Consider the following 144,179-nt stretch of genomic DNA (forward strand, 5'->3'; position numbering starts at 1 on the left):
TTCGTACTCTGAATACTTGAAAACAACAGCTGTTGTTGTAAAAATCTGAAATGCTTTAACTCTCAAATTAATAACCTCTATTAAGACTATTTAAGTGATTAAATCTAGCCAAAAAAATCATAAGTGCACTAGTATTACATTAGAATATTGCTAAGAATAATAGTACATCACAAAAAAGCCCACTTGCGCAAGCCAAGTGCTTGAATGAGCCAAAAGCACCACCGCCGGCAGATGACAGCTGCAATGATGAGCAAATGAAGCAGCGCTTTCTTATGCTTTTGATATGAAGATGCTGCCCACAGCCAAAATGTTTGCGGCTCTGATTTTGGATACCTGCCAACTGCCAACATATAAGCAAAAACAAAAGCAAAGGGAAGCAAAAACAATGAAAATGCAAAAACGAAAAGAAAAGACGCAAAACCAAAGTGAAGCTAAAAACAGACCAAGCACAACTGCTTTGGAAGGACACAGCGGCATGTCCAGCAGGGCAACGCAAAAAGCCCGCAAAATGCGTGAGCAGTTACTAAGCTGCATTCACACCGAGTCTAAGCCGATCAGCGGTGTGTGTAAGAATGAATTCCACACTAAAAAGAAGCACACTCGCATCTGCGGCGCAAGTCGAAACTGCCTTCTGTGCTATTCAAGCGAGGTGTGGACAATCGTTCAACACTTCTGCTAAATTCTAGCGACTGCCAACTGCAAAACAACGGCGTATAGAAGAACGAACGAAAAAAAATGAAATGCATATTGGGTTTCCAAGAAGTGAATACTTAGTATACCGTAAACAAGCAGCAAGTGTAAGTGGAAGCTAAAAAAATTTGGTAAAGGCGGCGGTGGAATTGCAAGGCACTGTGAATGAACAGTTTGCTCTTACTTTTGCTATTTACAGCACTTTTTTCGCTGACTTTGATGTGGCGCGTGTTTGGCTGCCAACTGCGGTTGCTCGCACACACACACATACAGGCAAATGCTGTGAAAACTACATGCACACATGTCTATGGTTGCCGCATGGCACAGCTATGTGCACGTTGCGCTTTAAATGCACACTATCTAAGGGCGCAACGTTGCGAATGATTGCTTTGATGGCGTTGAAAATAGTGTGCTAAATGAAAATGGTGTCGCTGCTGTTAGCGATGGCGACAATCTTACTGCTTCTGGCATTCCAGCATATTTGGTGTGCTGCTGACGGTGACACTGATTGTGTGAAACAATGTATAGAAAAGTAACTATGTGCATGGAAAACGTTTAACTTGTTGTATTTGCATATTTCGATTATGGGTTTTTCGCTGCTTTCTCTTCTTTTGTTTGTGATTTTGGCGGTTAGATTGTTTTGTTTTATAATTTTTATGGGATAAAATTGGAGTTTCCAAATAATATAGTTTTCCATACAAGTACTTAATTTTGATCTTAAATTGGTTCGATCTGAGCAATATGTTTCAAAATTTTATCACCACCTTTTGAGAAGATATCTAATAAAAGAGATTTGCGTCAATGAACTTAATTTATATATTTGTATCGGTCAATTTGTATGGCAGCTGTACGTTTTACTAGTTCAATATCGTCCATTCCCACAAATTAGCAACTTCTTGGTGTGCAAAATTAAAGATCTACATATATCTCAAATCTCGTTTATACACACAAATGGGCACTAGGGTGGGTCGATTCCGGACTTTTTTCGATTCGGAATTTCTAATAGTGCGGGTTGAAGATGCAATCCGATCTCAAAGCAAAAAGTTGCATTGGAATCAGGAAGTACTAAGGCAACTTTTCCGCACTATTACAAATCCCGAATCGAAAAAAGTCCGGAATCGACCCACCCTAATGTACATCCCTCCAGACCAGAACTTTAATTCGAAAGATCTGTTCTCAATAATTGATAATATTCCACGCCCTATGTTAGTATTAGGAGATCTAAATTCCTGGAGTCCACTCTGGGGTTCAACTGTAGCAAATTCAAGAGGTAAAGCACTTGAAGATGTTATACTAGCTTCAAACCTTACGATTCTTAAATAACTTACATGGAAGTGATCACTTTCCAATTTTCACGACGGTAAATTCTAGCATATATGTCAAGAAAACAACTAAAAGACCAAGATTTATCACCGAACTAGCCAACTGGTCGATGTTCCAAGAAAGCTGCGTTTCAGAGTCATCCAAAATACCAATATCAAATAACGTAAATAAAGAAGCAGCAAATATAAAAACTATTATTATATCTTCCGCTCATCTGTGCATACCACAAACGAAGACAACTTTTCACAGACCCGCCGTTCCGTGGTGGAACCGAAATCTAGCTATACTTAGAGCCAAGAAACAAGAATTGTGGGCAACATATAAGAAGAAAAGAACTGATGCCAACTTTATTAATTACAAGAAAGCCAACGCGGCTTTCAGATACCAAGTAAAGGCAAACAAAAGAACTAGGTTAGAAGAATTTACATCTGCAATCAACCCCGATTCTTACCCTAAGCAAATTTGGCGTGACGTTAGGACGCTGACAGGCGATTTACGACAAAGCAAAATCTCTGTGATGCACACAGAAAACGGCATTATCTCCTCTACGTAAGAGATAGCGAAATATTTTCTTCTACTTGGTCTGAATATTCTAAAGACCAGAACTTTGCAGCAGATTTCATGGCAGAAAAATTAGATTTTGTATCGGAATATAACCCATCTAAAATCTCAGCTTCAGCTAAAATGATTGAAAAGGATATCACAATGACAGAGTTCGAAGAATTTATTCAATCGGCTAAGGGGAAAACCCCCGGTTACGGCAGAGTATCCTACCCAATGCTTAAAAATCTACGAATCAGCACAAAAAATAGGGTACTTAAACTTTTCAATACTATTTTTGAAACAGGCGTCTACCCACAGAGCTGGAAAAATGCAGACATCATTCCCATTTTAAAACCTAGCAAGCCCTTAGACCAAATTAGCAGTTGTCGACCAATGTCATTGTTGTCATGTCTCAGCAAAACGTTAGAAAAGATAGTAGCAAAGCGAATCATGTGGCTCGCTTTAAGAGATAAACACATCAGTCACAACCAGGTAGCCTTTAAAAAAGGGCAAGGTACATCTGACGCACTTCTCCACTTTGAACATTACTTGTCAACCGCCCTCTCGAATCGAAATCATGTATCAGTTTTAAGCTTAGATTTCGAGAAANCGTTTGATANAATCGGTGCTCACGTAGTTCTTAGGCAACTCAAAAGTTGGCAAACGGGCAGAAAAATCTACAACATAGTGAAAAGTCTGTTAAATCATCGCACGATTAGGGCCAAAATAAACAACAAGTACTCTGATAGAGTACATCTATATAACGGCATACCTCAGGGTTCGCCCATCTCCGTAATTCTTTTTATCACTGCCTTCAATGAAATTAGCAAAATAATAATCAAACAGGGACTAGAACATTCTCTTTACGCAGACGATGTATTGATTTTTTCAAAAACCAACTGCGTATCCCAAACTCTGAATAGGCTATCGAATGTGATCGATGAATTCCATATCTGGTCAAAAAGGTCAGGAGCTAGTCTATCTTACGAAAAATCAAATTTTCTACACATACATATGTAGAATGAAAAAGTGTCAAAACTTTTGTTTTGTTTTGTATACAGAAATTACAATATTACTAACGTTAAATACCTCAAAATTTTAGGTATTATTTTTGATAAGTCTCTTAACTTTAAGGAGCATTGTAAACATATAAGAAAAACGCTTAACGCTAGATTAAACATCATAAAGTACTTAACCCCTAAGCACAGTAAAATACACCCGGATACTCTTATAAATATAACAAAATCCCTGCTATTGTCAGTGATTGACTACGGTCTACCTATTTATGGACAGTGCGCTAAAAGTACAATATCGATTTTATCTGCACCCTATCACAACGCCATTCGTAGGAGTCTTCGTGCCTTTCCCACAACACCAATAAAAAACCTGCTGGCAGAGTCTGGTCTCCCTTTCATTGGCGAACGTTATAAGCAAAGACTTCTCAGCTTAATAAGAAAACTATGTATGCAAAAAGAAGACGTCGGATGGAGACACCTTCAGCTATATATAATGCATTACAGAACGCGAAGGAAGCCAACATCTTTTACAATCCTACGCTTACTAAATCAACAAAATTTCCTCAGTGGATGCTCCCTCCATCCGTTTTTATCTCGAAACTTTTAGACTACCCTAAACAATCAACGAGCCCCACAATATATCAAAAAACTTTTTTGGAATTGAAAAGCAACTCAGAGAGAAAAGGCTGGAAGTTCTTATTTACGGATGGTTCCAAAACAGCTCAATCGACGTCTTTTGCAGTAGTCTCTGAGAAAGGGAAGATAATGTTATCAAGACGTTGTTTGAAAAGTTGTTCCCGACATCGCTCGGGTTTCTGATTGGGATTGAATTAATCGACATATACCATGCTCTTATGCACTCTACAACATACTAAGGTTGAAAAACATAATCGCGACAGCAAGTCGTCCGTCGCTTTCAATCTGCAAAACTCACACAATAAAGAAACACTCCTCTTATTGAAAGTTCAATAGATTTCATACAACATTTTTTTGAATAAAATAAAAATCATGTGGATACAATTTGCCATTGTGGCATCATCGGAAACGAATATGCTGAAAAATCGCAGCTAAAAAAGTCTATTTTTTTGAACCCTGTATATATTTACCGTTTTTTCGAAAAGCCTACGGTTTTTATTTCAGAACTTTCATTGACAAATAAACAACCACGTTAGTGACGGTTCAGCTGTTCCAACTGGCAAACGTTATCAAGCATTCATTCGTTTGTATCAAAATCGAAAAACACTCCCGGGGTTTTCGACGGCAATTATGAACTTTTTATCACCAGAAAAAAAACCTGGGTCAACTAACATTTTAAAAAACTCACGAATATTTGTTAAAAGGCGTTTTTGAACCGCCTCCTATTGTGCAGCATTTAAAATCATGTTCGTTTTTATTTCCATAAAACATAATCGTATTGGAAAATGTTATAAAATATAATAATTTTTTTTTCGGAAAATTTCAATATATTTTCTTAAATGAATTCTCCCCACAAATATGCGGAGACATGTCCGATATTAAAAATCATAAATCGGTCAAAATTCTCCAGTTAACTTAATAACCAAAGTAACCTTTTGCACCTTGTATATACGTAATTCTGGCCTTCTGTGTATTTATTTACTGGTCAAGGAATGTCTTATTTTTTAATTTATATTCAAGACGTTACATTTTATAATAAAAGTACAAAGATTCTTTTATATAGTTTAACATTTGTAAATTCTGATTTTTGCCCGATTATCTATCATTTTATAAACCTGTTAAACATTTTTCACAACAAAAGAGTTTTTTTACAATTAGGCTTCATAACTCGTTTTATTCTTATGAGAAAATCTTAAAAATAATATGCCAGATACAAAAAGAAGTAACAACATTAATAAGTAACTTTGGTTATAATGATTTTACATTGATATACCATCACTTTTTCAACACGTGTATCGCGTGCCATCACAGATCTTCACCCTCCACCCAGCTATATTTCATAATCCATCTTCCGGCATGGCTGCCAAAAATTATATCACGTACCGGAAGGCTGAGCTACGAAGATGATGGCTTGCAAGTAAATGCGTAGGCTTGTTTGTGTTTTATAATATGTGGAAGTGTAAGTACTTGCATGTGTGAAGCACACATAATTGCCTGTCGTCTTGCGAGAGACGCCAATAAATTTACCTGCAAATGACAGTTGATTTTCAAATTGTTTACATACTTAACCATATGGTGCACACACACTAATATAAGTACGAACATAAGCCATCACTTGATCTTGACAGCAACCCATCTGTTTAACGGTACCTGTTACGATTACGCACATTAAATGTCGGACAGATGTCAATGCCACAGCTTGTAGCTGGCGCCGAAAGTAGCTAACGGAGCGCTGCCAGGAGTTGACTGCAGGCAGAAGTTGCTGCAATACGCTCAACAGTCCACTTGCTGTGGCTTTTATTGCGCTGCCATCTTATACCTAGGGATGTGTTGTTGTTGTATTTAAGTCAAAGGTGACCATCGATGCCTCCGTCAGTAAGTTGACATTTAATTTTCTGGTTAAATAAGATTTACGAAAGTTCAAACACGTACATATGTATATAATACACGCATATATACGTACATATAGATGGAATTGTGTTATATTAAATCAGAAGTGCTTGTGTTGGTTATCAGCGTTCCGTGCAGTCGGTGCTAACGCTTAAGTGGTCAATAACATTGTTCGTCATTCTCATGTATAATAGCTGATACTTAAAACAAATTATGGTAAAATATATGCATTAGCGTGTATATAAGTATGTATGGAAAATTATTAGCTTCGAGAGTTGTTAGTTTTAATGGAAAATACAGCTAAACGGCGAGTGATACCAGCATAATTCAAAGATGATATAGGTAATTAGTTTCAGCGGCTACGAGATAGTAGTTGTTTTGTAAAAAAGGAAGGTAGATTTGGGTTTCCTAAGATAACTTTTATGAACTTATTTCGAGGAAATATACCTTTATTATTGCCTTTAAAATAGGCTTATAAGAAAAACAAAACATGCCAACGCTTAATACAATAATCCACGAGTAGACTCTTCAAAACACTTTCGAAAAGTTTTCAATGCCATCATAGAAGTGATTCCATTGGAAATACAAATTTTAAGCAAAATCGTTGTTAGTTTGTTTTTAGATATAAACAAGTACTTACGTATATACTGAGAAACGAATGGTATTAGGAAGAAACTTGTGGACTTGAAAGAATATTAATCAAAACCCTCGATGAAACTTCAGTGCTGTGGAACCACTAATTAATATTACATCACTGGCCACCAACGGTATGTGCTCTAACTGAATAAGCGATTTTGACGGATTTTGCTAACAAATTTTGATGAATAAGAATGGAAAGACTAACATGATATAAAGGGAAAATATACTATAAAAATTGTTTGATTGAACAATCGTTAAAAAAAATATTAAAATTACGGTGACCAAATTTTGAACCCATAGCCCACAAGTCCCTAATTCAAAACATTACTAAAAGCACTTGAAATGTCTGTAATTTTTCCACTTATCATAAATCAATAAACGACTTTTTAGAAATTTTGTTTTTAGCTTTTCCGATGCTCTTCTCCTCATTGAAATTCAAATAACGTTTTAAAAACTTTTGACAGGTTCATTTACATTGTATGTAGAAGTATTCTGCAAGCGAAATATACCGTTATTTACGTTTTTTGCCATCATTCGATCAGCCTTTGTACAACAACAGCATACTCATTTGTTGAATTATGTGAGTCTATTGTTTTGAAGGGTAATTAGTATCGGAGACTTTTGGCGAATACTCATACCTTACCACTTGGAAGTAATGAAAACAATTTTACAGAATGAAAAAATCATTAAATTTGCATAGGTTCATTATTTGTACAAGGCAAAAGGCAAAAGTTAAATGCAGCAAATGACTGACGAAAAGTAGCGAATACAAACAAAGTTTTAATGTTAAATTTGTAGCAAATAAATTAAAAATAATTTGTGAACAAAAAAGTTTCGCGTATTTTTTGAAGAATGATTTTAAATTGAATTTATAGCCGGAAAAAGTGAGTTTGGTGAAAATGCAAAGCGTGATGAGTTTGTTCACCTAACTGTTGCTGGTGACGGTATGAAATAAATCGAGAAGAGTATGGGGAATAATAAAGCAAAAAGAGTTTGTGTTGTCTACTCGCCAGATCACACGAATATACCAGAGAAACTTCGGTAATTGTAAATATTTAGGATTGTTAAAAAAAAGAAATAATTATATATAGCATATGGTCGAATCGACCCGATTTTATCTATTAACTATTATCATGCCACATACTAAAAAATTGTTCCCAGGGTTTCATTAAGGTTCCTCACATACGATCGTCAATACTATGGAGTAAAGTCAGTCGGATGTTCGAAAATCCTGATATTAGTTATGTGGGGGCTGGACCAATTTTTTTCATTTTATGCACAAGGATAAAGTTATGTATGAGCAGAACACGCTCTGTCATTTTCATTGAGATAACTAAAATATTGGCTGATGTATGCGGTACAAAGTCACGTGGAAGTTCGAAAATCTTTAAGTTAGGCATATGGGGGCTAAGGGAAGTATTGACCTTATTCAACCCATTTCTGGCACACAGATAAGCTGTTATCAGGAAAGGATTATCTTTGCATTTCAATTATGTACATATCTCACTTTTTTCTATCACCGATATTTTTTATCATAGTCAACTATAAGTAGTGGGGTTCGCTATTCGGTACATAGGGTTCGATTAGGACAGTTTTTGGTCATAAGATCATACTTCAAAGAAAATTTTCGTGCAAAATTTTATCTCGTTATATTAATTGCGTCTTAACTTATACATTATACTAGAAAGTGAAGGAATCAAATGATATTTCAGTCATATTGCCTATCCTCAATTGATAGGATTGAACGCGTTCAAAAGATTTTTCTTAAATGTGCCCTCCACTCACTAAAGTTTGCCGTATGCATTTCCGTTTATTGCTATTACACCTTATTCTTCTTTACTGGCGTAGACACCGTTAAAGCGATTATAGCCGAGTTAACAACAGCGCGCCAGTCGTTTCTTCTTTTCGCTACGTGGCGCCAATTGGATATTCCAAGCGAAGCCAGGTCCTTCTCCACCTGGTCCTTCCAACGGAGTGGAGGTCTTCCTCTTCCTCTGCTTCCCCCGGCGGCTACTGCGTCGAATACTTTCACAGCTGGAGTGTTTTCGTCCATCCTGACAACATGACCTACATAGCAGCGTAGCCGCTGTCTTTTAAATCGCTGAACTAGGTCAATGTCGTCCTATATTTCATACAGCTCAAATCGAATGCGATATTCGCAGTGGCCAATGCGCAAAGGACCATAAATCTTTCGCAGAACTTTTCTCTCGAAAACTCGCAACGTCGATTCATCAGATGTTGTCATCGTTCAAGCCTCTGCACCATATAGCAAGACGGGAATAACGAGTGATTTATAGAGTTTAGTTTTTGTGCGTCGAGAGAAGACTTTACTTCCCAATTGCCTACTTAGTCCAAGTAGCACCTGTTGGCAAGCGTTATCCTGCGTTGGATTTTCCAGGCTGACATTGTTGGTGGTGTTATGCTGGTTCCTAAATAGACGAAATTATCTACAACTTCGAAGTTATGACTGTCAACAGTGACGTGAGGTGCCAAGTTGAGAGTGCGACGACAGCTTGTTTGATGACAGGAGATATTTCGTCTTGCCCTCGTTGACTGCCAATATCAATATCATCGGCATACGCCAGCAGCTGTACACTCTTATAAAAGATTGTACCTGCTCTATTAAGTTCTGCAGTTCGAATTATTTTCTCCAGAGGTTGAAGAATCGCACGATAGGGAATGCCTGAAACCTCGTTTGGTATCGAACGGCTCGGAGAGGTCCTTCTCGATTCTGACGGAGCTTTTGGTGTTGCTCAAGGTCAGTTTACACAGCCATATTAGCTTTGCGGGTATACCAAATTCAGACATCGCGGCATAAAGGCAGCTCCTTTTCGTGCTGTCGAAAACAGCTTTGAAATCGACGAAGAGGTGGTGGGTATCGATTCTTCTTTCACGGGTGTTTTCCAAGATTTGGCGCATGGTCGGTTGTTGATTTGCCAGATCTAAAGCCACACTGATAAGGTCCAAACAGTTTTTTGACGGTGGGCTTTAATCTTTCACACAATACGCTCGATAGAACCTTATACGCGATGTTGAGGATGCTTATCCCTCGGTAGTTGGCGCAGATTATGGGGTCTCCCTTTTTGTGGATTGGACAGAGCACACTTAAATTCCAATCGTTGGGCATGCTTTCGTCCGACCATATTTTACAAAGAAGCTGATTCATGCTCCTTATCAGTTCTTCGCCGCCGTGTTTGAATAGCTCGGACGGTAATCCATCGGGCTCCTCTGCTTTGTTGTTCTCAGGCGGGTAATTGCTATTACACCTTAAATCACTTGAAAATCGACGGTCCGTTCTCTGCCCTTCATTTGTTTTCAATGTAATTAATGGCGGTATTGATTGTCTTTATTTGTTAGGAAAAATTAATTTCAATATTTCTCAGCGTTGCCTCAGATCTATTTCTCCATTTTATTGCAAGATGAAGAAAACTGAATTTGCGGATTATGCCCCTCTCAAGCGTGCTGTTCGTGAGTTTAACTCGATTTTCGAGAAAGTTCTACTTCATTTTTCTCAGTCTAAGGCTTCCTTCATTAACACCCTTAATTCTGTTTTTAGCTAAGTTAAGTTTGATTGTAATATTATTATTTTATAATTCTAATTTAAATAATAATTTTTTAATAGTCTGTAAGAATTAATAGACTTAAATAACTAAAAAAAATAGTGTTATATGTAATATAAGAATGTCAGATGTATGTATGTTACATATCTAATTTGATTGAAATGCAGTGAGTGTAGCCAAGGGCGCTTAAGTATCAGTTTCATACTTTTTCAACATGCTGACAGATGTCACTAACAATACTACTACTTGATGAACTTTGGTACACATATTTCCCTGCAAAAAATTAAGGCGGATGGACAGTTTTTTAAAAGCCCGGCCTCTAATAGATTTAATGCACATACCTTCTAGACCACTAGAGTTACATACAGTAGCCGAATTCAATTATGATAATTCTTAGAAGAACTTTTACCGACATGGATGAAATCGGATGATAACTCCGCCCATTCTCCATATAACGGTACTGTTAAAAACTACTTAAGGCGCGATAAAACAATACCTAAATACGCCAGCGACATTAAATTTTACTCCTGAGAGATATGAGGTGTCTATATACGACTCGTTGTAAAAATTTGACGATGGGTGTGACTCCGCTAACTTTAAGATAAAATCACATATCTCAGGGCCTGCTCGAAATCCGGCAGATAGCATTCTTTTAACACTTCTATGTCACAGTGTGAAATTGAGTGAAGATTACCGAAAATATCGGTAGGTGTGTGACACATAGAATTTAAATTCAGGGATCGTCTTTTTCTGACAATGGTATGTCTGTGTGAAAAGTGTGTTGAATCGTGTCAATCCCTTCAGTCCCATTAGGTATCAACGATTTTCGAACTTCCAGGTGACTTTATATGCATCGGCCAATATGTGAATTATCTCTATGAAAATGAGAGAGCGTGTTTTAGTGGCACATATGTATTATGATATTCGATGCCATACTGTTTCCACCATATATCGTGGCTTATTTTTGGCTTGTGCCACTTATGGAGACCCAATATCGTGGGAATGAGCAGTTTTCACGATGCTTACTTTTTTAACTGTATGTCACATCGTACATCAGGTACATCTTCTCTTGTTCTGATTAAGTGTGTTATTGATGCAGAATTACCGGATTTCCGATGATCATATGGAGATGCAGGGATACCTAGGCGGTAAATTTCTTCTAGATGACAGCAATTAGAAAACGAAAACAAATGTTAATAAGTGAAAAAATTGTTTATCAAAATCTTCATTAAGATCTATACACTTTTACATGGGCTTAAGCCAACTGTTGAAGCATTTTTACCACTCTTCAGGAGTCGAAAAACGTCGGCCACTTAGTTCAAAATAAGTCATTCGGTGCCAAGTCAAGAGTATACGGTAGATGACTTATCAAATCGATGTTTTGAGTGATCTATGCCCATCGCTAAACATTGAATCAAGTTCATCATTGCACTATTGCTGAGTTAACAAACGTCGAAAACTTTACAATTTTCGCCATTGAATTGCATTTTTTGAGTGCATGTGATCACGGAGTGTCCAAAGTGCTCAGTCATTACCGATCTCCGAAGAATTAGACTGGTGCGTGAGTAGTTTAGACAGCGAAGGCGCTTAACTAAGAATTAGGGCTATCTTCTTGTGGAAATGGTGTGTTCGTGCAATGTAACTGTTGGTACAACCCCTAATCATCACTCCAGAGAAGTATGAAATTTCAACTGGCAGTAGTTTCGGCTACGAGATCTGACCGGAGACTTAATTCTGGTAACACGGGAGGCTCCTGCTTCCTGTTTGGAGCTCGCTTCAACCTGCTCATGCAGCACGGCACGGAGAGTATCGTGATAGTTGTGGTTTAATAACCGAATGCGGAAGAACTGACCTTGTGTTAGTTCAACGTGGTGTTGAATTGCAACTGGGTGCCAAACCCAAAGTACGGAAGAAGTTTCAGATGGACCTCAAATCCTTCCAAAGTGGTTAGTGTGTCCATTCCATACTTGCAATTGGTACCGTATTCTCGGGGCGCTGAGAAAGGCATTATTTTGATCCACGCGATTATTAAGCGCCATGGGGTAAGACTGTCGTCAGCCCACTTTAAACACACCGCTTATTGTCTCATCATATATATGTTCCGCCGTATATGTAAATGTATTTTTTTGAGCCAGAAGAAGAGTTTATTATTGAAATACTTGTATATTTGTATACTGTCTCGATATACATATGTATGTAAATAAAGTATAACCAATAACCTATCGCACCTCGCGCCTTACTTCATACAGGCGTACCTCCATATTGAGCTTAGGAAGAATGTTTACTAAATCATATGCAAAAACAACTAAGAAGATTAATGCAAGGCATCAGGATAATACAGTAGAAGCTGAGTACTGCAACTCATCATTCAAATTGGAAAGGAATATTTGTTTCTTTTGACTTTCAAATTGCTACTTTTGCTTTTGCAAGTGCTTTGTGAATCACACAACTGTGACGATGATAAGAAATGTGGATGTATGCCTGTTCCAAATCGACCGATGGACTTCCTTTGAACGTGAAAATACGATTATTTTGCAATTATAGCAATTCCTTTTGCCTTAGTATGTGACAGCCATTTGAGTTGGAAGCGAAGTTGTTAGATAATCCACGGAAAAACGAAATTTGAGTTATCTTACAAAGTAATGGGTTGTCAAAAAAGTCTTGCGGTATTTTTATTGAAATTGAAATGAATTTTTGATGACTCATGCCCAGCTCTTGACCGATGCTACGGCTGCTACTATGCCGGTCTCTTTCGACCAATTCAGCGATTTTATCGCAATTTTCGACGACAGGCCTTCCGGAGCGTGGCACATCTTTGACCACCTCTACACCAGAACGAAAACGTTGAAACCATCGTTGTGCGGTGGAAATGGAAACTGTATCGGGTCCATAAACTGCACAAATTTTATTGGCGGCTTGAGATGCATTTTTGCCTTTATCGTAGTAGTACTGTAAAATATACCGTATTTTCTCTTTATTTTGCTCCATGTTTGCGACGCTATAACTCACGAACGACTTAAAAGAAACGACAATCAATCAAATACGTGTTAGCGCGTGAAATGAGCTTTTCAAAAAGGTATAGTATGACGACGTATGCGACGAATAAAACTGGAACTACGCGCTTTCAGCGCCAACAAGCGAAAATACCGCAAGACTTTTTTGACAACCTATTATAATACTAGAACTTATAGTTATATAATAGGAGAACAAATTTTTAAGGCTCAATATTTTCTTAATTGAACTTGTCTTTCTAGACAAGTCGCAATGCCTTTGCCTTATGGGTTAGGGTTAATTTGGAGAATATGCAAGTTTTCACTCTTCTTTTTAGAAGGAGTTCACATTTCAAATTAATAGTTTAGTTTTAGTAGTTATCGAATGGCTTTTTTGTTGATGCCTGGATATAAAAACCGTACCCCTCTGTCAGTAATGCATAAACAAATTTAGTAGATTTTTCTCCAGCAATTTCTTCAATTTGTGTACTATCTTATACAATACATCTGACTATGACATTTTGTAGAAATTGATTAATCTGGAACAAGGCCATCAGTTTCAGTAATGAATATATTTTTGTTATGATCAAGTAAATATTATATATTCCCTTACTACTGAGCTTACCTTTATTCGCAGGTATCCTTCTAAATTCCATTAAGTTTAGATTTTTACCAACCGGGAAACAGTTTAAGGGTAGTATAAAATGATGAATATAAAAAAATACTTCAATACAATTTTGTTTTACTGAATATGTTCGCAATCTAATCTAAGTTTTTGCGAGTGATTTATGTTTTCAATCCTTTTTATGTAGAATTTTTTGTGTTGGGATGGATGCCACTCTTGGACTTGTTCTTCAGTGGAAACTAATAGATATACATATTTGAACAAAGCTGGTAGTGCCTTTTGAGGTAACTGTGAGTACTGCAGAGATTCTAAACGATACTTCCTAAGTGATACCAGAATATAAGATATAATTCTGAATAATTCGTACATTTGTAGAATGGCGCACTATGTCAGATAAGCCACGAAACCATTGATCGTTTGCTTGACAAATTTGGTGTCCCGTCTACCACATCACCGATATTAATTGGCTGGCTTTTTTATATGTAGTGCCTTGAAGAACAGACCCTTTGCAAACAATCTTTGAGTAGCATTTCTACCTCTTACTTCGAGCGTTAACGATCTATAATGAATTTAAAGCGAAAATGAAGATTAAGATCATGCAAAACTGTGCCCAAAAAAAAACTGACATTGTATTTATTTTGAAAATTCTTTATTTATTCTTCCAAATCAATTTCATGCCCTTCAAAGTAATCCCCTCCCGATGCAATGCACTTATGCCAACGGATTTTCCAATCTTCGAAACACTGGTTGTAGTCGCTTTCCGGGATGGCCTTCAGTTCTGTCTTCGCTGCGGCTTGTATCTCCTCTATCGTATAAAAACGGTGTACCCGGAGCGGTCTTTTGAGCTTGGTGAACAGCCAGAAGTCGCATGGCGCCAGATCAGGTGAATACGGTGGTTGCGGAACGATATGGGTTGAGTTTTTGGCGAGATGATCACGAATTACGAGGGCAGTATGGGATGGTGCATTATCGTGGTGTAAAAACCAAGAATTTTCTTTTCACAATTCCGGCCTTTTTAGGCGGATAGCGTTACGCAAACGACGCATAACGTTCAAATAATATTCCTTGTTGACTGTTTGACCGGTTGGAAGGAATTCATAATGCACAACACCACGATAATCGAAGAAAACAGTCAACATGACTTTGATTTTTGAGCGACTTTGGCGCGATTTTTTTGGTCTCGGCTCTCTTTTGGCACGATTATTCGCTCGATTGATCGGTTGTTTCGGGGTCGTAAGCATAGATCCAAGTCTCATCGCCAGTTATAATGCGTTTCATGACACCCTGGTAGTCGGAAAGCATCGTTTCACACACTTCAACGCGACGCCTTTTTTCCAAAAAATTCAATGTTCGGTATCAGTCGGGATTTGACGCGCTTGAGGCCCAAAACATCCTTCAAAATGGTATTGGCTGAGCCTTTCGATATGCCAACTTCATCAGCAAGGTCTCTAATTGTTAATCGACGGTTTTTCAACACCAAATCTTTGATTTGTTGAACGTGAACTTCGTCGGTTGAGGTTGATGGTCGCCCTGGACGCTCTTCGTCTTCGACACGTTCACGGCCGGCTTGGAACTCACTATACCACTTGTAAACATTTTTTTTAGACATAGCCTCATCACCAAAGGTTTTCTGCACCATCCTCAACGTATCCGCAGCAGAAAATTGATTCCGCAAATAAAATTTAATGCAAATTCTTTGCTCAACAAATTTCGACATCGCAAAAAACGAAAAACTCACTTTTAGCAGCTCACAAAACGACACGTATCTCAAACACTAATGAATATTTTGACATGAAATTTGAAATGAATGCGTCTGACAGTACTGCCAACCTAAAAAAAAATAATTCTCCAAAACCTTCGACGCGCGCAGTTTAAATTCAAATGTCACCTTATTTTTTGGGCACAGTAGTATACCCGCACTCGTCGTTCTTTTCTCTTCAAGAAACTGCTCATTTCTCGGAAACGTCGATATCGGCTATGCATATAGCAACAAAAACGAAAAAGTCCCTTCCCTCTCTTCAATGATTTCAAACTCAGCAAGTACCTTATATGCTCACATATGACTGCTTAATCCTAAGCATATTAAGTCCTTTATGCTTTCATGCATATATAATGTACTGATGGATGCGAATATACTTATATATAAATATATGTACCTGCAGCAGAGTATTAAGAAATTGTCAACTTATTATAGACACACTCATATCTAATATATACTTACACACCCACTCACACAAGTACACATATTTGAGAGTTGATATTTTATGTCTTCATGAGGAACGTCAAGTTTGCGAGCAATGGAACAAAGGATTGACATAAAGGAGACATTCCTTTGTCCTATTGCACTCAAACTTGACGTTCCTCATCGCTGCCTTGTAATTGTCTCTTGTTTTTGTTGTTATTCTAATATCAATCATTCACTATGTCCTTGTTTGTTGCATTGTCACGACTAGAACTCCTTCAAGTTTTCGCCTCACTGCATTATTATGGTTTGCACATACATACATATATAGACACACGAAGTCACACACACTTATGCACAAGTTCACTTCATATTGTGATTAAAATTTAAAGTGAATTTGCTTTTGTGTATTCAGCTTTTTTAGTTTTGTTCTTTGTTCTTCTTTATTCCTCGGCTGATATTATATTTGGTTTTGTTTTGCATGGCATGTCAGGCGGAAGTAATCTGGCAGTATGTTATGTGTGAAAGCGTAACAAAAAGTGTAAAATATCAGAGATTTCTAGCATGGATAAGGCAACTTGTTGAGAGAACACGTTGTAGGATTTGTAAGAAAGGTGCGTAAGAGGAAAGTGAAGAAACTAGTTAATTGAAAGTATTGCGGAAGCGAATTTTTGCTTTGGTTGTAATTTTAACAAACTTTTCAGGGAAGACATTCTACTTTATGAAAGCTAACAAACAGCTTTCATTTAAAAGATGTTTAGGCAGGATAATAAATAAAGAAGAGGGAGATTCGTACCACCTTAGACGTTAATTCTGACCCATCTTCCTTTAAGTAATTTTGGTATAGTATTTGCTGATCATTTTGCAGTGATTACGTTATGAAAGCGATCTGTCAACGAAGCTTTATAAAGGCTTTAAATGCCACAAAGCTTTCACTAGTAAGTATGCAATAAACATTGCTCATTACTCACATCTAAGAAAAAATGGTAGGCTCAAAGCCTTCTCTTAACGAAATCAATTGACAAACACATAAAGAGACAGTACTCTAACCTAATATATAAATAGATTCGTTTTAGAAATCCAGAAGGTTAGCTAGATCTAAAAACACGCACAAGTTTATTGACCATAAATTTCATGAAACTCAGTTCCAGTGCAATTCTTATTCAGAAGAAAAATGTGTGAAACGTTTATTCAATAGATTTATGGAAATAGCATAGAAGAGCCGTTCTCAGTTTGTCAAAATATGGTGGATTAAAAAGAGATTTGCACTGATCAAGTATTTGACCGGTGATAAGTTTAATGAATTTGAGCCTGGAAATTTCTTTAATAAATTTAGAAATGGATTTACGCATGACTATGAGTGTATGTATGTGATTGTATGAATAAGTCATCAGGATAATACTCAGTAAGCCGCTTTCTCAACATTGAAAGCCTCTTAAAAAATTGGATCTTAGTGACATTGTCGAACAATTTTAAATATCACTTTCTACTCTCCAAATAATAACGCTTTGTTTAACGGTTTATCTTATATTGTTACCAATCCTCCCCGTTTTACTTTCGCCAACATCAGGTTCCCTTCTAAAAAAGCTTTAAAGCTTGATTACTGTAGCTAAATATTCGAATTTTTTACATCCAGAAGTCCTTTATTTGTCGAGGTGTGAAAATTCAATCATGTCTCACTGTTTAATATTTCGGTCATACTATACATTTCAGCACTCCATCACAAAAGCGATTTCCTCTCTCAGTGGTGAGTTTCATTGGGTGATTTCAGTTATTTTGTACTTAGCGGTATGGCAACTCTATTGGACAAAACTAAAAAAACATGTATGAATACGTCCACTAAAATATACGAATTTATAGAAAACAGGATTGCTACCCCTAGCAGTTTTTTTTGTTACCGTTATTTGTACAGCAAAGATAAATTTTTTGAACTCGTCAAAACTAAACAAGTGTCAAAATTAAAAAGCGAAACACATTTACAAATTTTTGATACAACTTGGAAATTTTATGTGAAGCAGAAGTTTTTTTTAAGTATTATTTTTATACTCTCGCAAAAAGTTGCTAAGGAGAGTATTATAGTTTTGTTCACATAACGGTTGTTTGTAAGTCCTAAAACTAAAAGAGTCAGATATAGGGTTATATATACCAAAGTGATCAGGGTGACGAGTAGAGTTGAAATCCGGATGTCTGTCTGTCCGTCCGTCTGTCCGAGGTCCGTCCGTGCAAGCTGTAACTTGAGTAAAAATTGAGATATCATGATGAAACTTAGTACACGTATTTCTTGGCTCCATAAGAAGATTAAGTTCGAAGATGGCCAAAATCGGCCCACTATAACCTATAAAGTGTCATAACTAAGCCATAAATAAAAGTGGACGTGGCCCCGCCACCTACTAAGTTTTTTGTTCAATCTCGGAAACTACTAAGCGTTTTTGTCAACCAAAACTCTACAGAGTCGTTTTTTCAGGCTTTCCATATACAGTTCAAAAATGGAAGAAATCGGATAATAACCACGCCCACCTCCCATACAAAGGTTATGTTGAAAATCACTAAAAGTGCGTTAACCGACTAACAGAAACGTCAGAAACACTAAATTTTACGGAAGAAATGGCAGAAGGAAGCTGCATCATAAGGCTTTTTTTTTAAAAAATGAGTTTCATTGGCTCGATTTGGACCAAAAACCATATCTCGGGAACTACTAGACCGATTTCAATGAAATTCGGCACGTAATATTTTCTTAACACTCTGATAATATGTACAAAATATGGGTGAAATCGGTTCACAACCACGCCTTCTTCCAATATAACGCTATTTTGAATTCCATCTGATGCCTTCTCTGTATAATATATACATTTCAACCAATGATGATAGCGGAATAAAACTTTACACAAATTATTTGAAAAATATGTAAATGACGGATAATGAAATCTCGATTATCACTTTATTATGCGAGAGTATAAATGTGCGGTGACACCCGAACTTAGCCCTTCCTTACTTGTTCTTTAAAGTAATCAATTAATTAGTCCTTCTTTTATAATACTTCTAAAAACAATTTCCGCGCACTGCAAACATTTGCAAGCACCGAATAACTACGTAGTTGCCTTAATAGAAGCGGCTCTATTAGTCTGTTGGAAAATAATTAGTTCACTTCTAAGTTCGCCACACGCCTTTAGCAACATATGGCGCTAATGTGCTCATATAGTTTGGCCTAAGCGATTTTATTCCCATTACAGTTGTTATAAGCGCTTTGATTGCGATTTATGTTATCGATACCTTCCATGCGATGGGCTTTGCTGAGAATAACAATTTAATTAACACAAAAGGTTAACAATAAAGCGCTAACTAAATTGGTCTTGCTAATCAGAGTGAACTGAATAAAAATGAACATGATAGTGTAATCCCAATGAAGCATGTCGCACATTAACATATGTTGAACTTGGCACGTGGATTTTTGTACCGACAGTTCTGGAGCGTTTTTGATACGCAAGAGATAGTTTGAATGATGCCCAACATTTTTATACTCTTGCAACCAGTTGATACAAAGCATTATAGTTTTGTTCACCTAATGGTTGTACGTATCACCTAAAAATAATCGAGATGGATATAGGGTTATACAAGTATATGTCGACTGGTGCGTTAGAATCTGCTATCTTTATCGATTGTCCAGTGAGAATTTCATGACATTTCATCGATTGGAAGTGAAGTTATTGTGCTTTAAGTGTCAGTATGTTTGTGTTATCGGTGCGAAAATGAGCTTCGAACAAAGAGCCAACATTAAATTTTGTTTTGAAATTGGTAAAACTTTAACCGAAACGTTTCAATTGATGAAACAAGTTTATGGAGATGATTGCCTATCCCTTAGCAGAGTGCAAAAGTGGTTTCAACGTTTTAAAGTGGTCGTAAGGACATATATGACGATTAACAAGTGGGCCAATCAAAATCCGTGATCATCGGAAATTTAATCGAAACTGTGCGTGAATTCATCAAAAATCAGCCGAAATCATCATTGAAATTCATGGAAATTGAATTGAACATCTCCAAAACATCGATTTATCGCATTTTGATCGAACATTTGTGTCCACGGTTTGTTCCGCACAAATTGACTGACGACCAAAAATTGCTCAGAATCCAACATTCGAGGGACATCATTAAAGAGGTCAAAAAGGACAAAAACTTCCTTTACAATATTGTGACTGGTGACGAAACAGAGAAATGAAACACCAGAGTGCTGAATGGAAGGCACCGGACGAGCCAAAACCCAAAAAATCGCGCTTGGAGAAGTCAAAAGTGAAGACAATGCTGATTTGTTTTTATGATTCCAAGGGTATTGTCCACAAAGAATTTGTTCCACCCGGCCAAAACGTTAATGCGGTATTCTGCCTTGGAGTTTTGAAGCGTTTGGTGCGCCGTATTCGACGTGTTCGGCCCGAATATCGCGAAGATGAAAGTTGGCGTTTGTTGCACGATAATGCGCCGTCCCATCGATCGACGCTTGTGACCGATTATTTGACCAAAAATCACATTTTAACCGTTAACCACTCCCCGTATTCAGCCGAAAAAACCATTTGTTCTGTTTTTTTTAAGTCCTGTTTACTTTGGAATGCACTGTATATACATACATATATAAATGATCAGGATGACGAGAAAAGTTGAAATTCGGGTGAATGTCTGTCCGTCCGTGCAAGCTGTAACTTAAGCAAAAAGTGAAATATCTTGATGAAACTGGATTCCTTAGTTAAAAAAAAATTTCGAGTTCGTAGAAAGGTGTAATCGGACGACTGCCACGCCCACAAATCGCTATTAACCAAAAACATACAAAGAGCTAAGCACTTAATTAAGATATTAAACTGTAATTTGGTACAGGGAATTGCAGTAGCAAGGGGCACATGTGGGCAAAATTTTTTTATAAAGTGGCCCCGCCCTCTAACAAGTTTAATGTACACATCTCCTAAACCACTTATGCTACAAAAACCAAATTTCTTGAGTACAAATCTTATTGGAGCTTATGATCAAAAATTGTTTAAATCCAATAAAAACTGTTCAAGCCTCTAGGTACCGAATATATAGACCGCGATACATATACATAGTTGACTTTTGATCGAAAATGTCGGACAAACTGTGAAATACTAGTATATAACTGAAATTAATAGATAATATTTATTTTATTATGTTATGACTGTTTGTCAAAAATGAATCGGACCAATACTTCCCTTAGCCCCCATGTACCTAATAAAAAGATTTTCGAACATCGGGGTGACTTTGAGTTATCCCAATGAAAATAAGAGAGCATGTTTTATTCATAACAGTGTATCTTTGTGCCTAAAATAAATAAATTTGAACGAAAACTTGGCCTAACCTTTATAAACCTAATATCAGGACCTTAAGTATTTTCCTGGCTTTGATTCTTGCAAGTTGCAAGAGTATTAAATGTTCGGTTGCACCCGAACAAAGCCCTTCCTTATTTGTTTTGATTTACTCTTAATATTCGTAATGGCGCTAAGGCGGACAGATAAATGCTCAGCTTTACTTAAATTTACGATCCTGTAGTCCGATCGGTAAAAAGAGACCACGGTTTGCTAGGATTCACAAGGTGTGATCCCCATCGACAACCTTAAGAAGAGAAAACGATCACATAGATTGAGCTGAATTATTTAGACCGTCTGTTATTGACGAAGAAAAAAATACACTTCCACCATGGCAACAGATCAGCTCACGGCTACGCCTTCACCACGGTCAAATTATTCGAATTTTGCTAAAAACATGCTACGGATCATATGTATTCTTCTAATTTAGGCCCGCACGGCTTCTTTTTATTTCCAAATTTAAAAAAAAAATCACTCGCCGTACAGCAATTTGGGTTAAGTGAGGCGTTCATCACACCCACGGAGGTTAACTTTGTAAACCTCTACAAAGTGTATTGAGCAATAGAAGATTTTCGAAACTTTCATTTTTCTTTTAGTGTCTAAGTACTTTTAAAACCGCCCTTGTTAAAGTTGGAAACTGTGCTGCAGAAACACTTTTCAACGTATAATTGCAGTGCTGCTTAGTAAAGAGCTATAAGCAATAGTTGTAAACTCGAACAACGAGTCATAAAGGTTAAGTTATTTGGAGATAACTATGTAACCAATAAATTGGGACTTTTATTTAACATTCCAGTGATCGAACTAAAGAGTGAATTACAAGGTAGATGATTTTTTGAGAAAATTCGTGAAATTGGTGTCAAAAGTGGAATTGATAAATAAATTCCCAAGGAAATACCAGAATTATTTGAAAAAGGCCAAGTTTAACGATTTGAAGATTCCACAATTAAAAAAGGAGTTGGAGCAACGTGATTTGGCGAAAAATTTATTAAAATTTGAATTATAATCATGGTCGCGAGAGGTCATGGAAGCGGAACGTTAAGATTGAAGAATATGTCTTTCAATTAGAATTAGAGGAAGAAATAACGAAGATAGAAGAAATGGAAGAGGTTCAATGCTCGTCAAAGATTATGAACTTGAACATGCCAACAAATGACAACTAAACTGTCGCAGATGTCAATGCAAATATCGACATAGGGTAGGAGCAGGATGCACGTATATCGCAGATGATCTTACAAATAGCAGAGCTGTTATAACAAATGTTGGCACAACAATCTCAATTGTGCTCGCAGTTAGAAGCACCGTTGTAAACGCTGTCGTTAGCACAGTTCGCGGCTCAAAATACACGCAGGGTGCAAGGAAATCGCAGGTGACCTCACAAAAGCCTCATCGATCTCGAGAGCGGGATAACATTTAAATTTTGACTGGGCATAGGCATCCATGCGATAAGGCTTAAAATCATATCGAACGTTAGTTGTCAAAGTTGTATAGAGGAGGGTGAGCTGTAAGCCTCCAAGCACTTTATCTTATATTGTCCAGCCTTTGCAAGACTGAGGCTAAAATATCTCGGTAACCTTACCTTGGTGAACCAGAAGACATCAAAAGCTGAGACCAAAGAAGACATTATAGATGTCCGATTAATGACAATAACATCAAACTATGAATATTTTAAAATCGAGATCTGATGATTGCTTCGAAAGTTAGAATTCTCGAAGTTCCCAACGAGCTACATAACGTTTCAAGCGGATGAGACATGGAAATCACTAAAATCTTGGAGAAATTAAAACAAAGATTTCATTGGGTCGGTTGTCGTCAATCAGTTACGGATCGCCAATTATGCCGACTGCATTGCAGCTAAAGAGGGGAGGTCCAGGAGTCATGGTCATGGTGATAAGGCACTACAATTCGGGTGCGTCCATTTCCTACCGGTTCATAGACTTGTTTGACTTAGAGATTGAAGCTTACGTTTGAATTTGGAGACAAGGCTGCACTGTTAAAACCATTACACAAGAAGGCCTTTTGGCCGAGAACCGATCCGAAGTAGCATACGAAACAACTCAAACTAATTGCAATCTTTCAAATCTCGACTGAGATCTGCTCATAATCACATAATTATAAATTTTTATGAATAACAGAATATTCTGATAAAGCCCCTTAAGACTAATGAACTTATGAAGTGATAAACCAGAAATAGGTATTATTGAAAGAACTCAGTAATCTTTAGGCTAACCAATTGTATATAATAGAAACTATTCCTGGGTCAGAAGGCGGATTTAATAGAAAAATTGTGAAGTCTCTGAAACTAATAAAAATTTATGTTTAAAGAAAAATCAAATCCTTTACCTTTATTTATATTTATATAAGCAGAGATTTACATATTTCATGTTGTCAGCAGCCTCTTATGTCGTACAAAGTTCAAATTCAATATTTTTACCAACTAAAATAAATATTTACTTACACAACATCGGAAATAAAGAAAGCGAAATTAATCCTAAAGAAATTACATTAGCACTAAATATAATAATTTTTATATAAGGCATTAACACATTCAGATGTTTATGGAATGTTTCAATCATACCCTCTTTATTGTACTACAGAGTTTTCTTAATCTCAACAGTTTACCCAAAACCTCTTAAACTCCTATTATTATCAACAAATATTTATACAATGCAACAAAATTGCTTAAATTCACTTGAAAATTGTATGAAAACAGTAGAGGGAAGTGAATATGTAACGGAACTAACAAAGACAACATAACACAGGGTGTTTCAGCTGAGATATATGTGTACATATATTTCTCTACACAAATAAGTAATATCCTGAAATCATTATGAACACAAAATATGCTAAATAACTAAAAATTATTGCTTTATTGCTTTTTTACATTTTGAAATATACATTTTTTATTACATATTTTGCTGTTATACAACACTACTGTCCCTATTTGATATGAGCAGAGAACGTATACGTTCTCTGATATGAGCTCACAGCTGTCAAACAAAACAATGATTCATAACATAAAGTTAGAAACCACAATATTATCAAAACTGCGAAATTAAACAAATTTTGTGCTAAATTATAATAATAATTACTACTTGAACCACGGCAAAAACACTTTCATTAACTAAGTTTACTTGTGCAGTTTTTCATTTGTATAAAGGCCATCAAACTGGGTAACGAAATGTCAACTTCGTCCATGGAAAGTAAGAACAGTTCTCCAATAAAGCAAAAAATATGTTTATCTGTAATACCACAATTTATATTTTTAAACAATTACAGAACACCTTTTTAATTTAAAATTTGCCGTTAAGGAGTTGGAGCGCAATTCGAAAAAATGTGAAAAAGAGGAGAAGCTTGAAAAGGTAAAAGCCAAGAAGGCTATACAGAAGGGTAACATGGATGTAGCACGTATACATGCGGAAAATGCAATAAGACAAAAAAATCAAGCAGTAAATTATTTGCGTATGAGTGCGCGTGTAGATGCAGTTGCAAGCCGTGTGCAATCGGCATTAACCACACGTAAGGTAACCAGTTCAATGGCTGGTGTTGTTAAGGCAATGGATGCGGCCATGAAAGGAATGAATTTGGAGAAAATCTCCTCATTGATGGAGAAATTCGAATCCCAATTTGAAGACTTGGATGTACAAAGTTCGGTTATGGAAAATACCATGTCCGACACAACTACAACTTCAGTACCTCAAGGAGATGTTGATAATCTCCTACAACAGGTAGCAGATGAGGCTGGGTAAGAATATATATTAAACAAAATGAACAAGTAATGTAATTTATCATATTTATGTTATGCAGCTTGGAGTTGAATATGGAGTTACCCAGTGGTGTACAGAGTTCTACTATTGGGGCATCAACACAGGTTTCCCAAGAACAAGACGAGTTGACTCAACGATTAGCACGTTTAAGACAAGCCGAATAGATAACCTGCATTTGGAATGAATAAATCATTATGATTTTGCAGTTTTGATAGCCTTTGGTATTATTATAAATATGTTAATAAAAGCGAATCTTTTTAATTGAATTAAAATGCTAACTGTATTATCACCAGCTCTAAATATAACTCGTGTCACTTTTTATGTGTTGTTGACAATGAATATTTGCACGTTACACACGTACGCTTGGGAAAATCACATTAAAATAATCAAATATATAAATATCGATTCAAATATCTTGTTTGTATTGTACAAATTGTTGTTGTAGTAATAATTGTTTTTCCTGCTGATCGCTGAAATGTGGTAAGGGCTGTATAATTCCATCAACATTGTTTTGTGGCGGAGCAGGATTCTTCTTCATGCGTTGTTTGCGTACCTTCTTGACTTTGTCTTCGGTTGGTTCTTCAGTAGGATTCTTTGGTTTGGGCTTGGGACCTCGTTTTTGTTCGATTTTACGTTTTGGATGTGGTGCGACCATGGGCAATTGTCGCCAAATATCATTATGCTTATCAAGTCGACGCTTCAATAGCTCCACATCGCGGGTACGTCTACGCAAAAGTTTTTTAACTGTGTTTATGCTTTGAAATTGAATTTTACATTTTATTAATGGATGATAATAAATACAATTTGTTTTTATTAGTACCGTAGCACACAACGCTCATTCTCTATCTGTAGCTCCTGGCATCGCTCATAGATTTTCTCAGCAAGTAGTTTATACTTTTGGACCTTTTCATCAAGTAACATATTTGGTTTTTAATTTATATCGAAGCTAACATGCCAATAATTTTATTGAAATTAATTTTTATTTTCCATTTACGGAACTCACGTTATGTTTATACTTTTACGAATGTAAACAATTAAATAAAATTCATTCTTCTTCTTAATTTAGCTTCATATTCATTCACAATGATGAAAGTGTTAATATGTTTTAAATATTTATTCATCATTAATATATTATTTCTTAATATAAAATATTAATTGAATCTACAAAATTATTCAAGTTATGCATTTAAAACATGTTATTAACAAACAATTCTAGTACCTTTTTCATATTGTTACGAACACGGATGATAGAACAAAATCAAGTTATTACGCCTGGAACACATAAAGCGCGGCAGACTGCAAGCGACATCTGTGAAATATTAGAATACACACGTTCTTAAGGACACAGTTATTTAGACAGCTGCTCGACTACATGCCTTGAGGCCGTCAGTTGTCGCTCTCGCTATTTTGAATATATTTTTATATTTTCCGACGACAGTAGAGTTGACAGTAGAGAGGAGTGATGCCACTAATATGTAAAACTATTCAAAACTCTAACAAACCTGACATTATTTTAAAAATAAAAGCATAAAATATCTCTGTTATATCATTTGAATTAAGAATTGATAGTTTAAAACAAATAAATTTACCTATTTACTTATTTTGTGCATAAAACTTTTCACTTTGAACAAAATATTAAAATTTCATGGAAGAGAAAGGTATTAGTATGGCCACAACGAAATTGTGTACATGCAAAATGGACAAATGTGTTGTCTTGTGTACATGCCAGCCTTTGTTATGTCGCTGCCTTCTTACAAATGTTCATATAGAAGGATTCACGACACCATCTGCAGTTCACTGTCGTGCTGCCATGTTGTGTCGCGATCTATGTGTTCAGCACTTGAGTTACATGTTAGATGATTTATCGAGAACGTTTTATCGATATATTTTAGTGTTCTGACAGGTGATTTTATGATTGTTCATTGTTTTGATTAACAGATGAAGACATAAAAAGCCGACATTGTCAACAAAAAAATTAGAGATACGTTTTACTGTTTTAGAGTATAAGGCGTTATGGCCTCATCTTCAGACTCGACACTAGCTGCAGCGAACATTGATGCAAAAAACGAAAAAAACTCAAATATTACAGTCTCGGGGAAAACGTCTGCCAATAACACCAAAATGACTATAGGAACTATACAAAAGGCTTACCACGACATCCTCAAAGATCCCACTAGTCTGGATGAGGCTGCACATTATTTATATCAATCGCTGCTGGACGATGCTGTTGTGGGTGTTTTTCTAGAAATACACCATTTACATAGGACTGGTAATTTAGACGCACTAGATGGTGTACCAGAAGAAGGCACTGATGCTTCCTATCGCATTGTAGATATGCCAAACTATGATATTTTTGGTATTTCATCAGTTAAAAAACTAATGGATTGCACTTGCCCCAACTGTGATAGACCCGTGTCGGCGTCACGTTTCGCACCACATCTGGAAAAGTGCATGGGTATGGGACGTAATTCGTCACGTATTGCAAGCCGTCGTTTAGCTACCAAGGAAGGTACCAGCGCAAGCTCTTCATCATCTTCATCATATCTCCAAACCACTGTCGGCACAGATGATGAGGATGATATTGACTGGTCATCGGAGAAACGACGAAAGAAGACTAATCAAGGAAATCGTAATAACGGATCAAAAAAGAATAATGGCAAATCATTTTAAACTCAGTGTGAATAACATTTAAACGTATACAAAATAACAATTAATTTCAACTTCATTCTAAGTGCAGAGAATTATACCTACATTTGTATAGGTATTCATGCTATATGCCATTAATATAATTTTCGAATATTAATACTGGTTATGAGTGCATGACTGCATGTGCATATACAATTTCAAGTATGTGCTAAACGATTCCATATATAGTGTAAAATACATGTTTTTTTTCAACAAATGCTTTGTATACATTCTACTAAATTATTCAAATTATTTAATAAAATATGAGTAACGGAACTGCCGATAAAATAAAAATGCGTGTTTTGAGAAAATGGGCTTTTCTATATGCATATGTATATCTTGGCGTGTTTAATTTCTTTGGCCAGTTATTCAAATCTAGCTTTAATAGAAACAAAAAATCCTAGGAAGAAAAGTTATTTTATTGAATATAGCAAAAACTTACAATAATTTTATAAGCGATCTGTGTTTGAATATGTATTATTATAAATACGTATGCATGTACATTAAAAAAATCTTTGAAAGGCATATTCCTAGTAAAGTTGGTAAAGTGCATATCATTTAAGTAACATTATGGGAGTCAATTTAATAATTATTATCGTAATTTATTCTTTTTATACCAAAAAAAAAGACAGCTCCCTACACTTATTTGTTCTTAGTCAGAAAAGCTTTCTGGCTTTTAATTTTTGTTAGTTGCATTTCAACTTCTTTGACGTACTTTTCCGGCAAACAGGCGTCGCGCATTGCTGCCAATTTCGCGTCAATTACCGCGCGTATATTGCGATCCCGTTGGCGCTCGCCTTCACGCCAGTCCATGGCCTGTGCGCGATCTAGTTCTAAAAGACGACGTCGTTCCAGCTCCTTATCATTCATTTGCTTTATAATGGCTTGACGATAGCATTCGTTTTGGCGCTCACGCTGCACTTCCTGCTGTTTCTGTTTCTCCTCATCGACTTTCACTTGTGCCATTAGATTGTCGAAGTCCTGTTCGGCGCGTGCAATTTGCAACGCTTGTCGCTGTTTGGTTTGACGCAATTGGCTTTCGCGTGCTTCGGCCAAATCTTTCTCGATTTGTTTCTTGCGCAAGGCCGCTTCCTTCTCCTTGCGACGGTATTCACGTTCGATACGCTCCTGTTCACGCATATAGCTCAGCTCTTCGCTAGCTGATTTCGCCTCCAGCACTTTTTGAGCTAGTATAAATATGCGCTGCCGCTTACTTTCGGCCGCCTCTTGTGCCAATTTCTTCTCCATTGCCAATTCGCGCTCCTTTTTCTGCTTTTCACGCATATATGCGGCAGCGCGCATATCAGCTTCACGCTCTTGCTCACAAAGCATCCTCTTGAAAAGTGCTGCCATTTCGGCAATACGATTTAATTCTTCACGGAATTTCAATTTACGCTCTCGTTGCAACTGTGCTTGTCGCTCATCTTCAGCACGTATCAATTCATTGGCTTTGCGTATACGTTTGGCTTCTTGCTCCAAACGTTCGGCTTCCAAAAAGCGCAACGTCTCGCGTTCACTCAATTGATTACGTATCTCACAAGCGTATTTCAACTTCTCCTCTTTCTTCTTCTCCTCGTCGGCATCCTCTTTTTTGAGCGCGCTTGTGGCTCGCTCCAATACCATTCGATCCATACGCATCTCCTCACTGCGTAAGTCACGTTGAAAATCTTCTTTCTCCTGTATCTGCGCATCGCGGACTGCCTGACATTTGGCATTTAATATGATGCGATTGACCCGACGCACTTCCTCTTCCTGTTCATGTTTGGCTAGAAAAGCACGCTCTAAAACCTTCACTTTTTCGCCCGCACCAAAGAGATCTTCTTTTACAGCATTTTCCTCCAAAGCTTTCTGTCGGGCATCGTCAATCTTCTTGAAGCGCATGCGCAGCTCTTCGGTCTCTTTTTCCATGCGTTTTCGTTCCTCCTCTTGTCGCTTTAACACTTCTAAACGATCTTCTAGTGTTACCACCTTGGATGCATTCTTCAGCCGGTCCAACTCCTTTTGTGTTAGTGTTGTCTGATTTTTAGCTCTGCCCGATTTCGGTCCCACCGGTCGTTTATTCAACGTTTGGGGCGTGTAGCCCATTACTTTCAGAAATTCGGTGCATTCCTTGGCCGCTTTCTTATTGTTTTGTGCGATAATGGCTGCTTTCAAGGACGCATTCAGATCTGCGGTAGTGCCAGCTGGTACATTTGTGCTACTCCCGTGGGAACGATGTGTGGTCGATGTTTTGGTCCGCCTCTTGGCGGCGTTTTCCAGCTGGTCTCGTACAAGCCGTATGTTCGAGGCCGTGAAACATGGCATGATTCCAAATATTTTTATATTAGCACTTCTATAACTATATTGATTATTTTACTAGAATTAAATGTAGTTAAATTCAGGTTAAATATAGTTTAAAAAAATAAATTTCTTATTTTTCCAAAGAAAAATTTTGAAAGTTGTGTGAGTGAAAGTTTGATCTGTTTTGATATACAACAAAACGACTTGGAATCTGAAATGCTTATTAGTGTTTAGTAACGATTATTTTAATAAACAGGAAGTTGTCATAGAGATTTGCGAGTAGCTCAGGTCAACGCATAATCGATTCCATAGTTTCAAACTGCAAGACAAAACATTTGTCTTTGCCCCTTCTAATTTCAAGTGACGATCTCACAGAGGCAAATATAACGAGTTTAATGGGTTTATTTTTGCTTTAATAAACAACAAAATTAACAAATAATAAACGCGTTTTTGGGCTTTTTTCGAAGAGGTATTTCATTTAATATTTGACCTTAAGTTTAGAGTTTGAGGAAACAAATACTCTCAGACCTGCAAAACTATTTCTTGAATCAACTTCGCAGAATATCAAATATATTTATTTATGTTTGATATATGGTATAGCTACCTCAATTTTTCAATCATAAATAGTATTAACCCCGTAAGGATATGGGGTGAAAATTGTTATATGAAGTTATGAAGAAGAGATTTAACATCTCAATTATTAACACTTATGGAAGGCATACACGCAACAATTAGTTGGTTGATTGAGTTGGGCTAGAAATTGACCTTTGAACACAACTTTGAGGCCAACTTCATTTTGAATATTCACTTCGTTGCTTAAACATGAGTTCGGAAGTTGTTGCTTTACTTATTATACAAGGTTTGTGCAAAAGAAAGAGGACTGTTAAAAAAACAACAAAAAATTAATATTTTTCAAAAGTTATATTTTTTTATTCAAAGTAGTTTCCTTGTGCTTCGATACAGCGTTTAGCGCGGTCAATTAGCATTTCACATGAGTGTTTAAGGTCATTTTTCGGAATGCTCTTGAGAATATCGGTCGTCGCCTTTTGGATTGCTGAAATGTCCTGAAATGTCCTTTCATGGGCAAATGAAGTTTTTCAAATAGGTAAAAATCACAGGGTGCCAGATCAGGTGAGTAGGGTGAGTGATTAATGGTTAATATGGAGTTTTTTGTCAAAAAATCAGTGACAAGCGACGACCGATGACACGGCGCATTATCGTGCAACACGGTATTGTGGTCGAGCACGACGAATGCGTGACAAAAGACGCTTCATAACACCAAGGTAAAACACAGCATTAATCGTTTGGCCAGGTGGGACGAGCACTCGGTGTACAATACCCTCGGAATCGTAAAAACAAATCAGCATTTTTGGGTAATCACTGATTTTAGCCGGCCCGACTTCTGATCGTTACAGAGGTCCTCACGACCTTCTTGGGATCGCTTAAACTACTCACGCACATTGCTACGGGATAGGCACTGATCACCATAAACTTTTTTCATCATTTGAAATGTTTTCGTAAACGTTTTCCCAAGTTTAAAACAAAATTTAATATTTGCTCTTTGTTCAAAATGCATTTTACGACCGATGACCAAAAGCTGCTGTCACTTTTTGATCGATAACATCGATTGTAGTTATCCAATTGTCTTAAAATTTTTACGAAATGTTAACAAGAGATCAAACTTTTTATTTCATATACCCACCAATAGGAGGCGCCACCAGAAACAGTTATATTTAAAAAGTTCTGTTTCTTTTGCGACAGACCTTGTATATGCTATGTATAGGCATCGAAGGTCTAAATATAAGGTATTTATTTATTGAATAAAACATATTGTTTTCTTCAAGTATTATACTTACATATTTATATAAAATAATAATTTTTTCCTCGTTTTCCAGCGATTCTTCCAAATATTTTTGCATCATCACTTACTCAACCTTTATCAGTTCAAAAAAGCGATCATCGGCATGTTTGCGTTCTTTTGGTCCTGCGCAAATAACTATTTTGGATGGTTCATCAGGCGATTGCTCGTCAAACCGTATTTCTTCGAACGATGTTCCTGGTGCTTTCTTAAGCGCATTTCACCTGATTCGGAATGATACATTCTCTTAAATAATGAGTAAATTTGATTTACCGTAAATTAAGCTTTCGTCCATTATTTCAATCAAATTATTTGATTTGAAACTGTCCTACACTTTATAAATGTCGATAGAGCATCTACTTTGACGGAGAACCAATTTTTCGTTTTTTTTTTACTTGCAAATATTACATTTACAAAAATTGCATGTGGATTTTTTTACACTCTTGCAACATGTGACTACAGAGTATTATAGTTCTGTTCAGCTAGCGGTTTACGTATCACCTAAAACTAAGCGGGAAAGATATAGGGTTATATGTATATAAGTATATAAATGAAGTATGTAAAGTATATAAAGTTGAAATCCGAGGGTATGTCTATCTGTCCGTTCATCTGTCCGTGCAACTGTAACTTTAGTAAAACTTGAGATGTACAAACAAAATGACGAGTTCGTAGACGGGCGTAATCGGACCACTGCCACGAACACAAACGGCCATTAACCGAAAACCTATAAAGTGCCTTAACTAAGGACTAAATTAAGGTATAAAACTTAATTTGGTATAGGGGATGGTAGTAGCAAGGGTCACCTGTGGGTAAAAATTTTTACACAAATCAAGAAGCAATTAATGACCAAAAATTGTTTAAATCCAACAAAAACTGTTCAAGCCCTTAGGTACCGAATATTTAGACCCCGGTACGTATATTTGACTTTTTATCGAAAATGTCGGTCAATGTGTGAGATATACAATTGAAATTCAGGCAGAACTCTTTCCTAACATCAGTATTTCTTTGTATCAAAAATGGATTGAATCGGGTCAATACTTCCCTGAGCCACTATATACCTAATATAAAGATTTCCGAACTTCTCGGTGAGTTTATATCGCATATATTGGTCATTATTTGAGTTATCTTAATGAAATTACTCATGTATGTCTTTGTGCTTAAAATAGATACAATTGGGTAGAGTTACCATATCGGTCTCAGTCAAAATCAGTCCCGTTGCATATGTAAACTGAGAGGCGGTTACGCTCGTTACCCCACTGTGTATTGATTAAGGAAAAAATACGCTCGCAATTTGCGTTTTGACCAGGGATAGACAACAAATACTGAATTATTATCAAGATTTCGGAAAAAGACTCAGCGTTCTTATTAGCTTTGAAGAATTGACACAGCTGGTCATTAACAGATTGCGCAAAAACTCGTCTGATATTTCTCGGTCCTCTTTTTTCGATTTCAAGAACGCATTAAAATTTGGCAACTGATCGATCAATTTTTTGTCGTCAATATGAACACTTTTCGCGTCTAATAACTGAATCGGCTGAACAACTTGTTCATATTTCACTTTTGAATCAGGCTCAGATGAAAATTGCAACAACCAAAATGTTTTGAGTTCGGAAAGTGATGCAGTCCACTTCAGTAAATATGTAGCCCAACGATTCTCGATTAACCATGAAAACATTTTCTCGAAAGTTCGCACATTCTTCACGTTTTCCCTTAACATTCAAAGCATTGAGTTTGGTGGTTAAAGTGAAACGAATGGAATTTTGTTCAATTCTCTTTTGCAAAGCGTTGACAACTTCATGCATTTTTAATAAATATAAGTGATCTAGTAGGAATCCAAAAAAACTATTATTTATATTCGTCAATTCGTGAAATAAACAAAATATTGCTGGAAAATAATAATTTCAGATCAGCAAAGCCTTCCTTAGTTGCAAAAAATAGGATAAATATAAAATATTCTTTTACCGAAACTGAAAATAAATTTTTGTTACTATAAGGTGCGTTCCAAAGTAAACAGGACTTAAAAAATACAGAACAAATAATTTTTTCGGCAAAATCAATTTATTTATTCAAAACAGTATTCCGGTGCAAGCCTTTTGCATGGCTTCTACGTCTGCATAACGCTTTCCTTTCATGGGCAAAAGCATTTTTCCGAAAAGGCAGAAGTCGCACGGTGCCATATCAGGTGAATACGGGGAGTTTTTCCCCCCATATAACTATTATATATTATACTACAAAAAGTCTTTTCGTATTTTGCCAATAAATGTCGTTGCAGTCGTATATCTCCAGTGCTACCAATCACATTGTGTCATACTATATAGTGGTGGAAAGGTGAGATTTTAAGCCTCATTTTATATTATATTATATTTTGAAATTTTTGTATAAAAAAGGGAAGAATGGCACGCAAGCCACCATTGAAATTTGTGAAGTTTACGGAGACGATGCAGAATCAGTTCGCGTAGTACAACAATGGTTCGCTTCCGTTCTGGAAACTACGAAATTTCGATTTACACTGATGGAATAATGGCAAAAAATTGGTCACCAAAATGGTATATAGTTGTTTATTAGTATAAATATAACAAAAAAAATGAGGGAGGTCTAAGTTCGGGTACAACCGCACATTTTATACTCTTGCAACTTCAAGGAATCAAAGGAAGGAAAATATCTTAAGATGTAAAACGTCAACCTAAGGATCGAAATTCAAGCAATTTTACGCATGTATGTACATACATTCGGAGGCTGCTATATATATTTCTGGCCTAGGCAACACTAAGTGTTGCCAGGTGCAATCTGACATTTCCATTGGAAAGTTTGACATTTTTTAGCATAACATCACTCAGAACGTTTTGTCATTCATCTAGGCCAAAAAATGGAATTAACTCGTGAACATTTTCGTGCGATCATTTTTCACAACTTTCGACGTGGATTATCACGACAAGAGTGCATCGATGAACTAAAATCTTTGTATGGCTATGAAGCACCATCCTATAGCACTGTGAAAAACTGATACAACGAATTCAATCGTGGCCGACGCTCGCTCAAAGACGAATTCCGTGAAGGTCGTCCAAAAACAGCCGTTGTGCCAGAAAACATCGATGCCGTACGTGAACTGATAATGCAAGACCGTCATCTAACATACCTTCAGATAGAGGCATGCCTATGCATTTCTCCCACCAGCATACATTCGACATTGCATGAACACCTGGCCGTAAAAAAGGTTTATTCTCGTTGGATCCCGCACAATTTGACAATTGCTCAAAAAAAGGCTCGTGTGGATTGGTGTAAAGAAATGCTGAAAAAATACGATCGCGGTGCTTCAAAAGACGTTTATAAGATCGCCATAGGTGACGAATCATGGATCTACATATGCGTATGAGCCCGAAATAAAACAGCAATCGACCGTGTGGGTCTTCCAAGACGAGCCAAATCCAACGAAAGTTGTTCGTGGAAGAAGCCCTTCGAAGCAAATGGTCGCTTGTTTCTTCGGCAAAACTGGTCATGTGGCGACTGTTCCGCTTGAGCAACGTAGGACAGTCAATTCTAAGTGGTACACAACCATTTGTTTGCCTGAAGTCTTCGGAGAAATTCGAAAAACGAACAAGAGAAGACGAATCATTGTGCACCATGACAATGGGAGCTCTCACACATCGGCTCAAACCAGCGCCTTTTTGACCGGCCAAAACGTCGAATTGATGGGTCATCCGCCGTACACCCCTGACTTGGCACCCAATGACTTCTTTTTATTCCAACACATTCGTCGCCAGAAGATGCTGTTGAAGCATTCAAAAACCATGTTTTGGAGGTGTCTTAATCGGAGTGGAAAAAGTGCTTCGAAAATTGGTTTGAGCGCATGCAAAAGTGTATAAATCTTGATGGAGAATATTTTGAAAAACAATAAAACCATTTTCGTTGATAAATATTCCTATTTTCATTATTAGGCCAGAAATATACATATGTATATAGCCAGCCCTCGTATACATTAGTTTGATTCAAAAAAAATTTTTTTTTTTTCGTTTGGTACTCGGAAAAATAGGTTCCTAGACACCTTTAAGAAAGCCTATAAGTTTCATCATTCATAATAATTTTTTTTCATTAAATTATAAAATTCATATTCTCGGTGGTGAAACTTAATTTCTCTGGCATATTTAGTTATTGATTAATCGCGCCTTTAGTAGTTTTAAACAGTACACGCTGATTGAATTTGGTTGTTGTAGCTTAAGCAGTTTAGGAGATATGAACATTAAACTTATTAGAGGGCGGGGCCACGACCACTTTTCCAGCAGTATATGTTGACTGGGATGAATAAAAATAAATAAACTGTTTATCGCTTATTACTCAAATTCCTTGATCTTTCAGACTGCTTTGAAATTAAATCGGTTTAATGTTAAGGTTTGAGTTATTTTAACGAGCATATTCGAGATTCAAGTTTTAGTTTCAGTGTAAACAATAATTAGGAATCAGAACTTCAAATTGTAATAAAATCGAGAAAAGATATTCAGAAATAGAAATCACTATTTTATACACTGAATCTGGTTCAACGGCTGTTCTCAAATCTCAAGAGAATGTGCTTTTTTCACGCAAATATTTTGAACTTTGTGCCTGAAAAAGTGTTTTTGCAGGGAGTTCTCCTGCATTGGTGGTTATTTTATTGGAAGTTTATTGTGAACATACTCTAACTATGCGAACATGCTAAAAGTGACTTGAACAATTTAAAAGTGGTGGTTTCACTTGAAATGCAATTACGCGATAATTTATTAGAATGATAAAACCATTAACGGTGAATGCAACCGACACCAACTCATAACATTCAAGTGAGCGAATGCCGAAAATCTGCCGGAATTTGCGACTAAGCACACGGAAATAACTTACTAAGCCCGGAAAAATATGCGTGTGTATGTCGTTGCTTAACACGCGAGACTGATTGATTTCAGTGAGTATTGTTTTACATTTGTCAAGCGTACACACGCGTCATAGGTCAGTAAATAAAGCAAAACTGCAGTATTGAAGTCTGTTACTTAAACTTTTTTTCAGTTTCGTGTTACATATCTCCCTTATCAATTACAAAGCGCAGCACATAGCTAACTCGGTATTTCCCGAAACCGAAGTGAGAAGAGAGATCTTGTAAATAATTCTCACTGAGCTATCGATCATTAGCTTGAATCTATTGAATTCTCACCGGTTTTACTCAAAACTTGTAGAGGCTAGAATTTCAGCTGTCCTCTCCGCTTCCGATTAAGTTCATCTGTGTTGTGAATCGCCTTTTAGTCAGAAAGTATATCTCGCAATCAGTATGAAAACAAGCTTTGCTTGAACGTGTGCCATAAATTCTACTGGCAATTCGTCGTGTTTCATTTAATAATTTTTTTATTGTGTTTCGTGATATTCCAAGAAAATGAAGATGCGCTTATGCCTATGGTGCATATCCTTCGTATTTCTGTGCTGTTGTGGTATTCAAAATGGGTTTGCTTACAAAATACCACCAGTTCAACTGGAGCTGAAAGAAGAAGGATTTCTAGTTTCGATACCGCGTGAGTGATATACTATACATACTCTATACTCTGTATGCACATACGTATAAATACTATTTAGTTGGTTTTGGTTTTACATGTATTTTTCTTTAAACGGGGAAACACTTTAGGTGCTGGTGCTGTTTGTGGCTAACAATAAAGCTTCATATAAACATTAAAAGCTAAAAATAATTAGTAATTGTTGGTATGCAGACATACAATGTACATATATGTATGTTTATATTATTTATATGTTTAAATAAGGTATAAATCTAATAATATGTATATACCTTTATACATATAGGTATATATATATATGTTTGTAAATATGCTGCTTTGCCTGTAATGTATACGTTATTATTAATTTGCTGGTGAACAGAGCATACGTTCGATCACTGTCATTTCTTCCGAAATCAAATTTTGAGTGATAACCTTTTCCATATATGAAATTGCACTTGAGTCTACATATGTATGTGCATTTGTGAAACTCTTGGTAATACCGATATTGCTTAATTATTGCGAATTTATTTTATGTCAATTTTTGGAATGCAGGATTCCGCAGCGTGTACGCAGTTTCAACAAAATATTCCAATAAAATTATACACCATAAACATTTTTGTCGCAATTTTTTAAATAGCATAAGTCGGTTTAAGCCAAAATCCTGTGTCCCAGTCGATCTCTAATGTTTTTGCGCTTAATTTTTTGAAATCTGAAAGCAAAAAAAAAATTATTGCTACAGATGAGTACAGGTAATGATCGAAGGACTAGTCAAAATTTTGATTCAGGACAAAATCACGGCTTTATCAAAAAAAAATAATTTTTTCAAGAAAGCCAACACTCACTGGCTTAAAAATTATTGTCAAAATCGAATTCGTTAATTACCTGATAAATATAAATATCTAAGTAAAGAACTACTCATAGAATATTCTTAAATATACATATGTACATTTAATATATGTATATATTGCGACAAAAAAGTACCCAGTTGTAAATAAAACGCAGAATATTTAATTATTCATCGATATTTATTTTGCCGCCTTCAGAGTAATCCCCACCAGATATAATACACCTATGCCAACGATTTTGCAATTCTCGAAACACTTTTCATAAGCTTATTGCGTTTTTGTCTTTAAATTCGGTCACAATCGCACACTTTTTGAAAAAAATCAGCTTTATCGTAACGTATTTCATAACCAAAATATCCACGAAAACCATTCGAACGAACCCGCGAGAGATGTCGACTCTTGCCATCTTTCTGTCACTTGCCTGACGATTTTCTAGCACTATATCCTTCACTGTTTTAATACTTTCATCAGTTGAAGAAGTCGAAAGTCGTCCAGAACGAAACATGTCTTCAACGATCTCTCGACCGTCAGTGAAGGTCTTGTACCACTTGCAGGCTTGTGTTTGTGAATCACCATAAGCCTCCAATATTCGCAACGATTTCTCACACGAAATTTGCTTAGAAATACAAAATTTGAGACAAATTCTTTGTTCAATATTTTTATCCATTCTAAAAACCGCAACGACTACTGAGGTGTACCGACTCAGGGCAGGGGGTATTCTAGTCTAGAAATGCTGTTTAACGGCATTTTTTAAAGTCCAATAAAAAAAACTAAGAACATTTTTACCATCCAATTTTTTATCGGATATTTATTGATATTTTAAGAATACAAAAAAAATAAAAAAAAAAATTTGTGATAATTTGATTAATTGCGGCGTGGTGGCGTGGCGGGGGTTGAAAATAAGGGTGCGCCCTTCCTGACACGATTCCAACACTTTGGGTGATCTGAAAAAAAAAAAAAAATTTTAATCAGTACAAATGCCGCTATCGTCTGAACTAGGATAAATAAAAAAAAAAATGTTCAGTAAATGGCGACTGTTTGAATTTTTTGCCCGTTTTTTGGCAAAAATCAAAATTTTAAAAATAGAGAGATATATAAAGAAGGTCCACACCAAATTAATCGGTTCATTAGAACTTGAGAAATCATGTCAGAAGTGTTGAAAATAGTAGTTTCAAGAAAAACGCGATTAAAGATTTACGTTATACGATATTCGCTCAACCGGTATAGTTGCCACGTCACTAAAATGGCTATAACTTTGAAATTAATTTGAGTTTTGAAAAATCGTTTTAGGGAGATATTTTTGAATATCAAAACTATCGAATTATGAAAAAAAAAAAATCGATTTTTTTAAATTTCTAGTCTAAAATACCCCCTTAAGCAGCTGCTGTAAACAAACTGACTGACATATAATGACAGCCCTACCAACTTCGCAAAACACATTTTTTTGAAATATCATTTACCTGGGGAACGTAATTACAACTTCCGGGTGCTTTTTTGTCCCAATGTAAATACCATATATGCCAAAAATATTGTTTTTTTCACAAGTGAATATAACCACGTAAAGCGCGCAAACTTGATCTCTCTAACAGGTCTTAAAATTAAATTTTCAAGGATATGTTTTCCTATCAAATAATGAGCACATTATAAACCGTTACCGGTATGTCCGTTCGCATCGAATTTGTCTGTTTGTTATGGAATGTTCAGCATATAATTGTTCTCAGCTCTCTATAGCTTATCGTTAAGAGCTCGTAAAGAGTAATAAATCAGCTTAAAAGGTCAACGCATCGAAATTCAGCATAAATTCACAAGCTGCATTAGCATTATCTTATTAATATTTGAAAAGTATAGTATGTATTTGCTTCACTGGTTTGTTTGTGTTAAATGTATAAAAATATTGTTTTGATGATCTTAAGATTCTTATTATTTTTAAGACGCCAACACCTGTGATTACTTTCTGCGCTAGCTCACAATAAATCTGTCCGGATTTTGTGAGGCTTATAGAGATACCTACCAGTCTTTAATTGATTTTGATCGATTTTATTGGAAGATTTTTTATGCCCTAATACTATATAATTCATAAATCAGACACTGCACCACAGCAGACATCACTTTAGACTCAAAAAATCTTAGAATCTCAAAGTCAACGAAAAATTCTCTATGGTATGGTACACTTTTATACTTCTTTGGTATTTGGGATCGTATCGTATGGACCACTTAGCCATAAAATAAGCTTAGCTCTTAGCTGACCTGGTAGCCTTGATTCTATAATACCGTACTTTCAACTGCTTCATATACATACATACATATACATATAGTTTTAGTATTGTATTGTACATATGTATGTATATGTTAAAATTCACAAAACTATATTGACTTTAAAATCAGCTATTTGAGTACGAATTTTAGTACGTATTTTTCTATGTTTAATATTCAATTTGGTATCAGAAAACATTAATCGCATCTAAGTTAAGATTTTCAGTTCTCAACATACTGTTTTGGTATGGGTGGCTATGACATGTCTCCACATTGTTCTTTGGTATTTAACACAATTAAGTAGCTTTATTCAAATGCTATATATTTATTAAGCTAACGCGAATGGTAACTTAAGAGGATTAATTGTGCATTAAATATGTAAACTGTAACTAAACTATTTTATCCTAACACAAGTAAAAATATTAACTTCGGTTGCACCAAAGCTAGAATAGCCTGCACAAATAAAACGGCTTTCCGTACAAGACGTTGACTTTGATCGTACAGTGTTTGTGGCCGCAATATGGTGGTCCGTCTGATATCGACCGTTCCGACTAATAAGCAGATTCTTGGGGAGAAAGCGACATGTGCAAAGTTTCCGATCGATATCTAAAAAAACTAAGAGACTAGTTCGCGCATATACAGACAGATCGCGCGTAGGCGAAACGGGGTGGCAAACTTAATATACCCCGTTCCGGATATAAAAACCCTTTGTATTCTATCGAGGTTTCATTACAAAATTAATGCCTCAGAAATCTGAGGGCCTATCTCAGCACTGGTGGTTAATCCCGTACTTCAACTAATAAAATACTCCACCATGTTTCAAACTGAATCTCACTACTTTGCTAACTTCTATCAACTATTGCTCAAGAAACCCGCGTCAACACACTCTAAATTATACTTTAGCACTTTAAAATAGTTATGTGGACTGAATTGTATTACTAATATCTTGCAACAGTAATTGGAGAAGATGCAAACTCACAATATTGAAATACTATTATTAAAACAGATGAGGCGGGCATCGAAAATGTGGCATTCAATGTAAATCGTAATCGGCCATTCAAAGCTTTCGAGCAAGGCGAGTTTTCCGGTCGCGTTAGTACGGAAACCAATAATCGATGGATCTTTGAGATCAAACGTCGTCTACGCGAAGACGATACCATTTATATATGGACTGACGTACAATTTAATAAGAACCGTTTTCGTAGTATGTCCTCGCCGATCATGGTAAGTGAGGTGCCGTCAGTGGTCATAGCTATAAACGAAATAGTTAATGATAAAAAACCGACAGTGATAACAACCGAAACTCCACCGGCCATAGATCCACGAAATGACAATTGTGAGCCAACATTGACGATAATACGTAATCGTAACGCATGTCGTGGTGAACTTATATTTGAGGAAAATTTTAACGGCAACGAATTAAATGCAACACGCTGGCGTTACGAAGTGCGTATGCCGCTCGATATTGCCGATGCAGAATTCGTTTTATACGATACGAATGCAGAAATTACAAATGGCATGCTAAAGATAGAACCGCGCATTTGGGGTAATGATAACCCGGATGCTGACATACGTAGGGGAAATTTAAATTTAGGTGTAAGGTGAGTGTGACCGCTTACAAAAGTATATTTTTATTAGCTATAATCGTATCAATTTTCCGCAGATGTACCGCCTATCAGAATTCTGATATCGAATGTAGGCGCCAAGCCTTCGGACGTGTTGTGCTACCACCCATACTCACCGCCCGTATCAACACCAAACACGCATTCAGCTTCAAATACGGACGCGTCGAAGTGCGAGCCAAGCTGCCACAAGGCGACTGGCTATTCCCGCGTAGGTTTCAGACAGTGAAAACTGATTGACATTAAACTATATTTTTATTAAACTTTGTTTTTCATTAAGTTCTGCTGTTGGAACCGCTCGCCAATTTGTATGGCCAACAAGCATATGCCTCAGGTCAAATGCGTATAGCATTCATACGCAGCAATCTGAATCTACAAACTAGTGGTGGCATTGAAATGGGCGGTCGTGTACTCTATGGCGGTGCCGTACTACGCCCCGAAGCGAGTTATCGCAATACATTCATGGTGAATACTAGCCGTGATGCTCATTTTGGTGCAACATTTCATATTTACTCGCTAACATGGGACGATCAACGTTTAAGCTTTGAAGTGGATGGACAAAAATATGGTAGTATAGATGGCGGATTCGCGCAACACGAAATGGGTCAGAATTATGCATGGACAAATGGAAATCATATGGCACCATTCGACCAAGAGGTTTGCTTTTAATTGTTTTATTACTAAACGTTTAAGTAATGTAAAGACACCAGTTGCGGGCAGCAGGGGAGAGTGGATACGTATCGAATTATATAAAGTGCTTTCAAAATGCGCTCCCTTTGTGTTAATATATTATGTTTACTTTATATAGGCCTCGGCGGAGTTAATATTTAGCTCATTCAGCAAATTTATTTTTTCAATCCCAAAACGGATTTCCTGAAACAAATAACTGAGCTTCGATAGTACTTTTCTCGCAGACAGTTCACGTGTCACTTGTCTTTTATTACATTTTTCACATAACGGTTGTTTGTAAGTCCTAAAACTAAAAGAGTCAGATATAGGGTTATATACATATACCAACGTGATCAGGGTGACGAGTAGAGTTGAAATCCGGATGTCTGTCTGTTCGTCCGTCCGTCCGTCCGTTGTACATATCTCGGAAACTACTATAACTATGTCAACCAAACTATATAGAGTCGTTTCCTTCAGGCATTTCCATATACAGTTCAAAAATGGAAGAAATCGGATAGTAACCACGCCCACCTCCCATACAAAGGTTATGTTGAAAATCACTAAAAGTGCGTTAACCGACTAACAAAAAACGTCAGAAACACTAAATTTTACGGAAGAAATGGCAGAAGGAAGATGCACCCAGGCTTTTTCTAAAAATTGAAAATGGGCGTGGCGTCGCCCACTTATGGACCAAAAACCATATCTCAGGAACTACTCCACCGATTTCAATGAAATTCGGTATATAATATTTTCTTAACACCCTGATGACATGTACGAAATATGGGTGAAATCGGTTTACAACCACGCCTTCTTCCAATATAACGCTATTTTGAATTCCATCTGATGCCTTCTCTGTATAATATATATGTACATTAGGAACCAATGATGATAGCGGAATAAAACTTTACACAAATACGGTATTTGAGCTGAGGTATCCCTTGTGGAAAAATTGTCGTGATCGGACTATAACTTTTCAAGGTCCCTGATATCGAACACGAAGAACTCAGTGCCTAACCTAATCTAACCTAATTTTTCACCGAAAATATCGGTAAATCTCTCAGATATTTTCATGTAATTCAGAGGGCATCATTTTTATACTCTTGCAATAAAGTTGCTAATAACGGTATCTCGATTATCACTTTATCATGCGAGAGTATAAAATGTTCGGTGACACCCGAATTTAGCCCTTCCTTACTTCTTGATCTTATAAAAGATTGGATAGGTTTATTCAAAATTTTTTAAAAGCTATCGTTCTATCTCAGACGCGATCGTATAGTTATTACGTTCTCAATTTCTTTACTATAGCAACCGCTTTTTTAATGAGGCTTTATATAAAAGGCAAATTTGATGCTGGTATATTTTAATAGACCTTACGAACTACGGAGCACTCTATATACTGCTAAAACTACTTATTATTCCGCTCCACAAATACTAAAACCTTTTTTATATGAATATTTATAGTTAATCGTTTTTTTTTTTCGTCTTCCAATTCGTTTCTCTATTGAAGTTCTTCATTACACTTGGTGTCGCTGCTGGTGGACATGGTGATTTTTCGGATGATAGCTTATCAAAGCCCTGGGCAAATACGTCGCCCAAAGCAGCACTGAATTTTTGGCGCGATCGAGGCAATTGGAAATCAACTTGGACCAACCCATCACTGATTGTTGATTATGTCCGTGTCTATGCAATATAAATACATAACAAAAATTCTCCATACTATGTACATACATATCCGGCATTTATTGAAATAAATTTGTTAAAATTTTTTATAATTAATTTATAATTTTTTTTTTTTTTTTGATTAAATTACGCGTGAACGACTGCTCAGAAATACTGTTCACGTATTAGTACCAAAAAATAATTTGAGTCTTCGAAGAAAATTACCCTAATTCATATTTACCAAGCAGGAGATCGCGTTGAAGAGAACATAAGCAAACTCTGCGCTATTTATTTAGATCGACGTATTACCGTAGAGAGTTCTCTCTGTTTTTCTACTTCGTTAGTTGGAAATCATCATTTCGAACTATAATGTTATTTCGTACCTTAAGGGGGTATTCTCATGTAATCACTTCGAAAAATCGATTTTTTTTTATATTTTGACAGTAAAACCTATTGAAAACATGCTGTGAAAAATTCAGACCAAAATTCATAGTATTTGATAAGTTACAGCTCATACATAGTCGCCGACGTGTCGTAAGCGACTGTCTACAAGGCGCCATGACAAGTCTGCAGCTGCTACGTTTCTAAACGCATTTTTCTCGAATCATCATTTTCTGAAACTGTCATGGTCCTAAACCAAAAGTATTCAACCGATTGCTTTAAAATTTACACTCTTTCTTCTACTCATTTATAGTTATCGTCTCTACCAGAACAGTTTATTTTCGAAAATATTTTCATATTTTTTTAAACGATTTTTAACGAAAAAAAAAACACGAGATTTTCGTGACTTTTTTTTGAAGTTCGATATTTTTTTAATGAAATTGATTATATTTGGTAGGGACGATAGCCGCAGAACTACTGAATAATAATCCATTCGTTTTTTTTTATTTCAGACAACATGAACAGCCAGTGAGTGAACTACTTTTTTTGTTGGGGACTACTTTGATTAAAAAAAAAAATATTAAAAATGTAAAAAACGAAAAAAAAAAATTTTTGTACATTTCAAAATACAAAAAAAAAAATATATTAAAAAATTAAAATGACTTAATTTTTTTGTCGCATAAAAAAAAAAATCCTAAAAAGTGGTAAAATGTATGCGTTCACATGAGAGTACCCCCATAATATTTCCTAATGTCTAAAAGAACCTAAAGTATCAATATTATCGATACGGATACCCAATCTGTTGCAAATTGATAGATCAAAACGAATCAACATGACCAATTTACTCTCAAAATCATACATAAAGTAAGGACCAATAACGGCGTTCTTCTTCCGCCTCAAATAAGCTGTTTACGGCAAAAAGCCAGCGTCTATCGTTGAAACTTTTTCTCATGTTATACTCTAATATTTTTTTGTAATTTAAACTAAACTAATTTCCTATTTCAATTTAAATAGATGACGATGGAATCACTATGGCAATATATAACATTGAGATTAATGAACAATGCCCGTTATTATTGGATTTGTTAACTAAACCAATGAACAATCGTTGGACAACTAAACAAGTCGCTCGTAAATTGCAAAATAATGCTAAAGTGAAAATAAATCTACTAATAATGCATAAGGAGGGTATATATTCACGAACCGATAGCGTAAGACTCTTGGACAATAATATCATTCATGAAACTATTAAGGAAGCCGACAAACCGATCGATCCATGTACCGCAGCTAAACCACAACTAAATGCCGATGGTGTTATTAAAAATAGCGAAACTAAAGTTTTTATAAACCAAAAACCTTCTAGAAGAATATTCAAACCAAATGACTTGATTTTTGAAGAGCTTTTCAAATCACCAAAACTATCCAATTGGAATCGTGGAAATTATCTTCACTCAAATGCAATAGGTGATCGATCTGAAGACTTTACAGCTGTAAGGGATGATAATTCGTGTATGACTGTAAGCCGTGAAACTTTACTAATAACACCTATAATATCGCAAGCGAAAAATAAAGCAACCATTGAACTCAAAAAGTAAGAACTTTTAAAGCGATTATACTGAAAATCGCTTAAAATTATGTGGATTTCAGTTCCATATCTTTCAGTGTGCTCTTACTTATTGTAATAGCGTAGTAGATATTTTTTTCAGCTCTTTCCATAGAACTTAAGTTTCAGGCTAGCCCAGTATTCAGCCATCAAACAAATCCTAATTTTGACTAATTATTCTAGATGAAAGAAAAGGAATCGAATTTTTCTCCTTTAGTTTATAGTAAACATCTTAGTTTATAAAAAAAACAAGAAAAAACGTTACCCTTCACAAATACAAAAGATTCCTTACAATTATTTAATTCTTATCGTTCAGTTTGTTTGGCAGATGTATGCTATATATGTAGTGCTCCGATCTGACTAATTTCTTCGGATATTGCATTTTTGCCTTAAACAGTAAATAACCTGCGCCAAATGTGAAGATATCTTGTCAGATTAGAAATTCTTGGGGAGAAAATAACGTGAGACTAGTTCGCGTATAAACAAATAGACGAGTGGACGAACGGAAACACAGACAGACGGACATTGCTAAATCGACTCAACTCGCCACGCTTATTATTATTTAGATATTGGATAGTCGAAAAAGTATTTACGTATTTTGTCAATAGATGTCGTTGCAGTCGTATATTTCCAGTGCTACCAATACCGTATAGTGTTGAAAAGGTGAGATTTGAAGATTCATAATAAATTCAAGGAAGTTGAAAAGAAGTTACAGCTGTTCAAAAAGGAATGAAAATAATAAAGAAATTCGCTATATTTTGAGAGTTTTGTATAAAAAAGGGAAGAATGGCACGCAAGCCACTAATGAAAATTGTAAAGTTTACGGAGACGTTGCTGTATCGTGTAGCACAACAATGGTTCGCTCGCTTCCGTTCTGAAAATTTCGATTTACACTGATGGAATAATGGCTCTAGCAGAAAAATGGCAAAAAGTGGTCGACCAAAATGGTACATATTTGTCAATTTATTTATTAGTATAAATATAAAAAGAATCTGCGCCAACTACCGTGGGATAAGCCTCCTCAACATCGCTTATAAGGTTCTATCGAGCGTATTGTGTGAAAGATTAAAGCCCATCGTCAACAAACTGATTGGACCTTATCAGTGTGACTTTAGACCTGGCAAATCAACAACCGACCATATATTCACCATGCGCCAAATCTTGGAAAGACACGTGAAAGGAGAATCGATACACACCACCTCTTCGTCGATTTCAAAACTGCTTGCAACAGTACGAAAAGGAGCTGCCTTTATGCCGCGATGTCTGAATTTGGTATCCCCGCAAAACTAATACGGCTGTGTAAACTGACGTTGAGCAACACGAAAAGCTCCGTCAGGATCGGGAAGGACCTCTCTGAGCCGTTCGATACCAAACGAGGTTTCAGACAAGGCGACTCCCTATCGTGCGACTTCTTCAACCTGCTGCTGGAGAAAATAATTCGAGCTGCAGAACTTGATGGAGCAGGTACAATCTTTTATAAGATTGTACAGCTGCTGGCGTATGCCGATGATATTGATATCATCGGCCTCAACACCCGCGCCGTTAGTTCTGCTTTCTCCAGACTGGACAAGGAAGCAATGCAAATGGGTCTGGCAGTGAACGAGGGCAAGACGAAATATCTCCTGTCATCAAGCTGTACTCGCGACTTGGCTCTCACGTCACTGTTGACAGTCATAACTTTGAAGTCGTAGATAATTTCGTTTATCTTGGAACCAGCGTAAACACCAACAACAATGTCAGCCTAGAAATCCAACGCAGGATAACGCTTGCCAACAGGTGCTACTTCGGACTGAGTAGACAATTGAGAAGCAAAGTCCTCTCTCGACGAACAAAAACCAAACTCTATAAGTCACTCATAATTCCCGTCCTGCTATATGGGGCAGAGGCCTGGACGATGGCAACAACTGATGAGTCGACGTTGCGAGTTTTCGAGAGAAAAGTTCTGCAAAAGATTTATGGTCCTTTGCGCGTTGGCCACGGCAAATATCGCATTCGATGGAACGATGAGCTGTACAAGATATATGACGACATTGACATAGTTCAACGAATTAAAAGACAGCGGCTACGCTGACTAGGTCAAGTTGTCCGAATGGACGAAAGCACAACAGCTCTGAAAGTATTCGAAGCTGTACCCGCCGGGGGAAGCAGAGGAAGAGGAAGACCTCAGCTCCGTTGGAAGGACCAAGTAGAGAAGGACCTGGCTACGCTTGGAATATCCAATTGGCGCCAAGTAGCGAAAAGAAGAAATGAATGGCGCGCTGTTGTTAACTCGGCTATAATCGCGTAAGCGGTGTCTACGCTATAGAAAAAATAATTTGAAGTTTGATTAGAAATACGAAAAGACTTTTTCGACTATCCATATATATATTTTATAGAACCTCCGTCGATTTCTTCTAGGTTCGCGCTACTTAAAAGCGGATTTTTAGTCTGCTTAGACCTTACTAAGTGGATACTTGTAATAGTCTTCGAGTACGATCGACTGCTGATTGAAAAAATACTTAAAAATTGGACAGGATTTTTAATAATGTTTTGTGTCATGTTTTAGAACCTTAGACGGTACATTAGGTAAAAACCAAATATATATATTTTGAAAAACTTGAACTGGTCTAGTCCAGGACTAGAGAAATTACAATACTTGTACTTTCTTGACGATAGTAAAGATGAGAAGTGAAGAAATCCACTTGAAAAAAATTTGGTTTCGTGCTACGCTTCATAAGAAAAATAAAATTCGAACATAAAATAAGTCAAATTGTAGTATCTACATTTTTATAGGAACTATGTATGTATTTCTATTTGTTTAAGTCTGTAAAGAAACAAAAACAATTGAATTGTCAAATAGCACCATTCTTATTTTAAAAGTTTACATCTTTGTCTGTCTTTATAGTTGTAAACAGCCTGTTTGCTATGAAAACAATACTTTTACTTGCGCATATGTACAACATAAAAACAGGTCATATGCATATCCCCCACCAGTAAACACGTCGAGAATCGACACAAATGGTAAATTCAGTTTTACATATGGACGTATTGAAATATATGCAACATTGCCCTACGGTGATTGGCTATTCCCCTGTAAGTGGGAAAATAGTTCTAATATTTGAAATATGAATTATGTGCTTCTTTATACATATGTATATAGATATGATGCTTGTGCCCGACAATCTCAGTTGTACTACGCGAAAACAACTCCGAATAGCTTTTGCCACATCAGTAGATATTGAAAATAACCGAATACGTGGTGGCCCAGTAATATTAAATGGCCTACCTAATAAAGGTAAATTATATTTCGTTCGTACAAGTCATATGGCCGCCGGAATGGATTTCAACGCAAATGGCTATCACAACTTTACACTAGTATGGACTTCAACCGAAATACATATGTACGCCGACAATAAGAAGTACGGTTGTTACATTAATAACGGTGAATATGCGGAACCTGTAAGTGTTTGCAAATATGTATTATATATATATGTACATATATATACATATATATATATATACATATATCATTATATTATGGATCTATTTTCTCTGTTTATTATCGTATCTAGTATCATATCGTTTTGGGCGTTGGAGCTGGGGGACACCTTGAATTCGAGGATACGAGAGCGAAGCCATGGAAAAATACACTAGATAACGCATTTGCTTTATTTCATCGAAGTTTCACAGGTTGTTGCGAAAATGCGACAGTTAAAAAGGAATGCCGTGATTCAAAGAGAAAAAGAACATGCAGCAGGGAGTGGGGTTCGCAGGCTGCCATGGCTGTGAAATATGTGAGAGTGTACGCTGTGTAACATTATCTATATATATGTATATCTAGATTTTTTTGAATTCTTGTAAATGCGCTACCACCCGATTTCTAAAAATAAAGAAATAATTCAATTTATTTGCACAAGATGTGTTCAATGCGCCAAGGCTTAGGAAGTAGTGAATCGAACTAACAACTCATATCAAATAAAAAATTTAATTTCCAAAGTTATAGTTGTTTGTGTTGATCCATTTCCAAAAACAGGTACTTGCACCCAACTCTTTTTTACACGGTAGATACGTTCCTCAGAAATCCGTGTAAAAAAAGAGGCGTTTCCTATAGTAAAATGGGGGATTCGTTCTATGTCATCTGAAAACCGTGTAAGATGAAATAAAGAACTATATTTACTTTGAAAAACCGTGTAAAAAATGTTGAAAACTATAAAATTTCATTATCCATTGTAACGAAGCTTTTTGCTGCCCCTGCTTTTACAAGTATAATTTGCTGAGGTATACTCGCCGTGTCCAGGGTTCGTTACAATAAATTTGTAAACATTGGGGCTCTTCTGCGAATCGTACTCTATTTTACTTTTATTATAATTTTAATTAAATTTACAAAATTTGTCTCCCGCGTTGTAATGTCGCACATTGGGATTTCCGTGGCTGAAATTAAAAAATGGCATGTTGTCTGATTTGAATGAAAATTTCACAGTTTGTTACCAACTATCTATACATTATTTTCCCAAAGTATTAGGATTCTATCTGCATTAGTTTTTTGTCCAGAACTGCCCAAAATTGGTGAATGTGGAAAACATCAAAATTAGCAAAAAATTTACTCAAAAGTCAAATCATTGATACAATAAAACAACTATTGAAATTCAACTTTATTATTATTTTTCATTTATAATATGTATCAAAGAAAAAATTTGCATCAAAATCCATTAAAAACAAGTAAGGAAGCGCTAAGTTCGGGTGTCACCGAACGTTTTATACTCTCGCATGATAAAGTGATAAACGAGATTTCATTATCAGTCATTTACATATTTTTCAAATACCGTATTTGTGTAAAGTTTTATTCCGCTATCACCATTGGTTCCTAATGTATACAGAGAAGGCATGAGATGGAATTCAAAATAGCGTTATATTGGAAGAAGGCGTGGTTGTGAACCGATTTCACCCATATTTCGTACATGTCATCAGGGTGTTAAGAAAATATTACATACCGAATTTCATTGAAATCCGTCGAGTAGTTCCTGAGATATGGTTTTTGGTCCATAAGTGGGCGACGCCACGCCCATTTTCAATTTTTGAAAAAAGTCTGGGTGCAGCTTTCTTTTGCCATATCTTCCGTAAAATTTAGTGTTTCTGACGTTTTTTGTTAGTCGGTTAACGCACTTTTAGTGATTTTCAACATAACCTTTGTATGGGAGGTAGGCGTGGTTATTATCCGATTTCTTCCATTTTTAAACTGTATATGGAAATGCCTGAAGGAAACGACTCTATAGAGTTTGGTTGATATAGCTATAGTAGTTTCCGAGATATGTACAAAAAACTTAGTAGGGGGCGGGGCCACGCCCACTTTTCCAAAAAAGTTACGTCCAAATGTGCCCCTCCCTAGTGTGATCCTTTGTGCCAAATTTCACTTTAATACCTTTATTTATGGCTTAGTTATGACACTTTATAGGTTTTCGGTTTCCGCCATTTTGTGGGCGTGACAGTGGTCCGATTTTGCCCATCTTCGAACTTAACCTTCTTATGGAGCCAAGGAATACGTATACCAAGTTTCATCATGATATCTCAATTTTTACTCAAGTTACAGCTTGCACGGACAGACGGACGGACAGACATCCGGATTTCGACTCTACTCGTCACCCTGATCACTTTGGTATATATAACCCCATATCTGACTCTTTTAGTTTTAGGACTTACAAACAACCGTTATGTGAACAAAACTATTATACTCTCTTTAGCAACTTTGTTGCGAGAGTATAAAAATAATGCATAAAAAATATTGTGGAACAACATAATTTGGACGTCAAAATTTCAATGTTCTTCAAATTCAAAGTGGTGCATCTTTTTAGCGCTGTCTACCGCTGTCGACATACATACACCGAATTAAAGCCTGAAGTCTCAGCTAAACGATAAAAAAAATTCAGCTGCCCCAAATTGCCCCCCTTGAAAAAAACAATGAGATACTCTAAAATGGCAAGTTACCGCCCAAAAGTATGCAATATATATATAACAAGGATTACAGGAACTATAGGATGTATCATTCCAGAAGAATTGGACGCATATCCACTAACGAAGATGTGATGCATCACTTATTAATGTCTTCGGGTCCGTACATAAACATTTTTCGTACTAAAATAAAATTAAAAAAATTAGAATGTCACGAAGATGTAAAAGAGTTGCTAAAAGAGACTTGATAAAAGAGAATTTAGTTGTATGGGAGGTGGGCGTAAAAGAGGGCGGATATTATTGAAATTTAACACCAACATATATAATGTCATAAAAATGCTATGTATGTACCAAAAATCAGTGCTGTAGGTCAAAAATTAAGTTTCACCTTATATGGGAGGTGGGCGTAAAAAAGGGGGCGTGATTTTGATTTTTTCATTTTTTTCTTGATTGGAATCCAAAACAATGATGTACCAAATGTCATTGTCCTGCGACAACTCCTTATATTTTTAGCCGCAGTATGCACTAGCAGAAACCTATGTGTGTCGTCGCCCGAAGAAAGTGCTTTCAGGATAACGGTTCAGTGTGGTCCGTTAGGGCAATACCATTTCCCACTCTGCTGCGTTCCTCGTTGCTAGACGACTGGCTGCTCGACGATCACGATCGGTTACTTCTGCCGGCGCTCGCGTAGGCTGCAATGACGATGTCCTGCGACGTGAGTTGACGCTCCCGTGCTACGACGACCACGCTCAGCTATTTCTGCCGGCGCTCGTGTAGGCTTCAATGACGGTGTCCTGGCGTACACGTTGACGCTCTTCTGCAACGACGACTGCGCTCGACTACTTCTGCCGGCGCTCCTGTATGCATCGATGACGATGTCCTGGCGTATACGTTGACGCTCGCGTGCTACGACGACTACGCTCGGCTACTCCTGCCGACGCTCGTGTAGGCTTCAATACGCTGTCCTGGTATACACGTTGACGCTCCTCTGCTACGCTGGTGATGTCCTGTTCAAACACTTTGCCGCGTAAATATACCGGACCACGGAAGACTGCGTTAGCGACCGCAATGTTAATGGTTGAGTTGGTCAGAGGATAAACTCACTACCAGGCTCGCCCTTAACAGACGGCGTTCACAAGTCAGGGTACCAAGCAGAGATAAAGAGATGTCCAACTCCTCTCTCACTGGAAGTGGGAGAACAATTGCTAAACGTCAAAACCACCTAAACTTTGACAGTTGACTGGATTGGGGAGGTTTTGACGTTTTGTAATTGGAATGACTGGAATGACCAGATTGAAATTATATCAAAAATATATGTGAACGGAGGAATTTGTTGCCGCCGTTCAAGATCGCTAATAAAAATTTAAAACAATGAAAATCCAAGAAAATGTGAAATTTAAATATATTTTATGAAACGTTTTGTAATTTGATGCATAATCGAATTAATTTTCAATTACAAACGATTAAAAACATTTGAGTCAAACCACGTCAACTTGATCAATGTTTTTTCATCATTTTTAGAAATCTAATGACTTTTCTGAAATTCGATAGCTTATATCAAAATGAAAAAACACTTTAAATAGTTTTTCGAAATTCTGCGCCGTTTTTTTTTATATTCAATTTTTACTAATTTTGCAACATTTTAAGAAAAAATGCATATCTCAGGACCTGTTTGCTATAAACGAATGAAATTTTTTTTGAATATCGAAAACTGTATTTACTTTATTTTAAAAATATTGAACGTGAAATATTCGAAATTTAAGTAATTTGTTAATAACAATTGTTTAAACAATTGAAATTTTTTATGCTTTCTAGGCCTACAATTACAGTGAAAATTTTACAAAACATACTTTAAACATCCATTTTCATATCCCCCAAAGAAAAAATTTGTATTTTTGACTCTAAGAGTCAATATCGCATTTTTAGACTCACCATACACCATAGCCAGCGAGCTAGTGATGGACACGGCATGGCGGCGTGCGCAACGTACGTATATGTGATTTTCGTCGCAGCGTCAGTTGTTTCAGTGAAAAAAACAAGTGAGAATATTTATTGATGTATACATTTTGTTAATTGAAACATGTATTAATGTATCCATTTTGAGGTCAAAATAAATAATAACGTTGATAAGTTTATATATTTTTCTGAAAAATGTTTTGTTTCCACTACCTGTGGAAACTCATTGCTGCAATTAATAAATCACCAGTAATCAACAACTGTAATGGCGAAAAGAGCAAGAAAAATGGATCGGAGTCTCTAGTTCAGAATGTAAAAACTGCTTTAGCCGCAGCAAAATCGAGATCTGATAAAATTCAGATACTAACTACTCTCCCACATGAATGGACTATTGCTGAAATATGTAGAACATTTTCGGTAACTCGATACACAGCTTCAGCTGCAAAAAAAAATGCTAAAAAACTCTGGTTTTGCATCTCGACCTGCCAAAAAAAAAGGAAAAATCATTTCACTTGAGACTGTTAATAGAGTGAAAGATTTCTATTTGTCTGACTATGCGAGCAGATTAATGCCAGGAATAAAAGATTATAAGACAGTTTTAGAAAATGGTGTGAAAACTAAAGTTCAAAAAAGATTATTGCTATTCAATCTGAATGACTTATATGAGCAATTTAAAACTGAGTTTCCTCAATCGCACGTAGGCCTTTCCAAATTTCGTGACCTTAGACCTCGCGAGTGCATTTTAGCTGGTCAAAGCGGAACACACAATGTTTGCGTGTGCCAGACACATCAAAATATGGACATGAGAATCTTTGGGATCAAACGAGAATTGAAGATTCGGAAAATCAATTATACCGAAACTTCTCAAGATTTTATCAAAAAAACGATTTGCAATAATTCATCATCAGATTGTTATTTATCCATATGTGAAAATTGTCTTGGAATTGAACCTGTCATCACGAAATTAAAAGAACTTTTCGAACAGAATAATATATCTTCACTAACATATAGTCAATGGACAAATACAGACAGGTATATATTACCCAATAACTTCTGATTTTTTAATAGAAATTTATATATAATTTGATTAAATTTAAGTTAATGAATTAATTGTAGATCAGATAGACAATTAAAAGAAATTGCACAAATTGAAAATCCTAATCAATTGAGAGTGAGATTAAATGAAACATATTATTACCCATCTATATGCAACACATTTATTATGATATATTATTTTTGAAATCAATTATCGTCAATCCGATCCAAATTCAAACGAGATTAATGAAATGAACGTGACTTTTTGTGAAAAATTATATTAAAAAATATATATTGTTACTCATTTATCAACCACTTCCATTGGTCATTGCCATTTCATAATTGATATTTGTTACACTTTCTTACAGGAGTAATATATCAGAAATAACTCAGGTCAGAGATGATTTCTTGCAAGATTTTGCAAAAAGTCTGAATTTGCTCCGAAAACACGATTTTCTTGCTAAGGCGCAAGCTGCGTATTTTGTCGAAAAGAAGAAATCAGCTGGAGAAGGTGAATTCATTGTTAGTTTGGACTTCGCTGAAAATTATACATTCCACATTCAGAATGCTGTCCAGTCTCATCATTGGACGAATAGCCAGGTCACTGTGCATCCATACGTGATTTACTATCGACAATTGAATGAGACTTTGCATCTCAACTTTGTGATTATCTCAGAAAAAGTTTCTCACGATACTAAATCAGTGCATTTGTTCAACACCAAACTCATTGCATATTTGAAACGGAAATTTGGGAAAAACTTGGTGAAAAAACTCTTTTATTTTTCAGATGGAGCTGCCTCACAATATAAGAATAAATTTAATTTCCGAAATTTGGCAAGACATGAGAAAGAATTCAATGTCAAAGCGGAATGGAATTTTTTCGCCACTTCTCATGGGAAGGGGGCATGTGATGGGGTCGGTGGAACCGTAAAGAGGCACGCATATCGCGCCAGTTTGCAGCGAGTTGATAGTGATCCTATCAACACTCCCAAAAAATTCTATGAATGGGCAAACGACTTCTTCAAAAATATAGATTTTGATTTTTGTTCCCAAGCAGAACACGATCGTCACGATAGAAATATTCAAAAAAGTTTTGAAAATGTCGCTGCTATAAAAAATACGCGTCAGTACCATCAAATCGCAGTTGTGAGTGAAACAACTCTCAAATGTAGGCTTTATTCTAATGATACGTCTTCGGTGATCCATGTGATTAAATGAAGTTTGTAGCGTGTCGTCTATCTGTTGTACACCACACATATGTGTAACATTGTATTTTTCGTTTTGCAATGTTAAAAGTTATTGTTGTTTGAACTGATTATAATAAATAAGCACCATGTATATGCCCCACATCCAGAAGTTGTCGACTTTGAGCTACAATTGTTTGAATCATGGAGAGTATCATCATTCATAATGCGCTCTGTAAGGCACTGTCAGCATCGTGTCCATCACTAGCTCGCTGGCTATAGTGTATGGTGAGTCTAAAAATGCGATATTGACTCTTAGAGTCAAAAATACAAATTTTTTCTTTGGGGGATATGAAAATGGATGTTTAAAGTATGTTTTGTAAAATTTTCACTGTAATTGTAGGCCTAGAAAGCATAAAAAATTTCAATTGTTTAAACAATTGTTATTAACAAATTACTTAAATTTCGAATATTTCACGTTCAATATTTTTAAAATAAAGTAAATACAGTTTTCGATATTCAAAAAAAATTTCATTCGTTTATAGCAAACAGGTCCTGAGATATGCATTTTTTCTTAAAATGTTGCTAAATTAGTAAAAATTGAATATAAAAAAAACGGCGCAGAATTTCGAAAAACTATTTAAAGTGTTTTTTCATCTTGATATAAGCTATCGAATTTCAGAAAAGTCATTAGATTTCTAAAAATGATGAAAAAACATTGATCAAGTTGACGTGGTTTGACTCATTTATTAATTGAAAACTAACAGGCCCAATTCACCTTATTAGGTGTTGAAAGATCAAAAGTTAGTTGTTTTAATTTAATGTACCATAAAATCATAAAAAAGGATTTAAGTAGTTTCGCCATATATTAAAAGTCCAATATATAACAATTTGCAATCGCAATAATTGTTGGGTGTTTTAATTTAAAATGCCCAAAAATTCTTATTTTGTTCGATCTGGCTATAATGGAAAATGTTATAAAAAACGCTTATTTTGAGGCGCTCTCACACTGGAATAAGCTGGGCATCCCATTATCCCTGGTGTGTACGTTGTACGTTGTCACATCATCGGTCACCTAACCAGTGCTGCCAACTTTTGACCAGGAAAAAAAGCTGTTTTTGACGGGAAGAATGGAGAAAAAAGCTAAAAAAAATGATAAGATATTCCAAAAAAAATCTAAAAACAAATGTATCAAAAATAAGAAAAAATGTATAAAAAAAAATAACAAATTATTAAGTTCATTTTTGTTTAAAAGATTTCCATTAATTTATCTATATCGTCTTGTTCGGTCTCATTTTCGTATGACATATTCGTGCCTATCATCTGCAGATATTTTACAGGCACTTCATAGTCGACGCAGTATTTTCCCATTCTTCGTAATCCGTTTCTGTATATTAAAATAAAAATGAATAGAGTATATCTTTTGCTTGAAATAACACTTTACCTTATGCTTAGAATGCTGTTAGTCGTGGCGAGGCCTATTGAATTTCTTAATTTTGATTTAATTAGGTTAACCTGGCTAAAAACCCTTTCTATCTCCGCGTTTGACCAGGGTAAACACAATATTTGAATGGACTCATCGAGGAGGAGGCTGCATTTTGATTCTCCGATATCTTGGCGTAAGTCTTCAGAAAAGTGTGGTCCTAATACATTTTTTAAAATGTTTGTGCATTTGGTCCGGTGCTCCGTCGAACCGTTTTTTGCATAGGCTCCCCAAGTGGTCAATTTGCGCCATTGCTGTATCCTGTACAATAAAAAGGCGCAGCGATGCTTCCTTAATTTGCACATTATAATTTTCAGATGCTCTTGCAAAGTTGAGCTTGTTCGCCTGGGTAAAGCCACTCATGGCACTTGTGTGCTTCTTTGTTGCAGCGTGAGCTCGCAGATCACTCAGTTTCGCTGTGATAGTGCTCTTGCAATAGTTGCAGTAAACCCTCTGCTGGCCTGTATCATCCCTGCGAATCCATGCCTTGAATTCATCACTTTTAAGCCACACATCGCGGCATTTTTGCTTGCACTCTTCCGGCATTTCACAACCTTTAAGAATTTACGCGCACTTTTTAAATAGAGATGGAACCACTAAATAGAGATGACATTCGCGTATATCGAGAAAAACAATCGATCCGCCACCACATTTTCTTGTTTGTTTGTAAGTGACTATCGTAAAGCTGCCACTTTTTCATATTTTTTGTACTTAAGTGTTAACAACACAGAAAAAAGTCAGAAAAAGCCAACTGAATTTCTAAAAAAGCCAGAATTCCCGCTTTTCCCAATTCCCGCAATTCTCAAATTTTTCCCGCAGTTAGCCTACGAAAAAAGCCAGTTTTGACGGGAAAAAATCCAAATTGGCAGCACTGCACCTAACTCCCCAGCAAGCCTGTGCTGCGTGCTAACACATTCGCAACATGTTGCGTTGGGAAGGTGTGTGTTGCTGGGATGGCGTATGTTGCTGGCAGTGGCGTGGTTTTACCGCTGCGTATGCATGCTTGTTGTTGTTTCGTCTGCATGTCTGGTTCCTCAATCTTCTTGTATTTCTAGAAGTGGCGTGGTTTTCCCCGTTGTGTTGTAAACATTAGGGTGTGCCTTTATGGGTTGAGTGGGCTAATTTCTGTATAGATATTTAGTTCTCACAGCATACAAATTGTATGTTCAAATGGCATTTTATTGAGCATTAAAACTTAAAATACATAATGCAAACAGGTGAAAAATTGGTAGAGCAAGCAAAAAACAAAAGAAATCTGTTTATCCAGAATTAAGAACAGAAAAATCATAATAGAAATAAGGAAAAAATATTTACATACATAGCCACATAATTATTCGTCGCTACTTGATAACAAGCGCATTTGTTTGCGACGAACTGGACTAAAGTCAGTATATCATCGCTGGAGATATCCATTTCAGCAATGTAAATATCATGCGAACAAGATGTGTTGGTAAGAGTTATCGAATAAGGGAATTTCCCAGTTACTACTGTGTATGTTCATTTCAGCAATGGTGCTAAGTGTGGTAAAAATAAACATAATTACAAGACAGTGATTTTGAAACCGTACTAGATTAAAAGTTTTTTACAAAAAAAATTTTTTCAACCGTGTAACTTCAAATCCGTGTAAAAAGAAACCGTGTAAAAAAAGAGTTGGGTGATAAATTTAATTAAAATCTACTGAGCGGTTTTCGAGTTACAGTTGTCACCAGTTCAAAAAACAATGTTTTGAGAAAACGCGTTTAAAATTTCACACTAGCGCTTTGAAGTGCCCGAGCTCTCTTTGTTATTTGTCGAATAACTGAAAAACTAATTATCGGATCAACGTGAAATTTTCAGAGAATATTTTTAAGATATTACACTTAACGAAAATGCAAAAAAAAATAATTCTTTGAAAATTCTGATTAACCCTAATCCTTAATTAAATGGGTAAGCTAAAATTTTACTGTGGGCAAAAAATAGTAAGTCTTTTTAATTTAAATTTTGCGCGAAAACCCATTCGTCGACATATTTTTTGCTAGGTTGGTTTGACTGTCAGTGACAGAATGTTGGAAAAGGCCTTCGGTGATAATTGCTTTTGCAATTGTTGTTGATTGGTACAAATTATTCAAAGAGAGTCGAGAATGCGTTGACCACGAACCACGTCCAGGACAGCCATCAACATTAACTGCTGATGAACACGTCAATAAAATAAAATAATTGATGCTTGAGAATCAGGAAAAACCATTTTAAAATATCATTTGGGTCTAAGATAATTGAAAGCAGGATTGGTTCCAAAATCACTTAATTTTTTTCGAAAAACAGTGTTGCGTTAACATCTGTGAAACAATGCCTTCCGACTACCAGGATGTCATGAAACGTATTATTACTGGCGATGAGTCTTGGATTATTGCTTACGACCCGAAAACAGGCGATAAATCGACCGAGTATTGTGGCAAAAGTGAGATGCAGCTAAAAAAGCCAGCTAAAAAAGCCATGTCGAAGCGGGTCAAAAATCAGGGTTCTAGATAGTTTTTTTAATTATCGAGATGTGATGCACTCCGAATTCCTTCCAACCGGCCAAACTGTCAATAAGGAATACTAATTGAGTCTTAAAAAGAGGTCGGAATTATGAGCGATAATTATTGCATTTTGCTCCACGATAATGCACCGTCGCATAGTGCATTGATTCTTCGTGAGTTTTTCGCCAAATTTTCAACCAATATCGTGGTGCAACTACCGTATTGACTATTCAGCAAACTCAAACGACCGCTCCGAGGAAACCGTTTTGAATGAATTACAGGAATTGACTTTAACGACTGGTTGGTGGTATTCATATCCATGGCTTCTTGCCGGAGAAGGCTTCTTCCTCATGCGACATCTGCTTCTTACTCACAGATTGGGCCCGCTCTATCGTTGTTGTAACTGTTATATAGTCCCGTCAAGGTCATCGAACGGTAGTCACCGGAAACGAGGTGTTTAAATGGGTTCGGAACGACAGGGACTACTTGCATGCTGGACATATATTTGTTATGTCGGGTGTTAAAGTATCCGGAACGAAAATACGCAAGGGTCACTCTCGGTTCTCGCGGCAACTCGAGCTTGTCGTTTACAATGGGTAGTGTGGTGGTCTTGTTTTATGTCGTCGACTTATTTAAGAAAAGACCTCTTGATTGCGGCGACTGTAGGGATGGTTTCTACGAAAACACCCCAGCAGAAACTGCTTGGAGAGGAGTTCATTGTGCTCCTTAACTGAAAAAACGGGCCTCAATGTGTAGATGTTCCTTCGAAAACATCAAGAGACATACCCTTGTAGACCGGAGTGCAGTGCATTTCCTCATCTACGTTTCACTGCATCCAGGCGACCATATTGGTGCGGCGTAGTTGAGTACCGGCCTTGTATGTTGCCATCAACGTCCCTTTGTCTTTTCCCCATGTGATGCCGGCTAGCGTCTTGAGAATTTTGTTCCCACACTGTACTTTGGCAATAATCGCGGTCGTATAAGAAGTGAAAGAGCAAAGCTCAGGTGGTGAGTAAATGGCGGGAGTAGCAAGGCCTCAAGTGTGTTCACTATTGGGGAAAAAAGAGTTATCGGGCGATAAGACTCCCCTTTGTTGACGGCTTTCCCAGGATTCATTAGTCGGACCACTCTTCCGATTTTCCACACATCGGCTATTGGAAAAGTAGTCAGCGACAGGTTAAGGACCTTGGTGAAGTAGCTTACTAACGTCGAGTCTTGGTGCTTTAACATAACATGTTTATTCCATCAGGACCAATAGATTTAGCGGATTTTGCTTTATTGATGACACTTCGAATCTTCTCTTCGGTATTAAAGGGTCCGCAGTCTTTTGGCATTTTGTACAGCCGTCGAGTAACACATCGTTTGTCTACCGAAGGGTGTGTAGTAATTGTCGGCTAAAATATCTCGCGCACTTTTTCGGGTTCGGAGAGGCATAGTCATTGATTTGAATTCGGGTTAGACAAAGCTTTCACAGTAGTCCAAAGCATACTCACGCCGGTGAAAAGGTTCCATGACTTAAGATGCTCTATCCATTTTGTCCGCTTATGTTGATTTACCAATTAACAAATATCTAAATGGAAATCTTTTATTCGGACATCACAGCAATTGGCATGGCGTAAGGTGTCTCGCTCATTCGCTAAAACAGCTGCTTCGACTGGAAAATTGAGGCGGAGTTCCGCGATTCCAACAGGTATAAAGTGAGCGGTAGCAACTGCGACCCCCTTGCGGAATTGACATTCGTCAACGGTAAATTCTGTGAAGCTGACCGAGTTAGCTTTATTAAAGTTAACGAAGGTACGATTGTCCACAGAAAAAAAGTCGGGAGGTATCACAATCGAAATCATTATGTTCAGATGGTCTGATGCGAGAGTTATCATAGGCCAGGTTATGCTATTTATCAGACCACCACTAGCGATGGTAATATCGGGCGAGGTATTACAGGTGCCCATAATTTTCTTCATCCCCCTACGATCATTTGACGGTTGTGGCACCGTGGTGTTGGTTGGCGATGTCACTATAAGGTGTTGCGTGGTCAAACTCTTGGAGCATGGGACAACGTACGACATATTCCACTCAATGACACCAGCCAGTACAAGAGTCGCACTTGACTGATATAACGCTCCAACGTATGCCGGTCTGACACACAGAACAGATAGTGCGAGGAACCAAGAGTTGCTGAGTAGTAACGCACAAGGATTGGAATTGGGTCTAGAAAAGAAGACGGTACATGTTGTCGCCTACACTGACGAGGTGGTGCTTTCGGTTAGAGGTAAATTCCGGAATACCCTCGCTAACCTTAATCAAACAATTATTGATGGTTGGGTCGCATCGTGCGGGCCAAACTTAAATGCTAGCAAGACAGAGCTTGGAAACTAACTTAGACGCTAAGGTGAAGAAAGGATGGTGGAGCCCAAATAGGGTTTAACGTCTCGGATATGTTTTACACAGTGGTTATTAGACCAATAATGACATACGGTATATTGGTATGGTGGCCAATAATGAAAAATAAATACGCGGTAAGGCATACGGAAGGCACACAAAGAGCAGCTAGTGTATACATTAGTGGAGCTCTTAGAACAACGCCAAGTCAGGCACTAAACGTTATTTTACATTTACTGGTAACAGACATGCTCCCGAATAATCGCCTGTAATAAGCGGCATTCAGAGATACTTATTAAGTTCCTGCTACCACGGGTTTTCGAAATCCTATAGAATTGAATTCAAATTCGGTCCGCAATATTGTCTAAACTTCCAGAGAATACTGTGGAAGAGCGAGGTGGGCAGGGACGCAGGGATAAACATCTTTACGGATGGGTCCAAACTAAATAATCGAGTGGATATTTTGAAGAATTTGAACAAAATCTAAAGAGTGTTGTAGAAAACAATTACTAAAAAAATTTATAAAATATTAAAATTTTTAGTTTATTCTCATGCAGAATTATTTGTTTATTTCTGGTTATTGGCTTAATCCTTTCTTGTCAAAGAAATTCCTATCCTCAGCCATCATAAAATCAAATCGCTGTATGCAGTGAAAGCAGGAAACAAAGAAACGAAATTTGGAAATGAACGAATGAAAATATTGAAAAACATTTAAAGTGAACTTAATATAAAATGATAATAATAGTTCTATATTTTATATTACGAAGTTCTCAAAACTTCAGTGTAAACAATAATTTTCGAAAAATGACGGCAACATCGGTTCGAGTTGCATCATTATAATGTATATTCGTATATCTGTATCACGATTCAAGTTAATTACCATATAAATCTCTTTCTGTGCATTGCATACTCTATCACAATGTTGCTTCATTGTACGAAAAAAACGAACAAATCGATTATTTTTATCCAAATTCAATTGAAATTTGTCTCATTATAACAGCATCGCAAAAATACAACTGGGCATAACTTAGAGCACGACCATATGCTGTAACAATGGGTCCTGTTCTGTGATAAAATGTGTCGTGAATTTTGGAATGAGTTCCTCTTAAAACTATATCAGAAATATTAGCTTCCGAACTGATCAAAGCATGTGCCGAATTGTAGCTTCGGATATTGTCGAAATAATTTGTGGACTTTTTCTTTATATTTCTATCACGGTCTCATATACCGTCAAATAATGAATTAAAATAAGTAAGCAAGGGCTAAGTTTGGGTGCAACCGAATATTTTATACTCTTGCAACTTGCAAGAATCAAAGCCAGGGAAATAATTTAAGGTGTAAAACCAATCATATAGAACGAAGTCAAAGTATATTGGAGCTAGGCCAAGTTTTCTCTCAAATGTATCTATTTTGGGCACAAAGATACACTGTTATGAGTAAAACACGCGCTCTCATTTTCTTTGAAATAACTCACATATTGGCTGATACTTGTGCCCAAAAAATAAGATGACATTGTATTTATTTTGAAAATTCTTTATTTATTCTTCCAAATCAATTTCATCCCCTTCAAAGTAATACCCTCCCGATGCAATGCACTTATGCCAACGGATTTTCCAATCTTCGAAACACTGGTTGTAGTCACTTTCCGGGATGGCCTTCAGTTCTGTCTTCGCTGCGGCTTGAATCTCCTCTATCGTATAAAAACGGTGTCCCCGGAGCGGTCTTTTGAGCTTGGTGAACAGCCAGAAGTCGCACGGCGCCAGATCAGGTGAATACGGTGGTTGCGGAACGATATGGGTTGAGTTTTTGGCGAGATCACGAATTACGAGGGCAGTATGGGATGGTGCATTATCGGGGTGTAAAAACCAAGAATTGTCTTTTCACAATTCCGGCCTTTTTAGGCGGATAGCGTTACGCAAACGACGCATAACGTTCAAATAATATTCCTTGTTGACTGTTTGACCAGTTGGAAGAATTCATAATGCACAACACCACGATAATCGAAGAAAACAGTCAACATGACCTTGATTTTTGGCGACTTTGGCGCGATTTTTTTGGTCTCGGCTCTCTTTTGGCACGATTTTCGCTCGATTGATCGGTTGTTTCGGGGTCGTAAGCATAGATCCAAGTCTCATCGCCAGTTATAATGCGTTTTATGACACCCTGGTAGTCGGAAAGCATCGTTTCACACACTTCAACGCGACGCCTTTTTTCCAAAAAATTCAATGTTTTCGGTACCAGTCGAGATTTGACGCGCTTGAGGCCCAAAATATCCTTCAAAATGGTATTGGCTGAACCTTTCGATATGCCAACTTCATCAGCAAGGTCTCTAATTGTTAATCGACGGTTTTTCAACACCAAAACTTTGATTTGTTGAACGTGAGCTCCGTCGGTTGAGGTTGATGGTCGCCCTGGACGCTCTTCGTCTTCGACACGTTCACGGCCGGCTTCGAACTCACTATACCACTTGTAAACATTTTTTTTAGACATAGCCTCATCACCAAAGGCTTTCTGGACCATCCTCAACGTATCCGCAGCAGAAAATTGATTCCGTAAACAAAATTTAATGCAAATTCTTTGCTCAACAAATTTCGATATCGCAAAAAACGAAAAACTCACTTTTAGCAGCTCACAAAACGGCACGTATCTCAAACACTAATGAATATTTTGACATGAAATTTGATATAAATGTGACTGACAGTACTCTTCTTCTTCTTAATTGGCGTAGAAACCGCTTAAGCGATTATAGCCGAGTTAACAACAGCGCGCCAGTCGTTTCTTCTTCTCGCTACGTGGTGCCAATTGGATATTCCAAGCGAAGCCAGGTCCTTCTCCACTTGGTCCTTCCAACAGAGTGGAGGTCTTCCTCTTCCTCTGCTTCCCCCGGCGGGTACTGCGTCGAATATTTTCAGAGCTGGAGTGTTTTCGTCCATCCGGACAACATGACCTAGCCAGCGTAGCCGCTGTCTTTTAATTCGCTGAACTATGTCGATGTCGTCGTATATCTCGTACAGCTCATCGTTCCATCGAATGCGGTATTCGCCGTGGCTAACGCGCAAAGGACCATAAATCTTTCGCAGAACTTTTCTCTCGAAAACTCGCAATGTCGACTCATCCGTTGTTGACATCGTCCAAGACTCTGCACCATACAGCAGGACGGGAATTATGAGTGACTTATAGAGTTTGGTTTTTGTTTGTCGAGAGAGGACTTTGCTTCTCAATTGCCTACTCAGTCCGAAGTAGCACCTGTTGGCAAGAGTTATCCTGCGTTGGATTTCTAGGCTGACATTGTTGGTGGTGTTTACGCTGGTTCCAAGATAGACGAAATTATCTACGACTTCAAAGTTATGACTGTCAACAGTGACGTGAGTGCCAAGTCGCGAATGCGACGACTGTTTGTTTGATGACAGGAGATATTTCGTCTTGCCCTCGTTCACTGCCAGACCCATTTTCTGTGCTTCCTTGTCCAGCCTGGAGAAAGCAGAACTAACGGCGCGGGTGTTGAGACCGATGATATCAATATCATCGGCATACGCCAACAGCTGTACACTCTTATAGAAGATGGTACCTTCTCTATTTAGTTCTGCGGCTCGAACTATTTTCTCCAAAAGCAGGTTGAAAAAGTCGCACGATAGGGAATCGCCTTGTCTGAAACCTCGTTTGGTATCGAACGGCTCGGAGAGGTCCTTCCCGATCCTGACGGAGCTTTTGGTGTTACTCAACGTCAGTTTACACAGCCGTATTAGTTTTGCGGGGATACCAAATTCAGACATCGCGGCATAAAGGCAGCTCCTTTTCGTGCTGTCGAAAGCAGCTTTGAAATCGACGAAGAGGTGGTGTGTGTCGATTCTCCTTTCACGGGTCTTTTCCAAGATTTGGCGCATGGTGAATATCTGGTCGGTTGTTGATTTGCCAGGTCTGAAGCCACACTGATAAGGTCCAATCAGTTTGTTGACGGTGGGCTTTAATCTTTCACACAATACGCTCGATAGAACCTTATATGCGATGTTGAGGAGGCTAATCCCACGGTAGTTGGCGCAGATTGTGGGGTCTCCTTTTTTATGGATTGGGCAGAGCACACTTAAATTCCAATCGTTGGGCATGCTTTCGTCCGACCATATTTTACAAAGAAGCTGATGCATGCACCTTATCAGTTCTTCGCCGCCGTGTTTGAATAGCTCGGCCGGCAATCCGTCGGCCTCTGCCGCTTTGTTGTTCTTCAGGCGGGCAATTGCTATTCGAACTTCTTCATGGTCGGGTAATGGAACGTCTGCTCCATCGTCATCGATTGGGGAATCGGGTTCTCCTTCTCCTGGTGTTGTGCGTTCACTGCTATTCAGCAGGCTGGAGAAGTGTTCCCTCCATAATTTAAGTATGCTCTGGGCATCAGTGACTAGATCACCTTTGGGGGTTCTACAGGAATACGCTCCGGTCTTGAAACCTTCCGTAAGCCGCCGCATTTTTTCGTAGAATTTTCGAGCATTACCCCTGTCGGCCAGCTTATCAAGCTCTTCGTACTCACGCATTTCAGCCTCTTTCTTCTTCTGTCTACAAATGCGTCTCGCTTCCTCTTCAACTCTCGGTATCTATCCCATCCCGCACGTGTAGTGGTCGATCGTAACGTTGCGAGGTAGGCAGCCTGTTTTCTCTCCGCTGCGACACGGCACTCCTCGTCGTACCAGCTGTTCTTTTGCACTTTCCGAAAACCAATGGTTTCGGTTGCAGCTGTACGTAAGGAGTTTGAAATGCCGTCCCACAGTTCCCTTATACCGAGTTGTTGACGAGTGCTCTCAGAGAGCAGGAGTGCAAGCCGAGTAGAAAATCGTTCGGCTGTCTGTTGTGATTGCAGCTTCTTGACGTCGAACCTTCCTTGTGTTTGGTGGCGCGCGTTTTTTGCTGCACAGAGGCGGGTGCGAATCTTAGCTGCAACAAGATAGTGGTCCGAGTCGATGTTAGGACCTCGGAGCGCACGCACATCTAAAACACTGGAGACGTGTCTTCCGTCTATCACAACATGATCGATCTGATTGGTAGTTTTTCGATCCGGAGACAGCCAGGTAGCTTGATGAATCTTCTTATGCTGGAATCTAGTACTACAGATAACCATATTTCGGGCCCCGGCGAAGTCAATCAGCCTCAACCCATTTGGGGATGTTTCGTCGTGGAGGCTGAATTTACCGACCGTAGTGCCAAATATACCTTCTTTGCCCACCCTGGCGTTAAAGTCGCCAAGCACGATTTTGACATCGTGGCGGGGGCAGCTCTCAAGCGCGCTCCAAGCGCTCATAGAAAGCATCTTTGGTCACATCGTCCTTCTCTTCCGTCGGGGCGTGGGCGCAAATCAGCGATATGTTGAAGAACCTCGCTTTGATGCGGATTGTGGCTAGACGTTCATTCACCGCAGTGAATGATAGTACTCGGCGACGGAGTCTCTCTCCCACCACGAATCCTACACCAAACTTGCGGTCCTTTATATGGCCACTGTAGTAAATGTCACAAGGACCTACTCGTCTCTGTCCTTGTCCCGTCCATCGCATTTCTTGGACGGCGGTGATGTCAGCCTTTGTCCTTACGAGGACATCAACCAGCTGGGCAGCGGCACCTTCCCAATTAAGGGACCGGACATTCCAGGTGCATGCCCTCAATTCGTAGTCCTTATTTCGTTTGCCATGGTCGTCATCAAAAGGGGGGTCTCTCATCCGAGGCTGGTTGTAGCTCTTCACTGGGGGTGTTTTTTACGTGGCGGGTCCCAAACCCAGCGCACAACCCTTGCAGGGAATGTTTCGCCTTCTCACTTTAGCTCGCCTTCGAACGGATGTTCTTAGGCTACCCAGAGGATACTTGGTCAAAGACCGGAAGTAGTGAGCTGCTTGAGCCATGTGTAAAAGAATCGTTTCTGGCCACTCCCAAGTGAATGGCGATCAGAGAACTTTCCTCACTTGCGTGAACTTCTACACATGAATCCATCCTACTGACAGTACTACCAACCTAAAAAATAAATAATTCTCGAAATCCTTCGACGCGCGCAGATTAAATTCAAATTATTTTTTGGACACAGTATATGCGGTGCAAAGTCACCTAGAAGTTCGAAAATCTTTATATTAAGTATATGGGGGCTAAGGGAAGTATTAGTCCAATTCAACCTACTTTTGACATATGTACAAATGTACACAGCATTGTCAGAAAATTATCATCCCTGAATTTCAATTATATATTTCATGCATTTACCGACATTTTCGATCAAAATTCAACTATAGGTACCGTAGTTCAAAAGTTCGTTACCTAGGGGCTTGAATAGTTTTTCTTGGATTTAGACAAGTTTTGGTCAGAAAGAAATTATTCGTGCAAAGTTTTATCACGTTATATTAATTTTTTTTGATTTGCCTACTGGAAACTGAACGCATTTCTGCTATAAGGAAAATAAGCGTGGTTGTTGTCCGATTTCATCTATTTTCACAATATGATATAAGAATGTAAGAAGAATGCCACGTACTAAATTTTGTCGAAATCGTTTGGTTGGGTCCCAAAGCAAATTTGGTTGTGGTAGTTTAAGTGGTTTAGGAGATATCTATAATACATTAAACACATTAGAGGGCGTGGCCACGCCCACTTTTTTAAAACTTGTTATTCACAGGAGACCTTTGCTCCGGCGATGCCCTGTGCCAAATTACAACTTTATCTTTTAATTTAGTGCTTAGTTATGGCACTTTATATGTTTTCGGTTAATGGCGATTTGTGGGCGTGGCAGTGGTCCGATTACGCCCATCTACGAACTCGAAATTTGTTTTGTACCGAGGAATCCAATCTCAATCTCAATATCTCAATTTTTACTCAAGTTACAGCTTGCATGGACGAACAGACAGACGGTCAGCCGGATTTCAACTTTTCTCGCCATCCTAATCATTTATATATGGGACAAACCACGTCAAGTGGTCCACGAAAATTTCGAAATATCACCGATTTTGAAAATATTCACCTTTAATAACACAGCCCGACAAAATTAAAAAAAATGTTTGCTTCTTTGAATTTATCAACTGATTCTAGTTAATTTGGGTGCGCGGAATTCAAATCTGTAATCAGTTTGTCTCTATCAGCTCTAGTTTTCATGATATAGCTTTTTATTTTTTTTAATTTTTTTTCAGGTCATAAGTTAAGTGGAGGGTATAATTCGCACTCGTGACTAGACTCCCACGTCTCTGTTGACAGTCATAACTTCGAAGTTATAAATAATTTCGTCTATCTTGCAACCAGCATTAACAGCAACAACAATGTCAGCCTCGAAATCCAACGCAGAATAACTCTTGCCAACAGGTGCTACTCGGACTAATTAGGCAATTGAGGAGTAAAGTCTTCTCTCGACGATTTCCTGTTCTGCTATAACAACATCTGATGAGTCGACGTTACGAGGGAAGATAAGAAAGATGAAGACCTTCACTCCATTGGAAAGATCAGTTGGAGAAGGACCTGGTGTCCTTCGCTAGTAAAGAAGAAGAACCTGAAAACCAGGAAGGACAGTACATGGCGATATCACCAATTTTATCCGAAGAGGGACTGTCAAACTTTAGAATTTTTTTTTTTTTTTGCCGCTACAGCAGCAACAAGTGTTATTAGAAAGAGATTATTTATGAAATTTATTAAGATAACCTACATATTGACCGATATAAGCGATATATAATACTTCTTGAGATATAGTATTCCACCTAAAGGTGGCAGTGCAACTCGCATATGTGTGTTATTTGGAGCCCCGGCCCGGATTATCATAAAATTTTCACCATTTTCAGACTATCGAGTGAGCGTGAGTCTTCTGAGCGTGTCTTGTGAGCGGAGTTCTGTACTGTGTCTGCGGGATATAATTTAGGAAATGTTCTACTATTATAATACTCTTGGTTTTGTTCCCTAACGGTTCTATATTTAGCCCAAAACTAGTCGAATTAGATATAGTTATATTGGGTAGTCGAAAAAGACTTCATATATATTGTACTTGTAACATACAGTGTTGGAAAGGTAAGATTTTAAGAATTTCGCGAAAGACTAAAATGGTACATCTTTGTTTATTTATTTATTAGTATAAATATAAAAAATAAGTTAAAGTTTTTTTAGAAATACGAAAAGACTTTTTTGAATACCCAATATATAATGAAATGATCAGACTGTCTGTTTGTCGTTCCGTAGATTTAATATATAATACATATCTCTCAAACCGTTACAAAATATGGTAGATAGAAATCGAGTCAATACTACTCCCAACTACTATATGGTACTTATAATTATTTTCGTTATTCTAACAATCTTGTGCAGAATATGTCGATCAATGAGTATTATTTATAAGTATATAAAATTACTTCAAATTAAGTTACCGAGTGTAAAAATTAATGCAATCAGTCCGTTCCTTTCTCACCAATGTGATGTACATATGTATAATGATTTCCGTCATTCCATCTATATTTAAAGCGTTCAGGTTGGACAAAATTTGTTACACTTTAATGAAACTAAATCGACAAGTTTTCTTAAAAATTACGTGGTTTAGCGCTAAATTAGAATGGAATGGATATCCCGAATGTAATAAATTCCGATTCTCTGGTTGACGTTTTCCACATCAACTCAATATTTATCTGCGGTTCAGTTGATATCACATGCACATATCACATTTGAAAAGGTTTTTAATATAATTTTAGCTGACGCTAACCAAAATATGGCAATAAAACTGAGTCTAAGTTTATGACCTTCAATAAAAGTGAAGAAGCAATTTATTCACGAATTCACCGAATAAGCTTGAAACTGCTTTTTTAGGTATTCTCACTAAGTTTTGTATTATATGGCACTGACCATAGCATTTAATACAACGGAAAATTTTTAAAATGAGCATTTCGACAAAATTTTCTTTTAAATAATATTTATTGAATTTCCTCATAAATCAATTACAACATAATTTTTCTACGTTAAAATACAAAGGCAAATTTACACAGGAGAAAAATATGAGCCAATGCGGGGAGTAATTGCTTATATTATATCAATATGCAATTTATATAGTACAAAATTGTGTATGTATATATGCATGCTTGTGTGACACAATACTAAATATATTTTTTGCCTTTTGCTATTATTAATCTTAGATGTATATATCTACGAATATAATGATGCAATTTTAAAAAATCGTAATTCTGTGTAATATGTTTCTATTTATATATATATGAAAAAAATACAATCAAACAGCTTTATCAATGTTAAGAATTATTAATTTGAGTTAACCACATTGAAGTTAACTGAAGCGAAGCAGTACGGCAGTAGTAAATAACTTCGTATTGTTTGGTATGCAGACCGCTACAAAATTTACACATCATAATTGATACGTCTGGGTTACATTTTTTATTAATTATTTAACATAAAAAAGAAAATATAGTTTGAGTGTTTTTTACAACTCTACAAAACAAATACAAAAAAATTAGCTATGTTATCGCAAAAGCAGACCTTCTAGTTGCTTTATCAATAATACACATGTTCGTCAATTATGGGTAGCTGCTGGCTTCGTTTCTACAATATTTATTCAAAAGTTTCAATATCGATTATATTAACTGCAGCCAGAATGATTAAAACATAGCAAATTTTACACATCTTTTAATTCAGGTGGCATTTCATTTTTGGGGTGCTTATTCTCAAAATGTTGTTTGTACGTTTTTGGATCGGGCATTTGAGACTGTAATTATATATGATTAATAAGTATTTATGTTATGTATAATCAAAAAGTATTTACTGTACCTTGCAAACAGCGCACACATGAACGAGCGCCTTTTGTGCTGCCTTCTTCTGATCGTTGGCACTGTGGCCTTGTTGTTTTTTCATTTTTGCTTGCTTTTCTTGAGCCTTAGCTTGAGACTGAAGCTTTTGATGTCCTCGAGCCATATTGTTTATAATTTATTTTTAATCTAGATGATCACCAACTGCAAAAAGTACATTTAATGTATTATATTGTCGAGTTATATTTTTACAGTATATGATAAATATGTACATTTTCAAAAAGTGATTATTTCCAAAATTATTTGTGTGTGTTTTAATTATACGAAGTACAACTATTTCACAAGAAAATTTACACAATATATTTTCAGTATTCACTGTTTACAATTTTTGGCGAACCACCTTTGCTTTGGAATCGCTTTGGAAAAACGGAAGCGGTATTTTTCCCGGCCATAAAGGCAAATTTTATTCAACTTAAATTTCGGTATGTTGTAAATGCCGTTAAAGAAAATAGGATGAAAACAAATTGTGAGGCAACAGGTTTTGTAAACTTTCTCTGTTTCATATGTAACTGCGTTTTGATGCAATCAAAGCACACTTATGCACATATTTGCAACTCAGTAATTTTAACGTGGCATCACAGCGAAGATGATACGTAAAAAACCCCCTTCTAACATCATCTCATAAACAAAGACTGTCGTCAATCACAAACTGAGTAATTTTTGCATTGAAGAAACTAGAATAAAAAGCTTTTAACTCGTTATTTCGAAGCACACAATTAACATAATATATGTACATATATCTGTAAGTATTTTTAATCAATATATCATTGCACTTTTTTTAAGCCATTCTAAAAATTTGTTTTCTATACTTTTAGCGAATTTCATTTGGTATTATTTTACCTAACATATTATACATATATGTAGGAAAACACGCGCAACAGCCACGTTCTTGATAGCAGCGGTAGTCACATTTTTTTTAATTTTCCGTCGTCGAGAGCATTTACACCTTTAATGTACATCTATTCACACTATTTTTACTCAATGGAGAAAATTATTGTGGTAATTTAACACTACCGCAACTTTGTGCTTTACATTTTCCTTACGTTATAGTTCAAACATTTAAACCTAATTTAAACGTGTAGTTCCAAAAAAGAACCACTACCTCTCGAACAATTTACTTATTGCAATCAAGGCAGCGACGCTAACTTGCACACAGCTACTTATACACGCAGTAACCCACTTCCATAATGATGGCAACTTACTTAATTTCTACAACGTGGTTGATCCTTTAAATTATTTTTTTTATAAAAACCAAGTACTGAATACACCGAGTAATCAATAAATTCACAAATACTATGATTTTTTATTATTATATCCGAAATTAGCGGCTTTTAAATTTTTGTAATCAACTTGTCCCGTAATACTTTTGAGTTCAGCTACTTTCAATTAATAAAAGGTGAATATGTGGATTTTGGAACCATTCGCGTTGTCAAAAGATCTCTAAAAAACAAAGACAAGGACCAATAGAAACGCTATAGCCTACAAAAATTGAAACAGTAAATAAATACAGCCTTATCAATGAAGTACGTTTCCGACTTCTAACAAGAGTGAAAGGGATGGCACTATTATTTGTTTGTGGAATGTAAAGAAAGTAAATGTATAAGGGGTGTTCATGCGCTACAAATAATTCAGATACAAATATTGCCTGTGTAAGAAAAAACTAAAACTTAAATTATTTATTATTACTAATTTCGAACATAACCAAAATTATTCAGTACAAAATATAAAAACGAATTATTGTTGGACTGAAGGGGGATTAGAGTTCGTTTTTATTAATACATAATATCTCGCGAATGTTGTGCCAAAATTCTAAATCGATTGGAGCAAAAGATACGAGTTATTTTATACCTGTCTTATGCACGTTTTATATCGAATTTAAAAACTTTAAATCGTTTTTCCCACAACTCACCTAAATAGATTTTTTGGCACAAAACGCGTTAAAACCTTTAAAGTGTTCTCGAAAAGTGAAACATTTCAATTATTTCCCCATCCTTACCAGGGCAAAGCGATTATCTAATTAAAGAATTTTAATTTTTTGATTTAAGATGACCCATTATCGAGTTTTGAGGGGACCAAAACTTAACTTTTTCCGGAGTAATTGCTGCCATTGCCATATTTTTTTAATATTTCTTCATAAAAAAGTAACATTATATCATTCAAATATCATACTAAAATCAACCAATAGTTTATAGAAATAGATTTTAACTTCTTCGTCAAAACCAATCATAAAACATGAATTAACTGCACTTCCCCCTTAAACAAAGAATTGTCTGTTATTTTAGAAATTTAACAGTTAATTTAATTTTTAGGCATTCATAATTTTTTTTATTTATTAGATTCCATCAAACACAAAAAAACATATTGTTAACATTAACAGTTTGTCTTAATACTCCAAATTCTGACCTTATATAAAAAAATGGTGTCATAAAATTGTTAGATTTACGTTTGTATAATACTTGTGCATTTATAATAAAGGCTTCACAACAAATAATTATTTGCAAGGCGTATTTAATATTGGATGACAGGGAGCATTGCAATCGATAAATTTCTAGGCAACAGATTATCAGTTTAAGCTCACCACTAGTCAGTTCTTTGTCATCGCCCAACAAGCAGCTGGATAAAACTTTTGGGGAGAGCTGCATATTTTCAGTTGATGAAAGAAAAAGGTGAATAATTAGTTTGAAATAAAATAATCACTGCCTGAAATAGGCAAAAGTGCCATTGGGATTGAAAATTGCATAATATTTGCATAAATTGTGTAAAAATTCTGTAAACAAACGTTTTGAAAATGAATGAGTAACCAAATTTTTTTCTCACCTATTTGAGAAAGGGAATAATAACCATAGTCTTTTTTTCGTCGTAGCTTTCTATTTTTTTCTTTTAAGATTGTGCGATTTCGTTTGGTTTTATAAAATATACGTTAGGAAGTAAATAAACCGAAACAATATACACGGCAGTAGCAAAAACCCTCTACTGAAAATTGTAACGGGTGGATGTGACGTTAAAGTGGCGACACATAAAAAAAAATATTAAACAAACATAAGCATTTCAAATTAAATATTGTAGCGATGGATATTTTGGACATCGATGAAGCGCTAAAAGATGATTCTTTTATGTACGTATACGACAAAACCAGCTCTTAGGCAATTAACTTCATATTTGTTTTGTTTTCTCTTTATTGATTGGTGTGCACAGTTGTTTAGAAGATAAAACACACGATGACGTTTCGAATATTTTGCAGCAATGGAAAAGCAACAATTGTCTTCTACCAGCACAGTATCAGCAAGAGCAAGGTATGAAACTGGTAAAGCTTCATTTAAATAGCAACGGTCCATTGCTTCTGTGTGGTATTTGTGTATATGCAATAATGCGTAATGATAATATTGTTTGCAGCCACAGATGTTTCAGATTCTGCGTGCAAAACAAATACGCCGTCACTGCAATAATTATTACCAACAATTTTAAAATTGAAAGCAATGACGCATTCGTAATTTCTTCAAATATATTGTAATTGTTTTTTGCCGTATAATTTTTCTATTTGGCCTTGAAGCCCACTGTGTTTTACAGTTCACTCAATTACATATTGCTATAAAATATTTTTTTTTTTTTCATTTCTTGCATTAATTCAAACCGGCGATCCATTAATGCATATACACGGAACACCTACATAAGCTTGCACACACGACATTGATCAAAATAGTGTACCGTTGTGTTTCCCTTTTGCAGAAGTTGTACTACTCCTTATATGGTGGGTCTTAATAATTTTCTTTTTGTTTTTTTTTTTCTGCACACGCTTGGTGCTGGTGGTACTAAATATTTCCGACATACGCTAATGGCATGGATATACCGTACTTCATGGTGAAAATTTATTAGCCTACAAACTCAATTCAAGAACGTTTACTCGACCCCGCAGGAAGTCAACGCAAAATCTAGAGCAACATTTCGTAAGTATTTCTTAGATATATGATGGAATTGAACCTTGAATTATGAATATTAAGTTTGCTACGTAGTTTGTGACATTCGGAAGAAAATGTCGAGACCCTGGCATGCCGTGCTGAGTCGATTTAGCCATGTCTGCGTCTTTGTCCGTCTGTCTGTGTATTTGCGAGCTAGATCATCGGAGATGTTTTTGCACACGTCTTTTTCTCCCCAGGAAGCTTTGTTGGGACCATCCATATCGGACCACTATAGCTGATCAGACATATTAAATATATGTCCCGCATGACTCTTACCACCTCTTGTGTATAGTTACATCTGGCGGCCCTCTCCCTATGGTCCGACTCCGTCGAAACAGCTCGTTTCCAGGGCCTACCGTTGGATGACCTCGATGAAAACTTAAGATCCTAACGAAGACTAGATAGCCGTTACAAAAACAACAATCACTATAGCATATACATACGTATGTATGTGGCTGCCATATAAACTGAACGACCATAACTGTGGGCTTGCATAAATGACTAATTAACTTAGATTAACACTTAACCGTTAGAACCACAACAACAACATAAATGACATGTATTATTTTCCAAGGAAACCGGAAGAAATCGTTCAGATCGGATCACTATAGCATATGGCTCTCATACAAACTGATTGATTGAAATCCTGTGTTTTGACATGATATCTTGCCAAAATTTGGATCTTTAGTTTTCGTTATTGTAGCCACAGCACTTTCCTGAAGTAATTTCAGGGAATGGTGCCGATTTTACAATCCTTGTCCGGATAAAAATCGGGGTCCATTCCGGTTATTTAGATCCGACTGTCGTGGGAACGGTTTGGAATATTGCGTAAGGTAATGGTACAATATCCGAAGATATTGCTCGGATCGAACCATTATCGAAAATAGCTGCCCTACACACTGACCGATCTAAATTTGTACGCTCCAAACAGCATAAATCAATTTTATTCAATAACAATAATTCCTGTCGATATCCGCAAATTTTAAAAACTAAAATTCAGAATTTGCTTCTATTGTTGGGCATAACGCCTTTAATTACTTTTACATATAATCTTGTTAGTTAACATAATTGTAACTTCTTTTTATATATCGTTTTTAAGTCTCACAGTTCCGGAAACAATGGCGGACAGACAGTGCTTCCCACACACCATGAACAGCTGCAACAAAAGTTCACAATCGCAACTCCACAGCCCGCATTTAATTTAGAAATAGGTGGTCTTGTTACAACAATGCATAAGTCGTTTTTGCAAGACACCTCACCGCCATCATCCATTTGTTCCTCCATGGAGATGTCAATGGAACGCATGAATAACTCATTAATCACATCTGCCGACTTCACGAACATTAACTTCTTACAATCGACTCAAAGCCTTGATTTCAACGAACCGACATTTAATGGCAGCGAATTATTTAACTTAGCGAATAAGGCTACCAGCGATGGTTATACTTTAAGTGACATGATACGCGACCGTAAAGCATTAGAATCGTTAACACTGTCGGGTGATGGAACACTAATAAAAGATTCACATATTTGCCAGATCGATGATATATCGCTCGCTTTTAGTAAAACTGCGTCAGGTTCCAGTACAATGGATAATTCCACTGAGAGCATGCAAGAGGACAATCAGCAACAGCAACAACGTAACGGTATAATAGCAACACCAAATGCACACACAGTGGGCGTGTTTGACAACAGTGCGCCGGAAAGCAAAAGCAACATTATGCATCGTACAATGTTGCTTAGCGATGAGGTGATCAGCGATACAACTTTCCAACTGGTTGAGAGTAGTCTATGTGAGAACAATATTAAAGGTAATGATAACGCAGCACCAGCCATGCCAACAAAACCAGCTAATGAAACCTTCAAACGACCCTGGAACATGGATGAAACTGTTTGTATACCGAATAGAGCAAATGCAACATACGAATTCAAACAGTTAACACCAGATGCCCGTTTAGCTGGGGAAACGCGTTGTGAGACACCGGAAAATATGGCGGAAGCTTTAACTTCACGCAAATTCTATGAATCAACACCACATGCTGCGGGTCTGAACGCAGGCGCTCAACCAAATACACCAACAACGTCGAAATTGTATGCGGATGAGGTGAATCTCTCGCCCATAGTGGCTGCAACGGAGCAATTGAATGCCAATGCCACGCGTGTGCTGAGTGAAACTTTCGGTCAAGAGTGTGATGTAAAAAAAGTGAATACGAAAACATTTTCCGGCACGCTACCGCGACTTGAGAGTATCGAACAAATGCTAGATGATATTGAAAATCCGAATGAGACCTACGAGAAACCCGGTGCAAAAACACAAGTGCTACAGCAAAGCGCAGCCGACATACAAATGCAGAATGTGTTGGAATTGGCGCATGCCGAAGAGGAGCTTTTGGCTAGCAATAACGATCAGGAATTCGAGGATATGCTGGAGGAGTTCAGCAAAGTGGAAGTCAATGCGGAGCATGTGAAAATGAAGAAATCATTGGAGACAATAAAAAGACGTTTTCATCGCGACACCACAACTGTAACAAAAGCGCCAACTTTGCAACAGGCACATAAAACTGACGATGCCACTGATAAGCCAACAGAAATGCATACCCACGACGCATGCGAGCAACGGCGCAATGTGGATGCAGCTGCTAGCGTCAACAGCGATTGTACAGCGCCTTCTGGCATATCGTCACCCTCACCCTCGTCCGCGTCAATATCCGTCTCTTCCGCAGCATCTTCGTTGGCGGCCAGTGGTGTTGGTAATGTCAGCGGCACAGGCGAACGGTTGCTTAGTCGGCGCAGTCGTCTTTATGATAATATAAATCTCTCAACGATTTCCGCCGGTAGCAGCAATACGCAATCGCCATCACGCTCACTGGGTGCCTCGTTCACCGTGCATAAACGAGATGATAGTGCACAAGAGGATTGCGCGGCAGCTGAAGCAACAGCAAAGCAAGAGACTGATTACAAAAATGAGGTGCAAGAAAATAATTTTGGCAAGACTGAAGGCGCAATTGAAAATAGCAACACCATAGCGGTTGCGAATTATAACGGTGTGGGCACATATAAACTCTCCGAACGTCGGGAGCGTGATCGTGATCGCTTCAAAACAATCAAAATCGTGAAAGCACGCAATGCCGGTGATGACTTAATAGCAGTGAATGTGCCTTGTATTGATGACGACGTTTCGCTTACTGCCGATGGTGGTACGACTGTCTTCAACAACAACAAATCGGAAATTGAAACTGAGCATAATCTTAAGTTGTGCACGGATGGCCAAAGCACTATTACGCGTCCAACAAACGCTTCAAAAATAAATCCGAATTTCCTAACCTACAAAAAGCCGAAAGACAAACTAACAAATGTTGCTAATTTGCCGGAAATAGTTAGCGCGCCTTTAACGGCTGCAGCAGCTAATGGCAGCAGTGAGGAGCTTGAAAATCCACCAGTACCACCTAGCCGGCTACGTTCACGATCGCGTCCGCGATATATATCGGGTTTGCAAAAGATGACTGTCGTGAAAGCAACATCGGCTGGCGACTTGGATCGTGCTACAGCACTCGGTATACGACCACCTACTGCTAGCGTCAGTCATGCAGCGCTAGATACCACACAGCACAGCAATGCAACAGTTGTTGTTGAGTCCGCTAAATACAGTCGTAACGCGCAACCTTTAAAAACCACAACAACAGCTGAGGTGAAAAGTCCAATGGGCACAAAATCGAAGTCCTTCCACAATTTATCAAGCAATTTCGGTTTTAATGGCGGCACTGGCTTACCCGGGCCGCGCACTAACAGTTTCGGTTTGAAGAAACCAACAGTCTACGAAGGCGCTGGTGCTCCCAATGATGTAAGCTTGATTGCTGTGACTTGTACTTGCGATTTAATCATAAAAATATATATTTCCATACTTTCAGCGCATTGCAAATGGTCTGTCGTCGAACTCTTCACTTTCTCAGCAGGTAAATGTATAAATATTTATTTCCATATACAAGCTAATACCTAACTTGTATATTCTACATAAACAGGCCGACGAGGCTGTCTTCAAAGTTCCCAAATTGGTGTCCGGCCTGCGTGCGCCTGGCGTCAAACGTGCCGGCTTAGTGCGTCCTTCCTCCGCTTACTACAGTCTCAACAGTCTAGCCGTTAAGGGTATGCCACCACTACCGCAACCGCCGTTAGTGAACGACATCGACTCGGATGGCGGTCGACATTCGCCCACCGATGTATGTAATTTAATTATACTACTATATATTTTTACACCCGAGGGGGCATATTAAGTTTGCCACGAAATTGAGAATACCCATAAGAAAGTGTCAGAAACTCTATAAGTTCACATATATACATATGGTACATATAAATGCTCAGCATGACGAGCTGAGTTGATTTAGCCCTCTTCGTCTGTCTGGCTGTCTGTCTGTATATACGCGAACTAGTTCCTAGTTTTTGAGATATCGATCTGAAATTTTGAACACTTCCACTTCCACCATGAAGTTGCTTATTTATCGGAATGGCCGACATGGAACCTTAATAACATATAAGCGGCATACAAACTGGCCGATAAAAAGGTCGATAAAAATCTAGTCCTTGAATGGAAAACTTTCATATTAGGCAAGATATCTTCACTATTTAGCGTGGATTATTGTTCATGGCAACACTATATTCTCTGAAGAAATTGTTCATATCGGCCAACTATAGCATATGGCTACCATTTAAACTGAGCCGATCAACAGAAATCCTTCATAGATACATTTTTTATTTGACAAACTACTTCACGAAATTTGGCACAGATATTATACAAGGCAGCGTTACAATCGCCGATCAAGTTATTTAGATCGGACTACTGTTACATATATCTGTCATACCAACTGACCCGATTCTTGTTTGGAAAACTTTTTATTTGGAAGGATCTTTAAGCTTCATTGCAGCCGAAGTTTACATTTTTTTGTTTAAATAATAATATATTTGTTATTCTTACAGAGCATGTCTTCAGCTTCGTCACGCGGCAGCATACAAAATGGTGGTTTAATTGTTGGAAAACCGAACAGTACTAATACTACAGCAACAAAAGCAACTAGTAATACAACAAATACAAATGCCTTGAATCTGACTAAGTTCACCACTGGCTCAAAGGGCATACCGAAGCCATCGGGTTTGCGGCCGCCAACAACAACAAACATGAAGCGTAGCGGTTTACCGAAACCAGTAACAGGCCTCACACGACGATAAACTTAACATTATTACATAGCTATATACATTAAATCGACGTATTATATATATATATATGTACTAACTACTAAGCGACACATACATACCTACATATATTTGAAAGCGTGTAAATCAAACGAAAGTATGTAAAAACAGTTGGCAATGTTACCACGTAGTTAGAAAAGAAATGTTAAGCTAACTACGTGCATTGCTGTATGCTCTCTAAGTTGCCCCAACGTATATTATTTTTATATAACTATTTTTTTTTATATTATGACACCAAATCGATACTTGTACTTTATGTATTACGGAGAAGACAAAACAAAACAAGCGAAAACACAAATGTAATGAACAAAAATCATGTATTGTATACATAATTATAAATTTCTGAGATACGTCAAATTCGAATATTAGCAATGCATATAATTAATTATTTTCCTAAGAGAAATTAACTATTTCAATTATATGTATATGCCGTTAATTAAGTTTAGAGCAAAAAAAAAAAAAACAATGAAAAACCAAAAACATATGTTTCACAAATCGCAAATAACTGCAATTTAACTACAGTGAGAGAAAGATAGAAAGGGAGAGTGTGTTATTTGTAAATAAATGTCGCGTGTTCGCGCCATTTACAAAGTTTCTACATACATATGTATAAGAAGTTTTATCAGGGGAAGGAATAAGCAAGAAGTATGCCTTATTTTTGAAACTGTTACACGACTGGCTGTTCGAGGCCGACGTCAGCGTCATGCAGTCGTCATGAGCTCAATGGTAAAAAGAGTTGTCTTCAGTTTATTACATTTTGTTATTGTAATTTAGACTTGTAGTGTTATGTGCATACACACATGCATACGTATGTATGTAGTTTGTGCACGGGAAGAGGGGGGGTCTAAAAAACATTAAAATGAAAACAATAACTATTGCTCATGTTCGAAATGTACGAAGCAAAAGAGTGTTATATTAAAAAAATACGAATTTCATATTATAAAAAACACAAAAAACTTGAAATAAAAACATAAGTCTTGAAGCCTGAGTTGCTAAAAGTAAAAAACAAAGATAAAATTCTGCTCATTATTTGTTTAAAAGAAATTTTGTGGAGATTTTGTTACATGCCACATTATAAAATTTGCTTTTTTCACGCATAACCATATACATTAATACATATACATACATACATTGCATAAAAAAATTGAGAATTATTATTGTGCCAATTTGTACTGCTACAACAACAAACATTGCAAATCAGCAAAAACTGTATTATTTAGCATAACCATTTGATGGTAATATTTACAAAAAAAAAAGAAAAATTAAGAGAAATTGTTTACACTCACACGCTTTCTAGTGGACATACCATATACCACACGAGCACTCGATTATTAACGCTCAAAGCTTATTATTATTGCTATGTGCCGTTGTTTTTGTTTTGTTAAATGCCAAGGTCATTTGCTTGTGCGCAAATTTATCAGTGACTGCATAACTACAACAAAAAAGGTTACGTCAATTCGATAAGTGGGCCCATCCGCTGTACACACACAGTCCTACATAAATACACATACACAAACAGCATGCATTACATAGTGTTTATATAGTATATTAATGTTTATTATACATATATATATTCGCAAAGAATATATATACATTCATAATGTGCTTTACGCCGCGCGTTTTGAAAACATAATTTGCATTAATGCCGCACAGCATACACGCACGCACACCTTACATATATGTATGTATATGTGGAGACGTGCGTGTTGTTTTGGCGCTGTTATGCGCAATGGCTCATTTTTAACGCCAGCTCTATAATGTTATATTGCGCTATAGTATTTTTTTATTTCAATATTATTTTGCGTCAAATTTAAAGCGTCACGCTTTTGAGCTTAACGGAAATAAACGTTCATATCAAATGTCAAACAAAAAGTGAGTAGTAGGAGAAGGCGTGTGGCGAAAAATATGCATTGGTTATTAAGACAATACATACTTACATATATATTCACGAACATGTGTGCGAAAAGTAACAGAATATTTCAATTGAAGAAATGCGAATGAGCCATAAGGAATAAACTGCAATTAAAATGCTTATAAAATGCATATAGTACATTAAAATATGTTGAAATTTAAATTTATGTTATGTTTTGCGTGTAATATTAAGTGTTTTCAACATTTTTTAAATTTCGAACATAACGTTTAGATACCTTTAAACTTATTTCATAAAGCTATTAGCTTAGTATTGCAATAAAATCGTTTTTCGAAATTCGAATATAAAAAAAATAAATTTTTTGCACTGAAAATGTAAAAAAAGTTTTCTATTAAACACATTGAGGTTGCTTCAATATTTTGTAAGTTTCAAATTTATGTTCGAAAACAATTTCAAACGTTTAATGTCAATAGCAATTAGTATGTGCAGTTATTAAGTTAAACTTATAGTTACAGTATAGATTTTCGAAAATCTAATATACTGCCCGGACTCGAAAAATAATTTAGCTTATTAAAGAATCATTAAATATATTCAAGGTTGCAAATAATGCATTAAAAAATAACTGGATTAAATTTGAAAAAAAAAAATTAATTTATTAAAAAATGAAAATCTCGCTTTTAATCTCAACAGCGGGATTAAAGTTGCAAATTTAATTTTAATTTCAAAATTGTTTAATAAAAAACTTCGCAACCTGAATATATTTGATAAGGTACTAACGTTCTTTGGATTATACGAATTTAAAATATACACAAAATGTTTTACAAAACAAATTTAAGTTCTGCAAATTTTCTTAAATTTCGAACAAAAGTTCGAAACGAGTACGAATGTTCAGAAGCATTATGAATTGTTATGTGAAGTAATCAAAACAAAATCACGCGCAAAATAGATGTTCGAAATTTGAATTTTGAATTAATTTGAATTTTGTTTAAATAATAATTAAATTTAGAAATTTAATACACTTGTTTTTAATATTCGAGATTTCGTGACTGAAAACTTCTAAACGTAACTAAAAAATTCGAATTTTCGAAATTTCGTCGACTAAAAACTTCTAGAAGTAACTAAAAATTCGAAATTTCGTTGATTGAAAATTTATGCGTTCAATTTTTTAAATGATACTATTATTTATTATTGTTTCAGACAACATATTTGATAGGATATACATATGTATGTAAACCAAAAATTATTACTGAAACATTTACAATCTATATGTGGAAAATTTTGAATTTCGAAAAAGAAAATTAAGATATGTTCATGTTTAGAACTATGCTATGTTTTCATGTATTCTTACTTTTTATACCCTGAACAGGGTATATTAAGTTTGTCACGATGTTTGTAACACACAGAAAGAGCGTCGGAGACCCTATAAAGTAAATGATCAGTATGTTGAGCTGAGTCGATTTAACCATGTCCGTCTGTCTGTCTGTCCGTCCGTCTGTATATATATGAACTAGTCCCTCAGTTTTTAAGATATCCTTTTGAAATTTTGCAAACGTCATTTTCTCTTCAAGAAGCTGCCATATAACCTGAACGATCGGAATCAAGTTCTTGTATGGAAAACTTTCACATTTGACAATGTAACTTCACCAAATTTGGTACAGATTATTTTCTAAGGCAACAATATAATCTCCGAAGAAATTGTTCAGATCGGTTAACTATAGCATATAGCTGCCATACAAACTGAACGATCGGAATCAAGTTCTTGTATGGAAAACTTTCACATTTGGCACTTTAACTTCACCAAATTTGGTACAGTTTATTTTCTAAGGCAACAATGAAATCTCCGAAAAAATTGTTCAGATCGGTTAACTACAGCATATAGCTACCATATAAACTGAACACATAGTTACTAAAAGAAATGCACCTGTGAAGGGTATATTAGTATATTAGCTTCGGTGCAGCCGAAGTTAACGTTTTTTCTTGTTTTTTTTTTATCAAATAATCTCAGAGAAACGTTACTCTTTCGTATAAATGAATCTGCCAATTTTTGAATAAATATTTAAAAACATTTCTATTTTGCAAACCAACCGAAATAAATTGCGTGATAATTGTTAGAAATGTATGCTTGCAGAACTTCGAACATACATACATACATACATAACCGTGAAACTGAGTTTAATGTTGTGAGTGGAAAACTTGATTTTCTGCTCAATAAAAATTATGACAATTTAGAAAATTACCAGCAATTTTGTATTGAATTTAAAATTGAAATGAATTTGTATTTACTTTCAAATATAAAACAATACACTTCTGTTCGCATATTTGCAGAATTTAGATTTTCGGAAGTGATTTCTGTAACATATATACTTACATACATATGTATGTATGTATATATTAATATTTTTAAATATCATCGGCAAATAAGCAAGTATTGTCTTAAAAATCAGCATATTCATTTGTAAAACCCGATTAGCAATTTAATTGCAACATACTGCATTAGCAAACATATACATACATACATATTATAAATTTAAGTTTAACTAATCGTCATTAATTTGAAAATATCCTTTATTAAGCATAAATATTAGAAGGAAAAGGCAAAAAATTGTTGATTTACCGTTATAAAATGAAAATCAGCAAATTTTATTGTTCTTTTTTATCACTCTAATAGTGTATGGTTTTTAAAAAATTATATATCAAATTGAATTAAAATATCCAAATCGCTAATTCATTTGGACGAGATTATAAATTATATATATATCCCATTTTAAAGCATTTAAATACATTTTAGTTTACCGTAGTGCTAATTATATTCTAATTTTTTGAACTTGTATACACAGAAATTTAGTTAGTTTTTACTAAAGAAAAATAAAAGCGTTACAAAAACTAGATTCTTTACTTGCTATATGCGAAGGTGAAATTGTTTTTAAATAAAAAGGAAAGTGTTCTAAAATCTAAGATATGAATGGATTTTAGTTGATGAATTTTGTGGTTCGCCCAGTACTACGAGGGTTGTCTTTTATATTTCGGGATTAGAGAACAATAACAAGTATTAATCATTGAAATTCATTTTATAGATTTTCAAAATATTCACCATTAAGATCTATACACTTTTGCATTTGCGTTTGAAGCACTTTTGCCACTCTGATTGAGGTATCTCCAAAACATGCCTTCTGAACGCATCAACTCCTCTTCAGGAGTCGAAAAACGTTAACCTCTAGTTTATGTTTTATGAACAGCAGTCATTTGATGACTCATCAAATCGATGTTTTGATGTGTAAGACCTCACATTGTCGTGATGAAGAGTGATTCGCCTTCGGCGTTTGATTTTCTTGATTTCTTAAGAGACTACTGGCAAAAATAAATAGTTCTGCACTATTCAGAATTTACTGTTTTACGAGGTATGACAATTAAGTAATGAGACTGATTCCATAAAAATCGTATATTTGAAAATTATTCTACAACTCTGCCATCCCCTTCAAAGTAGTCCCCTTGGGCAGCTATGTATACAGCGATTCCAGCGCGTTTTCCATGCTTCGTAACATTTCTGGAACGCTTCGACTGTGATGTCCGCGAGTACCCTCGTCACGGCCGCCTGGATGTCCGTAATCGACTCAAAATGGGTTCCTTAGACCACCGATTTTGTTTTAGGAAACAAAAAAAGTCACAGGGTGACATGTCGGGCGAATAAAGGGGCTGTTGCAACACAGCCATCCCTTTAGAGGCCAAATACTGGGGTACGCTGAGGGCGGTGTGGCACGGCACGTTGTCGTGATGAAGGATCCAGTTACGAGCGATGTCTGGGCGCACCCTGTTGACTCGTTTTCGCAATCTTTCGAGTACTTGGCAATAGTAGACTTGATTCACAGTTTTCCCGGTGGAACGAATTCTTTGTGGACGACTTCACGGCTATCAACAAAGGCAATAATCATCGTTTTCACCTTCGACTTGCTCGTGCGAGCTTTTTTCGGGCGGGGGGCGGTTACACTGGTCTTTATTGGAGTTTCATCGCCAAAAATTTATTTAAGTTCACCGATGCACTTTTGCTGCGTTAAGCCACATTGAAAGTTGTCAAATATAATGGGCCGAAAATTTTAGTGATTTAATTCCATTTTTCTGCCGGGATGAGTATTTTAAGTTACTGTAAACAAGGACACAATAGACCTAAGGTCGCGGTGCAATCCTCATGTAATAATCTACTGTAAACAACACAAATTACGCTCGTATGTCAAAGTGTTCTGTATATAACTGTATGTGTATAACTTCAAAAATGTCAAACTTTACGAACACATTTCAACACTTCTTAATTTTTATTGGCGTAAACAATGCTTACGCTGTTATAGTCAATTGGAGATTCCAAGAGTATTCAGGTCCGTCTCCACTCGGTTTTTACAACGGAGTCGAGGCCTTCCTCTTCTTCCCCCGTCGGGTACTGCGTCGAATAATCTCAGAGGTGGAGTGTTTTCATCCATTCGAATGACATGACCATTTGCTTCGCTTCTGTATTATCTGGAAAAAGCAGAAATAACGGCGCAGTGTTGAGGCCAATGATATCAATATGATCGGCGCACGCCAGCAGCTGTACACTCTTTTAGAAAATTGTAGCTTCTCTACTTATGTATGTCTGGAGCTCGAATTATTTTCTTCAGTTGATGTCAAAAACTTGTTTTGAGGCAGATTGTGGGGTCTCCTTTTTTTGTGGATTGAGCAGAGCACACTTAAATCCCAATTGTCGGACATGCTTTCGTCCGACTATATTCTACAAAGAAGTTGATGCATGCTCCTTATCAGTTCTTCGCTGTATTTGAATAACTCCGGCGGCTATCCATCGGTCCAAGCCGATTTGTTGTATTTCAGACGGGTAATTGCTATTCGAACTATTTGCTATTCGATTGGAGAATCGGGTTCACCATCTCCTGATATTATGCTTTTTCTGCCATTCAGGCATTCAGGTTGGATAAGTGTTAATTCTTAGCATGCTCTAGGTAATAGAGCATACTACTCTAACGGAACCTCCCCAACAGTGGGCTGAATTGGGGAGTAACTGTGGCCTTACCGTTTCAAGGGGCTCTGGCGTGTTCCTCCTCCGATGCGGAGACAAGCCTTATGAGTTCGCCCTGGGTCTGGTGAAGAATCACAACCTATGTAGGCCTCAGTATCTCAGCCTGGCGCGACAGCAGCAAGGTCGAGGAAATAGGTGATATGAAAGGTTGGAGACTGTACTTGTACATAGACGACGAGTCGTATAAGTACGTCCGAGCAGCGAGCTTCCGCCTGTACTACAGGTTCAGCACGGTGGTCATGCGGCCACACAAACCCACAGCCACCGGGAGCAGGCTACGCCTGCTGCGACTTCCGAAGTTCATGATGATAGTTTCTGTGGCCACGGAGCAGAGCTACCCTCCACGCAGGGACTCCTCGATTGGCTAGGAGACCCACTGGATGGCAGCGCAATGGCGTACATCCCTGAAGTATGGAGGACAGCTAAGGTGATCTTCATACCCAAATAAGGAAGGAAAGACTACTCACTGGCGAAGTCCTTCAGGTCAATCAGTCTAACGTCTTTTCTACTAAAAACCATGGAGAAGATCGTAGACCATGAAATAAGTTCAAAAGCGCTGAAAAGGGTACCCCTGCATGCTGTACCAGCTAACCTCTGGGATAGAGAGTTCACTGAAGAGTGGGGAAGTGATGCTTTGCGCTTTCTTGGACATCGAAGGTGCCTTTGACAACACGTCTCACAGGAGTGTAGCCAAGGCACTGGAGAAAAGGAATGTGTCAGCACCGGTGCATAGATGGATAGAAGCCGTACTGCGCACCAGAATTGCTGAGACCACAGTATGATATAAAAGAATTTGATGATATTGTAATTATAGCCAAAGGTAAATATGAGGATACTCTCTGCGACCTAATAAAAAGAGGTCTAAACCTGGCAAAGGGGTGGTGTAGGGGGGTTGAATTGAATATCAACCCCTCCAAGACGACCGGTAGTCCCGTTCACGAGACGCAGGCCCCTACCCGATCTCCATCACAACTATCGCAATGAGCGGATAACCATACTCAGCGATAGTCAAGCGGCACTAAAAGCGATCTCCTTCTACGAGATAAAATCGCTACTAGTGCAGGAGTGCAGAGAACGGCTGAACAGCCTTGCGGAAAGCAACCAGGTGCACCTAATATGGGTGCCAGGTCACAGAGGAATAGCCGGTAACGAACTGGCTGATGAGCTCGCCCGCTCCGCAGCCTCCACCAAAATGGTAGGACCCGAAACCTTTACCGGGGTGGAAGGAGAAGAGCATTGACAACGAACACACGGTATGCGACATGCCAGGTTGCTAATTGGAGGGTACAACTTGAGCAGGTTCAAAGTTGTAATTAACCTCCGCAGGAATAAACTCAGGCTACTGGTCGCATTTTATACCGGCCACTGCAAGCTGAATAGGCATATGTATAACATGGGCCTATCCTCTTGCGCTAATTGCCGCTTCTGTGACAGGGAGCCTGAACACCGGAACACCTGCTGATCGACTGCACAGCAGTCTGTAGACGCAGGATTAAGGCTCTTGGATCCATGTTTCCGGATAGGGATCGCATCGCCTCACTAGCACCCGGAAGAAAATTGGACTTTATCAATGTGCTGGGGCTAAGTGAGTCCATGTGATTTAGGAGAGGGCACAATAGACCTAAGCTCGCGGTGCATTCCTCATAAATAAATCTAATCTAATCTAATGCTCTAGGTATCAGTTACTAGATTACTTCGGCCTTTCTCTTTTCGCTCTCGGCATATATCCCGAGCGTGTTGTGGTCGATTGTAACGTTGCGAGATAGACAGTCTGGTTTCTCTCTGCTGTGAAACGGCACTCCTCATCGTACCAGCTGTTCTTTTGCATTTTCCGAAAACCAATGGTTTCGATTGCAGCTGTACGTAAGGAGCTTGAAATGCCGTCACAAGTTCCCTTATACCTAGCGAGTTGCTGATGAGTGCTCTCAGAGGGTAGGAGTGCAAGTCTGCAACGAGTTCATCGAAGTAATAATTTTTAACATAATTTTGTGTTAATAAACAAAAGGAAAAAAGAAGATATACTTTTGTTTTAAAAAGACATATAACGAAGAAATCTGTGATCTAAAAATTAGTTTTATTTGGAGGACAAATAATGATTATAATTTTTATTTTTTGCCCAAAAATAATTATTATTTAAGATTTATTATAATGTTAATCAAAATAAATCATTATTAGGGAAGAAAATCAATATGTAATCATTATTAAGTGATGTTTAAACTTATAATGTTACGGTCTCTGATTTTCTCAAGTAAACAAAAAAATTAAAATCGATATTTGAAGTAGAGAAATTTTTTTTATTCGAAAATTATAATTTAATAGAAATTAAATCGCTACTAGAGAATAATAAAGTATTTACAGTTAGTATGCACGGTAGTATAATTGATTGAAGCAATTTTCTTCAATGAAATACAGACTATACATATGGTACATATTTAAAGTTTTTGCACAAAAACTAATATCAGTTTTCATTGTCAAATGTTTATTGCGCAAAATTCGTATATAATGAAAAGAACAACTGTGTATACAAAATGCCACATCGACTGCCGTATGTTTATACGTAAGCGTTATAAGTTAAAATTGAAAAAAATGGAATTATACATACATACATATTTATGTATGTATGCATGTATGTAGAGACACCACAAAGCGTAGACCCAATGTCGAAACAGACTATACAACGAGTGTTAATGAAGCAGCACGTTGTTCCAATTTATTACGTAAAAAACGCTTTTGTTCACGTATGAATATGAGCTAGGTAAATAGCTACAGCTGTCTAAACTTAAGTTATAGCGGAAGCGACACGTTAAGACGTGTCTACTCAGTTGTTTGTCGGAATGTTTTGTTGTTGCTGTTGATGGTGTTGTGCCTGTGGTACGGGTGCTGCAGCTTGTGGTTGTTGTTGTTGAGTTTGTATTGGTTGTTGTGCTTGTTGTTGCACTTGTGGGGCGGCAACTTGTGATTGTTGTTGTGTATTTGGTGGCTGCTGTGCTTGCGGTTGTTGTTGAGGCTGTACGGGTGGTTGTTGCTGCTGTTGTGGCACCTGCTGGTATTGTTGTTGTGGTACCTGTTGGTATTGTTGTGGCACCTGTTGGTATTGCTGCGGCTGTGGTACTTGCTGATATTGTTGTTGTTGTGGCATTTGTTGGTGTTGCTGTTGTTGACCATTAACCGTTTGGTAGGCTTGATTGGGATGCAATTGCACCGGCTGTCCCTGGAACTGTGGTTGTTGTTGTTGCACGTATTGTTGTTGTTGTTGAGCATATTGTTGTTGCTGTTGCAAGTGTTGTTGTTGCGGTTGTTGGTAATGCATCTGTTGTCCAGCAGGTACATGTTGTTGACCAGGCACTTGATAAGTGTCATGTGCGTCGTTGGTGTAATAACCTTGCGGCATATTCGGATGAGGTTTCAACTAATTAAAAAAAATGTAAAAATTATTAAACGTGGAAATTTATTAGTCATAGATATTAGAATTTATATACCAATCCTTGTGCCATCAAGCGTTGAATTTCTTGTTGACGGCGCCTTTCGAATTCCAGGTACTCTTCGTGTGTGTATTGTGGCTTTTCGTCAACAGTCTCCCATTCCGGATCTTTGTTCCATTCGTCACGTTTAGTTTGTTCCAAAAACTCTTGGAAACTAATTAACCCGTCGCGATTGGTGTCAGTCTCTTCAAATACGTGCTCACGCATACGCTCCATCTCTTCGGCACGCTCACGCATATCGTCTTCAGGCAAACCAGATTGGTACACTTTGTCTAGTTCCTTGATGAAAAGTGCCTTTACTTCAATCTCATCCCAGTGACCGTTGCCATCCACGTCTATAAAAGAAGTCACATTAAAATAAATTGTATGTCAAAATATATTTTCAGCTTGCCATGCATCATGAAGAATGTATGCGGATCAAAGTCTTTCTTGTCCATTTGATCTTGCTGTTCCCACACATCTTCTAATTGCGCTTTGTTGCCGGGGTGATGCACTTTTTCGTGTTTTTTATGTTTTTCTTCCTTTTCCTTTTCTTGTTGTTCGAATTTCTTGCGTTCTTCTTCAGGTAGTTCTTTTAATTTGCTTTCTTTCTCGAACTCTTTCTGCATTTCATATTCTTTAAATTCAGCACGACGTTTTCTATCAGCTTCAGCTAAGTCTTCGGAAGTTTTTTTAATCAACTTTTTCAAATCCTCAATTTCAAAGGTATGCTCGTTCTGGTGATCCAAATGTTGGGGAATTTTAAGATGCTCACGATCTATTTCATTTTCCAATTCATATTCCTGATTCACTAATTGACGCAAACGTTCGACTTCACGCCGCTTGATTTCGTCTAATTTGGAGCGAACATGATGATTCACATATTCCAATTCTTGTGCAATTTTGCCATCCTACATTAATGTAAATTAATATATATATGACTTATCATATACATTTGTATGTACCTGAACTTGCGAAAATACTTACACGTATGTCAGCTTCAGGTGCTTTGTCTAACTTTTTACGGAATTCAGGGTCACTTTCAAGTGCTTCCACAACCTCTTTTAAATACCTTTCATACTCCAATGCTGTTTCCACATCCGGAGTAGACGGAGTTACGGGCGCTTCTTCCTTTTCCTCCTTTTTATTTTTAGTCACTGGCAGTGCATCAGAAAACTGAACCAACACTATTGCAGTGGACAATATTAAAAATAAATTAGCTTTCAGTCTCATTTCGCAATTTTATTTTAAAAGTCGTGCGTATTAAATTTATTGTTATTGCCAAAAAAACTTGTGAAAAATGAATATTCTGGGAAATGCCAGAAACTGCAATCCAAAACCTGACGTGTCAAAAGGGGGTTTGTATGCTTCTTCCTCCTGTTCCAATCACAATAGTAATGTAAACAAAGAACACAAACAGTTTGATATCGATTCAACAACGATAGTGAAATCGATAAAACTTCTAAGTTGAATTTTTAGAATCCAATTTTTTTCAAAGGATATTAATACAAATCTTGTGTGCGCTCTTGGAAAATAGTAAATGAAATCGGTTCCACAAAATTATGCTATTTTTTAAGCCAACTATTACAATTTCTTATAAGGACGGCTTCTATTAATTTTAAGAATGCTGACAATCCATTAAGTAATAGTGGCCTGAATAAGGTATGTATATTAAGTGCCACGAAGTTTGCAACATCTCAAAGAAAACGTCGGGAACCACATAAAATATATATATATGTGAATGATCAGCATGATGCGCTGAGCCGATTTAGCCGTGCCTAAATTTTTGAGAAAATGATCGAAATTTTAATACTTTGCTTTTCTTCTCAAAAAGCTATTCATTTGTCGGAATCGCCGATATCGGACCGTTATTGTATAGAGTTGCTAAACAAACTGAACGATCAAATACATGCACTAAGGAAAACTTACTTATTTGATGAGTTATCTTCACAAAATTTCGGCACGGTTATTGTTAAAGACAAAGCTACAATCTCCGAAGAGATTGTTCAGGGCGGACAACTATAGCATAAAGCTACTTTACAAATATTATCGTTCGGAACCCTTGTATTTAAAATTTATTATATAACAAGACATTTTCACGAAATTTTACACGGATTATTATATCATGCAACGGTAAAAGTTCTGAAGAAATTTTTCATATCGGATTACGATAGTCATAGTTGTCATACAAATTGACCGATTAATACCCACATAAAGATATTTTAAAGTCCTTTTATTCTACAAGAAATTCACCTGTGTGAAGTGATATAGCTTCGTTTATATACCGAACAAAATTAAACTCATATATGTATGTATATTTATTTTGAAGGAATCAACATTTTGCTGTGTTCAATAGTTCCGGATGCCAAAAGTAAGGCAGGTCTTATTTTAACAATAAACAAAATTTATTTCAACGAGGTTAGGAAATCCATTTTTTTATAAATAAGTTATTATTATATATGGAACATAAAATGATGTATTACTGCACTAGTTATATACATACATACACCACGATGCCGTAAAATTATTATGGTTATAAATAAATATGCGCATATATGGACTTAAATATTTGTATAAGTAGCGCGCTAAAATGAGTATTTTTTGTCATTTTAATTTTCAGCTTGTACAATTTTGTAGACTTGATTCCGACGCGATTTCTGTTGTTGGATTGGCATCATCACATATATTAAGAAATACCATATGGTCAGAAGATGGAAAATCGTCTAAAACAATTATTCCTACGTTATTATCCGGCAGTCTCGGAGTATCCTCGTGATAACCAAACCAATAAATAACAATTCCGGCACCAAAACTTCAAAAGAAGAACAATAATTTAATATATGTAAGCTTTTCATAATAAGCTAATAAATAATTATAATGAGACATACCGATTACTGTAGCTATAAAGCTGTTGTTGTATGTACCATTTATGCGTTTTTACATCACCAAAGTTGGCCTTACTTTCAATCCAATTCACCACTTCACCTTTGTATAAGAATGGCACTATCATTTTAATATCTGGTGTTTTATCATAGCCAAGACGTCGCAAGTCATTTTCATCGTAGTAGTGCATATTTGCGGCAGTGGCCATTTCTTTTAACTTAAATTCATACTCTTCGCCTAAAATTCGGCGACGCAAATCAACAAGCGGTCCATCTTGGGAATCACTACACATGCATTGTATTACATTGGCGGCTAGTTTCGGATCGTCTATGAGATGTGGATATTTGAGTAGACGACTCAAATCCGCTTTATGCAAAAATTTATATTTTTCTTGCAAAATAGTGCGACAAAGTGCCATCGGACTCATGCCCTCTAAGCATGCAATTTTCAGGAGCAATGTAGGTGCTGGATGTGTGCTTACTTGATCTTTAAAACTGCAAAAAAAAAAAAAAAAATGAAAGGAACCGTTATTAGTTACGTGTTTTGTTTTTTAATCTGTAACTTACGCTTTTAAGTATTTTTTTGCTTTTAATTCATTTTGCCAATGCTGTGCTCTTAAACGTGTAGAAAGTTCTGTTTGCAAGATACTTTTTAACGTCTGCCTATCAATGTCGGTGAAAATCCGATTTACCATCTCCATCTCGCAATCTATGGCAAGTCCATGATAATGCTGTATGAAATTACAAATAGTCGAATATTCTAAGGCGTTAAGTATGCGCTTTTTGCTTTTTTCAGTGGCAACTTGGTTCGTTGTATTTATTTCCATTTTTGCGGTTAGTGAACAACAATTATTTTGATAAAATAGAATTCTATGCTTTCGGTGAATCCATTTAATCGCTTCCTATATTTGTTGTTTACTAAACGTTTTGAAAATCAGCTGTCTATGTTTAGTAAACAAAGTCTTCTTCTTCCCGCGTATTTTGAACTTATTCACAATGACTGAAAAAAGTTTTGTGACACATATTTGATTTTCTCTATTTAACTGATGAGCTAATTATATATTCATAAAACTGCTGTTTTCATGATGTCATTTATTATTTTAATGAAACTTAAAGCCTTCTGAAAAGCAAGGAATTGAATACAAAAAATCGGACCGCCGCTGCGCATTAATATACAAACGTTAATAGAAAAAATTAATAGTAAAACCAAGTCACAAATGATGTTTAAATTTAGTACAGAGAGTAGTGTAGTACAACATTTCTTTGAAAATGGATGAAATCTGATTAATAATCGCATACAATGTGTATTCTGAATACTGTTCCCACAACAGTCGGGTCTACATAAACGGAACGGACCGGGGTTTTTTATCCGGTCAAGGACTGCCAACTCGGCATATTCTGCCGCTACAACAACAACAACAGTATTCCGAAAACTACGAAAAGTGCAGTAACGCACTTAAGAAAAACGTCAAAAACTTTAAATTTTAACGTAAAGAACCCGCGAAAGGGTCTCTTGAGAATCAATGTTAAAATGGTACAATGGGCGTGACACTACCTATATCAACGTGAAAATGGACGAAAACCGACTTTTTCATACTGTATGTTCAAACCAATGAAGTTATCAAAATAAATTTTTCTCCAAAGAATGCCTTCCAAGTTAGCCAACGCTCATCTGAAAAGATAGAAAAGGAATCATGGCTGGGATTTAGAATAGCATCCCTGATTTCGTAGTTAAAATGGGTATGCACGGATATAGGAGGTTCTCCAGATTAAGAAAATGTATATATACAGTTGCCGCTGACTTATGTTTTTTGAAATTTGGCAGATCACTTTTTGTTCACTAACTTTTGGTTTCTTTGTTAAATAGGTGGATAAGGTAACACTGATTATATGAATATATTTTCTTAATCTGAAGAACCTCCACTATACGTACATACCAGAGAACTGCAACGAGTAATAAATTTTTGTGTATACTTAAGTACTGATCCGTTACTCTGTCTGATTCTTTCAGTTCAGTTCATGTACACGAAGCGAACTGTTTGTCTTCAAATCAGCGATAGAGAACAACTTTGTATCACTAGCGATCGGCTTATATCTGATTTGTTTATGAACATTCGTATCAGCAGAAAATACCCAAAGTGATGCAAACTCATGCTTCAATGATTGAAATGATCGACAGCGTTCGGTTTGTATATCATCCCCTAAACACTGATTTTCTCTAGTGCACTTCTGTTCTATTTCAACTACATATGTATGTATGTTTGTATACACATGTATGTATGAATGTATATATGTTATATGTAAAATGGAAATTCCATCGATTACATACATACATACAACAAATGTATGTATATACATATGTATGTACATCCATATGTACGTATTCGATGCAATTTCCATTGTTTACGCTTCGAAAATTTGTAACACGCGCACATTTTCAAAGCTGATACATTTTTTGCCACACATGATTCAAATCAGTGACACATGATTCAAATCAGTATCATATGATACGATTGCAACCGAAGCCAGCCATACGTTTACACGATCGTGATTGCCGACGAACAGATTGTTCGTGTTGCATCAGGTCAGTTGACGCTGGCAGATACACGAATTGATTAACAATGTTGTCTATGCTGAACTGAATTGATTTGACTGTGTTTTTGGCATGACTGTTTGTTCTGATTTTATCATACTCGTTGCAGCTCTCTGGTACATACCCATTTTAATACCGAAATCGGTAATGCTATTCTAAAACTATACTTTCTCAAGTCCTTCAGAAGTTCCAAAGCTGAAAATAATACAGCCTGGTGTTAAAGACGCTAACCAAAGTTCCGTGTATTTAATATACACATTTCTAAGTTTCCAGCTGATTTTATATCATTTATATATGTCGGTAAATATATGTGATGTTTTCTTGAAATTAAGTGGACATGTTTTCATAAAATCGAACCCTGAGCAGGGTATATTATGTTTTCTACGAATTTTGTAACACGCAGAAGGAAACGTTGGAGGCTCTATGAAATGTAATGTCTGCCTTTCTTTCTGTCCAAGAAAATCTTTATTTGTCGGAACCACTATAGCATATAGCTGCCATAGAAACTGATCGTTCAAAATCAATTTCCTGTATGGACGCTTGTTTATTGTGAATGCTTCAGAGAAACGAAGTTAACCTATTTTCGTTTTTTAGTAGATTTTTCTACCTTAACCGCATAAAATAAATACCAACCCTCGTAAGTTGCATGGCACAAACCAGGCAGAGACTTCAAATAACGGAAGTTATTGGCGTTATGCTCCGCGTATTAAATTTGTTTTAGAGTCGCAGGTATTTTTCCCATCCAGCCGATAAATGACATTTACATACATATGTATGTGCCTTTAACAGCCCCCCTATGTATGTACATATGTACATCTTCTTTTCACATTTGCTCACTTTCCTGTTTTTATTCACTTTTGTTGTTGAATCCTGTGAGAAACTTTTGTCATCTTAGCATTATGAAAAATTCGTGAAATATACATACATACATACATACTATCCACTTAGTATCCGCTGTGCAGAAGGAACTAGTTGCAGCATGCGACGCAACTATGCGCAGGACGAGATACAATAACAATCGAAAGCCGGTATACTGGTGGAGCGCCGAATTTGCCAAGCTGAGAAAGCTCTGTCACTCAGCTAGACGTCGCGCACAGCGAAACCAGGGAGGGGAAAACGAAATCCGCCTCAGAGAAGCATTTAAATGCCAAAAAAAGCTCCTGAAGTCAGCCGTTATCTGTAGTAAGAAATCCTGTTTCGAAAAGCTATGTGAAGAAGCGAACATAGACCCCTGGGGATCGGCATACAAAATTTGTATTTCGAAATTCAAAAATAAGACGCAGCAACCTAAGAACGCATCATTTATGAAAAATGTCGTCGAAGCGTTATTCCCGACATATGCCTCTATTTCCTATATTAAACGAAACGAAGCTACGGAGCCACCCCTATTAGTCACAGCAGACGAACTATTGGCTATTGTGAGAAAAATCAAAAACTCTAAAGCGCCTGGAATAGATGGTATATCAAATAGAGCCCTTAAAGAAGCCATAACTTTTAGGCCCAGTGTATTTGTTAACATGTACAATGCGTGTATATTAGAAGAGGTGTTCCCCGATCCGTGGAAGATACAGCGCCTGGTTCTACTCCCAAAGCCAAAAAAAAAGCCGCCAGAAGAACCTTCATCATATCGACCTCTTTGCATGCTCGACACGATTGGGAAAGTGTACGAAAGCATTGTAAGAAATCGCTTGGAACTAGCAATCAAAAAAGCCGGCGGATTATTAGAGAGACAATGCGGCTTCATAAAAAAGAGATCCACTATTGACGCACTACGAGAAGTAGTCGATATTGCGAAATGTGCAGTAAGTGGCAAAAGATGGAAAGGTGATTACCCTGGATGTCAAGAATGCATTCAACTCGGCAAAATGGGCCCTGGATGAAATACGGGCCCCTGAATACCTCATAAACATAATGTCGAGTTATTTTAAAAACAGAAAGCTAATTTTTGCTACGGACGAAGGCACCAAGAGTTACTCTATCTCGAGTGGAGTAGTAATAAGTGTTTTCCGGACTATATATATGTATATAGCCAGCATGACGCCCATTGACATCCACGGAGATGAATTCGAGCGATTATATCAGTTATCAACGCCTAAAACAGTATCGGCAAGGACAGAGGAGAGAAACAAGAGTACTAGAATTTTGCAGGAGTGGTGGAATTCCTCATCCAAAGGGCGCTGGACCCATCGACTTATATCGGACATCCACTCCTGGATAGACAGACGACATGGGGACTTAGATTTCCATCTGACCCAAATACTTAGTGAACATGGATGCTTTAGAAGCTACCTTTTCAGATATTCCACAATGACATTAGTCCGAACTGTCCGACGTGTACAGAGCATATAGAAGACTCTGAACATGTTTTATTTTATTGCCTAGATTTTCAAATACAAGGGAAAAACTAAAAACCACACTCGGTGGTAGTTTTCTTCTTCTTCTTCTTAATTGGCGTAGACACCGCTTACGCGATTATAGCAGAGTTAACAACTGCGCGCCAGTCGTTTCTTCTTTTCGCTACGTGGCGCCAATTCGATATTCGAAGCGAAGTCAGGTCCTTCTCCACTTGGTCCATCCAACGGAGTGGAGGTCTTCCTCTGCTTCCCCCGGCGGGTACTGCGTCGAATACTTTCAGAGCTGGTGTGTTTCCATCCATCCGGACAACATGACCTAGCCAGAGTAGCCGCTGTCTTTTAATTCGCTGAACTATGTCGATGTCGTCGTATATCTCGTACAGCTCATCGTTCCATCGAATGCGGTATTCGCCGTGGCTAACGCGCAAAGGACCATAAATCTTTCGCAGAACTTTTCTCTCGAAAACTCGCAACGTCGACTCATCCGTTGTTGACATCGTCCAAGACTCTGCACCATATAGCAGGACGGGAATTATTAGTGACTTATAGAGTTTGGTTTTTGTTTGTCGAGAGAGGACTTTGCTTCTCAATTGCCTACTCAGTCCGAAGTAACACCTGTTGGCAAGAGTTATTCTGCGTTGGATTTCTAGGCTGACATTGTTGGTGGTGTTTACGCTGGTTCCAAGATAGACGAAATTATTTACAACTTCAAAGTTATGACTGTCAACAGTGACGTGAGTGCCAAGTCGCGAGTGCGACGACTGTTTGTTTGATGACAGGAGATATTTCGTGTTGCCCTCGTTCACTGCCAGACCCATTTATTTTGCTTCCTTGTCCAGCCTGGAGAAAGCAGAACTAACGGCGCGGGTGTTGAGGCCGATGATATCAATATCATCGGCATACGCCAGCAGCTGTACACTCTTATAGAAGATGGTACCTGCTCCATCAAGTTCTGCGGCTCGAACTATTTTCTCCAGAAGCAGGTTGAAAAAATCGCACGATAGGGAATCGCCTTGTCTGAAACCTCATTTGGTATCGAACGGCTCGGAGAGGTCCTTCCCGATCCTGACGGAGCTTTTGGTGTTACTCAACGTCAGTTTACACAGCCGTATTAGTTTTGCGGGGATACCAAATTCAGACATCGCGGCGTAAAGGCAGCTCCTTTTCGTGCTCGAAAGCAGCTTTGAAATAGACGAAGAGGTGGTGTGTGTCGATTCTTCTTTCATGGGTCTTTTCCAAGATTTGGCGCATGGTGAATATCTGGTCGGTTGTTGATTTTCCAGGTCGGAAGCCAGGCCACACTGATAAGGTCCAATCAGTTTGTTGACGGTGGGCTTTAATCTTTCACACAATACGCTCGATAGAACCTTATATGCGATGTTGAGGAGGCTAATCCCACGGTAGTTGGCGCAGATTGTGGGGTCTCCTTTTTTATGGATTGGGCATAGCACACTTAAATTCCAATCGTTAGGCATGATTTCGTCCGACCATATTTTACAAAGAAGCTGATGCATGCTCCTTATCAGTTCTTCGCCGCCGTGTTTGAATAGTTCGGCCGGCAATCCGTCGGCCCCTGCCGCGTTGTTGTTCTTCAGGTGGGCAATTGCTATTCGAACTTCTTCATGGTCGGGCAATGGAACGTCTGCTCCATCGTCATCGATTGGGGAATCGGGTTCGCCTTCTCCTGGCGTTGTGCGTTCACTGCCATTCAGCAGGCTGGAGAAGTGTTCCCTCCATAATTTAGGTATGCTCTGGGCATCGGTCACTAGATCAACTTTGGGGGTTCTACAGGAATACGCTCCGGTCTTGAAACCTTCTGTAAGCCGCCGCATTTTTTCGTAGAATTTTTGAGCATTGCCCCTGTCGGCCAGCTTATCAAGCTCTTCGTACTCACGCATTTCAGCCTCTTTCTTTCTCTGTCTACAAATGCGTCTCGCTTCCCTTTCTATCCCATCCCGCACGTGTTGTGGTCGATCGCAACGTTGCGAGGTAGGCAGCCTGTTTTCTCTCCGCTGCGACACGCCACTCCTCGTCGTACCAGCTGTTCTTTTGCACTTTCCGAAAACCAATGGTTTCGGTTGCAGCTGTACGTAAGGAGTTTGAAATGCCGTCCCACAGTTCCCTTATACCGAGTTGTTGACGAGTGCTCTCAGAGAGCAGAAGTGCAAGCCGAGTAGAAAATCGTTCGGCTGACTGTTGTGATTGCAGCTTCTCGACGTCGAACCTTCCTTGTGTTTGTTGGCGCGCGTTTTTTGCTGCACAGAGGCGGGTGCGAATCTTAGCTGCAACAAGATAGTGGTCCGAGTCGATGTTAGGACCTCGGACCATCTAAAACACTGGAGACGTGTTTTCCGTCTATCACAACATGATCGATCTGGTTGGTAGTTTTTCGATCCGGAGACAGCCAGGTAGCTTGATGAATTTTCTTATGCTGGAATCTAGTACTACAGATAACCATATTTCGGGCCCCGGCGAAGTCAATCAGCCTCAACCCATTAGGGGATGTTTCGTCGTGGAGGTCGAATTTACCGACCGTAGTGCCAAAGACACCTTCTTTGCCCACCCTGGCGTTAAAGTCGCCAAGCACGATTTTGACATCGTGGCGGGGGCAGCCTTCATAAGTGCGCTCCAAGCACTCATAAAAGGCATCTTTGGTCACATCGTCCTTCTCTTCCGTCGGGGCGTGGGCGCAAATCAGCGATATGTTGAAGAACCTCGCTTTGATGCGGATTGTGGCTAGACGTTCATTCACCGGAGTGAATGATAGTACTCGGCGACGGAGTCTCTCTCCCACCACGAATCCTACACCAAACTTGCGCTCCTTTATATGGCCACTGTAGTAAATGTCACAAGGACCTACTCGTCTCTGTCCTTGTCCCGTCCATCGCATTTCTAGAACGGCGGTGATGTCAGCCTTTGTTTTTACGAGGACATCAACCAGCTGGGCAGCGGCACCTTCCCAATTAAGGGACCGGACATTCCAGGTGCATGCCCTCAATTCGTAGTCCTTATTTCGTTTGCCATGGTCGTCATCAAAAGGGGGGTCTCTCATCCGAGGCTGGTTATAGCTCTTCACTGGGGGTGTTTTTTTTACGTGGCGGGTCCCAAACCCAGCGCACAACCCTTGTAGGGAATGTTTCGCCTTCTCACTTTAGCTCGCCTTCGAACGGATGTTCTTAGGCTACCCAGAGGATACTTGATCAAAGACCGGAAGTAGTGAGCTGCTTGAGCCATGTGTAAAAGAATCGTTTCTGGCCACTCCCAAGTGAATGGCGATCAGAGAACTTTCCTCACTTGCGTGAACTTTTACACATGACTCCATCCTCCAGTTAGTAGTTCCAGTGGTAGTTTTACGGTCGATAATTTAACGACATTAATGTGTCAGTCGACTGATAAATGGAAAGCTGTCAGCGAAGCGTCAGCGTTCATAATGACCAAACTGAGAACTTTTCAACAGACTAGGCGTCCGTCAGTCCGCGCAATAAAGGAGGCTTAAATGTCTTGTCCCTCCTACGAAGTTATACCTAGCCGGTGGTTCCGTGGGAGAGTCCTGAGTTGGGAGTAGGTTAGGTTTAGCGGATTAAAGTTCCGCACTTCGGCTTCCGATGCTTCCCCTTCTATAAAAAAAAGTGCGAAAGAGCGCTAGAAAAAGGTGATTGTTGCTCACCTATGATATTGCAAAGTAGCTGCAACAATTGTTTTTTTTTTTTTTATCAATACACCACAAGTATGCAGGTCATGATGAAGAACATCTAACTATCGATACATACCTCTAAAGCTGTTTGAATAAAACTTAAACTTATTTAACTTAATAACTTAAGCCTAAATAAAGTTCATCATTGATTTACATAATTCACGAACTCTAATTTAAAATAATTGCATTGTGAAATTGTCTTTATAATTGGTTTAAGGTGCTTTTTTTTAAATTTCTTTGAAGTGTCTCCACATATTTTATTCAAAAAAGTAAATTTTTAGGCTAAACATATTTCATTCTTTCATCTCTGGCAATTTAAGTATTTATTTTGTCCTCCTAATTTTTTTGGATTAGTTAATTGCCGCTGTTCATAAGATCATGTCTTATTATATTCGTTAACAATTTTTAGTTGATAGAAGTTGTGTGTGCGCTTGAACGTCTAAAAGTGCCAACTTTTAGATAATTATGCATAATCTATTTAGGTGTTAATTTATGCGAATTTCGGTATAAATAGATCGCAGTTGACAAGGTGAGTGCTTTGATTTAGTCCATAATTACTTTCTGTTATAAGAATCTTTGACAAAATATGAAAATATTAATAAGAAATTTTAAGAAAAATAAGCTCAAAAAGGCAATGAAATTATATTAAAATTTGCAACTAATTTGTATGCTCAACAAGCCTCTTAAACACTCTTAAACACAACAACGACATGCATAAACCTTTTAATTTACAACATACTCACTCGGACAGCGCCACAAAGAACAACGAGTTGTGAACATTTATACAGCAATAAATGCAATAAACGCTCTAAATCGACATGAAAGTTGTGACTTGTTAAGAAAGCACGCCGTAGGCCAATATACTTACATATATATATTTCGAATTCCCTAGTCGCCTTTCCACCAACAACGCCGCAGTGTCCGTAGCCACGCTTGGGGTGCTGCGGCTGCGTTTGTGGTTGTGTTGCTCGGATAATGTCCGACGACAATCTGTTGATTGTAAACTTTGCGCGAGTTTAAAATGAAAACGAGCGAGTGATGACGCCGCTCTTCAGCTATGCATAGTTGCTCTAATAGCATTTTGATGGCAGTTTCATCTACGTGACGATCATTAGCGTTGGAGTCAGAATTGTAATTTTGAGGTGTACAATTTAGTGGAGGCTAGAGGAGAGGAAGCATAAAAGTGCAGTAAAATAGGATATTTAAAATTATTATATAATAATGGTGTTTTTAGTAGCTGTGCAATCAGATAGGTGGAGACTGAAGCCTTACATAAATTTCGTGGGTGGCAATGGTGCAGCACCGTGATAGCAGTAAAAAGCTCGTAGGAGTCGATTAATCCGAAGGCGAGGTTATTATTCTGTTACTCAACACTGTAACTTGTGTAATAACTGTTTGTTAAGGGCAAACAATAAAAGCCAGGCTGAAGCTCGCTCTAGCAAAGCTGTGGAGTTATTAGCAGGGCTCGTGAGTTTTGACACCCAAAGTTGTGTGGCGAATTTGCCTAAGTTTTGTCTAATTAATGAATTTGAAAGTTTACCCTGCAAGCAGGTGGCAAGAATCTATAAAAAAAAAAATATCGACATTCTAAGTATAATATTTTTGATTCAACGATCTGTTTATTTTGTTTTAAAGAGGTAAGTTATTCAAATTTGATATCATAAGTTAATCATACATATATACATATCATATCATAAAACATTTTGATTTGTCGTGAGTAGTTTTTTTTAAACAAGTGGATGCAAACAAAGATGCCCATTCAATTCAAAATATCTATATTATCTTTTTATTTAATATCATTTTGTAATAATTAAGTCATTATAAAATTTCATAGAATTTATTTTCTTTGTCTTAACATTTGTGTTAATATTACTTTAAATTGTAAAACTTTCTTAAATCCCTTTTAGGTGTTATCTTATCAACTTAACTAGACAAGTTCACATGTTTTTAAAAGGTACCCACCTGCATTAACTGTAACATTTTTTACACTCGTAACGAAGGTAAATCAAGGGCATGTATTCTTATTAATAAAGGTATAAATGCATTCCTTTGTCCTAATTACAGCACAGTAGATGTCACGGTGGTAAAGGTGGAGCAAAAGAAGAGCAATTTCTTCTTGGTCTCAGCCTACATGAGTCATGACATGGACATACCACCGGCACCACTCATTGAACCCATCGAGAACAACAAAAGGGAAGATGTCCAAATAGGGTGTAATGCTAACGCAAGGCACACCTTTTTCCCAAAGCTTTGAAAGGTTTCCGGGTTGGGAGGAAGTACTGGACCTCACGTTATCAACAGACACAGACAGTCTCGTTGTGGAAAAAGGAGTCAGGAAAGCTAAAACGGACTCATAGCGATCTTTCTGCACATCGATAGAAAGTTGCAGAAAAACCGTAAGGTTGAGTAGATGCTATCTAAAGAGCACACCAATACTGAAGGAAATGCTTGGAACTCTTCTGCAGAAAAATCTCTGGAGGTACTTATTAAAACGCATTTCCCTGGGAGTCAGCAAATGGCGACAACAGAGGTTCAACCAGAACCACTGGCAAACACAGTTGACTACCTAGGTCTGATAGTATGTAGACAAAAGGAAAAATAAATACGCCGAGAAGTAAAAGAATAAAAGTGGTGTTTTAGACCTATAAGCCTCACATCCTTTATACTGAAGGTACTAGAAGACTAATGGACTTACATATAATAACAATCATGGCGGATATCGAAATCCCAACATGCATACATAAAGGTCCGATAAACCGAAACTGAAAAGCACTACAATACAAACAATACACCATGGCTGCATTTCTTGATATAGCGTTAGCTTTTAAATAATGTAGAAGTAAGCACGATCATTAATTCTCTGACATATGGCGGCTTAGACGACACGGTGTGCAGATGGATACAATCGATGCTTAAGAATAGGAAGATTATAGTATCAAACGGCGCTGCAACACAAACAAGTCACGTAAGTAGAGGGGCTTCTCAGGGAGGGGTCTTCTCCCCGCTTCTGTGGCTTGTAGCGTTGTACGAAATACTACTCCAACTAAACGGTGGTGGGGTGAAAGCAGTAACATACGTAGACAATGTAGAATTGTTGGTATCAGGCATGTTTCCTTCAACAGTCAGTGAGATTATGGAAAGAGCACTACGCAGGTTAAACGTATGGGCTAGGTGTTAACCCTAATAAAACAGAAATGATGCTATTCACAAGCAAAACCAATATCCCCCAGTTTCAACTTCCCGTACTAAACGGTACAACACTCTCTCTATCGCCCTCAGCTAAATATTTGTAACTGGAGATTGACACCAACCTGTCCTAGAAAATAAATATAGAAAAAAGAATAAATAGAGATTATATGGCTCACTACACTTGCAAGAGAATCGTCAGCAAAAATTGGGGCTTTAAACCTATTATAATCATGTGGATGTATACGGCTGTCATAAGATCTATACTTATATATGGAGCACTGGTAGTGGCCAGCGCTGAAGAAACAATGCAACATCAGAAAATTAAATGGAATACAAAGCGCTGCGTGTACAGGTGTTACTGGTGCAATCAAGCCATGTCCGACTGACGCGCTTAATGTGGTCCTGCATCAACTACCTACAGACATCTTTATACACAAACTAGCAGCATGTTCTGCAATAAGAATAAAAGAATTGGGTGGTTGGAATCAGAAGAACTATGTACATAGTGATATCCTAAACCAGCTCAATGTTAATATATCAGACTACATTCCCCCAATGTTGGATTTAAATTGACACACTTCCAGGTGAGGATACCCTCTAGACGAGTATGGAGTAGGGGCATAATAGGAGAGGAAGATAGCATCTCAGTCTATACCGACGGTTCCAAAATGGACTGCGGAGTAGGTACGGGAGTATATTCCGATGATCTGGACTTTTCTCTCTTTATCCGTCTACCGAACTCGGCTAGCATCTTCCAAGCGGAAGTACTGGGCATAGAGAAGGCCTTTGAAGCTCTATTGAATAGTTACGAGAGGATACATAAAGCAGCAATATATACGGCGGCTCTCCTGGCCTTGTCGTTGCCCATGACTAATTCCAGCATAGTCCTTAACTGCAAGAAAACACTGAGCTCACTAAAAGACAAACTCCACGTAGACTTGATCTGGGTTCCTGGTCATAGCAACATTTTCGTTAACGAAAAAGCAGTCGAGTTGGCAAGGCAGAAGCTTTGCTAAAGCAGAGCTAATACCAAGTCCGCTAGGGTCGATCAGGAGAGAGAGCTCAAAATATAACAAAATGCAATATAACTAAACAGTTATGGCCAACATACGACAAGAAAAGAACTAGCGACTTATTAAATAGGTCCAGGAAAAGTATATACAGACTAAATGCTACTATAACTGTGCACTGGTCATTTGGAGAACATGCGTCCAAAATGGGAATGCCCTACAACTACATCTGCCGAGGCTAGAGGGGGGAAACAATTTTCCACTTTCTCTGTGAATGCCCAGCCCTATCGCAGATCCGACACAGAGCATTTGGATGCCTATAAAAAGCATATCGGACATCTTCATCGAAATGGTTTGACAGAGAAGATGAAACGTGATATTAATAATAACAAGTAAGGAAGGGCTAAGTTCGGGTGTCATCGAACATTTTATACTCTCGCATGATAAAGTGATAATCGAGATTTCATTATCCGTCATTTACATATTTTTCAAATACCGTATTTGTGTAAAGTTTTATTCCGCTATCATCATTGGTTCCTTATGTATATATTATATAGAGAAGGCATCATGGAATTCAAAATAGCGTTATATTGGAAGAAGGCGTGGTTGTGAACCGATTTCACCCATATTTCGTACATGTCATCATGGTGGCAAGAAAATATTATTTACCGAATTGAAATCGGTAGAGTAGTTCCTGAGATATGGTTTTTGGTCCATAAGTGGGCGAGGCCACGCTCATTTTCAATTTTTAAAAAAAGCCTGGATGCAGCTTCCTTCTGCCATTTCTTCCATAAAATTTAGTGTTTCTGACGTTTTTTGTCAGTCGGTTAACGCACTTTTAGTTATTTTCAACATAACCTTTATATGGGAGGTGGGCGTGGTTATTATCCGATTTCTTCCATTTTTGAACTGTATATGGAAATGCCTGAAGGAAACGACTCTGTAGAGTTTGGTTGACATAGCTATAGTAGTTTCCGAGATATGTACAAAAAACTTAGAAGGGGGCGGGGCCACGCCCACTTTTCCAAAAAAATTACGTCCAAATATGCCCCTCCCTAATGCGATCCTTTGTGCCAAATTTCACTTTAATATCTTTATTTATGGCTTAGTTATGACACTTTATAGGTTTTCGGTTTTCGCCGTTTTGTGGGCGTGGCAGTTGGCCGATTTTGCCCATCTTCGAACTTAACCTTCTTATGGAGCCAAGAAATACGTGTACCAAGTTTCATCATAATATTTCAGTTTTTTCTCAAGTTACAGCTTGCACGGACGGACGGACGGACAGACGGACGGCGGACAGACAGACATCCGGATTTCAACTCTACTCGTCGCCCTGATCACTTTGGTATATATAACCCTATATCTAACTCTTTTAGTTTTAGGACTTACAAACAACCGTTATGTGAACAAAACTATAATACTCTCCTTAGCAACTTTGTTGCGAGAGTTTAATAACAGTACTTGACATTTGTATCTTCCATATTTCCAATAGTGTGTTCCCAGTAGGTTCCAAGTAGAGCACCAATACCAATAGCATCTCTTTTTTTTATTATTTCATTCTCTTTTGTAAATTAGGTTTTGTCTAATAACTCGATGTCTTTCGAAACGGTGTTTAGTGTGGGACCCTCTCTGAAAAGTCCTCTGTTGTTGTTGTTTTAACGGTTTATCAGTCCCCGTTAGGATGGTAAGGGTTATCTATGTTGTCATCGACGTCATCTAACGGGAGGCCCAGGAAACGTGCTGTTTCGACGGGGTCGGACCAAAGGGAAAGGGGTGTTAGATGAGTGGGGTTGGTAGGGCATGCAAAGAGGTGGTCAGTGTCATGCGGAGACTCGTTGCGTGCAGGACATACGTTGGGTATGTCTGGGTCGATTCTGGATAGGTAGGAGGTTAACTTGCTACAGTATCCAGAACGAAGCTGCGCTAGGGTCACTCGCGTTTCTCGCGGCAACTCGAGCTCTTCGTCTGCGATGGGTGGTGGTTTGACTCCAAGAACGCCATTCACGGGAAGGGAGTCGGTGAAGGTGTTAATGGCTCCACTGTGAATGGCGGTCAGTACCTGTCGGAAGTCAGTTGCGTCCGAAGTCCGGTCGGCGTACTGTACGACGTCGTCGACGTAGTCGAGGAAGGACCTTTTGATGCTCTTAGGAGGCGGTTCCGCTACAAGCAGATGGCTGCAAGGATGATTTCTGCGAAAACATCCCAGCAGGAACTGCTTGTAGAGGAGTTCATTATGCACCTTAACTGGGAGATGTTCGATGATTTCTGGTCGAAAATTCATCTGGAGTTTCCAGCAGGAACTGAGTGTTGCATAGTTGAGGACCGGCCCGCCGATATTATGCTCTCTCGGTTCTTTAACTGGGAGCATAAGATGTAGATGTTTTTCGATAGGAGACATCAAAAGGCATCCCGTCGTGGTCCGGAGTGCAGTATTCTGGCAGGTCTGGAGTTTCCTCAGCTGCGTACCACTGCATACAGGCGACCATATGGGTGTTGCGTAGTTGAGGACCGGCCCGCTTTCTTTGTCTTTTCCTCATGTGCTGCCGGCTAACGACTTGAAGATTTTGTTGCGGCTCTGTACCTTGGCAATAATCGCGGTCGTATGGGGAGTGAAGGAGCATAGACTATCGAAAGTTACACCTAAAATCTTAGGATTATTTACAGTCGGAATTTTTACACCATCGACTTCAATATTAAGCTCAAGTCTATACTCCTTCGTCCAGTTAGTAAAAATGGTCGAAAGGAACTGAAAATTTTGATTTCTGTTATTTAACTGCATTGAATGAAAAACTTAAATGAGATGAACAACCAATTCGAAAGCTTTCAAGATTTGACGAATGAAGAATGATAGAGTCAAGGAAGTAAGCATAATATGCATACTAAATAAGCGATTGAAAAAATTCAAACTATTAATTTCAACTTTGCTCTCAAATGATTGCATAATTTACCAAGCAATTAAGTCCGCAAAAAAACCGTTATATTTTCCTCTGAACGCTTTAATAGGTTGTTGATGGGATTTTTTCGGAGCGAAATTTAAAAATATTAAATTAGACTTTAGTATTTTTTCCAGTACTGTTAATAAACTGTCAGTTACTGTTACTGTGCGCATCAACGAGCTGGAACTCGTAAAAAAATTCGAAACCATAAAAAAGTGTAATTATTATTAATTAACAAAAAAGTAGCCAGTAATTAAAGCAACTTTGTAGCATCGTATAAAGCTAGTTCATTTAGCATAAATCGTTCGCAAGCCATTAGCATATTCGCCGGCGCATTTGTGGTTATGGTGAAGGTGAAACAGTCAAACCGCAAATACATACATTATATGCGACGCCGCTTGAAATTAATTGCCTTATTATTAAAGCATATTAAACTGTATATAAAATGAAATGAAAATGTGCCAAATTTTAAAATTAAAGCGTGCCCAGGTTGCCTGAAAATATGCTCAGTTTAAATGAAATACAAAAAAAATTAATTTTGTTTGTACACTATTACTAAAGTATGCGTCTGTGTAAATTGCTTTTATGATAAAAAATGCACTTAAGTGAATTGTGTCAGCGTTGACATTTGTAAATGCATAGCCGAGTTGTGCACTTAACTTTGAAACTTTGGCTCAGCTGTTGGCCACTTTTATTTGTAGTTTCAATATAAAACTCATCCCGTTTTATTTCAAAAGTGCTGCTGTGCTTTTTGAGCAATATGTTGCAACAAGATGGTGGTTGAAACAAAAAAGTTGCAAGCAATACAGTTTTTGAGATTAAAAAGTTTTGCAATTTCACATATCGTTTTTATGAGCATTGTTGTATGTATAATTCATATCATAAGCGGTTCATATTTCCATAAAAACTTGGGCAATAAATAAATTAAAAAAAGATTTCGAAATAAAAATTTTTGTGTTCTGCAATATGTGTTTGTTAAGTATAGATTAAAGGTGAAGAGTCGCTGCAATTTGAGACCACACTTTTGTTACTCTTTTTCTATTATTAATATCGGTATTCTGCTTGTCACGATTGTCTCACGTCTCTAATTATCACAATCGTAATTTAGTGACTCTGTTAGTCAGGAGTCTCATTTTGGTATTCTGGCAGATACAGTATACTACTATACAGTATACTTCTATACTACTACCACACACTAAATTACGATTGTGACAATTAGAGACGTGAGACAATCGTGACAAGCAGAATACCGAGATAAATGTCATGAGGAGAAGTTCACGCAAGTGGAGAAAGTTCTCTGAGCGCCATTCACTTGGAAGTGGCCAGACTATGGCTTAAGCAGACCAAGTATCCACTGGGTAGCCAAAGAACATTCGTTTGAAGACGAGCTAAAGTGAGAGGGCAAAACGTTCCTACTTCTCCCCAGAGTTGTGGGCTAAGTTTGGGACCCGCCACGTAAAAAACGCCCCCAACGAAAAGGAAAGATTAGAGATCCCCTTATAATGACGACCACTGCAGACACATTAAGAATTACGATTTAAGCACCTGGAATGTCCGGTCCGTTAATGGGGACGGTGCCGCTGCCCAGCTGGTGGATGTCCTCGTAAGAGTTGAGGCTGACATCACCGCCGTCGGTAAGACAAGTAGGTCCTTGTGGTATTTACTACAGAAGCCACATAAAGGACCGCAAATTCGGTATGGGATTCGTAGTGGAAGAGAGACCTTTCGCCGAGTCCTGGCATTCACCCTCGTGGATGAACGTCTAGTCACAATCTGCATCAAAGCGAAGTTCTGCAATATATCGCTGATTTGCGGCCACGCCGCGACGGAAAGAAGGAAAATCGTGCTTGGCGACTTTAACACCAGGGTGGGCAAGGAGGGTATCTTTGGCACAACAGTTGGTTAATTCAGCCTTCATGATGAAAACTTCCCAAATGGGTTAAAGCTGATCGACTTCGCGGGGGCCCGAAATGTGGTTATCTGTAGTACTAGATTCTAGTATCGGAAAACTCATCAAGCTCTCTGGCTGTCTCCAGATGGAAAAGCCACCAACCAGATCAATCATGTTGTGGTAGACGGAAGACACGTCTCCAGTGTTTTAGACGTGCCTACGCTCTAAACACAAAGAGGTTTCGTCGTCGACGAAGCTGAAATCACAACAGACAGCCAAACGATTTTCTACTCGACTTACACTCCTGCTCTCTGAGAGTACTTACCAGCGACTCGTTATAAATGAACTGTGGGACGGCATTTCAAACTCCTTATTTACAGCTGCAACCGAAACCATTGGTTTTCGGACAAGGCTGATACGATAAGCAGTGTCGTGTATATCTTCTGTCATCAAACAAATAGTCGTCGCACTCGCGACTTGACTCCCATGTCACTGTTAACAGTCATAACTACGAAGTCGTAGATAATTTTGTTTTCCTTGGAACCAGCATTAATACCAAAAAACACGGCAGCATCGAAATCCAAAGCAGAATAACTCTGGCCAACAGGTGCTACTTTGGACTGAATAGGCAATTGAGAAGTAAAGTCCTCTCTTGACGAACAAAGACCTAAACTATACAGGTCACACATCATTCCAGTACTGCAATATGGTGCAGAGGCATTGACGATGACAACATTTGATGAGTCGACGTTACGAGTTTTCGAGAGAAAGGTTCTGCGGAAGATTTATGGTACTTTGCACATTGGCAACGATGAATATCGTAGTCAATAGAACGATGAGCTGTACGAGATATACGAAGACATTGACATAGTTCGACGAATTTAGAAACAGCGGCTGCGCTGACTAGGTCATGTCGTGCGTATGGACGAAAACACTCCAGTTCTGAAGGTATTTGACGCAATACCCGCCGGGGGAAGCAGAGGAGGAGGAAGACCTCCACTCCATTGGAAAGAAATGGAGAAGAACCTGGCTACACTTGAAATCTTGAATTGGCTCCAAACAGCGAAAAGGAAGAGCGACTGGCGCGTTGTTGTAAACTCGACTATAACCGCTAAATCGGTGTCTACGCCAATAAAGAAATGTATATTAATTCAAAAATACAGAACCGTTGTTATATTTATGAGATGTTTTTTTTTGTAAACTAAATCGGTGTCACGTGACTGCCCTTATTACATTAGCCTTTTTCTGCCTTTTTTATTACCTTCCATTATCTCCTCAAGTATATCGGGCGCTATGGCTATGATTCGGATACAAACGTTTGCCTAGAGGTCGCGAATGAAATCCGCTCAACATATATTTTCAATTTTCCAAATGATTTTCTAAAATCCGACAAGCACATCATATAATTTTTATTTAAGTGAACTGAATAAAATGTACTCACGTCGATGTTAAAAAAACATATTTTTTGACGAAGAAACGCTTTATTCAAAAGGTCATTTTAGACAGAGCTACAAGTATATTGCATACTTTTGTGCTTCAATATCTTTAAATAATTTCACAGAAACCTTAAGCTTTAACTCGTCAATTTGCTCGCTCTATAACCAAAAGGCAAAAGAAATTCATCATACTATCCATTAGCTCTCAATGGCTGAGTGGTTGTTCAAATGCGTATTACAAAATATAGCATACTTCTTAGCGCAAACATATAACAATACAAATTGCGGCAAATAAAAAGAAGTACTCCCATTCCCAAATTTCATCCTTGTTTGCAACGCCATTTTTTGCATAAACGAAGACATTGTTCGTTATATCAGTAATATTTTTGACATGTCCCCCCTTCTTTTAATAAGCATTTACAATTTACATAAGTATGTATAAAAAACGTACAGACAAATTGTATTAAGCAACAGTTGCAAGGGTTGCAACCCCAATGCTGAGTCATAAAAATAATGCAGAGCGACGAGACTGCGTGCAGCGCAAAAGTATGCAACAAAAGTGTAGCAACAAAGCAGTAGAAGCAAACGGAAAGTGCTTGAGAGCAATCTCATACGCAAGCATGAGTGCACGATAAACGTATGCACAAAGCCATAGACACACACATATATATTCACACTTACATACATACACATACAAAGAACTTAACTTGCGCGCAAAGTATGTGCAAGTCGAAGTAAAAGCCACAAAACGCTGCAAGCAATACGGCGCGGCGGGCCCAACACTCGCAAATGCGGCTTAGCGTGTCAGCAGTCTGCCAGCCAGACCTCGAGGCGGGTTGGCCGCCAGCTTTGCAGCAATGTATGCGTTTTCTTAGGTATCAAACGCATGCTTTTTCACAGAAAAGCATACTTTTAGGAGCTCAAAAATGCAATTGCACAATAAACCTATTTATTTGTATGCGCCGTCGGCGGCGTCTCCGCTACATTTACGACAGTGTTGCTTTTATTGCTGTGTCACAGCCAACTTCCGTTGCTTTGTTTCCATGCCCCAGAGTGAGGGAGAGAGCGAAGGGAGCTCAAATTTGCAATGCTGCTCTGTTTTGTTTAGAGTGAAGTGCCTGCAAGCGGAAGGAAGCCGCTTATTTGTGCGTGAGTTTGTATGCATGAGTTGCCACTGCTGCTTAATTTTAAAGCCGTGTACGTGTGTGCCAGCGCTTTGTATAGATTTATAAAATTATTGTGTAACCTCTAAGATTACGTTTTTTCTTACAAAAACAACTAAAGAGAAAGCGAAACCAATGAAGGATTTGTGCGGGCTTTGCTTGACATTTACTGTATGCTGATGTATACACTTGTATATATGTATGTATGTGCATGCATGTTTGCCTGTGTGCATTCACTAAGTTCCGACTGCATTTTCCTTCGTCGAGATTACAGTTATTGCGCTTTACTCTGAAGTGTATTACATTTTCTATGAATTTTATAAAAAAAAAATCGTTTCCTTTGGTGATTTGTGCTTTTAGCTTGATTTCGTTTTGTCGAATTTTGTATGCGTGCGCGTTTTTGTGTGGGAAAGCTGCAACGAACTCTAATGTGTAACTAAGTTTATAGCGCTTTACTTACTTTGTGTTACTTTGTAAAAAAATAAAATTTTCCAACGTCTTATTGTAAAAGAGTTTGATAATATTGCTTACTAAATACTCAACATATTGCAAGTAAGACAATTGAAAGTTAGGAATATACGTATGTATGTAGTAACTTCAAAATATTTATGATAAAATATTGGGTTAATATTGACGTAATTTCATTTTTAATCCATTGTTTCAATATTGCGAACATGCGTAGGAAAGCTACTGCCATTGTGCTGTGCCCGAAAAATAAGGACATTTGAATTTAAACTGCCCGCGTCGAAGGATTTGGCGAATTATTTTTTTTTAGGTTGGTAGTACTGTCAGTCACATTTATGTCAAATTACATGTCAAAATATTCATTAGTGTTTGAGATACGTCTCGTTTTGTGAGCTGTTAAAAGTGAGTTTTTCGTTTTTTGCGATGTCGAAATTTGTTGAGCAAAGAATTTGCATTAAATTTTTTTACGGAATCAATTTTCTGCTGCGGATACGTTGATAATGGTGCAGAAAGCCTTTGGTGATAAGGCTATGTCTAAAAAAAAATGTTTACAAGTGGTATAGTGAGTTCCAAGCCGGCCGTGAACGTGTCGAAGACGAAGAGCGTCCAGGGCGACCATCAACCTCAACCGACGAAGCTCACGTTCAAAAAATCAAAGATTTGGTGTTGAAAAACCGTCGAATAACAATTAGAGACCTTGCTGATGTAGATGGCATATCGAAAGGCTCAGCGTATACCATTCTGAAGGATGTTTTGGGCCTCAACGGGTCAAATCTCGACTGGTACCGAAAACATTGAATTTTTGGGAAAAAAGGCGTCGCGCTGAAGTGTGTGAAACGATGCTTTCCGACTACCAGGGTGTCATGAAACGCATTATAACTGGCGATGAGACTTGGATCTATGCTTACGACCCCGAAACAACCGATCAATCGAGCGAATATCGTTCCAAAAGAGAGCCGAGACCAAAAAAATCGCGCCAAAGTCGCTCAAAAATCAAGGTCATGTTGACTGTTTTCTTCGATTATCGTGGTGTTGTGCATTATGAATTCTTTCCAACCGGTCAAACAGTCAACAAGGAATATTATTTGAACGTTTTGCGTCGTTTGCGTAACGCTATCCGCCTAAAAAGGCCGGAATTGTGGAAAGACAATTCTTGGTTTTTACACCACGATAATGCACCATCCCATACTGCCCTCGTAATTCGTGATCATTTCGCCAAAAACTCAACCCATATCGTTCCGCAACCACCGTATTCACCTGATCTGGCGCCGTGCGACTTCTGGCTGTTCACCAAGCTCAAAAGACCGCTCCGGGGACACCGTTTTTATACGATAGAAGAGATTCAAGCCGCAGCCAAGACGGAACTGAAAGCCATTCCGGAAAGCGACTACAACCAGTGTTTCGAAGATTGGAAAATCCGTTGGCATAAGTGCATTGCATCGGGAGGGGATTACTTTGAAGGGGATGAAATTGATTTGGAAGAATAAATAAAGAATTTTCAAAATAAATACAATGTCACCTTATTTTTTGGGCACAATTTGAAGCGTAAACATAACTCAAATAGGTACAATTTTGCGCTTGAAAAGTTATTTTGTGGGAAGTTCTTCTTTATTACATTCATATGAAGAAAACCTCAGCAGAAAGTCATCGAATTTTGGTTGAAACTTATGGTGAATTTATACTAGTTGAGTGAACGTGCCAGAAGTGGTTTGCACGATTTAAAAGTATTGATTTTGGGCTGGAAGCCAAACAACGTCCTGGCCGATCAAAAAAATTTGAAGAAGAGCTGGAAGCACTACTTGATGAAGGTTTTTGCCAAGCATAAGAAGAGCTCGCATAATCTTCATTTCAAGCAGTTATTTTAAAACGTTTCAACAAGGAAATTTAATTGAAGCCAAGAGACGTTGAAAAACAATTTTTCAAGTTGCTTGAACGTTACAAAAAGAAGTTGTTTTTGCATCGATTAGTAGCTGGGGATGAAAAATGGATACATTACGACAACCTTAAATACAAAACGTCATATATGAGACCCGGCCAACCAACCAAATCAACGGCAAAGCCGAATATCCTGACGCCAAGGTGATGCTTTGTGTGTAGCAGGATCAAAGAGTGTGCTGTTTTATGAGTTCCTAAAATCTGGTGAAACTATTAATGGGAAACGCTGTCAACAACAGCTCTTCAAATTGATGCGTGTGATTGTCGAAAATACTACTAGGCATTCGTCATATATAATACATAACGCTCGGCCTCTATTTGCCAGATCAACGGCTGGAAAGTTTTGCCTCAAAATTTTGAGACTTTGTCTCTTCTGACTACAACCTGTTCTGTTCGATGCTGATGTCCTTAATAGAATACGGTTCACATCAGAGCAAGGTATTCTTTTCGGATGGAGCCAACAAATTGCCAGAAAGATGAGAAATGTTACAGCTTCAGGCGGGAAATACTTTGTACAATATATATGGCATATGTTTTTCTTAAAAATATGCATTTTTTTTGAAAGTTGTAAAAAGTAGTTCCAAAATTGTATAGCAAATTGTTAATAAATATTTGTAAAAAATTATTCGATAGTCTTCGGGTACCAACGGACGATCACTTTGAAAAATGCAGTTTCGCTAAAAACTTTAGGGGTTGTAGCTAACTGACTCAAGCGCGTATTGTATAGGTATCTTACGTCAAATAAATAACATTTTTAGGACCCTAAAGTACAAAAAGTAGTCTAATGGTGTTGAATCGTGACTTCTTGGAGGACCTTCGATCAACATTCTTGAAATAATCAAATCTTCAAACTTTTCTTGCATTAATTCGGTGATTGCATGTTTTGCGTGGGACATAGCCCGTCTTGTTGGGATCAGATGTTGTCAAGATCAACGTCTTCCAATTGCGGCCATAAAAAGTCGGTTATCATTGATCTACATATGTATACCGCTCTCCATTGACAGTAACGTTGTCATCAGCTTCATTTTGAAAGAAGTACGGTCTGATGATTCTACCCCGGTGCCTATAGTTGACTTTTGATCGAAAATGTCGGTCAGGGTGTGACATATATAACTGAAATTAAGGGATAATCTTTCCTCTTCCTTTTTGTGTGTCAAAAACGGGTTGAATCGGACCAATACTTCCCTTAGACCCCATATACTTAAAATAAAGATTTTCGAACTTCCGTACACTGTGTGAGTTGTCTCAAGGAAAGTGAGAGAGCGTGTTTTACACATAACAGTGTATCTTTGTGCCTAAAATAATTAAGTTTGAGCGAAAACTTGTCCTAGCCCCTACCGGATTTTCGAACATCCGGTTGTTTACTCTATATGATTGGTTTTACAGCTTAAAGTATTTCCCCGGCTTTGATTTTTGTAAGTTGCAAGAGTATAAAATGTTCGGTTGCACCCGAACTTAGCCCTTCCTTACTTGTTAAACTTTAAAATGAAATTTTGCGTTGTAGACGCCCACTCGATTATGGAGATTCTTAAATATTCTTTATAAATCGAAGTTGACTGTCGGCAACTCTATTTGATCTCTGCAAAAAGCAGAGTGACTATCAACTAATAGAAACGACAGCCGCTTTCCCGCCTGAATATAGAAATTATATTATAGTTTCATGTAAGATAAAACTAAGAAATCAATTAAAAAGTTTAAAACAAAATTCCGCGTTCCTCCGCCATATACGCTATTTCATATAAGCATAAGACGCTTTTGCTCCCAATTTGCATTATTTTCAGCTTGACTTTTCCCAAGAGGTGTCAACCTGAATCGACAATGTTGGTGAAATGAAGAATTCTATACATTGAAAATAAACAGTTAGCAGACAAATAAAATTATAAAAAAAAAATAATAAAATAGAATAGATTAATATAAATAAAATGAGATAAATCGAAGAAGAAAATTAAAAAAAAATACCTTAATGTTGCAAAGCATTTTTACATTATTTTTAAGCAAAATTCCTTCTTCTACCATAAAATCCCGTTTTAATACAGCTCTGATAACGACGTCTGTTTCTTTATATATTTACCACTTACCTTGACCACACATGCAGACCTTTTATCACTCAATGTCGCTAAGCATTCTCACTCGAATAGCATATCCCACAATAAGTGGTGAAATTCAAGAGCGACTACTGCTCGCGCTGTTGCTCTCACTTTCACTTTCTCTCCGCTGCTAACTCGCTGTTAACACCACAAAACTAAATGTTATTTGACATGCTAATCGTTGCACACTTTTATAAGGAAAATATCGAATTTCAGTCGCCGCTCAGCTGTTGGTGTTGGCGTCACTGCGTCGCAGGCGTGTGGGTGGCATGCAAAAATATGTATGTAGGAGTACGCTTGTGCAGCACGAAAGAAGACAAGCGAGCAAACAATAAAGTATTGTACGAAAAATAAAGACGCTTAAATTTATTTGAAAGACGCTACAAGTTTGGACATTCAGTTTTATCTAGAATATTGAAATTAATAGCATATTTTTGTTACGCATACGCATGGAGTTGAGGAGTAGTTTTTTCTATGGCTTGGCAGTATGACAGCATTGTTATAAAATTGGTGTTTATGGTGAAAAATATTTAATTATATTTTGTATTCATATTTTTATTATATATCATTTTATATTTTAGAACCAATAAAAGTATGTTTCATAAAAGTAAACACACATGCTCCTAGTTGAATGTATTTTCGCATATCCTTCATCTCTTAGCCTTTTTTCTGATAGTTTGCCAATGTCGTGGCTGTAAATTTGCATATACAATAAAAGCGTAAAAAAGTCCTTTGCTTAGATTTCGCGCACCCGCTACCTTCTTCATATGTTGAATGTTCGTGCCGCCAGTTGGCCTTTGCCTTTGTAATGACTTTAATATGCCGTCGCTTGACTACAATTGTCTCAGTTAGTTTCTATGACTGTTGTTACTGTTTTTGCGCATACTGCTTACATTTGTTATCTTTTATCTTTCTTTTATATTTATTATTTTTGTTATTGTATGGCTGTGTGCTATCAAGCGTTGTCTAGCCATTTGTTGCTCAATTGTTATTGAAATCTTTATGAGTCAACTAAATGTCGTCTTTGTTCCACGCCTCCCATCTCATTGACATCTTTTTGTGTTTTTGTTTTTAACTCTATTTCGTATTTACTTTGAATTGCTAATGCATTTTCTTATACATTTTGCATGAGGCTCAATGAAATTGTTTACTTGCGGAACTGTAGAGAATTTTAAATGAATTAAGAGCGAGAGAGGTAAAATTTAAAATTTACTCTATTAAAGCTGACTGCAATTTCATTAAAGTGAAGTGAAAAAAAATAAATAAATTGACGTGAAATAAAATTAAATAAATTACAAAAGAAAATAAAATAAAGAAGGAGAAAAAGTTGAAATAAAATAAACTGAAATAAAAAAAATATGAAATTCAATATTATTAACATGCTTTTTCTGTCTTCAACATATACATTATTCTCTTTTTATTATTATATTATATGTTGTATTTTTTAAATTTACAACTTAAATAGAAAACATCAAAACTGGAAATTTAAATTGATATGTTTTATATAGAATTTTAATTGAAATATTCATTTTGATCATAGTGGCCCAGTACGCAGTGAAGAAAATATAGCAGCCGTTGCTGAGAGTGTACACAAAGAACGTCGAAAATCCATTCGGCGCCGTTCACAGCAACTCTGACTGACATATGGAATAACTTGGCGCTCGACCTTCCCCAGCGACATCGCTTCACTCCATGGGCTCTTGAAAAGTTCCAAGAAGATCCGACGTTTTCGAGCCAAATTTTGTTCAGCGTTGTAAACAAGGCTTGGAGCAAAACAGCACGCGTGTCATTCGTCAGTTACCTGTCGAAATGATTGAACGAGTCATCGAAAGTTGGACTCAACGGATGGACCATTTTCCTTTCAAAATTTAATAAAAATACAAATTTGAAAATTTTTTATATTTATATAAATAAATTAGTGTATAATTATGAGGTTAGATACTGATCCTTAATAATGCTAGATGGTTGCGCAGTTTAGCTTGAGCTGAAGTATTCGTCATAAAGGACATCAACACTTTAAGAAAATCCTGATATCTAAGATTTATTCTTCGTCTAGTTCCTTGAATTTCAAAGCTCCTAGATACTTAAGACGAGTTCTTGATAGTGCTGGACACAGGCATGGAGGTGTTCCCTCATGCCAGCTCTCTGCATTTGCTGCATGTTTCGTCATTACTTATGCTGATCCGGCTCGCATGTGATACTAGTAGGTTGTGAGGTGATGATTACAGGAGAATACCCCCTTTCTCATGTAATCACTTCGAAAAATCGATTTGTTTTTTTTTTTTATATTTTGACAGTAAAACCTATTGAAAACATGCTGTGAAAAATTCAGATCGAAATTCATAGTATTTGATAAGTTACAGCTCATAGTCGCCGACGTGTCGTAAGCGACTGTCTACCAGGCGCCATGACAAGTCTGCAGCTGCTACGTTTCTAAACGCATTTTTCTCGAATCATCATTTTCTGAAACTGTCATGGTCCTAAAAAAAGTATTCAACCGATTGCTTTAAAATTTACATATGTTCTTCTACTTATTTATAGTTATCGCCCCTACCAGAATTGTTTATTTTCGAAAATATTTTCATATTTTTTTTTAAATGATTTTTAACGAAAACTGGAAAAACAAGATTTTCGTGACTTTTTTTTGAAGTTCGACATTTTTGAAGTAAAACTTCTTTACGCGCGCTTGGCTTGGGGAGTAAGCTGACGAACGCGTTACGAAAAGTGTGATCAGGCGAGGCGAACGCTAATTGCTGGTACATGTGTACATGTGTACGCATACATATGTATGTTTTGTATGCTTGTGCATTATTTGTTCGGAAGTGTATGCAAATATACATATGTATGTACATATAAATATATATGAATGCAATGCGCGCATGTAATACATTATGTATATTGATAAGTTATAAAATCATGATTTAAATTTCTGAATGCGCACATGCGTATACATAATAAGATTATGATATGAGCATGTGCAGAGACAAAAGATTAATATGATAGAAGATGTAAATATGTACATGCATAAAAAATTTGTTTATGTTCTCTGTGCGAGAGGTGTGTTTTGTACACATTTTTCGCTGTTCAAAATGAAATAAATATAAACGAAATTCTTCGTTGGGAGTGTATTTCTGTCTCTGCCTATTCTCTGCTTCGGCATATATGCCATGTCATCATATGCCGTAAATACATATATTTCTGTCTCTTCATATTCTCGGTTAGAATATGTGAGAGAATTGCAAAAAATGTTAAAATTGCGAGGCGAATTCCGACCTACAATAAGGGTATTCCATCAAACTCATAAATGCCTTGTATATATAGTTGTGATCAATTTAATTTCTATTAGTAGGAAATATAATATAACACAAAAATATTTATTAGTATAGTATATTATGTAAAAATTAAATAAAATTATTAGATATGCAAGTCCAAATTGACTATAAATATTACTATGCATGCATTCATACAAAATTATACTCAAATCATAATTATGTTAACACGTCAATATTGAATTGCCGACGGCAAAACGCAAAAGCATATATGTATATTTGCATACATTGCGATTCCCAAGTTGAAAGAAAAATTGAAGCATGAAAATATCACAATGCTGTTGTTGGGAGCATCATAAGGAGCATATACATATTTATGTCTCTTCATATTCTTGGGCATGTGAGACAAGAACATAAAAAATTTGTTTATGATCTCTGTGCGAGAGGTATGTTTTGTAAAATAAATTTAAATATTTGTAGGAAATTAATATATTTATATGTGCATACATGTATATTTTGTACACACACATTCATATATATATACATATAGATAGAGCGAAAGAAGTTTTACTTCAGTCGTGCGGTCATAAGCACACTCACTTTTTTTTTATGAAATTGATTATATTTAGTAGGGACGATAGCCGCAGAAGTACTGAATAATAGTCCATTCGATTTTTTTATTTCAGACAACATGAACAGCCGCTATCATCATGACCAGTGAACTACTTTTTTTTGTTGTTGGGGACTACTTTGATTTAAAAAAAAATATATTAAAAATGTAAAAAACGAAAAAAAAAATTTTCTTTGTACATTTCAAAATACAAATAAAAATACGAGGTCTGTCGTAAAACAAACAGGACTGTTTAAAAAACAACAAAAAATTAATATTTTGCAAAAGTTATATTTTTTTATTCAAAGTAGTTTCCTTGTGTTTCGATACAGCGTTTAGTCCGGTCAATTAGCATTTCAAATGAGTGTTTAAGGTCATTTTTCGGAATGCTCTTGAGAATATCGGTCGTCGCCTTTTGGATAGCTGCAATGTCCTGAAATCAGTGTCCTTTCATGGGCAAATGAAGCTTTCCAAATAGGTAAGAATCACAGGGTGCCAGATCAGGTGAGTACTGTAAGTGATTAATGGTTAATATGGAGTTTTTTGTCAAAAAATCAGTGACAAGCGTCGACCGATGTCACGGCGCATTATCGTGCAACAGGCGCCAGGACCCTGCCTCACGATATCGTGGTCGAGCACGACGAATGCGTGAAAAAAGACGCTTCATAACACCAAGGTAAAACACAGCATTAATCGTTTGGCCAGGTGGGACGAACTCTCGGTGTACAATACCCTCGGAATCGTAAAAACAAATCAGCATTTTTTATTTTTGATCACTGATTTTAGACGACCCGACTTCTGATCGTCACAGAGGTCCTCACGACCTTCTTGGAATCGCTTAAACCACTCATGCACATTACTACGGGATAGGCATTGATCACCATAAACTTTTTTCATCATTTGAAATGTTTCCGTAAACGTTTTCCCAAGTTTAATACAAAATTTAATATTTGCTCTTTGTTCAAAATGCATTTTACGACCGATGACCAAAAGCCACAGTCACTTTTTGATCGATATCATCGATTGTAGTTATCCAATTGTCTTAAAATTTTTACGAAATATCATCAAGAGATCAAACTTTGTATTTCATATACCCACCAATAGGTGACGCCACCAGAAACAGTTATATTTAAAAAGTTCTGTTTCTTTTGCGACAGACTTTGTATATTAAAAAATTAAAATTATTGAATTTTGTTGTTGTGGAATAAAAAAAAAATTTCCTAAGAAGTGGTAAAATGCATGCGTTCACATGAGAGTACTCCCTTAAGAGTCCGACAGCCCTTTCGAGATTGCTAGAGTTAAAAGTTTTCCTAAGTGGCTCTTAGCGATCTTGCTTGTACTTAAGGCATTTCGCCTCGCCCTGAATCTTCTGTCAGTCCCTTTGTAAATTTCGGTATAAATAATATATTAATAAAATTTTTTTGATTTCCTTCTCATTTTATGCATTTCTGTAAAAAAAAATAATTAAATTTAAAGAATTATTACTCATTTTATATAATTATTTTAAAATCTATTAGCTTCAAATATTCATGTCCCTCCTTTGATTTCATTTTAATACTGCGAAGATTTCAAAACAGTTTTCTACAAAAATTTTCAATTACTTACAACTTAAATGCTGCCTAATTAAATCATAATTAATTATTCGTATTTTCGTAGCCAATTAGGCATTACGCATACGCCCCTACTGACCTAAATGAAGCAACACAGAGATATGAAGCGAACAATGCAAATATCAACAACAACAACAGAATTTGAACAGTGGATACGCTTAATTAATGAAAATATGCGAATAATTTATTTTCGGAGTTCATATCATGTCAAATTGCTTAGCTGGGTAAATGCTCAGTGGGAATCAATAGCTGCCTCTATGCATGCATCAATTAACTTGTACATACATATGTATGTATATGGTACATACGTTCAAAGCATGTATATTTGGTTAATTTCTGCAATCATGTTTTGACCACATTTTCTTTTCCTCTTATTCAAAAAACATGCTATTTGGGCATCCAAACGAAAGTCATAAAATTAATAAGCCAAACTAATGAGCATGTGACCCCGGGCAATAAAAAGGGCGGAATAAGTTTTGGGTTTTGAGGTAAGTTGAGTAAATGTATAAATGTATAATATTATGATAAAAGTAATGAAAATTATTATATACATAACTCTTTTTACACCAAAATTAGTCTTTGGTTATACTTAATTTTAAAATAGACAACCATTGAAGGGCAGCTGATGTGTTTTCATGGTATATTAAGTCTTGCTGTGATAAAATGGATGAGCTATAATTAATTGTATTTTATTATAGTAAATTTCACGAGTTAAGTAGATTTAGAAAGTTGTGTGTAAAAAATTTTAGGGAATACGAATGCGTAGAACAAATCGAAAGTTCAACGAATGTTGGTGCTATAAATCTGTAGAGAGTAGAAAAACGTAGCTTAATTCAAAATAAATTATTTAACTGTTAGTGATTTGCTGAAAAAGCACTATAAATTTTGGGGTTTGAAAGTAATTTGGGGTGATTTACGACAGTTGAGATTGAATAATTTGAATGGACGTGTGTTTATTATACCTACTCTAGAACTAAGTATCATCACAAAATTAGTTCTCAAATCTCTATGGGGAAAATTAGTATACTAACATAAACATACTTCAATTGTGTGTAAAATAAAGAGGGTCGATACATAGCAATAAGACTGCTTACCATTTAAAAAACATCTTACTATAACAAAAACGTCGAGAGTTTTAAACCTTTCTAGTACTATCGGTATAAAAATTTGCACAAATATTGAAATTGTCAAAACGTTGTTAGAAAATACATGTAAAAAGTAAGCTAAATAATTATATGTAAGTCATAAATGGCTACTAAAAACATTGGTTAACCAATACTGTGACTACTTTTTATCTTAATCCAAAAATTTCTGCAAGCTACGCGGTTGTGTTTTGGTGAAAATAATGTAATTTTTTGACTATTAGTTTTAAGTTTCGGCTTTAATACTGTCTATAAGCAGGTGGTTATCAAAGTCGTAATTCACAATTTAGCATAAAAGAAGAAAATCTCATTACTGTTACTGACATACATGTGGTGAATGGTTCAAGAAAATTATCTATCCGAGAGAAAACTTCCTGAATCAGGTTAGTTCCAAGGGTTTTAGAAAGCTCATTAAGAAAGTGAAAGTTACCCATTATTTGTCAGATTCATCTCAAATAACGTATTAAATTCTTTGTGATAAATGACCCTCAGTAGAGTAATGATTATCCAGAATATGTTTGGTTTCGATCTGGAAAAAATGGAATAAAATCGTTAATTATTTCAGGTCGAAATTAGTTTTGGTATAATTTTGTGTACGAGTTCATGCTAGCTTCTGAAACTAACCTCATTATTTAATGTAATATTAATTGTGTTTCCCAAGTCATAGAAATTAAATTTTATCGATAAACACTCATATTTCCCAAACAGACTAAGCTACCGATAAAACGCGATAGTAATTTTTGCTAAGTATCTGAAAACCTCCTTCGTAATGAGTATAAAATTGGGGATTTCACAAAAAATGTTTGCTTTTGAATATGGAAAACTGACTATCTCTTGCCATCCTCTCTTGAATAAATATGAATTATGATTTTGTATTGACAAATTTAACTGAATAAATGTTGCACAATATGATTTTCATCACTTATACTTCTATTATTAAAATTTTTTCTTACAATAAAATGATATCATAATTTTATCTGTTTTACTACAAACCCCTATAAGCAATTTAAAAATTATTCTCCACCCTCAGAAGCAGCAGCTATATTCAATTTGTAGCCATAATGGCTTAGGACCCTTGAGGGTAATTTTTCTTATTATGCGCTTGTCTGTAAAGCCGCAATATGAAAAGTAATACGCAAACGTAGCTATTCGTGCCGAAATCAAGTATCGTAAGTGTTCTTACATACATACTCACACATGGCATTTCGCTTATTTATATGAGTACATATATACATACATACATGAGTAGCTTCTTGGTCTGTTGGTTACGCCTGTGGCGAATGAAATCCAAATCAAGTCGAATGCTGCAACCGCGCGTATTACACTCTACTAAATTATATAGTCAGCTTCATTAAATAAACATATTTTGAATTATGTGAAATAAAAGACAGATATGTACATACGTATGTGCGCAGGGTTGAATTTGCCAAAAACCATTGGGCCAAAGTGTATTGTATTGAAGAGTTGAATTACTTTTTGGTTAAATTAAAATATATTTATTTAATTGGTTGTATTAAATATATAGCATATATATTATTATAAAATATCAATATATTATTATGTGGCAACTCTTTTGTATGTTACGAGTGACATTAAAGTATACACATATTTTTTAAATTTATTACTTTTTTAAGCCTATTAATGCTTTTCTTCTTCTTAATTGGGTAGACACCGCTTACGCAATTATAGCCGAGTTAACAACAGCGCGCCAGTCGTTTCTTCTTTTAGCAACGTGGCGCCAATTGGATATTCCAAGCGAAGCCAGGTCCTTCTCCACTTGGTCCTTCCAACGGAGTGGAGGTCTTCCTCTTCCTCTGCTTCCCCCGGCGGGTACTGCGTCGAATACTTTCAGAGCTGGAGTGTTTTCGTCCATGCGGACAACATGACCTAGCCAGCGTAGCCGCTGTGTTTTAATTCGCTGAACGTACTTCGTATATCTCGTACAGCTCATCGTTCCATCGAATGCGGTATTCGCCCTGGCTAACGCGCAAAGGACCATAAATCTTTCGCAGGATTTTTCTCTCGAAAACTCGCAACGTCGACTCATCCGTTGTTGACATCGTCCAAGACTCTGCACCATATAGCAGGACGGGAATTATGAGTGACTTATAGAGTTTGGTTTTTGTTTGTCGAGAGAGGACTTTGCTTCTCAATTGCCTATTCAGTCCGAAGTAACACCTGTTGGCAAGAGTTATTCTGCGTTGGATTTCTAGGCTGACATTGTTGGTGGTGTTCACGCTGGTTCCAAGATAGACGAAATTATCTACAACTTCAAAGTTATGACTGTCAACAGTGACGTGAGTGCCAAGTCGCGAGTGCGACGACTGTTTGTTTGATGACAAGAGATATTTCGTCTTGCCCTCGTTCACTGCCAGACCCATTTCTTTTGCTTCCTTGTCCAGTCTGGAGAAAGCAGAACTAACGGCGCGGGTGTTAAGGCCGATGATATCAATATCATCGGCATACGCCAGCAGTTGTACACTCTTATAGAAGATGGTACCTTCTCTATTTAGTTCTGCCGCTCGAACTATTTTCTTCAAAAGCAGGTTGAAAAAGTCGCACGATAGGGAATCGTCTTGTCTGAAACCTCGCTTGGTATCGAACTGCTCGGAGAGGTCCTTCCCGATTCTGACGGAGCTTTTGATGTTGCTCAACGTCAGCTTACACAGCCGTATTAGTTTTGCGGGGATACTAAATTCAGACATCGCGGCATAAAGGCAGCTCCTTTTCGTGCTGTCGAAAGCAGCTTTAAAATCGACGAAGAGGTGGTGTGTGTCGATTCTCCTTTCACGGGTCTTTTCCAAGATTTGGCGCATGGTGAATATCTGGTCGGTTGTTGATTTGCCAGGTCTCCACACTGATAAGGTCCAATCAGTTTGTTGACGGTGGGCTTTAATCTTTCACACAATACGCTCGATAGAACCTTATATGCGATGTTGAGGAGGCTTGTCCCACGGTAGTTGGCGCAGATTGTGGGGTCTCCTTTTTTATGGATTGAGCAAAGCACACTTAAATTCCAATCGTTGGGCATGCCTTCGTCCGACCATATTTTACAAAGAAGCTGATGCATGCTTCTTATCAGTTCTTCGCCGCCGTGTTTGAATAGCTCGGCCGGTAATCCATCAGCACCCGCCGCTTTGTTGTTCTTCAGGCGGGCAATTGCTTCGAACTTCTTCATGATCGGGCAATGGTACGTCTGCTCCATCGTCATCGATTGGGGAATCGGGTTCGCCTTCTCCTGGTGTTGTACGTTCACTGCCATTCAGCAGGCTGGAGAAGTGTTCCCTCCATAATTTAAGTATTCTCTGGGCATCGGTCACTAGATAACCTCTGGGGGTTATACAAGAGTATGCTCCGGTCTTGAAACCTTCTGTTAGCCGCCACATTTTTTCGTAGAATTTTCGAGCATTACCTCTGTCGGCCAGTTGGACAAGCTCTTCATACTCACGCATTTCGGCCTCTTTCCTCTTCTGTCTACAAATGCGTCTCGCTTCCCTCTTCAACTCTCGGTATCTATCCCATCCCGCACATGTTATGGTCGATCGTAACGTTGCGAGGTAGGCAGCATGTTTTCTCTCCGCTGCGCTACGGCACTCCTCGTCGTACCAGCTGTTCTTTTGCACTTTCCGAAAACCAATGGTTTCGGATGCAGCTGTACGTAAGGAGTTTGAAATGCCGTCCCACAGTTCCCTTATACCGAGTTGTTGACGAGTGCTCTCAGAGAGCAGGAGTGCAAGCCGAGTAGAAAATCGTTCGGCTGTCTGTTGTGATTGCAGCTTCTCGACGTCGAACCTTCCTTGTGTTTGGTGGCGTGCGTTTTTTGCTGCACAGAGGCGGGTGCGAATCTTAGCTGCAACAAGATAGTGGTCCGAGTCGATGTTAGGACCTCGGAGCGCACGCACATCAAAAACACTGGAGACGTGTCTTCCGTCTATCACAACATGATCGATCTGGTTGGTAGTTTTTCGATCCGCAGACAGCCAGGTAGCTTGATGAATCTTCTTATGCTGGAATCTAGTACTACAGATAACCATATTTCGGGCCCCGGCGGAGTCAATCAGCCTCAACCCATTTGGGGATGTTTCGTCGTATAGGCTGAATTTACCGACCGTAGTGCTAAATATACCTTCTTTGCCCACCCTGGCGTTAAAGTCACCAAGCACGATTTTGACATCGTGGCGGGGGCAGCCTTCATAAGTGCGCTCCAAGCACTCATAAAAGGCATCTTTGGTCACATCGTCCTTCTCTTCCGTCGGGGCGTGGGCGCAAGTCAGCGATATGTTGAAGAACCTCGCTTTGATGCGGATTGTGGCTAGACGTTCATTCACCGGAGTGAATGATAGTACTCGGCGACGGAGTCTCTCTCCCACCACGAATCCAACACCAAACTTGCGCTCCTTTATATGGCCACTGTAGTAAATGTCACAAGGGCCTACTCGTCTCTGTTTTTGTCCCGTCCATCGCATTTCTTAGACGGCAGTGATGTCAGCCTTCACTCTACCGAGGACATAAATAGCTGGGCAGCGGCACCTTCCTATTGAGGGACCGGACATTCCAGGTGCATGCCCTCAAATCGTAGTCCTTATTTCGTTTGCCATGGTCGTCATCAAAAGGGGGGTCTCTTATCCGAGGCTGGTGTTGGTTTTCCATTGGAGTGTTTTTTTTTACGTGGTGGGTCCTAAACCCAGCGCACAACCCTATGCAGGGAATGTTTCGCCTTCTCACTTTAGCTCGCCTTCAAACGGATGTTCTTAGGCTACCCAGAGGATACTTGGTCAAAGACCGGAAGTAGTGAGCTGCTGGAGCCATGTGTAAAAGAATCGTTTCTGGTCACTCCCAAGTGAATGGCGATCAGAGAACTTTCCTCACTTGCGTGAACTTCTACACATGACTCCATCCTCCTATTAATAGGTTGCCAAAAAAGTCTTGCGGTATTTTCGCTAGTTGGCGCTGAAAGCACTTAGTTCTAGTTTTATTCGTCGCATCGGGTCATGCTATACCTTCTTGGAAAGCTCATTTCACGCGCTAACACGTGTTTGACTGATTGTCGTTTTTTTTTAAATCGTTCGTGAGTTATAGCGTCGCAAACATGGAGCAAAATAAAGAGAAAATACGGCATATTTTACAGTACTACTACGATAAAGGCAAAAATGAATCTCAAGCCGCCAATAAAATTTGTGCAGTTTATGGACCCGATACAGTTTCCATTTCCACCGCACAACGATGGTTTCAACGTTTTCGTTCCGGTGTAGAGGTGGTCGAAGATGCGCCACGCTCCGGAAGGCCTGTCGTCGAAAATTGCGATAAAATCGCTGAACTGGTCGAAAGAGACCGGCATAGTAGCAGCCGTAGCATCGGTCAAGAGCTGGGCATGAGTCATCAAAAATTCATTTCAATTTCAATAAAAAAAAAAAAATCAAGACCGCAAGACTTTTTTGACAACCCATTATTTCCACATATTGGAATTAAAGCTTAGAGTTGAAAGTTGTGTAAAATTTTCAGCCCACAGGTGTTTCTTAGTACTCAATTCCTTGTACCAAATTCCATTTTTATTTATTTTTATCTTGATTATTTGAAATATTTTTCTATAAAAACAAGCAACTGTGCAATATATTTAAGTTTGGTTTTTTCTTTTAATTTCAGATAAACATATTTTGTAAAACTGTTGACAACTCTCTTCAATATATATTAAATAAAATTTTATACAGTTTTATTGACTAATTTATCGCGCAAACTTTCTTGAAGCTTTTTAATTCACCATTGATTTTTCTCATTCATAGCATTTCAGTAGACATGGAGCCGTCATCTAAGGTAACAGTTTGGTGCGCAATGTCCTCGTCGGGTATCATAGGCCCTTATTTTTTTGAAAACGAAAGAGAGCGATCTGTTACCGTGAATGCTGAGCGCTATTCGACAATGTTAAGGACATTCTTCATTCCTCAGCTTCGGCAACATGAGGTGAATGAAGAAACATTGTTTCAACAAGATGGAGCAACAAGTCACACAGCCCGCGTGAGCATGAATGTTCTTAACGGAGTTTTTCCAAACCGAGTGATTTCCCGCAATGGCCCGATTCCGTGGCCGCCCCGTTCACCAGACCTCACTGCGTGTGATTTTTTCTTGTGGGGTTATCTAAAAAGTAAAGTGTACGAAGAAAGACCTCATACTGTTGGTGAACTGAAGGCAAGAATCCAGCTAGAAATTGAGAGAATTCCTCAGCCTATGCTTCGTGATGTTATGAACAGCTTCGCAAATCGCCTGCGCGAATGCCGTGCACGGGAAGGCCGCCATCTTGCTGATGTTATTTTCAAACAGTGATTATTTTCAATGTTTCTTAAATGCTTTTTAATGTAGAAAAATATTTTATGAATATAATTTTGATATCTATGTCCGTGTTTTTTTTACACCTACTTCAAAAATGCGGGATTGACTGCCGCACCCTGTAGTTTTATTGATAATTTATCCAAAAACTTTCTTGAAGCTTTTTAATTGCAGCATTGATTTTTCTCACGTCTGGCAACCGTAACATACATTTTATTTCTCTTACACTCTTACCGTTTGAATTAAAACAATTGATGTTTTTACTTTTTGGTTGTTGCAGAGGCGTATCTTCAACTGATTTATGAAATAATACTGTATAGACTGCTCATCTGTTCGCTTACGTTTATGAAACAATGATTTCCACATTGTCGTCTGCGAAGCAACGCTGAAGAAACAATGAAATTGAATTATTTAAATTGTGCGTCGGTAGACTGACATACAGACAGACAGTAAGACTGTGAGACAGGCGCACACATACACATAAACAACCCACATACATATGTACTTGCATGTCTTACATCACTACACTAAGCATGTTGTAAATATATCAGCAATACCCTTCTCTAGTTGCCATTATTGACTCTCTACCCCGTCGATTTGCAACGCCTCAGTAACCGTATATGAAGTGCTCCTTCTGCATTCCTTTTATACTTACGTAATTTTTCTCACACTTTTACATCTTTACTTTCTCATAGAAGCATAGAAGTGGGCGAGCACTATTCGTGTGTATTTGTGATTGTGAGTGTGTGTGGTGTTTACTTTTTGCTGTCCGCCTCTTTGGCAAATTAAATTGTTTATATATTTAATGATATTTACTCTCGCGGCTCGTTGACTTTTATTTAAGTGAGTTGTGGGCAATAAATTATGATTGAATGCTTCGGCGTCTGTGGAATTTAGTCGTTGTTGTTGGTTTGTTGATAGCTTTCCGGTGTATTTAAAGTGTTAAAGAGAAATACCGAGTCATTTTGTGGGCTAAAAGTTCCCACATTAGAATTAGATGTCTACATGTGCACTATTGAGCTACTTGGAACGATTCGACTGCACTTACGTATAGCCACCTGTGCAAGATAGAGCCAGAAACTTCAGAGCTAGCTCTGTTCCTAAACTGCACAACAATCTGTTGACGTAGGATCAAAAACCTTGCGAAACGTTTATATATCCGAATGGGACATATATAACAAAATCCTAAAATCCTATCAGGATTGTTGGTATTAAATCTTTTGTGACAAATGGCTTGAAAGTAATCCAAAGATTTTGAGATAAAGTCAGTTTTAAGGCTTAGTAACCATGAGATTACGGTTGGGTAATTACAGTCAGTACAGAAGTACAGTACAAAGTCCTTTCTCGACGAACAAAAACCAAACTCTATAAGTCACTCATAATTCCCGTCCTGCTATATGGTGCAGAGGCCTGGACGATGACAACAACTGATGAGTCGACGTTAAGAGTTTTCGAGAGAAAAGTTCTGTGAAAGATTTATGGTCCTTTGCGCGTTGGCCACGGCGAATATCGCATTCGATGGAACGATGAAAATATACAACGACATTGACATAGTTCATCGAATTAAAAGACAGCGGCTACGCTGGCTAGGTCATGTTGTCCGGATGGACGAAAACACTCCAGCTCTGAAAGTATTCGACGCCTCCACTCCGTTGGAAGGACCAAGTGGAGAAGGACCTGGCTTCGCTTGGAATATCCAATTGTCCAATAAGGGAAATCCCATTCTCTACTAATTCGTTAATCATAAGATGATCATAAACTTATATGAATTTTTGTCTTTTCACAAAACGGGTGGATAAATTCGATTTCGTAGGTTAAGTTCCTATACGGAACTAAACATATTCCAGAGTTTAAGTTCAAATTTGAAAAGAATACACATAAAGACAGCTAAATGTTCGGAATGTTTATTGTCATTAGAAAGAACACATTTATTTTTTGAAGATTATCTCTTTCCAATGTTGGCCACGGTTCAGATGGTCCTTCCATTGAGTGCTATTATCGATGACTCGTTCGAACATTTCGACTGGCAATTGAGGAATGACACGCGTGATGTTTTGCTCCAAGGTCTGAATCGAAGCGGGGTTGTTCGCATAGACTTTAAACTTTACATATCCCCACAGGAAAAAGTCTAACAGTGTGATATCACAATCTTGGTGGTCAATCGACCGGCCAAAACGTGAAATTATCTGCTCACCGAAGTGAACTCTCAATAAATGTTTTGATTGATGCGAGTGAGAGAAGTAGCGACATCTTGTTGAGATCAAATGTCGCCGAAATCACGAGATTAAATTTCAGGAATCAAATGCTCGTTTATCATGACACGATAAAGGATTTTCTAGGAAGTTTCCAAGAGCCTATAGAGTGAAGCGTTGCCGTTTGGGAAGGTCAAGCGACTTTGGTTCTTGCACACGCTATATTTTGTACGCTTTCAATTTAAGATCTTGACGTAAAATGTTCCAAGTCGTTCCATAAGTCAGTTCGAGTTGCTGCGAACGGCGCCGAATCGACTCTCAACGGTCTTCGTGCACAGTCTCACCTACGGCTGCTATATTTTCCTTTTTGTGTACTGGAAGTAGTCTATTCGGTTGAATATTAACCAATAATGACTGCTAGGTCGCTTGATGGGTGATGTTGTTACGAATAGTACTTCCAGTACAGTTCACAACTGCAAGAGAGCACTAAGCTCAATAAAAGACAAGCTCCAACTAGACTTGATCTGGGTTCCTGGCCACAGGAACATTTTCGGTAACGAAAAATCGCAGACGAGTTGGCAAAGGCGAAAACTGAAAACCTATAATGAATGTCATGGCGGAGCTAAGCCAAAATAAAGATATTAGGATTTGACAAAAGGAGAGATCAATAGACAATTTCAGCAAATTGCAAACAACAAGTTTTTTGAAAAACATTACAAAATGCGTCATAACTAAACAATTATGGCCAACCTGTCATATGTTGTATGTAAAAGAACCAATGACTTATTAAATAAGTCAAGAAAAAGTACTTACAGAATAACAGCTACTACAACAGGGCACTGGCCATTTTTTAAAAATCTTCCACCATTTTCTACTGATTTCAATGAAATGTCCATATCTAGCACAGATCCGACATGTACGAAATATGGAAATCGGTTCACAACCAGCCTTCCAATATAACGCTATTTTGAATGGATTTCCACCAAAAGCATATACGGAACCAATGATGATAGCATCGAAAACCTCAAAATGGTTTGAGAGAGAAGGTAAATAACGGATAATGAAATCTCGATTATCTACGATGATAGAGTATCAAAATGGCACATCAAGTTAGCTACTTGTTTCTTTATTGTGTACTGGACGTAGTCTATTCGGTCGAATATTAACCAATAATGAAAGCTAGGGTCTCTTGATGGGTGATGTTGTTACGAATAGTACTTTCAGAAGGCAAATTGAGCGCGCGAAACACATTCTTTACAGAACGTGAATTTTTGTAATACTATAAATTTGAATGATTTGTAAATGTTGTTCAGGAGTAAGTCTTTCCGTGATGAAATGCCAAAGATTACTGAACAAAAATAACATGACAGCTTGACACGGGTTCGGCAACAACATAATCACATAGTATTTAAAAATAAGCTAAGTCTTATTGGGAAGATTTTTTATATAGTAAAAATTAGATTTTTAAGGTTTAACGGCTCAGAAAGCTTAACCGTTAAGATAACATATTTAATTGGACTTGAAAATGAAATAACTGGATACTAGTCAATGCATTTAATTCGCATTTTTATTAAGGCTCCAATTGTTTTTATCAAAGAAAATGAGTTTATACATTTTTAATATCCCTGAGGAACATTTTGTGATTTAATTAAGGACTTACTATAGCTGAACTCTTGAGGATTGTACTTCCACCGAAGACTTAACCTCGCCACTTTTGCGTTGGCGTGTGTTGAAATTTTGGCTAGATGCGAATGCTTCTTCGCTGGTAATATCAGTCACACCGAGTGTTCTTCTGAAGTGAAAGTTTTCCATAAAAATTAATATGAAAGTACGATATTTTTCTGTTTCAAACCTTAAAGTCGTGTTTTTTTTGGCAATCTCTACTATAACTGTATCATTTCACTTTACAGCTCTGTGTGTGGCTAATGAAAAAGTCGTCAACCGCTCAAGCATCATAACAATTCAAGCGAAAGCCGAAAACCGTGCGTAGGAGGAAGCTCCACAAATTCGAACTGTGCAAAGCATTCAAGCGGAAAATAATATTGTTTTTTTTTTTTTGATTCTAAATTAAACGTATTCATTTAGTAACAGCTGCGCACACTTTTAACAACAAAGTGCCAACAAAAAAACAAACACGAAAGCCAAACAAATTCCCACTGCTTGGTAAGGATCGCATATATCCTGTTTATTATGTTCGGCACATAAGCTAGGTCAAGGGCAACACGACAGCGTTTGCAAACAATAGGGGAAGTAATTGCATTTTTTTAACCAACAGTGTTGTATTACTCAGCATTCGGGTCATGCAGATGGGCGTCTTTTCACAGTTGTGTGCGCTTATTTAGCATAATCACTGCTGCTATGCTTGTACCAGATTTGGATAACAGCTAATGCCGGCTTTGTTTGTATATGTGTCTAAACATTACTCCGACTCGCGTACAGCCTGCTGACCTTCGTTAATACCCTACGAATTTTTATTGCCCACTGTCAGTTGTTGTTGCTGTTGAAAGCGTCAGCTTAGTAATTTTACATTTGAACGCTTACGTTCAGCTGACCGCTAAATTATGCTAATAATGTTTGTCAACATCAACAACAACAACAACAACGTGTGACTTCCATTTTCAATATTTATGCTTCGGTCCTTTTATTATATGAATTTATGGCTTTTTGATTTTTCTCAGCGCTTTGGATAATGATTTTGCTCTCTTAGCAATTGGCTATTTGGCTGGTGACATGTTTGATGTGCGTAGATAAATTTTGGCATAAATATGTTGATAGATACTCAAAATAAAATTGCTGTTAAATAATATTGATTATTAAGAAAATTTTTGGAATAACTTTTTTTGACGCCAGGTTAGGGTTTTCTAGTGGATTGTGACATATATGGGAAGAGTTTGGGCATGCACTTTTGCTTAAATAGCACTTTAAATTTGAAAACCTTGTGCTCTACATCCCATCCACCGATATTGACTTTAATCTGTCGTAAGCACCATTCCAGCTGACTCTGACCTCTGATTTATGCCACACATTTCTAGTGACTATTCTTGTGTCCTGTTGATTGTCATCTTAAATGCAATTTTCACTGGAAACGGAATATGTTTGAACTGAAATGTCAAATCGTTAGAACTCAAAGGAATTCGTAGAATCTAGCATTCTGCCACCTAGATTTAGGGTTCCATTACACAGTTTCGGCCCATGAAGATTGCGAAACATAATACCGACAGATCCAACTTTGAGACGCAAATGATGCGGCGGCATTAGAAATGCGGTGAATTTAGAAATTCCACTGGATAATTCACGGAATCTTCATTGTCAAGACGATCGATCAATTTGTATGAGCTCAAGTCTCCGGGAATTTGACTTTGAATCTTTCAGCTTAAGTCAAAAACATCGGTATTTTTGGCAGCTAAAATTGCGCGTGCACTCAAGGAATCGTAGTTGCGATAATTTGGCCAATGCTCGGATAAACATTCGTGGTGAGTTCAACTTTTGTTAAAGTAAATTAGCGAACACGATGTAAATTGTCTTCGGCAATGTAATTTTTGTTCGTATATCATACTTGACGCGGATTTGAAGGCTGATATGTCAAAATGATCATCGCGAAAAGTGTGCGAACTTCAGTGGCACGCGAAGTAGCTATCACATCGTCCATCATTTGATTCCAGTGATTATCATGTTCCAGCAATTGTCATTGCTGGCATCTTCTCAAAAATTTGCACCCACCGTACCATTCACAGTACGCAATGACTCAAATGAAATTGAACCACGTACATTTTTCAATAGCAACCGAAAGTATAAGCAATCGTCGTTTTTCGGGTGGATTATGTAAATTCGTTCTAAGGCATTAGTTGAGAACACACCTGGATGGTCCATCTACATTTCTTCGACGATGCATTCCATGTAAAATATCAAGGCATTTCCGAATAGAGCAATGTTCTCGCAAACGAATCACTGACGAAAGTTGAAAAAAAACCTGTCAATGTTAATTTTGTTACTGACGGTGTTTCCACATTCTGCATTAGGAATTTCTGTAGAAATGATTTCATCAATTTGATCTGGTGTAACCACCATCCAAAGAGGAATGTGTGCGTGCGATAAACCTCTCTTTTGACACTCAACAGAGTACGTCTAGCATCTCACAGCACCACATATACGTTGCTTTAAGATAAAGTCCATCCAACATCGTAGCTGTTGTTTGAAAACTCGTGCTGTGACATCGTGACGATCGCTCGATGATTGACCGCGATTCATAATTCCACACGTATGCCATCACATCCTTTATACAACGGATAATGCCTTTAGTGTGTAAAACCATTTGTCCTGTTTACTTTGGAATCCACCTTGTATAACGGCAAATAATGAGTTACCTCAATAAAAATCAGAGAGCGTATTTTACTCATATCAGTGTATCTTTGAGTAAAATATTTAAATAAAATTGCAAAAATAATAACGAGGGTTTCAACAAACCTTATCCGAATATACATTTTTTTATATAGTAAACACAGTGGGCGTGGTTTTCGGTTCTGCCACTAATCTAAAAAAAATCAAAAATGGTTAGTTTTCCAATGTACGAATATAAAAAATATCGCTTATAACAAAATATACAAAAAAATATTCAAAAACATAAGTTACAATAACCAAAGAGAGAAGAAAATTTGCGGAAAAAACCGTTGAATGCAATCACTGTCATTATTAAAACATCTACGATTTTTACAGTGTGAAAGAATCAATAGTGGATGAAATCTGATTGACTTAACATCTCCGACTGAGTTTGCACCATAAATTCAGGACTTTTTTTGAAGCCGGTAAATGAAAATTTAACATGCAGACAATGGGCATGGCATCGCCTACTTTTTGGTGAGATCACATATCGCGTTAAAGGACCCGAAAAAATGATGGTATTACGTGATATTTGCAGTTTTATCTTAGCTCTTCCTTACTTACTTGTTACTATTGGGATCTGAACTTGAAGACTGATTTCCAAGTTTGAAGCACTAAGTACTCAACTCACCTGATTCCAAGGTAGTATTCCGGACACAACATTATAAAATTTTCAAACAATAACAATATCAACAAAATGAATATAAAAAATATAGCAATCTTATGGTGACCTCGAACTCCGACTTGTGGGTTGCTTGCTCTTCTTTGTAAATAAACCAATAACGATTTTGTTGGTGAGTACGATAAAGTTTGCATTGGCAGTGTTGTATTGCTGCAGGCGACTGAAGGCGAACACTATCTCGACAGAATAACTTGTCAAGGAACGTTCTTGCCACACTTTGTTTCATGTTACTGGCAACAACAAGCGCCAGAAGACAGGGAAGCGAAATTTAATGTGTGAGGGACTTTTTTAGACGGAAGTTAAAGAAGATGCGTTACAAAAACAACAAACAAAATTTGTACTCACAATGTTCTCACAGATGTATGTATGTATGTGTTAAAAATTATGTGATTGCCCTTTAACACTTCACCAGCGGCAAGCAGAATGTTGAAGGATATACATATAAGTAGGTATAGTTGAAAGTGTTGCATTCAGTGCATGATCACGCTTACCAAACGCCATTAAATGTCGGCTATTCCTGATAAAATCAACTCGAGACGCGAAAAGCAAATGAATGGCATAAAATGGTGGAACAGTAGTTAAGTGAACCGAAATGGTAAAACTGTGGCAAATGGCAATCGGTAAGCATGCAACAGCCACGACCTTACAACACTCTTCCTGTCAGTAACTGTCAGCGAGAAGCATCCGCCAGTAGCGTCGGGCAGGGAGACCGCGCGTTTCGAACCGTGCTGCAGTCGCGGTGAAGTTGACGTGAAGTAAGCGGATGCGAGTGACGGAAGTGTGCCGGCGGAAGTGCAAGGTCGGTTGCTTGGTACAGCGATATGGATAACAGGAATGTGTCTGTTTTGCCAGGTCAGCGTTCGTCAAGCTGTAGAACTGTACATATGCCTTAAATTATGTGTTGCATAGTGAATGATGTTAAGCCGTCAGTCACGAAAAAATTTCGTTAGTAGAAATACAGTGGGTTTCCCTTATAACATTTGTGTAGTCTCTTAAGGATGTAAGGATTGGGTTTGGAGCAACAAATAGTTTTTAGGTAATTTGTTGATCACATCCAACGAATGCGCATTTGCATCTTGTTGGATCAAGGTGGAAAAAGTACTAAGCTTTAATGATCTTCAGAGTTTTACTGAGTCACTATAGCCTCGTAATACATGTATATTTTGGGATGAGAAAGGTTTGGTAATTGCTCTGTAATAGTAACCAGTTCTCCATTTCTTCAAACCCTAACAAATCTAATAGCATTTGCAAGCTGTAACTGTCATCTATAGTCTTAAGCAACACTTTGGGTCGAGTGTTATAAAAAGCTACTAAAATTTTATTTAAGTGTACAGTAATGACCTGCTCATTCCAAGATAAAACTTGCAAGTAAGGAATGATATATGGCGTTATCATGTATCATTTCTGTTGAATAAAAAAAGAAAATTTTATTGAACAAATAAAAAGTTTTTGAATTTTCAGCAGTTTCGCAATAGTTCAATGAAGGGACTTAATGTTTAATGTTTCAATTGTCCATCATCCGATTTGACTGCATATGTAGACATTAGTTATGGTTTTGACTTTTGGGACTGCCCTTTATGGCAGCTTATGAAACAATGATATCTTAAAAACACTATACTTTGAGAGAGGCCAACCTAATGAAACATATTTCATTAGACCTTTTATTACCTGGATTTACGTCGGTTGACCAGTGCTCGCTAAGCCCAATTTATAGGTAAAAAGCCATCAGCGATACCATCTGTTTCCATTCTACTCATAGTGAATTATAAAGTGAAGTATTTAGCGCTCATCCTGGTTAGGAAGCTTTCATGAAAGCCAAATATCGAAGAGAGAGCAAAAAGATTGCAGAGGAGCCATTGGCGAAAGGTATTGTCTCGCACCGAAAGTTTTCTCCTGGCTCTATAACACCACAGTTAACATGTTCTATGGAGTCTTTGTAGGGCTCTAGAAACGACCACATTTACAAAGAAACACGAGGGCGTTCAATGGCGGCGCTCATCAGCATGTGTGGTGCTCTAGGGTCCTCTCCAATCATTGCACTTAGTGGCATTTTCCACATAGTACCCATAAATATCGTCGGAAGGTGTATGGCTGTGAAAGTTGCTATCAGACTCAGAGAGTGTGGCTTCTAAATGAACACATGTCCAAACACACGGAAATCCTCATATGCTTTGACTCGGTGGTATACCGGATTTCTTGGATCATGGAATCGCAAAATCGAACTCTGGCGGCTCTTTTTCTGCCCATAAGCCGCGGATGGAGTTTTCGAGTGGGAAGCAGCCGTTCTGATTAAGAAATGCTTAACCTCGTTATCAATGACCGAACACAGGGGTTCTACTTTTCTATGGCTTCACAAAGGACTACATATAGCAGACCAAGTGAGGTCTCTCTGGATCAGCCATCCAACCTAACCTAAGACTGAGCTGTCCTCAGCTTTATAGTTCTCTAGAATTCCTCTGTCTGTTCCTGACTCATACTGGTTTTATGATGAAGTAACTAAGAAGGGGAACTTCTACACGCAAGTGAGGAAAGTTCTCTGATCGCCATGCACTTGGGAGTGGTCAGAAACGATTCTTTGACCAAGTATCCACTGGGTAGACTAAGAAACTCCGTTTGAAGGCGAGCTAAAGTGAGAAGGCGAAACATCCCCTCCACAGAGTTGGGCGCAGGGTTTGGGACCCGCCACGTAAAAAAAAGTACCAATGAAAACTAAACGACAGCCTCGGATGAGAGACCCTCCTTCTGATGACGACCATGGCAAACGAAATAAGGACTACAAATTGAGGGCATACACCTGGAATGTCCGGTCCCCTAATTGGGAAGGTGCCGCTGCCCAGCTGGTTGATGTCCTCATAAAAATAAAGGCTGACATCACCGCCGTCCAAGAAATGCGATGGACGGGACAAGGACTGAGACGGGTAGGTCCTTGTGGCATTTACTACAGTGGCCATATAAAGGAGCGCAAGTTTGGTGTGGGATTCGTGGTGGGAGAGAGACTCCGTCGCCGAGTACTATCATTCACTCCGGTGAATGAACGTCTAGCCACAATCCGCATCAAAGCGTAGATTTGCGCCCACGCCCCGATGGAAGAGAAGGACTATGTGACCAAAGATGCCTTCTATAAGCGCTTGGAGCGCACCTATGGGAGCTGCCCCCGCCATGATGTCAAAATCGTGCTCGGCGACTTTAACATCAGGGTGGGCAAAGAAGGTATCTTTGGCGCAACAGTCGGTAAATTCAGCCTCCACGAGAAAATATCCCCAAAGGAGTTGAGGAGGATAGACTTCGCTGGGGCCCGAAATATGGTTATAAGATTCGCATTCGTCTCTGTGCAGCAAAAAACGCACATCAAAAAATACAAGGAAGGTTCGTAGTCAAGGAAGCTGCAATCACAACAGACAGCCGAACGATTTTCTCCTCGGCTTGCACACCTACTCTCTGAGAGCACTTGTCAACAACTCGGTATAAGAGAACTGTGGGACGGCATTTCAAATTCCTTACGTACAGCTGCAACCGAAACCATTGGTTTTCAGAAAATGCAAAAGAACAGCTAGTACGACGAGAAGTGCCGTGTCGCAGCGGAGAGAAAACAGACTGTCTACCTCGCAACGTTACGATCGACCACAACACGTGCGGGATGGGATAGATACCGAGAGTTGAAAAGGGAAGCGAGACGCATTTGCAGACAAAAAAAAGAGAGGCCGAAATGCGTGAGTATGAAGAGCTTGTCAAGCTGGCCGACAGAGGTAATGCTCGAAAAATCTACGAAAAAATGCGGCGGCTAACAGAAGGTTTCAAGACCGGAGCATACTCTTGTAGAACCCCCAGAGGTGATCTAGTCACCGATGCCCAAAGCATGCTAAAATTATAGAGGGAACACTTCTCGAGCCTGCTGAATGGCAGTGAACGCACAACGCCAG

The 144,179-nt window shown here is 37.6% G+C and overlaps 9 protein-coding genes and 4 long non-coding RNA genes across 16 annotated transcripts; 5 read left to right on the forward strand and 8 right to left on the reverse strand.

Annotated features, from left to right (window-relative positions):
• Window positions 1–5,362: 5,362 nt before the first annotated feature.
• On the reverse strand, window positions 5,363–6,699 carry LOC126763243 (uncharacterized). The gene is made up of 3 exons (XR_007667587.1): window positions 6,172–6,699; window positions 5,794–6,103; window positions 5,363–5,735 (listed from the first exon to the last, which is right to left on the reverse strand). It is a non-coding gene; the product is annotated as an uncharacterized LOC126763243 (long non-coding RNA).
• Window positions 6,700–11,355: 4,656 nt separating this feature from the next.
• Window positions 11,356–24,337, reverse strand: LOC126763245 (uncharacterized). The gene is made up of 4 exons (XR_007667590.1): window positions 24,030–24,337; window positions 13,913–13,932; window positions 11,580–13,826; window positions 11,356–11,438 (listed from the first exon to the last, which is right to left on the reverse strand). It is a non-coding gene; the product is annotated as an uncharacterized LOC126763245 (long non-coding RNA).
• Window positions 24,338–24,470: 133 nt separating this feature from the next.
• On the forward strand, window positions 24,471–25,629 carry LOC126763224 (charged multivesicular body protein 1b). Its single transcript, XM_050480533.1, has 3 exons — window positions 24,471–24,654; window positions 24,731–25,196; window positions 25,259–25,629. The coding sequence occupies exons 1-3, from the start codon at window positions 24,633–24,635 to the stop codon at window positions 25,380–25,382; spliced, it is 612 nt and encodes a 203-aa protein (XP_050336490.1). The 5' UTR covers window positions 24,471–24,632; the 3' UTR covers window positions 25,383–25,629.
• On the reverse strand, window positions 25,473–26,233 carry LOC126763230 (uncharacterized). The gene is made up of 2 exons (XM_050480542.1): window positions 26,039–26,233; window positions 25,473–25,973 (listed from the first exon to the last, which is right to left on the reverse strand). Exons 1-2 carry the CDS (start codon window positions 26,137–26,139, stop codon window positions 25,625–25,627), a joined length of 450 nt encoding a protein of 149 aa, XP_050336499.1. The 5' UTR covers window positions 26,140–26,233; the 3' UTR covers window positions 25,473–25,624.
• A 903-nt stretch (window positions 26,234–27,136) lies between these two features.
• On the forward strand, window positions 27,137–28,197 carry LOC126763220 (SAGA-associated factor 11 homolog). Its single transcript, XM_050480529.1, has one exon. The coding sequence runs from the start codon at window positions 27,232–27,234 to the stop codon at window positions 27,886–27,888; it is 657 nt and encodes a 218-aa protein (XP_050336486.1). The 5' UTR covers window positions 27,137–27,231; the 3' UTR covers window positions 27,889–28,197.
• Window positions 28,198–28,303: 106 nt separating this feature from the next.
• LOC126763173 (cilia- and flagella-associated protein 45) lies at window positions 28,304–30,352 on the reverse strand. The gene has a single exon (XM_050480449.1). It carries the CDS (start codon window positions 30,205–30,207, stop codon window positions 28,546–28,548), a length of 1,662 nt encoding a protein of 553 aa, XP_050336406.1. The 5' UTR covers window positions 30,208–30,352; the 3' UTR covers window positions 28,304–28,545.
• Window positions 30,353–37,329: 6,977 nt separating this feature from the next.
• LOC126763181 (gram-negative bacteria-binding protein 1) lies at window positions 37,330–50,463 on the forward strand. 2 transcript variants are annotated; one of them, XM_050480464.1, is made up of 5 exons: window positions 37,330–37,566; window positions 41,650–42,244; window positions 42,307–42,476; window positions 42,546–42,922; window positions 44,442–44,710. In XM_050480464.1, exons 1-5 carry the CDS (start codon window positions 37,431–37,433, stop codon window positions 44,625–44,627), a joined length of 1,464 nt encoding a protein of 487 aa, XP_050336421.1. In that variant the 5' UTR covers window positions 37,330–37,430; the 3' UTR covers window positions 44,628–44,710. The 2 variants fall into 2 exon arrangements, with proteins under 2 accessions (XP_050336421.1, XP_050336422.1); XM_050480465.1 differs by lacking the exons at window positions 41,650–42,244; window positions 42,307–42,476; window positions 42,546–42,922; window positions 44,442–44,710 and adding exons at window positions 45,989–46,565; window positions 49,462–49,649; window positions 49,717–50,015; window positions 50,129–50,463 and having other exon boundaries at window positions 37,333–37,566.
• A 7,428-nt stretch (window positions 50,464–57,891) lies between these two features.
• LOC126763242 (uncharacterized) lies at window positions 57,892–59,277 on the reverse strand. Its single transcript, XR_007667586.1, has 2 exons — window positions 58,122–59,277; window positions 57,892–58,064 (listed from the first exon to the last, which is right to left on the reverse strand). It is a non-coding gene; the product is annotated as an uncharacterized LOC126763242 (long non-coding RNA).
• Window positions 59,278–71,913: 12,636 nt separating this feature from the next.
• On the reverse strand, window positions 71,914–74,233 carry LOC126763237 (zinc finger protein 706-like). 3 transcript variants are annotated; one of them, XM_050480552.1, is made up of 3 exons: window positions 74,034–74,233; window positions 72,794–72,975; window positions 71,914–72,731 (listed from the first exon to the last, which is right to left on the reverse strand). In XM_050480552.1, exons 2-3 carry the CDS (start codon window positions 72,935–72,937, stop codon window positions 72,642–72,644), a joined length of 234 nt encoding a protein of 77 aa, XP_050336509.1. In that variant the 5' UTR covers window positions 72,938–72,975; window positions 74,034–74,233; the 3' UTR covers window positions 71,914–72,641. The 3 variants fall into 3 exon arrangements, with proteins under 3 accessions (XP_050336509.1, XP_050336511.1, XP_050336510.1); XM_050480554.1 differs by lacking the exon at window positions 74,034–74,233 and adding an exon at window positions 73,875–73,973; XM_050480553.1 differs by lacking the exon at window positions 74,034–74,233 and adding an exon at window positions 73,044–73,141.
• Window positions 73,231–74,138, forward strand: LOC126763249 (uncharacterized). The gene is made up of 2 exons (XR_007667594.1): window positions 73,231–73,573; window positions 73,647–74,138. It is a non-coding gene; the product is annotated as an uncharacterized LOC126763249 (long non-coding RNA).
• A 1,087-nt stretch (window positions 74,234–75,320) lies between the features above and the next one.
• On the forward strand, window positions 75,321–82,511 carry LOC126763150 (uncharacterized). Its single transcript, XM_050480402.1, has 8 exons — window positions 75,321–75,497; window positions 75,695–75,946; window positions 76,027–76,124; window positions 76,705–76,775; window positions 77,887–80,628; window positions 80,696–80,740; window positions 80,807–81,004; window positions 81,759–82,511. The coding sequence occupies exons 2-8, from the start codon at window positions 75,900–75,902 to the stop codon at window positions 82,005–82,007; spliced, it is 3,450 nt and encodes a 1,149-aa protein (XP_050336359.1). The 5' UTR covers window positions 75,321–75,497; window positions 75,695–75,899; the 3' UTR covers window positions 82,008–82,511.
• An 8,907-nt stretch (window positions 82,512–91,418) lies between these two features.
• LOC126763172 (nucleobindin-2) lies at window positions 91,419–93,788 on the reverse strand. Its single transcript, XM_050480448.1, has 4 exons — window positions 93,409–93,788; window positions 92,834–93,332; window positions 92,440–92,777; window positions 91,419–92,369 (listed from the first exon to the last, which is right to left on the reverse strand). Exons 1-4 carry the CDS (start codon window positions 93,652–93,654, stop codon window positions 91,779–91,781), a joined length of 1,674 nt encoding a protein of 557 aa, XP_050336405.1. The 5' UTR covers window positions 93,655–93,788; the 3' UTR covers window positions 91,419–91,778.
• A 933-nt stretch (window positions 93,789–94,721) lies between these two features.
• Window positions 94,722–96,238, reverse strand: LOC126763208 (CDAN1-interacting nuclease 1). The gene is made up of 3 exons (XM_050480513.1): window positions 95,871–96,238; window positions 95,310–95,798; window positions 94,722–95,233 (listed from the first exon to the last, which is right to left on the reverse strand). The coding sequence occupies exons 1-3, from the start codon at window positions 96,128–96,130 to the stop codon at window positions 95,038–95,040; spliced, it is 945 nt and encodes a 314-aa protein (XP_050336470.1). The 5' UTR covers window positions 96,131–96,238; the 3' UTR covers window positions 94,722–95,037.
• Window positions 96,239–144,179: the final 47,941 nt, after the last annotated feature.

Source organism: Bactrocera neohumeralis, chromosome 6 (assembly GCF_024586455.1).
Source record: "Bactrocera neohumeralis isolate Rockhampton chromosome 6, APGP_CSIRO_Bneo_wtdbg2-racon-allhic-juicebox.fasta_v2, whole genome shotgun sequence".
Taxonomy (NCBI): Eukaryota; Metazoa; Arthropoda; class Insecta; order Diptera; family Tephritidae; genus Bactrocera; species Bactrocera neohumeralis.

Bases quoted from the DNA above. Each gene is read 5' to 3' on its own strand.
- LOC126763224 (XM_050480533.1), top strand. From the start codon at position 24,633: ATGTCAACTTCGTCCATGGAAA. The intron at 24,655-24,730 runs GTAAGAACAGTT...AAACAATTACAG, and splicing joins GTCAACTTCGTCCATGGAAA to AACACCTTTTTAATTTAAAA. The intron at 25,197-25,258 runs GTAAGAATATAT...TATGTTATGCAG, and splicing joins CAGGTAGCAGATGAGGCTGG to CTTGGAGTTGAATATGGAGT.
- LOC126763230 (XM_050480542.1), bottom strand. From the start codon at position 26,139: ATGTTACTTGATGAAAAGGTCCAAAAGTATAAACTACTTGCTGAGAAA. The intron at 25,974-26,038 runs GTACTAATAAAA...TCAATTTCAAAG, and splicing joins AATGAGCGTTGTGTGCTACG to CATAAACACAGTTAAAAAAC.
- LOC126763220 (XM_050480529.1), top strand. From the start codon at position 27,232: ATGGCCTCATCTTCAGACTCGACACTAGCTGCAGCGAACATTGATGCA.
- LOC126763173 (XM_050480449.1), bottom strand. From the start codon at position 30,207: ATGCCATGTTTCACGGCCTCGAACATACGGCTTGTACGAGACCAGCTG.
- LOC126763181 (XM_050480464.1), top strand. From the start codon at position 37,431: ATGAAGATGCGCTTATGCCTATGGTGCATATCCTTCGTATTTCTGTGC. The intron at 37,567-41,649 runs GTGAGTGATATA...TTATTAAAACAG, and splicing joins ATTTCTAGTTTCGATACCGC to ATGAGGCGGGCATCGAAAAT. The intron at 42,477-42,545 runs GTAGGTTTCAGA...TTTTTCATTAAG, and splicing joins AGGCGACTGGCTATTCCCGC to TTCTGCTGTTGGAACCGCTC.
- LOC126763237 (XM_050480552.1), bottom strand. From the start codon at position 72,937: ATGGCTCGAGGACATCAAAAGCTTCAGTCTCAAGCTAAGGCTCAAGAA. The intron at 72,732-72,793 runs GTACAGTAAATA...ATATAATTACAG, and splicing joins ATGTGTGCGCTGTTTGCAAG to TCTCAAATGCCCGATCCAAA.
- LOC126763150 (XM_050480402.1), top strand. From the start codon at position 75,900: ATGGATATTTTGGACATCGATGAAGCGCTAAAAGATGATTCTTTTAT. The intron at 76,776-77,886 runs GTAAGTATTTCT...ATCGTTTTTAAG, and splicing joins AAAATCTAGAGCAACATTTC to TCTCACAGTTCCGGAAACAA. The intron at 80,741-80,806 runs GTAAATGTATAA...CTACATAAACAG, and splicing joins ACTCTTCACTTTCTCAGCAG to GCCGACGAGGCTGTCTTCAA.
- LOC126763172 (XM_050480448.1), bottom strand. From the start codon at position 93,654: ATGAGACTGAAAGCTAATTTATTTTTAATATTGTCCACTGCAATAGTG. The intron at 92,778-92,833 runs GCAAGCTGAAAA...CTTCTTTTATAG, and splicing joins TACATTCTTCATGATGCATG to ACGTGGATGGCAACGGTCAC. The intron at 92,370-92,439 runs GTATATAAATTC...TTTTTTAATTAG, and splicing joins GCTTGATGGCACAAGGATTG to TTGAAACCTCATCCGAATAT.
- LOC126763208 (XM_050480513.1), bottom strand. From the start codon at position 96,130: ATGGAAATAAATACAACGAACCAAGTTGCCACTGAAAAAAGCAAAAAG. The intron at 95,799-95,870 runs GTAAGTTACAGA...TTTTTTTTGCAG, and splicing joins GCAAAAAAATACTTAAAAGC to TTTTAAAGATCAAGTAAGCA. The intron at 95,234-95,309 runs GTATGTCTCATT...CTTCTTTTGAAG, and splicing joins CTTTATAGCTACAGTAATCG to TTTTGGTGCCGGAATTGTTA.